Here is a 111,689-nt window from a genome sequence, read left to right on the forward strand (position 1 = left end):
TGAGTGCCGGGCAAGTATCTGTAATAAAATTTGTAATGAGTTGCAGGCACGGAAAAAGGATTTTTGAGTGCAATTTATTTTATTTCAGCGCTTTTATTTTTATTTCCTTTTTCGCTTTTGCCTCGCTTTCCTTTTGGCATATTTTTATGGCACTCACACACACACACACGTCTCCCTTCCACAGATACGGGTACTGACTCTGGCAAAGATACAGCAGATACGGGGCGGGGACTCGGGGACAGATACAGATACAGTTGTAGAGCTGCTGCTTGCTGCTGCAGCTGCAGTGCGACGGGCAGCGGAGCTGCTTTTATGCTCTCGGCTATGGCATGTTTATTTCTGTTTGTATTCCATTTCTTATGATTTTTAATTACGCCCCCCGATCCACGCCCTATACCCCTCTGGCACCATAAAACGTTGCATACTTTACGGCGCCCTGCAGGGGCCAGAGAATTGCAATTCCGATTGCGCCCCGAATCTGTATCCGTATCTGGGAACTGGAACTGAAGCCGGAGCTGATGCTGATGCTGCCAGACTTTAGCTGAAACTGCAGATGGGCAACTTCATAGAGTTGCAAATTTATCGAATGACCAAAAAGACAATTCATTACACGCTTAGCCATGGCCAAAACGCTCTCTCACCCTCTCTCTGTCTCTCTGAGTATATTCTTCACCCCCTGGGATAAAGCAAAGCAAAGCAAAGCATTTGCATTTGAGATAATTGCCGCAGCGTTTTGTATGCATAGCCGTTGGCAGTTACAGTTACAGTTACAGCTCCAGCTCCAGCTATAGATACAGCTCCAACTACAGACTAGGGCTATGGCTCGGCTCGGCTCCACTGCGATTGCCGGACAAGTGCGTCACGAGCTGGGCCATAAATTTCGCAAGAGGGGCCCGCATGTGCAGACCCAGCGACCCAGGGTCAAAGAGAGACAACCAGAGTAGGAGTAGGAGCCAGAGCCACAGTCCGGACACGGGCCCGTCCCCATCCCCGTTCCCGTTCCCGTCCCCGAACGACGGAACCTCCGATCTCAGTCTGTTTACAGTCATTGCTACAAATTGACAAATTCGCTGTCGCCTGTCACAGTTTCTTCTCACTCTTTCTCTGGGGAAATCCCGGCCAGGACATTCTCTTTGTGAGAGAGAGAGAGGGTGGTTGCTGTGTGTGTGTGGGTTTTTGGGGGTTTTTGGGGGGCGGCTGGGACATAAATGATAACAGTCGCAAAGCGCTGATTCATTTACTAAATATTTGCATAGGCGGCCTTGTCAATGCTGCTGGTCGTTGTTGGTCAGCTCAGTTGGTCCGATGGTCCGTTGCTCCAATGGTTGGGATATCAGCGTGTGAGCGGACAAAGCGACGCCGTCATCCATTTTTTTTGGGGGGCAATGCGTGCTTGTGTGTGCCCCCAGGCCAGGTCCCAGGCCTCTCCCACTGGACATTGCGCAAACATGGCTCAGATATGTATGTTGGTCAAGATTTACGATTGGCGCATGTCAAAGGCTTAATGCGTTTCATTGTGCCTCATGGCCATGCCCCAGCGTCAGCACCAGCCCCAGCCCCAGCCCCAGCCCTACTGCCCACTCCGCTCATTCTGCCTATTTGCTCAGCTTTATTAAAATCCTCAGCTTCAGCCCCAGTCCCCGTTTCGGGTTGCGTTTGTCCAGCGGTTTCTTCATTAATTAAATGCGTTGTCCATCGACGTGGAGGGAGGAGGCTTTTTCGTATGCTGTGCGCTGACAAAAAGCATAAATATTGTAAAGCATAAATATAAATAATAATACGACACACACACACACATGCAATGCGTATCTGTGTGTTTGTTGTACGCATACAAATGGCGAGCACATGTCAGGCATTGAGAAATGTTTGACTGGCTGGGAGAATCATCCACATGAAAGCGGAAAAGCGGATTTTCTTGCGGTCGCTGCGAGTGTCGGTTCTTAAATTTGATTGTATGCAAATTTGTCATTCTCTTTCTGTCTCTCTCTCCCTCTCGTTATCTCTCTGTCTCTCACTTCTCTGTCCCTCTTTCGGCCATTTTAATTAACATGTTTACAGTGTGCAGTGTACAGTGGTGCAACGCCATTTGCCAATGCGTGATTAAGCAATTTAATTGCATTCATTGGTCCGCATCCGAATCCGCTGGGGCGCATGGGCTCGCTCTGCAAGTATTCCTCATTAGTGTGTCACCGTTACTGTAACAGATTTTTCTTTGCAGCCCATCCTTAGCCTCGTCATGCTCGTCTGCGCTGTCCTATGGCACAAGGACACACGTTCCAAATTTTAGCTCATTAAATACTTCAACCTTTGCTATGTACGCCCCACACACACACACACACACACAGGAGCACGCCACAAAAAGTAGAGGAGGAAAATAAAAGTGGCAAACATTTTGAGGCAATTTCATTTCACCCAAAAGCAGCACAAGTTCCCTCCTCCCCTGCACCACCACCACCACACTGTCACTGATCACAGTCACAGCGACAAAGTAACGAGATGAGGGGGAAAAAAAAGGAAAAGTTAACCACGTTGTCATGTTGCCATGCTTAAATTATAATGAAAAGGACTCTGCCCCACACCCACACACACACACACACACAGACACATGTGTAGACACATCTGTGTTTGCCCGCTTGTGTAACCTTATTTTGCCCTAGAGCTGTGCTTTCTTTTGGTCCGTGCAGCGCCCAGTGAGAGCAGCGAATGCACAAGTCGATTTTGTCTCATTGAAGGTTGCCTGTGTCCTCCTTCCTCCGTCCTCCGTTCTCCTCGTGTCGTTGTTGCTTTGTGGGGAGTGTTCCGCACATTTTACTCCTGCATGGACGCCACTCCACCGCCACTCGAATGCTGCTCTATGGCTCTATGGCTGTGCTGACTGGCATCACTTACCTCTCGGAAATGGGATCATCAGCCTGCCATTTCCTAGCGCTCTGCTTCACTACACAACAGTTCCAGACATTTGGGGCCAAATGATTGTTTATGTGTGCAGCCTCGTCTCTCTGCGTATACCCTTTGGCAGTGAGATCTATGAATTCCGATGCTATTTCGATACTAGATTTGTCTGTAGGTAAATTTCATATGCATTTTCCTGTGATAATTGCTTACATTTTATTTATATTCTTCTCACTGAATGGGGTTCAGTTTGATATCCGAATGCCAGGTATCTTAAAGTCGTCTATATAATTCTTAGTTGTTATTTATGTGCTCCCCCTGCACACTCAATCTCTATGTGTGTGCGTGTGTGTGGCCTCTCTGTATTTTTCTCACTGTTTTTGCAGTCATACATATTTAATATTTCATATGTCTGCAATGATTTTGTACGCCTTTCCAGCTACCACCAGACCTGGCAGCGTCCCTTGACGCCTCGCTGCGTATTATATTAAGTCCAAAATGAGGCTCCTGATGACGACGAATTGTCCTCGTGTTCGTCTTCGTCTTCGTCTCCTGCTTCATCTTCATCACCATCACCATCTCCATCTACTTGGGCTTGGGGCTGGGGCCCTCCTCCGTTTGTCCTGTCGTTTGTTTGCCTTCTGTCACTGTTTATTTGTCACTGCTGGGCCTGGGTCGGGTCGGGCCTGGCCTGGCCTGGCCTAATGCCGCCTCCTGCTGAAGCCCATGTGTATTTCATTTTGCTTTTGCCAGTTCCGGTTGACTTACGCGCCATGTTGACTGCAATTTGTATGGAGCACGGTCCCCGTTTCGCTTGGTTAGACCGGAGAGAGCAGAGCAGATCCGAGAGTAGAGCAGAGCAGGGCTGGCCAGATCTGAGGCGAAGGCCACACGCGTGTCCTTAAAGAGGAGTGCTCCTGTGTATCCAGCGGCTTTAATGCAATTTTAATTAGGCCAAGTCCCCGGGGCAGAACCCGATTCTCAAATCTCAAACAAATTGACCATCGACTTAGCCCATAAACTCGGAAACTCTGAAACTTTCGCTTCCCCCTCGCTGTGGGGCATTTAGTTACACGCGGAGGCCCCTGCCTACATGGCACGGGAGCTTAACGCTTCTAATATATGCGCATACACGGGATTCCTGTTCCAGTGCCACACCCACTCAGCCACCACTCAACAACCACCTGTCCCTGTTCACCCACACCAAATCATAAGGAAAGGCCAAGTGGCTTCCTCTCCGTCTCCGCCACCGTCTCCGTCTCGGGTGGAGCTAAGAAAAATATGCTGCCTGACTGCGCCGCGCTGCTGGCCGAGGTAAAAGTAAAAGCCAACTAGGTAAAGTCAAAGTGTGTGGCCCAGCCACACCCACCATAGCCAGCCGTAGGCCGCCCACACCACTCTCGAGTGCAGTGCAGGACAAGGAGTGCACTTTGCGCGTTGTCCTAAGTATTTGAGAAAATTTCATTGGTTTCGGCTACGCTTTGCAGCTCGAACATAAATAGTTGAGCACTCGTTCTCGGACTCTCCGACTCGGACTCGAATGACTGGGCGGGGCAGAAGGTGGCTGAGGAGAGCTGTGGAGGGCTGTGGAGGGCTGAGGCAGTGCGGCATATACTCTTGGAACTCGTATACAAGACGCATAAAGTTTCCGCTGCATAAATAGTTGTCGAAAAATGTTCGCATAAGTAGGCGACGATGCTTGGCATGCAAGTGTAAAAGATTCGGCCCCAAACTTTTTCCACCCAAATGTGGCTAATGAAAAGTTTGCCCAGCGGGTAAGTCAAGTCCCCAAAGCTGCTGCACTTCAGTCCCAGCCGCAGATCTTCCTCGAGCTATTCAGAATGCATAAAAGACGAAAATGCAGAAGATTTTTAATTAGTTTTTCGGTTTTTCACTTGACACATGTACGAATGTTTGAGTCCTACAAATGCTGTCTGGCGAACGTTTTAATCAATCGGAAATTGTTAAAAGGTTCAACGTTCATTCCATTCGAATACTTTTAAAGAAGATTTTCAGAAGGATTTATATAGGTAGACATATTCTCACCACCCTCTCTACCTTCTTCATGCTTGTTTGTGGTAGAAATGAGAGTCCCAAACAGACATCCTGCACAGACCGAACACAATGACCAATCAGAGCTAGAAATCGTAGCTAAAGCTTGAGCCCATTTCTGAGTGCTCATTAATTAGCAGAATTTTTGAAATGGAGTTTCAAATTTACACCGAATTTTGCCCATTTGCAGCAGTCCTGCAGCATTACAGTTCGTACTTCAAGCGGCAAATGCTGAGAACTGAACAGAAAAAAAAACTGGAAGAGGAAGTAAGAGTTCAGAGCCCAACCCCACACACATACAATACACACACACAAACAATCATAAGCAGCTTTATGAACAGCAATAGCATCTGTTGGGGCTGGTCCTGGGGTCTGGTCTGGCACATAATATGATTTGGAGATTCATTCGTTTCGATGGAGATGGATTAAATGCGAGTGAGCATAGCAAAAAATGACCGAGAAGCATTAGAGATTTCAATGTTTTTTTCAGCCCCCACGCACCACCCACCACCCACCACACAGCTTACCCCTCACCACTCGATGCAATCGCAGCTGCACCTTGACCACATGCGAGTGAGTGTACAAGCAAATGGAATAATCCAAAAGTAAGTATGCGATGTTTTTGTGTGCTGCTGATGACTTGTATGACTGGGTGAAAGTTTATTGCCTTGGCGCCGACAACGAGAAGTATTAAATTTGAGAAATGCACAATTTCAGCTGCCAAGACGACCGAGCGCTCTCCATATTTCGTCTCAACTGCGCCCAGTGGGGGCACCAGCAGAAGCAGCAGCCCCTTTCGAGTGACTTCCGTTGCCCAAATCCTGCAAGCTGCTGCAGATCTTTCGCTCTGGCTGGCTGGCTGGCATTTTGACTGCTTGCTGGGCCACTAAAAAATTCCATTTGTAAACGGCAACCGCATTAAACCAAACTCATCTCCGGTTGTTAATGACTGCCGCCAGTCGACGAGTGAGTGCTAGTGTGGATGTGGATGTGGCTGTGGGTATGGGTGTGTGTGTGGGATCGGATTCGGATTTGGATCCGGGAAGGCCGCCGACTAATATGCTCAAGCATCCAAAACGGAACTCAGACATTAACTGGGGTGGAAGTACAGTTATCCACTTCTCGGCCTCGGCCTCACGCTTTAACCAGTCGCAAACAATTGACGCAAATGAAAGCTGTCACCCGATAACTGAGCCTGCCTGCCTGCCCCGACCATCCAGCGAGTGAGTGATGGGACCCACACGCATTCGCCGAGCGCGAGGTGACTCGATTCACGGCCTTACCCGTAAATGATACAAGCGAGGTGCAGAGGCCGGAAGGGGAGGTGCGCTGCTTGTTTCGACTGTCAGTCAATGGCAGCCAGCGCAGCAGCCGCAAATTAGTGCAAAGTGCCACCCGGACAGTGGGTGAAGTTGATGTTCCAGTGAGGATGCTCCCAGTCCGCGGCAACAATCCACACAGCCCCTATCCGCGGCTCTCTTGGAGCGAGCTTTTCGTTTTGTTTGTTGTGGTAAGATTTGAAAGTTGATTAATGAATTCAAAATACAGCATGCGGAATGATGAGAGGAGAGAGGAGCTCAGGAGATGGGAGATTCACCCAAGCGCTGGTCACGAGCCGGAGTCGCACTCGATGCCGGGACGGTGTCTGGGTGTCTGTGCAAGGAGAATCGTGGCCAGCCAAATGACAGACAGACCGACAGACAGACAGACAGCATTTTATGTGCCCGGGGCCCGGGGCCACTGGTCGTCCTGGTCGGACGGAAATGAATAAAGTGCGAATTTTTGTGTTCTTGGTCTCTTCGTTCTCTTTCTGGTCCTTGTTCTCGTTCTCGTCCTCGGTGTGCTTTCTCTCACGCTCAGTCTGTTTGAAGAATGCAATTTTGTGATGAAGAAAAATTGATTGTCGTCGTCCACGTCGTGTGGAACAAAACGACAAATGAAAATCGTGAAAAAAAAGGGGCGGGGATAAAGCGAACCAAAGAGAACTCTGCCGACACAGTCGCACAGTTGTAAGAGAAAAAGAAATTCCCAGACACTGCGGACAGGTTCATGAATACGATAGAGCCACGGAGTGGCAAGGGGCAAGGGGCAAGAGGCGGTGTACGCGGAGCGGGCGACGAGAGTCTACCCTATCCGGCAGCTGGAGAGCGGAAAAAATTAATATTTGCTCAAATTGCGGCAAAGAAAAATCGTTCATTCTAAAGTTCAATAGTGCGTGAAATAAATTGTTTCCGTTTTTAATTTGCCATCAGCCAGGCAGGCAGGCAGGCAGGCAGGCCACGCTGATAGCTTGAATGGAGAGGAGCCTTCGAACCTCTGCATTCAGGCAGCAGTTTTAAGGTCTTAAATCTCGAAATCCAAGAAAATGGAAGCTGGAAATTCAGCAGCACTTTAAAGCTGTCTCATGGTAACACACGAAATAGGGCCACAAATTGCTGACAGTGTTCGCAGTACCTTAAGAATTCGTGCAGCAGTCTCAAGGTTGCAAGATTAAAATGTTTTTCCTGCAAAGTAAATGTGGATCAGATTTCGAGGTATCCGAGGCCATAGGAATTTCCACAGTGAAGTTCTAAAATTCAAAAATCTAAAACCAGATTCTACAAAGTCTATGCGGTTACTTTAGTTTTAAATTTGATACATTGAAAACTCTGAAATTCTGATCATATTTAAGGGAAACGCGTGCTTTGAATAAGGCATGAGAATTGATAATCAATTTGTCACTTTTGGCCCAGTGTTTTGCATACCAAAACTCAATTAAAACATACGCAAACACGCACACACACACACATGAACATCCACCAGATACAGACACAGACACAGTTACAGTTACAGTTGTACTTACACTTGCATTGATATAATTAAAGTTTACAACTGCAGCTGCGACTGCGACTGGGGCTGCGACTGGTGCTGCCGCCGGCTACCAAATGCAGAAATTTATATGCGCCGACGTCACCATCGCCATCGCATCGCCATCGTTCTATATATTGTATGAACAATATTTTTGCATGAATTATGAATTGTGTAAATTGTGGACATTGACTGTGGGTCTGTGTCTGTCTGGGTGTGCGTTTGCGTTTGCGTGTGCGTGTGCGTGGAAAAGCCAGCAAGTTGGTTTGCCAGCCGGGGTACAAAAACTTGTCGCCAATGCTGCCAAGTGGCGTGCTGGCCCCAGACCAGAGAAGGTCCCCCAAAACCAGAACAGGCCCCAGATCAAAGCCATATTCCCTTGCCAGCTGCGTTTTGCCTTGGGCGATGGGAGGGGGTAGATGGGAATCGGAGCCGACACAGGAGCTGGAAATGGCTCTGGCACTGGAGCATAAGAGTACGAGAGTATGATGGAGCAGAGCTACAGATACACATAACTTTACAGCTGGAGCCTACAGAGTACAAAATTTAAATCACTGCGTGGCCTCGAGTGCTTTTTGTTACAATTTACGCTTTATGGGTGACATTTTACAATTTACTTTGTCACAAAAGCACTTTGGGTGTGCGAGAGTCAAAGCGAAATGGCCAATATAAATTACACAGTTATGTGCAGCAAGTGTAACTCTCTCAGTCTCGATCTGCACTTCTTTCCAAGCCCTCTGTGCTCCACGCCACGCTACTAATGTCCGCACCGAAATATTACTTAAACAGTAAATTGTGCCAAAAGCTAAAGCTTTGACTGGAACCTAGACAGAGACAAATCGATGGGACGCGCACTTCCGGCCTGCAGGCGCACGGCCATCGAGTGCCCAAGGCCAGTTTTAATAGCTCTATAAGCGGTGCTCTTAGCCAACCACTGAAATCGAGAACAAACGACTCGGCCATCCAACTATAAATGGTCGGTACTTGGCAACTATCTAATCAACCAATCGGTGGATAGAAACTATTTTAATTTTTTAGTCGAAAAGGTGACGCCAGCTTCTGTGGAAACACTAAAAGATGTCCTGCTTCTAAGAGAAAATTCTGCATAAATCTGGAATCTCTTCTTGCATCCCTGATTTAGGGATTTCCTTCGATTTAAATGTATGTCCATACTCATTTCGAATAAAATCGTTTCGAATTTGCATGGCTCTGGCTGCAAATGTTCACGCCTTCGCTCTTGATTATTGGCATAATTTGGTCATGCATACGCTGGCAACCAGCGTTACAGTAGCACATTTGAATTATTCGAGTTATTTCGCGCTACATTAAGTTGTGTGCTATAGGAAAAGGGGTGCCAGTGCCCCCTCACACAAGACGATGCACAAAACAGAGAGAGAGAGAGAGCGAGAGCGAGAGACAGGCCTTGCTGGCTTTATTCGAATGCGATAATTCATGCGGCCATTTCCTTGGCCATCTCCAGTGCAGATTTATCTGACTGACGACCACTCCATCTCACTCTTTCTTTCTCTCTTTCTCTCGGTGTGTGTCTGGATATTCCCCATTTTAAATGCCACATTTTCAGCTTTTTCTCGAAATAAAGTTTTCTGTTCCGACTGATTTGGTGTTTGCTTATTCTGTATTCTGTATTCTGCATTCTTTATTATTATTCTTTATTTTTCTGTGTGTGTGTGCGTGGGATTTTGTATGATTTCAGAGAACTCTCTGGGTGGCGACAACCTTTTTGTGAACAGGTTTAGCATCCATTTGTGTGTGTGTTGCCTAAGAGGCATATTTGTTTGTGTTTTTGTGGCTAGTGCACATTTTAATTAAAAAATATTAATAATTAACAGCGCAAACAGGCCAAACGGGCCTCAAAGCAGTGCTGAGTGTATCGGAGTGGGGCGGTGGATTCGGTCGCTTTGGTCACATAATTTCATATCTGCGTACAGTACATTAAAGGAGCATAAAAATTCATTACGCAGCGGCGGTGGCACAACAGCGTCGGCAGTTGCCAAACAAATTATCGTTAGCCAAGTTAAAAGGCAAATGGCTACGGCGGCAATGGCAATGGCGGTGGCATCAACAGCGGCCTACAAGCCATGTCCACATCAGGGAAAAAGAAGGAGAGTGAGTGAGTGGCCACGGAGGCACACTGCAGACCAACCAACAGCCAGACCAACGGCCAGGCTGAGAGCAACGAAAACAAAAACTGTGACACACCGCAGCCCAAAAAAAAAAATTTTGGTCCATACAATTTACAACAGTCCTCTCGCCCCCCCCGCGTGCATGTGGATGTATACGGATGGGGGCACGTGGAAGCTGAAAGCTGTAACTTTACTGGAGCTGTAAGCTGTAACCAGAGGCTGCACTCCCCAGCCGGGTACTTATTTTCATTATCTGACACACCTTTTTAAAAATTTAAGTCTCCAAGTGTGACCCCCATTAGGTAGCACCTAAAAGCAGGCCAGGCTGGAGACACAACATGCATAAATAATTTACTTATTTAGCTTTTTAGTGGGGTGTTTTTGGACAAAAGTCCAGGGTCGTCTTGAGCATGCGAACACGAATTTATTTAGTGGCAGTTTCTGTCTTGATAGCAGACAAGACCCAGAAATTTGCAAATTCCCCCAACTCGGGCAAAAATTCCCATTGATGCTGAGCCATCAATGTCCCCCGGCAAGTCGTCCCAGGAGGCGCTCAAAACGGTCAGCCATTGGTTGTTTTCCTTCTAGCTTCACCCGTGGATTCTCCATCTCTCCATCGTTCTCACCTCTCCATTTTCCAATTTCCCTCATACTCGTAGCTCCCCTCCGTCGCTTTCCTTTGCCAGTTGTCCTTTGTTTGCGGCAGTTAAAATCTTTAAAGGGTCTTTCCATGACCCGTCCGATTCTCTGTTTTGTCGAGAAGTGGTATGTTTGCTGTGGTTTGCTCTTTCCTGGGCTTGATTGGGGCTCGAATCTGATTAGATTTTGCTCGAAATTAAGGAAGATTAACAGAGCTTACTGCGTTAGCTACAATAATAATAGGATTTAGGGTTTTGGAATACATCAATTAGGTATGGTCACTCTTGAACTATTAATACGAAAGGTTTGAAAAGGGATCAACGAAAAATAATCACTCTGGAACTAACCACCTGTATGTACGATGGAGTTCCTAGGGGCACAGATGGATAATTGATTGATTCCGAATGCTTATCCAAATGTTTAGTGTTTAAGTTCGGATTAAATCTCTTCCCTCTCCGACAACTCCCCTTCTTTCTTGCCTGCACCACCCACAAGCTCTCTCTCTCTCTCTCTCTCTCTCTCTCCATGTCGCCAACCTCAACTCTGGTGCTGTCATCCTCCACGAAATATCAAGTATACGCTCTGTTGTGTCCACACTCTTCGGCGACGGTTGCGGCCCTTCACTAAATACCTTAATTGCCTTTAACAATGCCTTAATTTTCTGCTTATACTCGTATGTTTGAGGGGGCAGACAAGTGCTGGGAGCACAACAACAATAGTACCCAATGCGCTATTGTTCTGTCGTCCCTCACACAGATTCTCATATACGCATACATACATACAGCCCATACTTGTGTGCATGGTCACAGGTCGTACTCACACAGTCATGCACTCCATTATAAGCAAATATTTTTAGCCTCATTTCAGCTAAAGACGCTTAAGCACGTTATAACTTTCCCCCTGATGAGGTTGTTTTTTCTGCCAAGCACTCATACACTCACACACACACACACACACACACACAGACAGAAAACTGACGTTGATTTACCTAACAAGCGCAACTCAAAGAACAAAAGGCAAAAGGCAACGCGATGGTAAAGGGAATCCTGTTGTTGTTTTCATTTAAAGTGATTTAAAAAATTCAAAGGGCAATTGTCAGGACACACACACAGATATATACACACTAGGCTACATCCATGCACACAAGCGCGAAGAATCAGCCCTTGTCCATCAGAGACAGAGCAACAGTGAGGGTGGTAGGGAGGGGAGTCGAAAGAAAGGAGCTCTCGGCTCGCCTTTTGCATCGCTCTGAAGGGGGGACATTGCTTCTTATTGTTAACGTCACTTTTGTTGCTACGGTTCTTGTTCCCTCTGCTGTTGTTGTTGTTGTTGCAATTCTTGGTGCTGCATTTAAACACATGCAATGCAACACACACCCACAGTCACACATGTGCAAGGAAAAGGGTACAAAAGACACTCAAATCCCGTTGTCCGCTATCCACGAATTCGCTGCCCCTTTTACCCACTCACTCGACTCGATCTCTCACTCTCACCAGGCAGGACATGGACTCATTGTGTGCATGTGTGCAGCGCTGATTATACCCAGTACTTAAAGTCTCCTGGAAGGGTATATTGTATGCGAGTAAACTATTGTAATTGAAAGAAGAACACAAAAAACAAACACACTCAAACTGATCAAAGTTGTACCTCAAATATAGATTCGACAAGGACGAAGCTAACTCCATGACTAAATAGCGGGTACATCCCAGTCGAAGTAACATCCAAATTATTTTTCTTCGTTCCTTTGAAAAATACGAGCAGAAGAACAATGATAATGTCGCATGCTAAATTACATGCAATTATGTTTTTTTTTTCCTTCTATTTTTCTGCTGACTTTTCCCATTCGCTCCCCACTCCGTGAAACATTACCTCAACGCCCTGTCGCCGCTGTCAACGCCAACAGTATGTTAATAACAACAGCAACAACAACAAGAACAACAAAATGAAACAGAAACAAGAAACAGCGCAAATGAAGCGGAGTGCCTGGTTACTGCAACTGGCACTGCATCTTCCCATTTGCCATCCCTGCGTATAATTATGGCTTGGAAATTGCTGAATGGGTGGAATGGGTGGAATGGTTCAATGTGGTTAAAGGATAAAGGAGCTATTAAGTACTACATACCTCACGCCAACCCAACCTGAGAACAACACTCAGAACAGAAACCCTTCTCACATTAGCTGACATTTGACTGTCTCCCGTCTGACATTCTACAATGTTTTCGGTTCTCTAACTTTACAAATACCATGTTCCCAATTAAGTTTTCATTATGCTAGTCAAATTTTTTTCTGTGGTTGGATTCGTACTCAAAGCTGATTGACTGAGAATTTGAAGGGTTAATTATATCCAAGAGCTATGGCAAGGTCTAGCATGTGCCAGTGCAATCATTTCAACCCAAAGGCTTCTCAGACCTTCTGTTAATAACAGTCATGGGTATAACAGTTTCAAGCAAAAGCCCATAAAAATACTGGGAATTCCGCCACTACACGAAATAAAGGACATTCTTCGACATCTAACGGCAAAGGAAAATAACGTATGTAATGGAATTTCCGAGAATTTATTCGGGACTTTTTTTGGATATATTTTAGGAATATATTTTTGTTTAAAAATGTGCATTATTATATTTTTAGTGCATTTATTTCGACTGAGGCGATAAATGATTAAATAGTTTTCTGTTAGAATTCAAATTTGGCTGGGAATTTCCGAAATTCCTCTGGTTAAATCAGCTCGGATTCTGCGCCTTGTTTCGAATTTGATATCGAAACCGAACCGAAAAAGGACGAGCAACACGAAGGCGACCACAGAGCACGACAGCGTTGTGAATGGCGCCCGGAGCGCAGCGCCGGCGATGTGATGAATCCGACGAGGAGGGACAGAGAGCCGCACGAGACAGCAGCAGCAGCAGTAGCAGAAGGAGCAGCACGTACGAGCAGACACTGGTGAGAATGAGAGCGAGCAATTCGTGAATATTTCATGAACGAGCGCGTCACGGAGCGACGAGAATAACGGTATTCGGTCGCAAATGGTACTGCAAACGATGGCAATGGCGGCGATGGCGACTCGTTCTCGTCCTCGGAGAGAAATGTAGGGAAACGCATCCTGTCGTTGTCGTCGCCGACGTCGCTGTCGTTGCCGCCGTCGTCATTATCATCGTCGGCAGAAGGAAAAGCGCCTGGTTCTGAACTTCAACCGTTTGCCACCGCCACCGTCGTCGCTGTTTGCTCTTGCTGCCGCTGTCGTTGTCGTTTGCCGTTGCAGTGGCAGTGGCTGTGGCTGTGGCAGCAGCGCCTCTGAATTTTTGGCCAATGCGTGTGCTGCTGGCGTTCAGTAAGAAAAGCGTCGCCCAGCGGTCTAGTACGAACGTATACCGAACGCTTTGTGTTCTTCCTGTTCTTTGGGTTCTACCTCCGTTACCGTATTGAATAGACGACGTATCCGAAGAGAAGAGATAGTGTGTGTGTGCGTTGATCTCGTCTCTTTTTGGTTCCGGTGCGTTACTCGAAACAAACTGAAAATCTTAAACTGAGATCTGCCTTGAAAACTAACCATAATGGCACTTTTTGTTTTGTTTTGGGGGAAAGTGTGCTCCACAAATGATCTACTGAGAGATCATGAGACCTGCCTTACTTTTATCATTAGTCCTGATCCATATTCTGTGACCGCCTTTAAGCCTGTTTCACAGTTAGGGCTTTGATTCCATCGTCAGCCACAAAACTTTTTGGCGACTTTCATTAAACTTTGACAAATGTTTTCAGATGATTTTCCTTCAGTCAGTGACTTCTAAAGTTCGCTGCAAATTTGCGCGCGACGAAACTCATTTGTGGAAGCTGCCGGCTAAATAATTGCCTGCAATTCCTCTTCTGGAAACTTTAGAAACCCATTGCCCATTCCCCATAGACATTTGCTTGTTGTTTTCTTTGTTTATTTTTTTATTTGGATATTCATTATATATCACTCCGCTTTTTGCATGACATTCCGAATAACAGACATTCAGGCCCCGTCTGGGGGCACATACTCGTATTCGTTCAGACATATGTACGAGATGTTCGAATGACAGGAATATTTATAATTTCCGCTAGGGCCTCCACTGTGTCTGTGCAGACACAACAGCAACTAAAGATATATAATCGTATAGAGCGGGAGAAATAATTTGCGATTACTGGCAGACAGAAGGCAGGCGAAGAAATCCATGAAACGATAACCAACATAACGAAACGGGCCAAAAAAAATTACAAGCCAAGTGCGCTTGAGTTCGTGTATTTCCGGTTGAACAAACACATAAGCGAAACATAAAAGAAAGGCGAACGAGAATTATAAAAATACTCGTAATAAGTCAGAGCAGCACATGCGAGACGAACACGGCCAGGACGAGCCGAAACGCAGCCAGAAGGAGCAGCGCAGAGCAGCCATCAGCATAAGGCACAAAGGCCACAAGGAAAAGCTCGAAAAGTGAAAATACATAGAGTCGGCAGCCACCAACCAGCAGCACCCAGCACACAGCACCAAGCACCCAGCAGCGAGCATATTTCATAAGTTTACAGCAGCAACACTCGCTTATATATAAAGCGATTATATATATAAATATATATAATATATATATATATAAGTATATATATAAGCCAAGCCGGGAGCAAGCCAAGAGAAAGCAAACCAGAGAACTAGCCAACGCTAGAGCCAGAGCCAATGCCAGTGCCAGTGCCACAGTCATCGCATATGTGAGACGGTGGCGACAAAGGCGAACCCACGACCTTTGGCACCGAGTTCAGGCAACTGCTAAGGAGAGGTCAGCGAATCAATAGACAAGTGGAGAAACAGCGCGCAAAAGCCCTAAGGCCGCCTGGATATAGAACACCCGTAGAAAGCGACCAAAATTCACTCGCAAATTATGCTGACCATGTCCACTCTGATGATGCCAGCACCGACTATAGCCATGGGTGCACCGCAGATCACAATGGGCCCACACAAGCCGCCGGAAACGAAGCTCCTGGCCATCCATCCAGCAGCAGCTGCTGCCGCAGCCGCCCAGCAGCAACAGCATCAGCAAACGGTGACAGCTGCTCATCTGCAGCACAATGGCCAGCAGCAGCATTCCCAACAGCAGCAGCAGCAGCAACAGCAAATGTCGCAACAACAGTCGGCCGTGCAACAACAACAGCAGCAGCAGCAGCATCAGCAGATGGTTGGCAGCAACTCCAAGCCAGGTGAGTGGGGGAATCGGTGACTCTCAATAGTTTTTTAGGAGGAATGTCCTCTGGCTGGCATGGCAATAGTCACCTCCGGTATGGGTGCTGCATAAATTGAGAAATGTCGTTTCCATTTCACCCCGAGAATGAATGTTTCGAATTTCCTGTTCGATGGTGGCAATGACTGTGATTGGTTCTGGGAAATTGCATTTAGCATTACGATGTGGGTGAAATGGTTTCTTTCGAGTGTATAATTCCAGATAAAAAAATATGCATCGGAATTTACAAAAAAAAAAAATCAAAGTGCACCAAAAACCGACTAACCAAGCTCTGGTTTAAAATGGTTTTAGGTTCATAAATAGACTAGGGATAATCATACCTTAAAATAAAAATAGTTTTTTTTTATTCAATAACTAAAGATTGGGAAGATTTCTTAAATTATACAAAATAAATTACTCCCGCTCATCATTGACTAATTTTACTATTTATGTTCTAAAGTTCCAATAAAAATTGAATTATGCCTGTACCCACAATTATTGCTACAACTATAAAAAAAGAATAAATTTTACAAAAAACTAAATCTCAGACAAAAATAATTCAGTGCACACACAAAATTTTGCAATCAAAAGCCATTCTTTGCAATGTCTAAACTATAATAGTCTTCCTTTGACTGGCAAACAAAAAAAAAAAAAAATCCCACACAGCCCATCTTTGCAGACGGGAGCTTAAGTATTCAAATCCATGTCCCAACAATGGCCAAGCAATTACATTTCTAGACAGAAACACCTGAAGGCAATGTATCTGTTGGAAAAGCCTATCATATTTATAGAAATTTGTATGCGTCACAGGGCGAAAGCATCTAGGCAACACATTCAATTAATTGTCCTTCCCCTGACGGCGTCCGAGATTTTTAGAATTCCGATAAAGCAAAATTTCTAGAGAAATAGTATTACTTTCGGATATTTTTGAATGGGGGTGGGGAAATTCTCGTTGCTGCAGTGGGAAACCTCAAGCTCAGCTTCAGAAAATGCCAAGCGAATGACCAAATTCGTACACGTAATCTGAAAATAACAAAATTCGAACACGCATTTCCAAGATGAATTATTGTGGAGTTGCTCCACACCTCCTCACTACCACAGCAGAGAGGTCTGACGAAGCCTGGCCCTGGGTAGCCCAAATGTCAAGCGGAGGCATTACAAGCATAAATATCAGTTACAATTTTCATATTTTTAACCACAAATGAAAAATTTGATACAGCCCCGACAGAGATTGGATTGGGGACTGCCACTGGCACTGGGACTGCCACTGGCACTGGGACTGGGACAAAGCAAGGAAATTGCATAGTCGAAGAGATTTACAACTTAAAAACAACTTAAGCCGAAACTTGGAAACAAAAAGCGAGCCAAAGCAGGGAAAGGACCAGTGCAGAGGCTTTTCTCCGAATTCTAGGCCTGCCACAGATCCAGGGCCCCCTCCAGCTCCAGCCTCGTCCTGCCACGTCGTGACTACGGTTGCTAATGGCAGAAACTATACAGAAATAGACACTGGCAGGCATAAAACCGGAAGCAATGGCACAGGAAGCTGCATGAAAATGAAACGTTGGCAACGAGATGAGCGGGCGGAGGCAGACCAGCCTCTTTCTCCGCCTACTGACTTTAGACTGTAATGAAAAATGGAAAATGACTACTAAAAATAGTGGAAACTTGAGTGTTGTGTCGGTATGTGTGTGTGTGTGTGTGTTTCTGTTTATTTGTGTGGCTGTGTGTCTGTCTATCTGTCGTTGTGTTCTCAAAAGGAAGGCAAGAGCGCAACTTGAAAATGAATTTAATTATGGCAAAAAAGTGAAAATTTCCACACTTGAGTCTGAGAAGTTTGCCTTTGCCCCAGGATGTGGTCGGAATGGGCTGCAGATTGGGATGCGGCTGGAGCGGGAGCGGGAGCTGAGACCAAGACCAGACCCAGGCGTTGATGAGCGTGAAAAGTGTGAGAAAATTACTAGACAACACAAGGCGAGGCATAAATAAGAAAACCGACAGCCCCAACACCCGGTCGGGGTGAAAGTGAAGTGTCTGCCAGGCTACCAGTCTGCCAGCCTGAGCATTGTGTAAGTTGGCTTAATGCGAACCCGAGAGGAGAGTAGACGAGAGGAAAATTGAGGAAATAGTGGCCAGAAAAACCGAGTTAGGTTCTACGGTTAGGCAGGGATATGGAAATGATATGGCCCCGACTTGAGCACAATTGACTTGGAGATGAGACCACTTAGTTACTAATTAGCAGAGTCGGAAAAAGTCGACAGTCCACAAAGAAAAGCAAACATTGATTACCAGGCCAAATGATTGCAAATTGAAAATTAAGCACGCCGCTGAATTTCCAATTCAAATGGGGGAAAACTCGACGCAGACGGTGGAAAGCTGCCGGCAAACAGACACATGCATATCAATTTGTATATGTATGTATTCAGTGCCAGCACCAAGACCAGTACCAGACCCAGTAGCACTAACAGTAGTGGCAGAGGCGCACGGTGCATGAACTTTCGAGCAGCACTTCTACACAGAGCGAGAAGGAGGGATGGTGCGGAGAGGGAGAGGCAGTGGCAGTGGCAGGTTACACCTACATGCCGCTGCAAAAACAAACAGCGACTGCGAGTTTGTGAAGTGTCGCAACTGCAACAGCAGCAGCAGCAGCAACAGCAACAGTACCGGCAGAGCTTGCAGCAGCCAAGCCAACAAGTGCCACATTCGTGGGCTGCTGTGCTGTGGAAAGAGACCCTTCCACAGCAGCCCAACAACATCAACTACTACAACAATAATTGCCAACTACAGTGCCAGTTCTACTCCAGAGATAGGCAGTTTCTAAATGAAGATTGGATTCTTTCTGCAATTTTCATAATTTTGAGAAAGTTCTATGCTTTGTCTTCTCTTCTCAATTCACAGACTTCCAAGTCTGAAGCAATTTCCAAATGGTTTCTCTGTACAGAGAATCCAGAGTAGTTCCGCAGTAATCTTGAATTATCCTGCTCATCTCATTCGTGTTCTTTCCATACCAAATATATCTGATATGGCTTCCATGGATTCAATTATTGGATTTGCTATTCATTTCATTGTTTAATAAGCTCAAACGGGTTACAATATTGTTCTGGCAAGTAATATAACCCAATCGGTATTTCTTTTGAGCTTGGGCGAAATCTGAGTTAAGTCCATTGCAGCCAATTCCCACTGTACGGCGTAGCACTATTATCTGCTCTTGCCGGGGCTGCCTGCCTCTCTCTGCACTTGGCTGTTTTTCTTTGCCGTCAATTGGAAGAAGAACTACCAGCCACTGGGAGTACGGGAAGCGCGCTTTACTTTCGCTCAGGCGACGGCGACAGCAAAACTTTTAAATTGGTTGGCAACACTTGCAGCTTACACATAGACACACACACACACAAATACAACCAGACACATACAAACACAACCAGCCACCCACTAACAGTCACATACATACTTAATGTTTGTTTTGGAAATGAATTTGGCAATTTTTGTACTGCACTGCCGGAGGTGCTGCTGCTGGATGGGTGGGATAGGGGATATGCGGAGGAGCAGGAATCAGCCTGTGAGTGGCAAACGGAGGCGAGAGACAGCCAGGCAACACCTCAAAGTAATTTGCCAGCAAATCATTGGAAAGAGTCGACTCCACCTCCCAAGCTTCAGGCCAAGGAAGGAGCAGCGCTTCGGTATCAACCCAAAAGTATGCAATGCCGATTGCGTTACATACATGCACACAATCATAGCTGTGTACACTCGGAGAAAACAAAATGGGAAACTCTTATATTAATGAAGTATTTTCGATGCTTCATTTGATATATTAATTTTCAAGTCAGACATTTCTGATAAACTGAAAAAAATGGAATGAGATTGATTCGAATTAATTTTAGCAACTCACATTTCTTTATTTTTTTTCTAGTGTACGTACATGTATGTGTACATATGTATGTTTCCCAGTGTGTATATGTGTGGGTAAAAAACCACTAAAGTGAAATGCATTTATCGACCGCAAAGCGTTCGAAATGAAATCTGTTTAAAGGATTTTAATACCCTGGCAAGAACGTGGAGTCTGTGTAAGGAATCGAACTGGTTGGTGGCTTGCTGGATGACTGTCTGGCAGGTTGGATGGGTGGCTATACGGGTGCGGGTGGAACACAAAAAGTCAATGAATTCGTTTGGCGAATTGAAAAATTAATTCAGTTGCCGTCGCTGGCATTGATAAGGAGAAGCCGAGCACGAAAAACTTTTACATGCCGCTTTCATTTTATGTGTCTTTATCTTAACGCTCTCTCTCTCTCCTCCTCTCCTGTATGTGTGTGTGTGTTTGTACTTACTCACACACTGGCAAGCTTTTTACTTACTAATGATTTCTCATTTCGCTTACGGTATTTCTCTCCGGTTCGAGTATTTGTGCTTTTTGTCTTACTCTGCGTTTTACAGCTACACAGAAATATACATACATATACATAGTACGAGTATATCCTTGAGGGAAACAGGACAACCCAGCCACCCATCTGGGGGACTGAGGCCAAATTACTCACTGACGTTGTTGTGGATTTTCCTCATTTCGCCCCCAACGCTTTTCCTCTTCACTGGCAACGGCAACGGTAACGGTAACGGCAACAGAAACGAAGAGCAAAGGAAATTAAGCAAAAAGCGCAAAGATTTATTTCGCTTTGATCAAAATTAAATGAATTGATTTTAATACGCCCCGTGGGCAAGATATTTCCTACGCTTTTGCAAATGAAAACGCATAAAAAAGGTGTTGGTTGGCCTTGTGGGCGTGGTCGTGGCCCGTCGCTGGTTCTTCGTCGCTGGTCGTTCGTCCTGGGCTTGGAGCTCGTTGGCAGCTTTATTTAATGCCAGCGGCCATTACTATTGAGTAGCTTTAGCCATGCTTCCGTGTGTAGACGTATCTGTGTGAGCTGTTCGAATTGCCATTTGCATAGGAATAGGTCAGGGGATGGGACAGAGTCTTCTTAAAGAGTGCCAATAAATTTTCGTTGTATTAAACAGAAACAGAATTTGTGGGGAGTAATGGGGTAAAAAGAAAAGTCCTTTCAAACAGCTTTAAACTTGTTGAGAAATACTGAAAGTCTCTCTTGAGAGATCTCATAAGAGATTAAGATTTCTAAATAAACCTTAAACAAATATTTAGTATTGATAGTTGAAAACTTATCTGTTCTGGATGTCATTTTGCCTTACTTTGATTTTATTTCATTTGATTTGTAACATTTTTGACCGTCCTTTTCGTGCCTGGTTCTATTTTTTACTCAACTTTTTTGTTGCCTTTTATGTGGGGTTTCTTTCTATTGTTTCCTGTTGGCGGCAGCAAATGAAAAGTTTACATTTCATTGCTCAATTCGACATTTGACATTTGGCAGAGCCATAGACAGCGACAGCGAGGCAACGGCATAGAAAATGAGGTTCACAGTTCCAGTGTTCCCTGCCAGGTTTTTTTTTTGCACCAGTCTCCGGCATTGAGTCGAATTTTTGTTTGTTGTTTTTTTTTTCAAAATGCTGACAATTGACAACGGCCTCGTTGTTGTTTTCATCGCTTTGGTCACTCTTTGTCTGAGGTTTTTTTACATTTGGTTTTTAGCCCTTGTTTTGCTTTGGCCGTGTAATAAAAGTGTCTGCAGATCGTTCGCTTGTTGCATGGTGTACTACGAGTGCTTTATAACAAAAGGCTCATACCTAAATCCGATTGGGTACGGGGGGTGCAAGTGCACCCACTACCGGGGGGGCTCTGCTCTGCTCTGGCACTCCACCAGCACTGGTCAACACTTTGGCGCAATTTAAATTTCATGCATTTTTCATTAACTCTGAAAAAGAGGCGACCACTCGACTTGGACGGGCCTCCTCCATTACCCAACGACAGGGACATGCCCTGCTTTTTTTGGTGGTAGTGAGGGGGGTATGGTATATACACACGTAGAGGGGGATACGCCACCGAGAGAGCCTCATCTTAAATGCCCATCTATTTTACTGCTGCAGTCCCATATAGCACCAGGCGGCACAGCAGCACTTGAGCTCGAGAGGGCCGAGGCCCATTTACATTTTCGTACCGCTGCCCCGCGCTGCCCACTATTCGAAGCCACCAAAATCCCCCCTCCCCAGATATATAGTCTATATCTTGCACTCTTTCTCTTTCAGTTCGTATCGATTTTGAGTGTCGCCTGCCATTCAAATGGTTTTTATTTCGCATTTATGTGCCCGCCCCAGACTTGGCCCTGTCCTGGTCCTTTCCTGCACTCATCCTCAATCTTTGGCGGCTTTCCCGTTTCCCCAGTCCCAGTCCCAGCCCCGAGGCTGACTTTGGCACGTTTTAATGCATTGGCCACAGCAGGGCTAAGGCACCAGCTATGGCTCCGGCTCTACGTGTGCGCGTCACCCTTAACCCTTAACCCTATACTGCCTGCCACTCGCATTGTTTTGCTCGTTTGGCATTCTCCTCTTACTGGTTTTTTTTGTTGGTTCGTTTTTATGCCTTTTCCAAAACTTTTGCATAAAGTCATTTGGGGCGTTGATGGAATTTTTGAGCAGACTCCTTTCCCCCTCCCCATTCACCGTCGATCGCAGCGCATGCTATATAGAGTGCTATCGAATGTGAAAAAAAAATAGGAAGAGTGTTTAGTCCTGAGCTAAATTTTATGAGCTGTGCGTGCGAGTGTCGCTGTTTGACTTTGGTCTCATTTGCTGAAATGCTGGTAAATACTCGTACGAGTACTCGTACTCGCTCTCGTACAAATAAAATTATAAAATTTCGCATAGTTTTTGTTCCCAAAAAAATGGGTAAGCTGAAAAAAAAAAAAACAATATTTGGATAAATAAAACAAACTTTAGGTAAATAAAACATGGTACGGTCCACAGACTACACGCTGGCCATGGCTCGGTTTTGGACCATAAAAAGTGCTAAGTAAACACATGTGGCAGGACGAGTACAGTACTTTCCCCACAGCCCCCTCCTCCAGCCACCCTCGGCATTTCCGCACCCGCAAAGCAAATGCCTGCACATAGTGTAAACACATAAATTTATGCATTTTCAATGGAGAGCTGTTAGCATAAATTTACGGCCCAAAAAAATAAAACGAAAAGGGGATGGTAAAATCAACGATGGGGAGGAGTTGGTATTTTTTGTGGATGGGGGCTTACCCCGTACCACGGGACGTTGGGTCAGCCAGCAACAAACTGTACAAAAGTGCTTAACAAAACAAAACCCGAACTGAAAAGAACCAAACAGAGAACTGGACAAAAATAGCGTTGAAGCAACGCAAAGCAAACAGTCGAAAGTCCCGGAGTCATCGGAGTCGCAGTCGGAGCTGGGAGTGGGAGTGGGAGTGGGAGTAGAGTTGCTCGACACAAACGGAAAAATGCAAACAGAAAACAAATACATACGGCCAAAAAGGCAACTCAAAAAGGGTGTGCCAAGGGTCGAGTGGGCGTATCAGTGGGGAGTGGGGAGTGGTAGGAGCCGTACCCCCATCTGGGGTATGTCCTGCAGAAAACAAACAAAAAAAAACAGAAAAAAAACTTGAAGCAATTCGTGGCGCCCTGCTTTAAAAACCTTAACACATTTCCAATGATTGAATCAATAAACGGCGACAAGTGCGTCTGTATTGTGCAGCCTTCGCTGTATGGGTGCATCTGTGTGTGTGTGTGAGTGGGGATCTATTTGTGTACCGCTAACTACTGCCAATTGGCAGTGCGATACGAAAAGGCACAACGGCAGCGTTTTCACCATTTGAGACGGACAAGAAATGCGATTCGTGTGTGTTTTTCGTGTAATATCTCCATCACGAAGGCAGCTAAGTGGGTGCGAAATAGACCCGAAGTCTGAGTGAAGAACATTGCCAGCTGAGTTTGGAGAAAGTAAAGGTAGTGTGGGGCCAGATATTGAAGGTTTGGATAGCATCACGCGTGCTCGTGACCTTTTACTCTGCCATCTTTAGCTGCGATGCGTGTCCCGCTGTTATTTTTGCATACTGGCATTCGTTAGCAGCTGACACTGGTAGGCCGAGGTCGAGGCAGTGGCAGTGGCAGTCTGTTTTTTGTTGCTTATGGAAAGAGGCTTTTGCGAGCCACTGTTTGTGTTTACACAGGCTTTGGTGGCATGGCCGGGGCCCACTGCATATGGCAAATGTTAAGAGCTTTGCTTTTGGCCAAAGGAAAAACACAGCCGTGGAGCGTGGAGCCCACTGAGGATCAATTGATGGTGCAGGTCGAGGAATCAGAACTGAAACATCAGCGTGGCTGTGGGGGGCAGTGGGGGTGGAAGGATAAAAGTTGCCACTCGTACGAAAGCGCTTTGTCATGGCTGGGGAAAAAGTTTCTCTAATTATACATATCAGAAGCCAGGCCATGACCATTTCGCATTCAGAGCTGCCAAAGAGTTGAAGAGAAGCCGCAGAAAACAATTTGCAAACTTTTGCGAGTACGGATCTGCGGTGGCTTTGTCCCTCCCCAACTCAACTCAACACTCCACTCCACTCCTCTGTCTCATGTGTATAGTATCCCCCCACAAAAGAAAAGAAAACTTTAAAAATTTCCATCGCACTTTTCAGCGCACAAGCCAGCGGAGAACCGGAGTTAGATATGTCAATGAGCACACACGCAGAGCAACCCAGACAACTTATCAATTTTTTCATGCTCAAACCCAAACCCCAGCCCAAGTGGCTAGATGGGACAAGGGAGATGGACAAAAAGGGGACACTGACTGTACAAACATTTGGCTTGGGGAAGTGGGGAAGCGACGGCAGAGAGTCAAAACGAAGCGGAGATGCAAACGGAAATGCCATTGAAAATAGTTTAAAGTTGCACCAAAAAGGATATTGAGCTAAGCCAGTTGCGCGCAGGGGCTTACAAGAAGGAACAGCAGCAGCAGCAGCTCCTCTGTCTCCGTATCTCTACGAGTATATGGGGAGGGTATGTAGGTAGCCCATGTGCAGCGGGCGCTGGTGTGCTCTGTTGGTTTTCTATTTGCCTTCGAATCGCCAGTTCCCTGGCTCCCTAGCTCCCTGGATCCCAGGCTCTCTAGCTACGGCTCTGGCTCTGGCTCTTGCTGGCTGCTTATGGAAATCCGCATGATGATTGCATATCCTTCGCCTGGCGTGGGAACGGAGACGCTGCCATATCCCTAATGCCGCCGAAAGTTTGCGTTCATTTGGCTGCTGCATTCCTTTTCTTTTTCTCCTTTCAATACCCTTCCAGAGGGTATTGCTGATCGCTACATCAAATATACAAAATTCCCGAAAATATGTTTCCATTTTTATGTGTGTTCTCTTGACTCGGGAAAAGACTCGGGATCCCAAGCGGATCACGCTACCAAGTAGGTATTCATGGAACATGCGATCTACAAGGGTATCTGAATATTCAGTACTAGAAGCTGGTTAAATATTTGTCTCTTCTTTCATTTTTTTTTTGCGCTATGCTTTCAGCTGAGAAAACTTTTACTTGGTTTTTCCTATTTTCCTTGTCGGCGCTGTGGCTTGGCGGCAGCGTCCTGCCAAAGTGTTTCTCTTGCATTTGAAGAGCTTTTTCTTAATGTCACTTATGCATAAGTTCCTATGAGTTGGCCCACCCCTCACACACACACACACACACGTATCTGGATCCATAGCCAGTTCCAGTTCCAGGCTGGGTGCTGGGTGCAAGCTCACTCGTGTTTGCATGTGGATAAGTGCAACGAGAGAGGAAGCATCAGAGGAGGACATACATACATATGTGCCCCAGTGTGACTCCGTCTCCGCTTCTGTACCTCTGTGGCTCTGTGCCTCTGTGTGTGTGCGTGTGTCTGTGTGTGTGTTTGTATTTGAGACTAACTTGATGGCACATCCTCTATGGGGATTTACAAGTGCTTAGTTCTATGTCGCAAAAAACGCTTTAATATTATTATATTTTCTTCTGCGAGCATATACACTTGCAGTGTGGGCTGCTGCTGCTGCTCTGTTTCTTTTTGGTCTTGGCTGCAGCCATAATCAAATTAAACTAAATGAAATGAAATATCTTTACAGAAGATACCACAAAAGGCCATACAAATTGAATGCCGGAATTCTTTAAGGATTCCTACTCCCATTCCCTCCTGTTGCCTCCACCACATGGCATCATAAATAAACGCTCGCACACACATGCACACACACACACACACACGTAGACGCCCATGGGCGCCTTGATGTATTACATGTGTTGGCATTATTTACTTAACTCGGCTCTGCTCTATTTTAGCCGCTCCAAAAAGCCAAGTCTACTTTGGCTTCCAGACCAGGCCCGGCCAGGCCATGCCGTAGCTATTAGTGCAGCAGCGACGCCAGCCGAGGCAGCTACGGCGACAAAACAGCAACAATGCCACAGCCAGACCTCTCCGAGGATGAAGACATTAAGACCCAGCATGCGTTACCCAACACACAAACACACACACCCATAAGCAGACCCAAGGGTTTGGGGGGGGAAGGGACAGGACAAGGCCGGGGCCGGGGCCTGGACCAGTGCAGACATTGGTGGGCGTAAAGAGAAGGAAATATAATGCCAACATAACATTTAATCCAAGAAATTCCATATCATAGTCAGTGGGGAAGGAAGCCAGGAGCAGCGGTAGTGGCAGGCTGCCACAACAGAGCACATTTCGCACCGTGAAGCAAAGCTAGATGAATGGTAAAATAACTATTGAATTACCCTACACATATATACCCATAGAGAGGGTCGAGTATTTATCCTTAAAGTCTTCCATTTTGCATAGCCGTGCTGGATGGATAAAATCGAACGCTGTAAATGCTATAGAGAACGACCATTTAGAGTTACATTTAGATAAGTTAACACTGAGAAGTATACCTGCTTAGCCCAGTAAAATCAATGTTAAATAAATGCTGTAATGGCTTTACCTTAGACTCACTGATGCACACACAGTCCGTCCGATTCCCCCTCCTGTTGGCTAATGCCTGTGTGATCAGTGCATAATCTGGCGAGGAAAACCTCCTGCTCTAAAGCCCTGGCGAACACTCTCGTAATGTTTATTTCCACTGTGCTTACGAGTATCTGGACCAGCCCCTGCGATGGCTATGGCTATGGCTCTGGCACACTTAAATGGCGCACGGGAAAAATAGAGCAGAAAAAAGTACGAAGCGTGCGAAGACTTTTAGCAGTTGAGCGGAGCTGAAGCCGAACTGAGCCAAGCCAAAAGTCGTGGCTGAGACTGGGAGTTAGCAACTGGGAATGGGCCAACGGAAGGAAGAAATAATCATAAAAATTATTTCAGCACACACACCCATAACATACATATATATATAGTACACGCATGTGTATATGATGCACATGTGTGTATATGTATTTGTGTGTGGGTGATCATAATGTTGCAAGACGTCTGAGGCAGCCGCTGGGAATCTCTTAATTTTCGATGCCGTCGCAGGATTTACACTTAAATGGCAAACAGCAGCAGCCCCAAGAAAATGAAGGCGAAGACGCAGAGGGGGGAATCTGCCTTTTTTAATTTTCGTGCTTCATATTTTCTATTTAGCCCGGGATCCCTTTGGATGTGTGTGCATGTTTCTATGTGTGTGTGTTAATGGGTCTTGTGTCTGGGCCAAAGTGAACACAAAAATTGATATCCCGCCGTCAGTTTTAGTGCCCTATGAATGTCGGCTAATAAACCTCTGCCACCCGCACTTTTTTATTATTATTTTTTTAAACAACATTTAATGCTCATCTCTTCTCGTTTTTTTACTTGCAGGTAAGCCAAGCGTCTCGAGCAGCCCTGCCCTTTGGATGAGTTCCTCAGAGGTACACAGTGTGTAAAAAAAATATAGAAAATTATGATTGGAAGTCGTTTGGAAGGCCGCCGCCAGGGGGCAACTGGCGGTGAGTTGCCAAAGCCTCATCATCCAAGCTCTGTTACTTTTACGCATTCTTGGTAAATTCGTGGCAAAGTTGATTTATTTTTGGTCACGTGGCACGTGGATGCACCCGGGGCCAGAACAAGGGAAGACTACAGCAGCCTAAGCATTTAATTATGCCATTTTCATTGCCGTAATGAAATGAACTTGTTAGCCAGATGATGGCGGCATCATCAAGATGTAGATGCCGAAACCTTTTGTTCTTTTGCGTTCATTGCCTGGCCAAATTATCATTGATTTTGTTGCTTAATCTGGCCTGACCGTCTCGAATCGAGTCGGGCATTAAATCGAATTAATTTCAGGTGCTCCCAGACCGAGCTGCCCATTTGTCCACTTACCCGCACAGTTCCTGTCCTCTCCTCTGCCCGCAGACGACTGCCCTTGAGGAGTGGCCATTTGACATTTGTCGACAAAACGTTTACATTAAATGTTTTGCCATGACCATTGCCTGTTTTGGTTTGCCTGCGACTGGTTTTCTCTTTTCGCTTTCTTTTGTTTCGCCCTCACATTTGTACGATATTATGCTGAGTTTTCTTGCCCTTTTGCCAATGTCTTGGCCCTGTCTACGGGGCGACATTCCTGAAATTCTGGGCATTGTCCGAAAAAAGCGAAAGTGATAGAGAGAAAGAGAGAAAAAGCAGGCGGACAGGGGGGGACAGGGCTGGAGTTGAGACATTTGCGTGGACAATTTCCCTGAAGTGGAAATAAGATATTTTCACTCAGCAGAAACTCTTGTGTGCGGGGCACAGGGCGGAATATTCTTTGGAATTCCCGAATTGGGATGTGCTTGAGATTGAAATTTATTTGGTCTTATTCTGGGAATGTCAAGCCCATACATTAGTCAATCTCAATGGCAGTGGAAACAAATGCAATTAAGCACATCACCCCATGGCCTTTCGCCCATCAAAAATCACTCAATTTGAAATTTTGTATTGCGTTGGGCTGGGTATTGGCTCCTTTGACTTTGCCTTCGGGTCGGGTCCTGTACGCTCCATTAAACGGCAAACAAATGTTGAGATCCGCCCCGAGGTTTGTACGCAAATTTTTTAATTTATTGCATAAAATGTTTTCGGGTTTTCCTTCTATGCCTGGCAAGCCACAAAAGCCAAAGAAATTGTTTCAATTTGTCATGACAATTTCTTTGAAATGCCGCTGCTGAAAAGTGCCCGCCCCTGTTCAGGAAATGAACGACAGCGGAGAGATGATGGAGCCAAGTGGTGGGGGCGGTGACGGTGGCGGTGACGGTGACGGTGGCGGTAGCCGTGGAGGCCATATCGTCTGCCATCAAAGCACTGAATTCAATTTGGTTTAAGGAGCAGCCGAGCCGCCCTATTTCTTTGGTAATTTCCACAACTTCTTCCTAGATCCTAGGTCTATGTCGCCTGCTTTATTTGCTCGGCTGTAATTTGCAATTTTCACCTTGCCTTCTGAGAAGAAAAAAAATGGAATCGTGGGAAGGAAATCGTTGAGAGCTCGAGACCATTATTAAGAATGTGGCTGGGTGGAGTGGGGAATGGGATTGGATGGTCTGGGGTTTCCGAGAGTTGACAAATCAGCGGCGCCTTCCAAATGACATTAAAGGCAGCTGAGCTGATCCGGGTTCGGGGACGGTGACGGGGACGGGGTTGAGGCCATAATGCTTCGCTGATGCTGATGATAATGGATGAAGTGGATGAAACCGAGGCTGCTGCTGGGTCTGGTCTGGTCTGCTATTTGGCAAGAGCTTCGCAGTAAATCTGGCATTTCTCCTTGACATAAATACGAGTAAATACGAGTAAATAGGCCTGAAACCGATCGCAATCTGAAATTGCAACAATCAAACCAATCAAAACCACAGACTGTGGGCAGACACAGAGACCGCAAGTGTAAGGCGACTGCAAATGACCCAAATTAATGTTGCACAACCTGCTTATTGGCCTAAACAATTGCGGACAGACCGAGAATTCAATCAATGCCCCATTTTGCAAGACCTTACACAGACCTTGCTACAGCAGCAGCATAAGGCTGCCACTCAATCGGTTGGCAGCAAATTAAAAGCAACCTGTCTGTCAGAGAAGGAATAACCCGATCCACAAATAAAAAACCATACCCGACCAGACCAGACCAGAACCAGGACAATAAATCTTCAGCTTGAAGCGTTGGCATCGATGATGCGACTTTAAGCTGCTTAGCCACCGCCCCCCCATCTGTATTCTGTGCCCCATCCGCACTCAGCGCCCCCATCCCGGCCCGTACCGTCCATTTGGAAGCCCTCGTTTGGCTTGTGTTGCAATTTCCGCTGCGCCGTCGGGACGCATATTAGCTGGCCGCCCGTCTCCCTGTCTGTCCGCCTCTCTGTTGGGTCTTAAATGTCCTGGAAGCCCTTCCCCTGACCGGACAGGCGACGGAAGCATCACAGCGGAAGCGCAAGAACAAAGTAGCTTGATCCGGACAGCTCGGCAGCGCCATAGGTCCCGTCCCGCCCCGACCCCCTTGCACATCCAGAGCTGCTGATGCAGGGTGCATCTATAGCTGATGACTGGTCGCTGGCAGTCGCGGATGTAGCGATATGATTGGATTATGATTATATTATTTATTGAGATGCCAAGCTTGAGTGTTGGGTTGCCAGGGGAGGAGCAGAGGTCGCCAGGCGGATAATGAACGGTGGCATCTTTTGCCATTTTTGTTCGTTTTTCTTTTTTTCATTTTTCATTTTTTAGATTTCTCCTTTCGTTCTTTGTGGGCTGAAGTTGCTCAGCTCTTGCCCCTTCGACTGGCAGGCAGACATGCAATCAGTTCCGGGAATCTTGGCCGGGCACTGTAATTGGCCCTTTTATCGCATCTACCGTTTGGGCAATTAAAGTTAGTTTGCAAAGTAATTAAGACGATTATGTGGCGCTCAAGTATCAATAAGCGCCAATTATCCAAGCATTCTGCATCGATTGTTGCCCACTTTTTTGCTGTGGCTCCTCGTTTGGGGTTTTCGCCTGAAATAATTTTGTTAGATAATTTTTAAGCGCCACTTAAGCGATTGCTTTTTGGGCCAGGCCAAGTTGAAGGACACGGGTTATGTAAATGGAAAAATATATATCACTGAAAGGAGTAGAAGTCAGGGAGGAAATTTCCAATGGCGGGTGGCAGCTTGACAGGTGTTCTATAAGGCATGCGTCTAGGGAAGTTTCATTCAAAAGAAACTGTCAGCATCAGTCACAGCTGCGGTAAGTGCCACGTCAACCAAAAAATCAACTGCAACTGCAACTTCGACTTTAGGTTCAGTCAATGCTGGGCGTCAATCAAGCAACTTTTGCCTTTTCCTAATGAACTTCACTGCGGATCTACTCATTTGCGAGTCACTTGGCTTAATTCGGAGCATGGCCACGCCCACAGCTACACCCATGCCCACGCCCCAACGTACACCCACCATCTGGAAAACTAATTCCCGAGCAGTCGTCGTCTGTCTCTATGGCAGTGTCAGAAAGCCAAATTTTAATCTGTGATGTTGCCAAAACTTGATAAAGAAAGTTCAGTCTTCAGTCCCCGTACGGAGGAATGAGTGTGTATGTTGTATGCCACATGCTTAGATGGATGCCCCACACACACCCCCAGAGGACTGTGACGAGGGGGCGAACGGGACTGGTGTGCTGCACTTTGCAGGCCATAGCTCACTCTGACAACCCAATCCCCCGCCATCTATGGCAATTCATACATCTGCTCTCTGCTCTGGCTGCAAAATTCCTGTGCGTCATTGGGAAAAGTTACGCGCATCTTCCAAGCCCCAGTCCCAGTCTCAGTCCCAGTCTCAGTCCCAGTCTCAGTCCCAGTCTCAGCCTCAAAACCCCTTTTGGAAAAAAAATATAAATCTTCGACTTTAGTGTGTTTGCTTTGGGTCTCGGGGAGGGTGCTAAAAAGCATTTGTTATCGCCGCAGCAACATAAATTCACTTTTGTAATTATTTCTGGTATTAGTAGCTGAGGTAACAGGAGGAGAAAAGTCAGCCAACTGCTGACTACTGGCTCTGACCGAGCTCCATCATGACACCAAGGAGTAGCTCTCCCAGCCATCTATCCAGTGGCAATACCCAAACCAAACATTTCTGCCAACCTCCCAACACTCTTCCGTCCTTAGCAAAGGGACGGCAGCGATACTATTTGCTAAAGCTGATCAACTGAGCAGCCAACTGTGCTTAAAACCCATACACCCCCCAACCAGGCACCACCTCATCTGTGTCATACCCTCGCTCAGATATTTAACAAATGAAAGTTCTATAAGCTATCCACTAGACCTCGCAGAGTTAATCACTTTAAGAGTTACGCGAAAAAAGAGATGAGAATATCGACTTGGCTCTATTGATGCTGATCGAGTAGCTTAGTAAGCTCAGTGGGATCGGCAATTTTCCCTTCTGTCTTTTTACACATTTCTACATATGCGATATACCCTTACCCTACCCTACACAGCCCTTTCATATACCACTCACAGATACACACCCCTACACACACACACACACACAGCAACAACTTTAAAATTGAATCAATCATTCTCACTTTGATGCACATCAGCAACAGAAGCTGCCTCGTTGCCTCGACTGCAGTTTTAGCTAAAGAAAATGGCTCATAGGCGAAATGGCTTGGTCACGGTCAGGATGAGGATGAAGGGAATAGCGGACTGCTCTGGTGCAAAGAACCTGCGAATGGAGCAGAAACAGGAGGAGGCAGGAGCAGAGGAGCAGAGCTTGCGTGGCAGCATAAGCTGTAACTATAAACAAGCAGCTTATGTGTGTTTCAGTCGTTCGTTTTCTGCTTTTTGCACTGGGTGTTAATTTTTGTTGGTTCATGAAGTCGTCTTCCCTGCTCTGCTACTGCTACTGCTGCTGCTGCTACTACTACAGAGCTACTCGTACGGCTGGCCGTGCTTAAACACTTCTGCACTGGCTCCGGCCCGGCCCGGCCCGGCAGCTGTGCGCAGTTCTAACGAGCAAAAACTAATAAATCCCCACGAAAATGGCTGCGGAAACGGAAGCCGTGTGTTGTATTCTGCTGTTCACAGCAGACCCAGACCAGCTCCTTAGACCGGGGCCGAAACCTAAACCGAATCCGAATCCGAGTCCGAGTCCCAAAACTCAATCCCCGGCAATGGGGCTGCTTGTCCGACCCATGTCTGTGATGTGTTTTCTTGCTTAATTCTTATTATTATCCCTGCCATTATTATTGCTGCTGTTGTGTTGCTTCTGGCGTCTTTCACAGATTTCTTTAGCCTCTTTCATTTCGGAGCTTCGTTTGCAAATACCCTTCGTGAGGGTATACTCCTCCGCAGTATGCGCCGCTGGAGAATTTAATTTCTAGGAAGAACTTCTCGGCTTGTAAAAATATCGAATCAAAAATTGTATTTAAATTTGACTAACAGAAATCACGGAAATAACGAATATTTAAGGGTATTTTAAGCTTCGACACCTCAAGCCAGAGCGTTCGCTGCTTTTTTTCATTCATTCTTTAGCACTTGTCTCTCTGCCCATCTGCGCTCTTCATTCACGTTCGTGTTGCTTATCTTTGCTTGTATTATTATTGCCATTGCCATTGTTCCCTCTTCCTTCTTCTCTTCCTTCTTCGTCTTGTGGATGTTGATGGTGTTGCTCTGTTGGTTGTTGTGGTGGTTGCTGCTGCTGCTGTTGCTGTTTTGTGGTGTTGTTGTCATGCAATAGTTCATTTTAATCTAGCAGCAGGATAATGCAAGAAGGATTCCGTAATTTAGCCTCGTCTTATTCCCTTTTCTTTCGTTCTTAGCAGCCGCCTGCTTCCACGGGCCGCATTTCTTTGTCTTCCATTATCAGACGGCTATATCTGGCTGTTCCGTTCCTGTTGTTCTTGTTGTCTCTCTTGATTGTGCAAAGTTTGCAGTGAACTCAAGTTATAATAAATTTCATCATTGTTGATTGCTTCGCATTTCTAAAGCTTGCCAAAAACTTTTCCCACCGCTCCCCTGCAAACTGTTTTCATAGCCGGGGACCCACAGCGCTTCCGCCCTGACCCTTGTAAATATGTTTGAGCCGTAATATGATTATTTCATCGCCGTTTTTATTTGACTTTCAACTATTCGGCTGGAGCATACTCGACTCGACGGGATAAGTGGCCCGAGCACCCAGATTTAGTTGAATGCAGTTCCGGTTGCTTGGGCAGCGGCTTTAACTTTTTAAACAGTTTGTCACATAAATTAATTGCCAGCAGCAAAAACTATTGCGACTAAAAATGATAGCAGCAACTTTTCAGTCACGTCTGCCACATGCAACATGGGGAACATAGAAAGCTGCAGTGGAGTGGAGTGGAACCACTTCTCTGGTCTCCCCGCCCTCTCCGCTCCACTCCACCAACAAAACTCTGGAGCAGGCTATTGCGTGCTTAACAGACAGGACGGGGCGAGATGTCCTTTGAAAATGCCACATTAAAGTGCTTGGTAGAGTTGATGTTTTGAATGAGATATTTAAAAGAAAATAACAGGCAAATTTAGCAACTTTCTTTAGCAACCAGAGAAGGTTTCTTTACTTATCTGCATATACAAAGATCTTAGTCTTAGCATTTCAATTGGTTTTAATTTTGATAATAATTCCGTTCAGCCAACAAAAGAAAACAAGAGTGATATTTTGTGCTTGAGGCATGTTCAAATATTTCATTTTCAATTTCGATTTGTTTGCGATGTAGTTATCAAAGCAAGTTTCCATATAAAACTCTCTAATAAATCTGCCGCCCAATGCCTTGCTCTCAATTACACATCAACGCGTTTGGGCAATGACCAGCCAGCCACTGGTGCTGCTCCTGCTGATGCTTCCCCTTTTGGCACCCCATCACAATCCATTCCCGGACAAACTGCAGGACAAACTTTACAACTGCCCCAGCAGATCCAACAGCTGAAATATATTGCCCAACGCAGAGAGAGGGTTTTTTCGGATGGGGCAAAAAGGGACAACAAACCGCAAACTTTCCTTGCGCTTTGCAGTTGAACTAATGAAACATCAGCGCTGATGGCACACGCAGCGAGTGCTCAATCCAAATGCCAAAACAACAACACAAATGAAAAATAAAATTCTACAAAAAAACGCGCAGTTAAACTAATTAGAATTTCCATTTTGTTTCCCCTTTCCCTCGAATTTTCTTCCATTGGGATGATGATTTTTTCTGATATAGTTTTTAGTTGGCGCTTTGATTTGTCTATGGATATTGCCCGGACCGAACTGCACAGTGCATGAATTTGAAAAGTTTTGAGAGCGAAATACATTCAAAACCATTCGAGGTCCATTGAATGGTTGACATGGCTGCGAGCAGGTCCTGTGATTGCCACTGGCCAAAAGTTGGACGACTGCAGCATGGCAAGGAGGATTCATATTGGAAAGTTTCCTATTCTCGCGTGTGTGTCTCGAAAACGGCACTTCAATTGCTAAACCAAATGAATGGATGTCGCGTTGCCAAGCGGCACTTCAAATGGTCAGACATGGTCAGTCTCTGCAGCGTCCTGACCGATTGACTCGAGGGGACTGCCAGCCTCTCGAGTGCTTTATTAAGCCCTTGTATCCAATTTCGCAGCGAGACTCAAGTGGCTGCCACCCCAACTGGACGACGAAGAGGACAACCCACTAATTTATGGCGTTCCATTAAAACTTGAGTTCAATTGCCAAAAAATTTCATAAAATTTATATTTAAAAAAAAAAAATAAAAAATAAAACAAAAGAGATGCGCAATCAAGTTTATTACAACACAGAGAAAATTCGAAACTATAGAGAGGCAGAGAGAGAGACGAGTAAGCACCACGTCCTTGTCGCCTGGCTGGCGTCATGGTAGTCCTCCCCATGGGTCCCCCCTTCATGGACCTCCTACCATGCCTCATTCCTCGCTTAGCTGCACTTTGGCCATGTCCTGCGCAGTTCATTTGAGCCAAAATGAAATAAATTTAAATATATTTTTAGTGCATTTTGCATAAAACAAAAAGATGCCTTGCTGTGCCTGGTCTTGGGGCAGGCATTTGGCTCCTCCTGCTGATTTTACTTGGGGCTGGGATGGGGGCGCTGGGCTTTTGGTCGTCCGCTTTTATTTTCCGGCCGTTTGCCGTCTCAGCTTTTCTGCTGCCTTTTATTGTTGTAGTTTTGCCGTCTCCGTTCTGTTTACTTATTTACTTTTGCGCTTTATTATTCTCCATTAACTTGACAAAATGAACGAAGACAGAGACAGAGAGAGAGAGAAAGAGAGAGGCCCGTCTGAGGCGTGTCCTTCATCATGAAATTAAAAAAACCAACAGAGAAAAAAAATAACCCAGAGCGAAGGCAGATCCGAGCCAAGTTTTATTCAAGTCAAAGATTTTCAGCCCAAAAAAGGATATCCCTTAGATGCTGTGCCCCGGGTTTGTGCCCAGCGAGAAATACCGAGTATCATAATAAGAAGCAGGTTTCCAGCTGGAATAAATTTTCATATTTTGATGGCAATCAGTGGTGCGGGGGAAATGAGGAGGAGTAGACTGAGACAAAGACAGAGACCTCCTAGCAAAATTATATCCATCCCCATGCTCGGGCTAATCCTTTCAATAGAGGCGTTTCGGCAATTTCAGTTCGGGTTTCTTTTCACCAGAGGAAATTGTAATTTATGTGGCTGGAGTTTGTCCTCTGCTCTGCTCTGCTCTACTCTCGTTGTTGGCGAAATTGTTGCGAATGCTTAGCGCCTTAAATGAGTTTCTGCTCTGATTGTGTTTAATTTTGACGCTGTTGTGGTTACTGCTGTTGTTGCTGTTGTTGTCGTTGTTGTTGTTTGCCGGCTTTATTACCAACATGTGTACAGCGTTAGAGACACAAAATGCTTATGCAAATAATGCTGTTTTGGGTGTGTGTGCGTGTGCGGAAAATGAGAGCACAAGCGTCATTTCCATTTCCATTTCCATCTCCATTCCCATTTCCATTTCCATTCCCATTGAGCATCTGTTAATGTACGATGAAAATAAGTGAAGAGAAAGAGAGACAGACAGATAGAGAGAGAGAGAGAGAGAGAGATCTGGGCTCGGCTCGTCTCTGTCTCTGCGCCAATTCGACTTTAGCAACTTTCACAAAGCACCAGCTCTTGTCTTAGTCCAATTCCCAATGCAAATGCCATTCACACATACACAGAGCCCACACTGGCAGAGGGCAGAGGGCAGAAGTACACCCAAGTTGGATATTCAAGTGTGGCCAACTTTTCAGGTTTTAATTAGCCGTCGGCTAGTTAACTTAGCCTCCACTTTGATTCAACCTCGTTGCCCAGCCGTCCCCCGACCCACTGCCAACAATTTGCGCACGCCTCGCATGTTATTTTGCCTGCATGCATCCAATTAAGAGGTTTGTCCCGCCTGGCCACACTCCTGCCACTGCCACTGCCCATGCTCTGTCCAGCTCTGTTCTGTCCGGGCCCCTCTGGCCCCACTGCTTTTATGCCCTACTGCATTTTAAGTGAAAAATACTCAGCGCTATTTTACTTATTTAGTACGTAACTACAATTTACGCCATGCATCTGCATATAAAATGCATTTTTTGCAGCATTTCTCTTGCCTCGTTGATACCCTTGCAGAGGTTCTTACGAATTTGAAATGAGAAATGGGTTCCGTTTCTGTACTAGAACGTATATATATAGTATATTCCTGATCAGCTTCAACATCCCGACTGATTTCGCCATGTCTGTGGGTTAATGGATGGCTCGATAAACGATAATTAAAGGATACTACGAATACATTTCACAAATTATTTATATATCCTACTGTTATATTTAGCTTCTACAAGCACGATCGTTTCGAAAACAAATTAAATTATATCAATATCTGATCGGTACATCACAGAGAAAGGATCTCTAAGGGTACTCAAAGTTTCGGCCCCCAGAACAGGACAGAACAGAACACTCCTCTTTACTTTTGGGTTCCCCATTTCGGAGGGGCGGCACGCCCCGTTCTTGCACACACACAGGCTTGCCCACAGACTTATTATTTATATCCCTCTCTGTCTCTCTCTTAGGCCCACAATGGGTGTCTGTGTTCTTGTGTGTGTGTGTGTGTGTGTGCACTGCCCTCTCTCAACTTGTTTTTTATGTACTTGGTGCTATTTGCCTTGCCAAAAAAAAGAGAGAAAAAAAAAAAAAAAAATGAAAGAAACAAAAAAGAATGAAAAGCAAGAGAAAATGCAAATAGCACGAAACACAATGCCCAGGCGCCTCCTCAAGTTTCTCTCTTTCTCGCTGGCTATCTCTGTGCTTTTCTCACCCTCGCTATGGTGGTACTGCTTTTTCACTTAGCTTCTCGTTTGCGGATTTTTGTGTATTTTAAATGCATTTTCAGCTTGTACAAACCCATTCATACACACGAACTCAACTCAATCCTTGCACGAACAAAAATCTTTCCAAATCTCCTCTTGTTTTAAATGCTGTAGTCGTATCGCCCCGCTCCTCCTGAACCTTTGATAAATGAGTGAAAACGGCTCTGGCAGTTCATTTATGGAAACTCTGCGAATATTGCGCATACGCAGCATTAGCCCCCAAGTCGATTGCCACAATTACGCCATCATCGATTAGCGGAATGCCCCAAGCCGCCAGTCCCCAGTCAACAGTCCCAAGGCCTTTTAGTTGATAATAATAAACTTCCCATCAAATGAAGGCATAGCAAAGTTGTTGCAAAAGTTATGACACAAACACAAGAAAATTAATTATGGATGTGGAACAGACAACTTTGAATTTGCGAGCCATCAACGAGCCATTAAAACGCTGTAAAACGCAGGCAGCCATTAAGTATACGCACTGTTGGGCCTAGCCAATGCTGAACACCAATGCATCTGCAATAGTATCCCGGACTTTAAGGTCAAACAAAGGGCTTCACTTCCCTGACAGCCAACGAGGTGGCCACAGTCAAGGACTGTTCAGAAATTGAATTGTAAGTAAGGCACAGACGGCAAAAGAAATGCCTTCGCATAAATACGAGACAAAATGGAGGGAAAGAAATATATAAAAAGAAAAGCAAGCAAGTGAGTCGCAGTCGTAGTCGCAGTTGCCGTGGCAGGCCAAGTCGGAGTCTGTGTCGCAATCGAGGAAGCCCCACATCAATTCAGGGATTAAGGACACTGATTTGATTTACTTTTTATTACCATTAAGCGTAAGTTGGCAGAATGCTGTGAACTGCGAATGCGGCAGTTTAATAGGAAGAAGACCCACCACGGACGGACTGTATCGCGTACTAGTATTGAAATTTAAAGCCTCCCTGCTCCCAGCCAGCACTTTATCATCGAAAACGAACGGACATCTCCATGGCGCTGTCTCTCTTCAGTCATTAGCTGCGCACCATTAGCGCCGGCGACACAGGCCCGTACACCCCATAACAGGGACTCGTACACCCCATGGCAGGACCCGAACAACATTGTACTTGTGCTGTGGCAGAGACAGGGTCTGAGGATGAGTGTGAGCGTGAGGCTGGGGGCCCCAAAATCGTGGCTCGTTATTATGGCTGATAACATTTTTACGATGCCGACAATGACATGACATGATTTTTTGCGCCCTGTCTCCAACTCTCTGAGGCCTCTGAGCATCACCATCTTTGTACCAGTCGCTGATGCTTCACTGCCAGGGACCAGAAACGATTTTTTATGCCGCCCAAAATGACGCAGTTTTATTGCGCTCTGGCCGATGGACCCCCGGATTTCTTTCTCTCCCGCATTTCTTCGGTGTTTTTTTGTGTGTTGCCTCCGCCCCGCAGAGATTTTCATTTTCATTTTTAAAGCATTAAAAATCGCTCATAAATTTATTGTTAAAGTTGTCCCAAGCGCGCTGGCGTGTCTCCACGAGGCTGCCGCAAAAATAGAATAAAAAAGAAAATATGCTGCCATGGAGCTTCTCGAGTTGAGTGTCGGATTGGTGGGTCTTTGATGGGTCACCGAAAGCTGGTGGCATTAGTTCTGCTTCCATTTGGACATTGAAAAAAGCATATTTTTCTGAATTTTTATTTGCAAAGGTTTTTAGTAGATTTTTTTGGTGGCTGAAAAATAAATGGGAGAAATATAACCAAAAGAAATTCCCACCAACGAGCGTCCTACGCAACAGCTACAACATTGAGTCCCCAATCTCACAGGATCTTCGAAGCTTAACTAATAAATAAGTTAGGCATAAATTAGCTACAAATTATCGCAACAGCAACAAGACAAGGCACAGCGTAACATGTGTATTAAATATTATGTAATTATTTGGCATTAAAGGCCAAACACAAATATAAAAGTAACACTAAAGCAGCAAAAACAACACAGCGAAAAAAATCCATACACAACTTCCATATTGAATATACCTATACCGTATGCCATGCGCCGTGGTTACCTCGTATTCTTCTGCTAATGGCGTGGGCGGGGCCATGTTTTATTAATGAATGGGCGTGAGAGCATGTCTGTCTCTGTGTGTGCGTATATTGTTGTTCTCTGTGTGTGTGTTTGTGTGTGCTTGCATAATTAATAATAAAACTAGGCTTTCGCTGCTATTATTTTAATTATACACTTATGCGGCGAGAGGGGCAGAAAGCAGCCACTTACCACAGTCAGATCAAACCGAAACAGGGAAGAAAATACCATCCACTCGGATACTAGTTAAGCAAGCCTTTTTTATAGGAGCTACCTCAGTTTTTTCTCTGTTTTTTTCGATATGTACAAATACTCGTAATAAGGTCGCAAGCGGTTCTTTCTGTCTACTACAAACATTGACTTGAAAGCCAAATAATGTGGTACACTTAAAGTTCAAGGTATATTGCACAGAAACACTGGACAGTAAAGTATGGTGTCTTTAATTTCATTTTAAATTCACAAATCAACATCGTGTGTGTGTTTAAGTCGTTACTTTGTTATTGGGCACTATCACTGAGTTTGAAATTTAGAAATTGAGAAAGTATCATGTACTAACATTAACAAAATGCCAAACAACATTTGTTACTATTGATGGCCATTCCCTTTTGTGTCTATAACTGTGTGTCCATGCGTATCTGCATGCACACAAATAACCTAATGAAATTTCAATTCAATATTGTGGTTGTGCATCTCTAATGCTCCGACACCCCGCCTGCCTCATGCTCTGTGTGGCTATTTCGGTTCAATTAGAGCATCGAACCCAATCCCAATTCTCTGGCAGTCGCCTGGTGCCGCACCAGCTAGCAATAAATTGAAATTACTCAAATTGTTATTTAATTTAAGCACAGAACATTATCGGGCAATGAGGGAAATTTGTTTTGGTCCAAATGTCACGTACCCATCGATGATGTCGTCTTCCATCAAATGTCAGTGACAGGTCTGGGTCTTCGTCTCCGTCTTCAGCATGGACACACCATCGTTGCTGTGGCTGTTGCCTGGTAATGCCAGAACAAACCGCACCACAAAAACTAGAACACTTGGGTCTTGGGTATTCCGGGTACTCGTACTGCAAAATGCGTCACGTCACTGGATCGATTTGCCTGACTTTGCAGCCACTTAATGCTGTTTGCATCCCCATTCCGTTTCGGACGGCTACGGTCCGTTGCACATGTCGGGCACACCACACCACGCCACACCACACTGTACCACGGATTTGCCCATTGGCTCCTCAGTCCCAAGCCCAAGCTCAAGCACAAGTCCTGGCCGACAGTCCGTCATTATTATAATTTCTGTATTTGCACAAATGTCGCCCGGACGTCGCCCGGACCGCAAATTGCAATTGCCAATGATTATTGAATTAAGTTAAACAGCGTTTGTCGTGGTGGCTATTCTCTCCTGCTCTACCCTCTCTGCCACATGGGGTTGGGTCTCCTTTATCTAATCGCCAGCTGTTGTTGGCCTGTCACTAACCGCCTGTCACCAGGACATTTGTTCTGTCTGTCTGTCTTGGTCGTCGGTCGTGGATGTCGCCGGCTCATTGCAATTGAACTTCCGCTGCGCTTGCGTATCAAAGTCTGTCGTGTCCGTCTGATTGACTTCCGTTGTCTACGTTTGTCAGCTTGGCCATTTTGGTTTTGCCTCTACCCACCCACACACACACACACACACACACACACACACACACAAATGTAAGCAAAGATATATAGAGACAGAAGGCAGTTGGGTCAGAGAAAGAGAAAGAGTGACAGAGAGAGAGAGAGAGAGAGATGCAACATACCTACAGAATGTAATGGCATCAGTTAGAGGAGAAGTCAGAGAGAAACAGAGCTGCTGGATTTCCTCACTTATTTGCACTTTAAGTGAATTGTTTGCTTGCGTTTTAACGCAAATGCAATTATGCGCTGCCAGCGCCTGGCTCGGAGTCGGCTTGGGGACGAAACGGAACCGAACGGAACGGAACGAGGGACGTCTCTGTTGTGGCCCTGGCAAATGCAAAGCGTGTTCTTACTAATGTTTGACCATTAGTTTTTGTTGTATTAGTTTCACTAGCAATTTCTCACTGCAATTTGCTTGCCACAGAGCCAGCAGAAGCGGAAGAGGTGGGTGGAGCGGCAGGGTATACTCGTATATGTAGTCTGAGAGTGGCCAGAAGTGGGGCAGAAGTTTTTGCTGTTGCATTTCGCTTTTGTGGCAATTCAAGTGATATTGGCCAAGTGGCCAACTGGCCAACTGGCAAACTGGAGCTGGTCTCCACTTATAAATTGACTTTACAACACATTAGGAATATGTGAGCAGATTAGATTGATGAGCAGGATAAAAACACAGACGTTGACACTGTAAGAAATTAAATACATGAAAAATCGAATACTAACATTGTCGGTCTTCAATTAAATGGATAGTTCGGTGTGTGGGAGAACGCCCAATAATTATGCAAATTTAAAGGAACTTTTGGTGCCTCAACGTCACCTCTAATTACGTGCAACATCTGACAGGCGGGAAAAGGAAGCCAGCAATTAAACAATAGCAGCCTCAGAAATATTGTCATCTGTTCCACCCAGCACCCAACACCGCTCTCTACCTCTCCTGCCGAACACGGTCATTACAGAGCGCAGACGTATGAATTGTAAATGTAATTTAATCAGACATGAGTGCAACAGCAACTGCGGCATATTTGTGTGAGTGTGTACGCCATGTTGGCAAATATTGAAATTATATTAGGCAGACAGTGTGGAGGAGCAGTAAGAAGAACTAAAGGATCCCTAAGTGGGTGGTTGGGGGATGTAACAAGAGCAGCAGAGGGCTTAGAACATTCCTGAAACAGCTGAGAGGAGGTGGAACCTTACCCTGGCTAGACACAAGCGGACTTTCGCTTTGTTGCCACATGGCAATAATTGTTAACAATTTATGAAAATGTCTATTGGCAAAGGTTTCCTGTGTGCATATGTTTGGGAGGGTTGGGGTTGGGGGGATAATTGTAATTCATGAAACTCACAAGTATATACACATACATATATACATTTATATGCATAGAGGGGCACTAATTATATAGAGCTACTGGAGCACAACAAGAGGAAAACAGCAGCCTCAAACCCAGCGAGACTCTGCCTCGAAACAAAGCAAGCGGCCAACGAGGCGTGTAAATTGAAGTTGTCACTGCAACAAGAGCTCGGGAATCCCCAGATACATATACATATACATACATAAATATGTACGTGTATATACAGACATATATATACAATTAACACCGATTAAGGGGGGGTGGGGTGTGCCTAAGAAACCTGGTCCCCAGTAAGATAGTTTTGCAGCCACATGGCATGCATATATGCATTTAATTAGCAAAGTTGGGGCTACGGCTGTCATCCAATATATAATTGAAGTGCCTGCCTGCCATTTGGCTGCACAGCCACCTTGGACCAATCTTCGATGCTCTGGGTACCCCCAAAAACTTATTGCTTATCAATCAACACAAATTGAGGATATGAAACCAACACAAGGAATAATACAACAGCAGGGAACACGGGAAACACACACACACACACACACAGAGGACAAAGGCAAAATGGAGCAGCTGTTGCTCAAATATGGAGAAAATATGAATGTTTATGAATAAAAAATGAGGACCCTTTCCCTTCAGCTACCACTCAAGGGTCTCACTCTCCCCCTCTCACTCTTTTTGGCTTTCCTGCCTTTTTTTTTCTTTTTGCCAATTTAAGCTAATGCCAAAAAGTTGAGCTTTGTTAAGCAATCGTCTCGTTGACCCAAAGGTTGCCTCCTTTGCATCAATTTTGTGAGTGGCCTGACCTTTTTCCCCAGGCTGGTAAATATTCGTAGTGTAAAAGCGTTACTTAGGGGATACATACATATATACTTATATATTTATTTGTATTACGCTAAGTTATATTCTTAGCTGGTAATTACCTGCTTTGTTGGACTCAATTGTTGCTGTCTGGCTACAGGGGAAAACGAACCCTCAATTATGTTATTTTCGTTTAATCACTTAAATAAATTGATTTACATTTATATTTATACTACTCGAGCACAGCTTATTCGTCTCACTAACCAAACGATTAGAAAAACAGAAAAGGAACATCAATCGATTTAAGTGTATCCGGATTCATCCTTTTTCATATACATATATATTTTACATATGTTCATCCTCATCCTGGCACGTGTCAAAGTCTTTGCCGACCGCTTATGAAATTTTTATTGTGTACGCTTCTCGTCTTTTAATATGCAAATCGAAAAGTTTTGCAATAAAATTACATTAAAGTACAATTTGTCTAAGAGCCAGCGTTGAGGCTGAGGGCCAGGCATTAAGTGCTCGTCCCGGATGGATATGCCGGGCCCTCCCCGATCCGAGTGAATCAATCAACTGCGGAAATTATGTTAACAGCGGAAAAAGTTTCTTTCCGCAAGAATGAGACAAGTGTGTGTGTTGTGTGTGTTTGTGGCAGCCGCTGAGAGGGGACTTCAATTGTAATCGCAAGTGTGGCTGTAATATATCATCGACTGACCGCAAATGGGATTCTGCAGAGCACGAAAAAGAACTGGGGAAAAAATGTATGCTATATTAGGGGATGAGTGTGGGTGAGAGCTTACAGTATACATCAATGTCAGAGGAGGACCACGACCAACCACAACAGAGAAGAGCCAGGGCTCAGGCTAATTATTTTACATTAAATTAAATAATGATTCACTTGGCAGAAACGACACGAAAGGAGTGCCAAAAGGTAGCTCAGATGCCCGTCTTCTTTGCTCATTTCCCTTATTTTCTCAAAGGCAAAGAAATCATTGGGGCACGTGACGCAATTTGCATAAATTTGGAGCCCGGCCGGCCTCGTTCTCGTCCGCGTCCGCGTCCTGTCGACGTCTTCGTCGTCACGGAAGCCAGCGCGTAATTTCAATTGCGGTTAAACAGCAGCCAAGTAGAAAAGTGGCAAAGTGGCTGCGGGACAGGAGCAATCAAGCAGCCAGCAGGTCGGCCAGACCAGTTCTCTGCCAGTTAGGGTTGCCATCGCCGTAGTCGGCCAAATGTAATGCGAACATTATTGAAAACGAAGCCCCTTTAGATCGATAGAAACAGACTATGTCCCCTAATCGTCCTGGAATTTATTGAAAAATTATGAAAAGTGCTGCCCGGCTCCGGCTCCGGCTCGGTTCCGACGCCGGTCAGGTGGCCAAACATCATCCAAACGACTTGGGTCTGCTGTCCAGTCAAAAAGTTATTTCAGGCCCGTCCCGACCATCCTAAACAAACATTTGGCCAGCCGAAACATATCTATATTTTTTCACTGTATTTTTTGTCTATTTGCTATTGGATTTCTAATGAATTTTGCTGGCCCAGGACCCACCCAACTACCCACACTGCCCGAGCAGGTCCAGCCCCAGCCTTGCGGCTGTCAGTGTTTGGCCAAAGATAACGAAAAGCGCTTGAAGTGTTTACTTGCGACAAATTGATGTGTTTGCATAAGCACGAAATAATAAATTAAGTTTTCGCCTTCTCCAAATGTTGTTCTCCCAAGGCTGAGTATGTGAGATAAGTGAACCTCTGGGGATACTCGTATGTAGCTCACCAGATCTGCTCGTGGAATGCCGGAATAAATAATAGAAACCTAAAAGCGAGCTCTAATTAATTTTCATTTCTCCTGTGCTTGTTCTTGCAGGTAAGTTCTCAATCCATTGCCGAAGCCATTAGCCGACTGCCGTGCCACAAGCAAACATTCCCCCGCCATTCGCTGCCCACACTTGGGGCAAGGCGAAAAATGCTGAAGACGACTCCCAGCTTAAGTAGCATATACTCGTGAGGTAAATGTAAACTAAATCTCAAGAGCCCCTGAGAGAGGGGGGTGGGGTAGTGGCTGAAAAAAATAGTGCCAATATTTTCTTAAAATAAAAACAGACGCTTTTGGGAGAACCCAAGGAGAACCCGCCAGGAGGAGATTCACAACAGACCCCAGCCAGCAATATGCGGCGGCTAAACGTTTCCGTGCACGCGAAAGCTCCGGGCACAGCCCTTGTACCCACCACTCTAAGCCACCCCTAACCCACCTGAACCAACCTCAACCTACCCCTTACCCAAAACTCATACCAAACCTGCTGCAAATGCAGTTCACGAGCACGCCGACCCGACCCCACCAGACCATTTCTTTACACTTTTCGTGTGCATTCATATTTTCTTTTTTTTTTGTTCCTTTCTAACGTTAATGTGGCCACAAATTGAAAAAGAAGCATGCAGAAGCGGCGCAAGAGGCAAAATCAAAAGTTGCCCCAAAGGGAAACGCCAAGCAATGGGGAAAGTGGGGGGATAGTAGGGGCAGGACAGCGCACCTGAACTCAATAAAAGCTTCATTTTTAGTTTGCTCAAGCAGCAGAAAAGTGGGAAAAGAACGAGGAGACGCGGCGGGAAAACAAAAACCAAAAATAAATTATTTAAGAAAAATATGTTTTACATAAAAATGGAGCAAACAAAAAAAAAAAAAAAGGGAACAAAGAGGCGAGAAACAAAGGTGGAAGAAATGGAAGAAAAGTGGGGCCAGAAGCAGAAGCAGGGCTAAATAAACAGCGAGAGAACGAGAGAGGGGGCCGAGAGCAGAGAGAAGAAAGAAGGCTAAAATAAATGGCATGCAGTTGGAGCGTTGAAAATTGCAAAAGTAAACTACTGGAAGGAGGTTGGATAAAAGGAAAGGATATACCCATCTCGAAGGGAGTATTGGATAAACTCCTGCTGGAGGGAAGGACCGCAAAAAATAAAGCATGAATTCCGCGTTAAGGCAACGCCAGCAGACGAAACAGTTGCATAAAGTTGTAAAAGTATTATGAAATTTTAAATAATAACTACGAGTACATCCACATAGCCCCGTCCCGGAGTCGGAGTGAATAAGTTTCAAATAAAGCAGCACGTTAGGTTTTTAACTTGTTTCTGTTGCCCGTTCTTGCTGGTTGTTTTTCCGTTCTGCACTGGCTGACTGGCTGGCCTTTTTAATAATGCACAAGGAAAAAAATCCATAAAAAGATATGGCCACTATAAAAGAGTGGCGCCTCTAATAGTGTCAGAGCAAAAACAAATAAACAGAGCACAAAATTGGAACGGGAAGGTCGAAGGTCAATTTGATCTAAGGATTGTACTACATGCCATATCCAAACGATCTTCGAGTGAGAAGTCCTTAATTAAATGGTGAAGCAGAATTTGATCAAGAGCTGAAAAAATGCAATCCATTAATGAAGTACCGTGCCCGGTGTGTGTGGACTGCCGTTGGCATCAGAAAAGCAACCATAAATGTTGCAAATGTTGCGAGCTCCGCTTTACGGACCCAACAAAAGCGCAAATGCATCATGGAACCCCCAGCCCATTGTCAGGGGTCGCACAGCATGAAAAATAAATGTCACACAGGCAAAGTAAATAGGATCGAAATGGGCACAGAAAAATAGAGAGTGGAAAGTTCAGTACTACATAGCGAAGTGGAAAAGCAGAATAAAGCCGAATATTTATGAAATTTCAGTCATTTTGTATTTGTCTCCTCCACTGCCATGAAACATATTTCCATAGCTATGTAGTTCGAATTGGATGCTTTATTAGTGATAATTTAAAGAAGAGAGTTAGTTGAGATCATTGCAAAGGTTATCCGAAACACATCAGGATTATTTTTATCTATAAATCATCAAATTTCTGCCATATTCCTTGAATTACAAATGGATGTGCGAAACGGGCCAAATGCACTTTCCAGTATTTGGGTGTTTAGAGGACATTTTGTGTGTTGTTGGCCTTGTCTCTCTCTCTCTCGCTCTTGTTCTTTGTACTCGTATTTATCTATCGTTCTCTGGGCCTTGACGTCGTGCTGGGCTCATTTTGTTTCTTCCGTTGCATAAATTGAATATTTTGACATATGTAAGCGTGGCAGCAACAATCCTCCAACATCCAGTCAGAGCGGCTGGGGGTGGCACAAAAATGAGCACAAATAAATTTACATGCATGCAGTTTTTGGTTAAACTGTCAGACCACAAATCAGAAATACACTAACACCATTATGTTTGTCCCATTGTCTCTGCCTCACGCTATGTATTTATATGAATAACTACGGACAAAAGTGGTGGCATGACCATGGCGGGCACACCACACCACACCACACCACACCATGCCACCCATCACCAAGCCCCCGCCATTGTCCCCATCAGCAGTGAAAGGAAGCTGGGGGCCGGCGAGAGATTTATGGATGCGAAGCGTTCTCTCTTCTATTGGTGGCCTATCCGTAGATGTGTGGGTGGATCTGGATCTGTGTGGAGTGTATCAGTGTGTGCGTGAGTGCATCTGTGTTGCTTTATCTGTGGGAATGTGCGGCTTGCTGCATGCTGTATGGATGTCATGCACTCTATATTTAATGAATGCCATAATGACTGCAATGCAACGCATGAAATATTTATAGATGTACTCGTATCCCCCATCCATCCATCCATCCATCCATCCAGCCATCCACTCGGCGCTTTAAGTGTTTACTCGAACTGGCTTTAAGCCCGCTGGCAAACAGCTGCCATGGGTCCGGGGTGGGTCGGGGTCGGAGTCCTGGGTATAACTATCCGTTCGAAATTTACATTATTCCACTTCTGTCCCTCCCACGTAGCTGTTGTTTCTCTGTGGTGGTCGCATTAAAATACGTAATTTCCTTTAATAAAGCCGCACAAATTTAATTAACCAGCATGCAAATGCATTTACACCTTAATTATTAATTGAATTTAAATGCATAAATACAGCGTTCGATGCTGGGCCCAGGCACAATCCGCTACATGCCCGAACCCTATACGAGCATGAAAATAGCGACAGACACGGACTGCCCCTCCCTTTCCACGCTATGCACACACTACTCGTATTTCCAAGCTTCATTTATATAGTGAAAAAATTGAAAAAAGTTATTGTATTTGCCGTTGTTTATTTTGGATTTTTAATTTAAAATATATCAATTTTTTCATAGCCGCACAACAGTGTACATACATATTTCTGTTTTCGTTTACATAATGGCAAACAAAAAATAAAAATAAAACGATAACAAGAATCGCCCAATATAAAGTTTTGTTAGCTGTAGGCATTATTTTTTCCTTCTTTTTGACAGTCGCACTTAAATTGTATTTAACTTGAATTATTGTTAGTTTTATGGTTTCTGTGGTTGTGTTCGACCAACAAAGGAATGGATCCATTATATTTTTTTATCACGGCCAAACCGCGGCCATGTAATAATTATACAATTTGCAAACTGAAAAAATAATAATTCGATTACAAAGGGACTCTGCCTGGGCGTCTGGCTCCCTCTTTCATTCGGCGAGTTACTCGAACAGACTGACAGCAATCCGTTCCATGCCATTGCCTTTCTCTAGATTTCCCATTTAAATGCATTAATTTACTTCATGGCAGACTGCTGTGGCATTTGGTTCAATCTGACATATGCATTTCATTCCCAGCGATTGTCTTTGGTGGCTGCTGGCAGGAGGAGGCCGAGGCAGAGGCTTCCACAGGGCCACATACCGATGCGCCAAAGAGTATGCAACTATTTATGAACTCTATATCTGGGTGTGTGTGTTTGTGTTCGTGTGTGGGGCAACGTTAACTGTCATCGGCAACTGTGTGGCAGGGTAATGAAACCGCGAGGAATGCAAACCAGAGAGTCAGCTACAGAGGCCTTCGGCAGAACAAACCATAAAGGAAGAAACAATCAAAGATTTTCAGGCCGTAGCTTGGGATACTCTGCAGATCCATTAGCTTCAGAGGTGCAAAAGTGTAGAGCCCAAATGGAGCAGCAGGCAAAACCCAAAATACCCTTTGATAGGGTATAACAATGCGTGACACTTAAAACGAATGCATGGCATAGTATGATTCAGAGTCGGAGACGGAGACGAACACGGACACGGAAGCTCGGTTAACGGCCTGATGAACGCTGCCAACTGGCGCGTGGGCACACTGTGGGCGTGGCCCTGCGCAAATGTCATTATGTAACTGCGTATAATTAACCGAAAATCGTTTAAATGAGCGAGACCCAGCCGCGCATCGCCCCACCTCGACGGCCGCAATGTGCAAATTAAAAACGCAGCTGCAGCAGCTGCTGAATGCTGAATGCAGGGTGCATGATGCAGGATGCATCTGTGGTGGCGGTGTGGGCGGGTGGGTGTAGAGAAATTAAGCGGAATTGCCAGGTGACAGAGTGGTGCAGACGCCGCAGAACTGTGGAACTGTGGAACAGCAAACAGCATTGCATTGCAGCAGTGACAACGTGTTTACTTTGACATTAAATAAAGTTGTTTGACTCTGGGTCTGATTGTCGCCGAGTTCCCAGGGGACTCCATGGTACCAGTACCAGTACCCCCACCCCCACCCCCGCCCACTTGTCCGACATGGCACGCATAAATAACATATAAATCATTTATGGTCAGAGCAGAAACATTTATTGAGGCGCACAGCCAGAGGGCGACACAGACACACGCGAAAGTTGAGGAAAATAAATTAATTAAAAGTTTTCAAGGCGGTAGGAGGACGACAACCAACTTGTCTAGATCCAAAGGGGGGTGTATGGGGCTCACATATATGGAGGGAGCAAGCAATGTACATTGTACAATTGCCAAGAGAAAGGCATCTCGAGGCTGCTTCGATTATTGCACACTTGCCTGCGCTCGCATAAATGTCAAATTGAGGACACGAAGTGCTGGCCCGGGATTGCAATCAGCAGCCAAGTGCAAATCTTTTCACTAGCTCCGATCTTGCCTGTGCAGCTCTGACTTACCCTGCTGTACATACAATAATCCTTCCTCCCTGCCAACCTTCCTCATTTGTAAGTGTTGCAGCACACTTGCGCATGAACTTGCACAACTTGCATATCCTTCCAGAGGGTATTGTGATTTTGAAATAAAATTCACACAATATACATAGAGTACCCCATAGTGTATGCGTAAGGGTATTTAAAGGTTCGTTTCTCTGAGCCAGCCTTGCTTTCTGGTTTTTAATTTGTCTTAAAATTTTAATTGCAACACGGCGCCGTCGATGATGGCAGGCAAGCGGGCAGCACACACTACTTTCATTTCTTATTGACATGTCAATGCACCGCAGCGCACGCCGCTACGTTCCTACATACATATAAATATGGCTAAAAGCAGGAAATTCTATGCCAGAGGCGTACTTATGCAAGCAGCCTTCTGGCTTGCGCTGTGCGCTATGCTAGGGGGGGGAAAGTGGCGGTAAGCGTTGTTCTCGGGCAAGCAAGAAAATTAATTAAAAATGCGCAACAAACTTGCGAAAAGTTTGCTCTCGCTTATGTTCCACTTGCTCTTGGTTTTCCTCTGCTCGGTGCAATTTAAATTTCGCCTCTTCTTCCACCTATTCTACTATTTTTGTTGTTGTTGTTGTATGCTGTAGTAATTTGAATGAATTTAAAAATGCAAAAGCTAGTGGTAGAACAACAAGTTGAAGGTCTCCGGCCCACATATGGGTCGGGGAGCGGGCGTGGTTCCCGTCCACTCCCCTTCACGTCATTTGTTTGCCGTTCTGTGCTTATTTTAGCATACAACTTTTGACGTTTCCTCTATGCCAGATGCTTATCAATAATTTATTTATAAGCTTCACCTCAAAACACATGTTGTCAGTATGCCATGTTGGCCTCAACACGCTGTTCTCTCTGCTCCAGCTCCAGCCCCTGCTAACACTATTTTACGGCCAGCAGAGTCTCATAGTTGCGTTGGCAGTTTGGCTAACAAGTTGCTGCCTGCCCCTGCCCATGTCCCTGCCCCTGTCCATGCCACCTGCCACCAGGAGGCATCCTGCCCTCTTAGTTTTCCATCTTCTCACATGTGAAGGAAATGTTTGCAGTCAATGGCTGCTGGCTGCTGGCTCCGGCCTCATGGCTGCTGGCTCCTGGACTGATGCTCGCTCTTGTCCTTGTTGTAGTTATTACTGCCACAGTCGTTGGAGTTTGCATAATTTATGATTTCGAAATGTGTTCATTTAGTTTTGCAAATTGTTGACATGAACAATCATTAGACCGTTGCACAGATTTCAGCATCATTTCATCCGTAAGGGCATTGAACGTTTTCCCATAAATATGTTGAAATGTTGAAAGCCTATCCACCAGCACCAGCAGCACCAACAGCAGGGAAGTCAGACGGGGAATCTGCAGCATTCCTTTGAAGTGAGTTGCTAGACTTGCTAATTTGTGTTACATAAGTGAGTGAGTGACGTGGCAGACATTTCGCACAGTGGAATCAGTCGTGCTTAAGCGGGCCCAGGCCCAGGCCCAGACCCAGGCCCAGGCCCAGGCCTGACTGTCAGTCAACGCAAATGCTCTATATTTGGTTGCTAAACAACTTAGGAAGTTGACACTTGCCAGGGAAAATATTTTCATCAACAACTCGACGAAAAATTAGCAAGTGCCAAAGATAAATAAAACTCGATGCGATGCCCCTCTGCCCCCGCCCCCGCCTCCGCAATCAACCAAGTGTGGGGCTCAGGTCTTTCAGGCCAAAGTATTTATTTGCCTGTTGAAATAGTGTCAAACTGAGTGGACTCTTCACATGCGGGAAGAGAGAGAGAGAGAGAGAAGTTGCAACTGTCTTGCCTACTCAATCCACATATTCCCACTACCAGCTCCCAGCCCAGCCCCAAAGAAAACTTGACTAACTATGCAAATAAGAGTGGCATGTGTGTGTGTGTGTGGCATCACCACCAGTAGCAGTGCCAGTAGCAGCGGCAGTGGCAGTGGAAGTAGCACCACCCCCCCTTTTGGCGACAGTTGGCGCAGAGTAAGTGCAGTTGGTAGAAATTAAGTAAGTTTTTAGCTGCAATTTTTGCCGAAAACTATGTCAAGTTTGGTTTTAGTTGCCAGCAAAGTTTTTGCTTAAGAAAATTGTAAGTATAAGTATATCAAAGGAAGCTGGAAAAGCGCGACTCAGACTGAGAGCTGGAGACGCTAAGCAGACGTCGGCGGAACCTAATGAATTTCATGCATGACATGCAAGGCACGACTCAGACTCAGGGCCGCAGTCGCTTAATTAAAACCATTAGGCTTGAGTCAAACTTAAAACCATTAGGCGTGAGTGAAACTTAGCCAGAGAATCAAATTGGATGGGCCAGGGGGTGGCAGAAAGACATGAGATCTGATGCTAGGGTATGATATGGGTGAGTGGATGGAATATGCTTTCCTGCCCCGCAGTCACAGCAGCACTAGAAGCAGCGGCAGTGGCAGCAGCAGTAGCAGCAGCAGCCAATTTACATAGTTTCTTTAATGTTTGCTGCATAATTTTCACATTTTTCAGTGTCAAACTATGGCTGCATTGTCTAGGAAAAACTGCTAGCGAGAGGGAAAATCTTTTGCATGTTTTGGTCATATTCTAAAAATAATAGCACTGGGAATCAGCCAGCAGTCCCTGAGCGTTGTCCGGTCAAGTGGGTGGCAGCCACTTGGCTGACCCCTTCGGATGATTTTTATGACTTGGCGGCAACGACAGATGCAGCATATGGTGTGGCAAGTGGCAGGAGGTTGAATGGCATTGTGGCATGGAAAATTATAACATTTGCCTGCCCTCAACACAGCAAGCGAAAGCTTAGCAAATTTCCCCCGAATATGAGACTAGACAATACCACGAAAATCAGACTAATTTATAAGGAGAGTAGGATTTGCATTTCGCAGAAGTACGGATTCCAACGGATTCTAGGAAAATGCAGCGGTTTCGTTTCATGTTCTACGAGTGCTTCATGGGAATCCCACTTATCCTACAGATCCAAATTCTGTGTGGGCGTACGATGCATCTGCAAAAATAATGACGCACTCGGAAATGAAGTTGTTTCAGTTTTGCGTAAACTTTCCGCTCGAACGGTTAGACAAGATTGCCACATTTCAAGGCCCCATGCGCCATGCGTTGGGGCAAGCTAAAAGCTCGGCAGCATATCGTAGCACCACCAGAGAGCCACTGTGTTGGCTTCTTAGCCGCTGAGCTATGGCCGAGCTAAAAAAGTTTAATTCAAAAACTTGTACAAAAATGCACATTTAATGGAAATTTACTACCTGAAGTCGCGTCAACGACAGGAGCAGCAGCAGTAGCAGCATGAGCTGGAGTAGCAGCAGCAGCAGCAGCCAGGGAAACCAAAAACAAACGCCACAAAGTTGCATTGGACATGAAGGAGCAGCAGTAGCCAGGTGGCTGCAGAGGACTAGTGGAGTAGTAGCAGTAGCAGTGGCAGGAGGAGTAGTAGCCAGTAGATCCGAGCAGGAGCAGATGGAGCCAGAGCAGAGAACAGCAAAGTGTTAACGGTTTGTTTGTGCGCCAAATGGCTGCAAAGGATGCTGGACAATGATGGGGCCCGGGGCCAGGGATGTTATCCTGCAGTTGTCTGCCTTTGGTCCTGCGCAACCGGAAACGGAAATTGCGTAGCGCAGCCAAGTGCGTTGCAGGGTTGCGACGTACCAGCGAGGCAGCGAGCCGTAACATGGACACCGTCCGACCCCCGACCACAATCTTTAGAGAACGGTGTGGCACAGGTGCTCTTGGGCTGTCATTAACGTGTTTTGCATTTTTAACGCGTGGTAATGGTGGTGGTGTCATGTCTGTGAGGTATCGGGAAATGGAGGGGAAATTAGTGTGTGTGTGTGTGTGTGTGAAATGGATTAACGTGGAGAAGCTTAGCATGATGGACCAGAAGAGATTGCAGTGGATTTGTGATATGAGTTGTCCAAGCAGCTGAGAGAAAAGAGTATCTGTGAATGAAATGCATTATCGGGGAGAGTTCAGGAAGTACAAAAAACGAATGTATGCATTCACGCAGCGGTGGAGTATAATCCAGCCAATCCATGGGGGAGGAGAAACTTTAATTGAATTCCTTTGAAAGCTCTCCTCATTAGCATTATTCGCCATTATATCTCTCCTCTGGCCTTGCCATCAAAGATCATCCAATCAGCTCTTAACTCTCGACTCTTTAACAATGCCAAGCCATTTGCAAAAACGAATCAGAGCCAATGGAAATACGAAAAGTTTTTCATGTGCCACATCCTGCCCAGAGCAGCGAAAAGCGAAAAACGAAAATGCGAGGCGAAAGCAAATGAAAATGGAGCACTCCATTTGCTGGGCAGTCCGCGTGCCAGTCCGGACCAGTCCTGGTCAGTCCCCGTTCTGGCCATGTGCAATCCTGCTGCCGCACCGCAAGAGCCAAACAAATAAGAAATTAGTTGATGCCAAGTTGTTGCAGCTGCAGCTGCACTGCCGCCGAATGGGAGGAAAATAGCAAACAGCGGGGGAAAAAGAAAAAAAAAACAGGGAGAAAAAAAAACTTTTCCGCTAATGTCTTAATGTAAAAGTTTGTTAGCCGTAAGTGGGGGGTAGGGCAGGGGCACTACCTACCTGTGTGTGTGTGTGTGTGTGTGCTGGGCAGGACAGTGGTGGGGTGGTGGGCTGTGGGGTGGGTGGTGCAACTTATGGCAACTTTTTAGCGAGCACGTTTGATTGAAATTTGTGGCAAATTGCTTGAAGCTGCAATGTGGCCAGGCCAACTTGTAATGGAATGATCAAACTGCCATCAGTGAGAGCTGCGCTGGCAACATTGTGCGAGAAACGGGGCATCGGGAATGAGTATGGGGCAATGAGGCAATGAGGCATAAAAGGCACACCTCTTCGCACCGTTCCACCCACTCTTATCAATCCACCTTAAACAACCCATTCAAATTGAAGAGGAAGAGTGGCGAGAGAGCGGCGAAAGAGAGAGTGGGACAACACACACGTATCTGCAGTTTGTGCATTGGCAAATGGCAACAGCCAGAGAGCCAAACAAATTGCCAGCCATTACCAGCCAGAAGGGTAATTTTTACTTTGCAGCTTTTCCAGGCGCTTTATTTGCCAGCCAAATTTGTACGAATTGCAGCAGAAGCAGCATCATCAGTTGTAAAAACCAACAAAGCCATTCCAAGAGCTACAGCTAAACCACCACCAGAAGTAGAACCAGCACCAGCAGCAGCAGCAGCAGCAGCAACAGCAATAGCACCACTCGTGCTGGATGTCGATTTGTAATAGGTGATTTGGCAAAGGAAATTGAGGCATCAATAAATGTGGCTTGCCTTTGCCTCTGCTCTCCTTAAGTTGGCTCAAACGAGGGCGTGGCCCCCTACCGTATCCATGCACATGTGTGGCATCGAAGAAGTACGAGTATCAATAGAAACGAAAGCGATAGGGAGCGAAGCATCAGTAGGAATCAAAGTGGCCATAGGTTAAGGGTTAGCAACTGCCAACAATATGCAAAAATATAGCAGGTTTCGTGCGTATACGCCACGTTGTCTGACGGTAAAAACGATTGGCAAAAGCCTTTTTGGTTTCTATTGGTCTATCGCACAATCTTGTCACTCTAATTGTCCAGACGGACTGCGAGCTGGCAGTCATTCTGTGGTGCACTTTGCCTCCTTGCCTCAGTGGCTGGCTCCTCTGTTTCGATATTGTTTCATTCGCTGGTTCTGGCCAATTGAACGTTATTGCCTCGATTGAGCAATATACCAGGACCAGGACAACTCCAATGCGGCAAATAACACGATATCACAATTTTACAAAGTTTCCACAATTTAGTTTGATCACGACAAACAAAGCCAAAGGGAAAGCTGACTGAACCACAGCGTTCTATGATATAAACAACGTTGAAGCCGTCAACAAGCAGGGGGGAAAATGGCAATACAAACATCTATAGAAAAATCAGGGCAGGTACGACAGTCGGGACCGTCCATCATGCAGCGACGGCTTTTGTGAGCCAAGTGACACTGCAATCGAACACAAGGTTAGAATAGGGATTGGCCAGGCGATAGTGTGTGTATATAAAATATATGAAACCTCTTGGTTCGTTAACTTTTGCCTAAGCCACAGCATTGAGACGAGTTTTCCGAGTGCTAATGCATGGCAATGGCCACATATTCATATACAACTGTTCTGTATCTCACAGAATGGCTTATCGTAATCGTGCCAAACTATTCAACAACGGCCAATCAATATTTTTGTGATATTTTAATCCATTGTTTGAATTTAATTGTTTAGCTCTACTCCACTCTACTCTTTGCATGTATGTACATAGATTCTCTGCCACCAAATGAACGACAATGAAGTGTAATCAATGAATGTCGAGCCTTAAAACTGTGCAAAAACCATAAATAATATTTAAACAAAAGCAGCTAACAAACAGCATCACACGAAACAATAGAAATCAGACGAGGATGAGTCCACAAACTCTTTCGGAACCCTAAATGTCTGCGCAAAATATTAAAATAATCAGAACAATCATAATTGAAAGCGGGGGAAAAAAAACACACACACACACAGATATATTAAAACCAACTATCAGGATCTGTCAGGGAGCGTGTGGCAGGGGAAATGGGTTGGGCCAGGCAGGCGCAATCGGGGAAAGTCTGGCATGTGGATAATTTCCTGCAGACTTGCCGCAGCATTAGCGCGCACATCAACATATATAAAATACACGACAATATAATCTGCCGACAATTTGCGCCTAAAAGTTGGTTTACAAATGCAAACATCCTCCACGAATACGAAATATACACAAACATACGTGTATATCTGTACGAATATATCTGCGACTGTGTCTGGCCAACAAATGTTGCTGTAGCTGCACTCAAATTTTCACATATCATTTAAAATGCATAAATTCTGCCGCCTGCTGCCTGCCGGGCATTACACAATTTTCGTTAGCAATTTTCTGGGCCAACACGAAAGTGTCGAGTGTTTGAGTTGCGCCCGAGAGTTGTCCCGGCAGCCAAATGCAAACAATGGCATACCATATACCCGTTCAAGACAAATACCAGGAACCACGACCAGGAGCAGAACTAGAAGCAGGAACAGAAGCAGAGCGCCTTATATATTATTTGCAGTCAAATTAAATTTAGCAGCTGTAACATGTTACATGTGTGCTGCAAACCAGCTCTGCTCTCCGGCTAGAGCAAATTTTCCGAGGCAAATATGAATTTTTAATACAATTTGCAATGCGTTGTACGAGTAGCCTCAACTTGTGGTTCTGCGCTGCCGACTTCTGTGAAATATTTCTGCTTAATTAAGTATGCTAAAAGGGGGCGTGGCAATCCCGTGACACTCCCACACGAACATACATACGCATGCAAAAGTAAAAGAAATGTCGTGAAACGATGGGAATAATCAAATTAAATTATATTACATCATATTCATTTGACCAAGGCACAAAGCCAGACGCCGACTGTCTGCTCTCAAAGCCCCGGAAAGCAGGCAACCGACAAAGTTTGACTGGTCCTTTCACTGAACGGACATGTTGGACATTGGGACATTGAGACTTTGACCAAGGGACTGTGGATAAGGGACACGGGACAAGGGGCAGGGACAAGTTGTGGCAATAATTTACACAAATTGGCAATTTTGCTTGCCGAATAATGTCCGTCAAGGCGGGCGACGTAAAAGTCAAAATTCGGTCAAAACTTTTGCCGGCGACTCGTCCCCGAAAACTTGTTCTCACTTTATCGCATCTTTATCGGCTCCAGCTCGACAAACACGTCGGAGGAAATTCAAATGATAAGAGTTTTTCCAGCAATCTGTGTGGGTGGTTGGGCGTTTGGTTGGTTGGTTGCAGGGCATTGCGCGTTATGACAACATAAACGATATTTACTTTTTTGTGCCTTACTTTTGCTATTGCCATTTCGTCTGCCATTTCTTTACTTCTTTCGATGCCTTTTATGCGGAGTTTTGCTTTTACCATTTCTCTCTCTCTCTCTGCCTCTCTCTTTGCCTTTTTATTTCTCTATCAAATTCACTCTCGCTCTCTCACTCGCATTGTATAAGGCCAAAACTTTTCGACTGTTTCTCTGTGACGCTTTCTTTTGGGTTGCCTTTTTTTTACTTTTTGCTATTTGAAGTACTTCAAAGATTTTAGCATATTTTATTTGAATACTTTATTTCGTAAAATGCGTTTGTATGAGAGAGAAAGAAAGATAGAGCGGGAGATTGTGTTAGGAGGGGAAAACAGAAAGTGAGCGCGGGAGGGAGGGAGCTGGAGCATCTAGAAAACGAACGACATGACTTTTTCAGCTTTGTTGGCCCCAGCGCCTGTTCGCCTCCTCCCTCTCCTATATATCCGCACTTCTAACTAGTTTCTATGTCTTTGGCACAAAGTTTTTCCTTCAGTCGTTGAGAAATGAAATTTTTGAAAATTTTTCCGCGGGGAAATGAAAAAGTTTGTCCTGGTGGACACAATGCGGCTGGCAGTGCCCTTCCCTCGATCTTTTCAGCGGCTCACTCTCGCTCTCGCACCGCACCGCACCAGTTGTCGTGCCATTGGTCCTAGTTAATATTACGCATACGCCGCATCTGCCCTTTTGACTTTTCTCCTAGACCGCTTTCACCCCACCATTTGCGTGCCAATGTGTTGGGCAGCAGGCGCAGCTGCTGACGAGGTCCGCTACTCCAGCACCAGGACACGGAGAATAGAGCGCACAGAGCGCAAAGCGTGGGATAAGCAATAAAGGATAATGTCATTCAATGTTTTGTGTGTCTCGCGCGCACAGCAACAATGACAACAGCAACAGAAGTGAAAACGAGAATATAAGGCAAGATTCGGATGCCGAGGCTATAGCTAGATACCCTTGCAAAACAATCGTTCGTTCGCTATAGACCGAACTCTTTGTTTGCTTTAAGGATCATTCCTATGACCAAGTTCCAAGATTGACAGGCTACAAAATTTGGGAACGAGCTGGGTTAGAAACAGCGGTGGATATGGCATATTTCGACGTGGCACTGAATGCCTGTTCACTATCATTATACCCTCTGATAGGGTATGTCAGCATTGACAACAGGAAAAGCGGAAACGCTTGCCATCATCAGCGTCGTGCTCATCCCCATTCGCCGTCCCATCCTCGATGGCATCGTCGTTGTCATTGGCAATAGTTTCGCCCCGACTTTGTTGCCATTTTCGGCTTCGGCTCCAGCTTCAGTTTTGCACTCCTCCGCCCCTTACAGACAATAGTCAAAAATGTCTTCATGTTCAGGGAGCGAGCAGCATAACGGAAATTCGCATTTGAAAAATACTTTCTTCATTTAACAACAATGTAGGGTAGCGACAGCGCAGAGGAGGTGCAAGGACACACACACACACACACAGACAGAGTGTGGCGTGGCGTGGCATGGCTGGCAAGACACTGCCTGGGTGGCAAAGTGTTGGCATTACTGTAAATCGTTTTCGTTTTACGTTTCATAATGACAAAGACAGTGGCACTGTGTAACTGAGGAAAGCGTACAGAAAAAGGAAAAGGAAAAGGGAAAGCGAGGGAGAACCCTGTCGATTGACAGACAATGGGCGGAAATGGAAGCCGAAGCTCTCAAAAAAGAAGCACAACAACAAAACTGAATAGTGCAACTCAGACAAAATGTTTTTTAATGACAGAAGTCTCTTAATCGGATCGATAAATTTCCACGAATCAAAAAGCTTTTCCAGCTTAAAGAATAAAAATAAATAAATAAACAAATTTTAAAGGGACAATTGCTTGTATCCAATGAAACTCACTATTTATGCGAATTTATATTTGATTTCAATAATACTTAATCCCTTTCGATTGTCTATATTTATGTGCTTGAATTTTATTGAAAAACTTTTCCACATATGGGTGGAAATTGATTTTTATTTGGAATGTAGGGAACATTCGGATACAGCGATTTTGTTTAGATTGACAGGGAATATAGCCCTGTCATATATATTACAGAAAAACAATTGCTTGAACACTTGAGTCCGACATGTTACATATACATGTACATATGCCAACTAATACAATGCTGACAAGAAGGCGACAGCTCATTTTCATCATCCTCATCAGGGGCAAGCATCCATCCACATCCACAGCAGGAGGCAGCATTCCGTGCAGGTGCTGGAGCATGGGCCATGGCATACCCAGCAGGACATGCGGTGACATTTTGCTGGAAGCGTTTCGCGGGCGCGGAAAACTCGTATTTAAATCTAATTTTGTCACCCAACAAACAACGACATGTCTACGCTACGAACACTCCCTGCAACTGATGCTCCTGCTTCTGCTGCTCCTTCCTGGGGGCACTCTTGCTGGTGGTGTGCTTTTGACTCACTGTAATCGTGATTTCCTGTGCAACAGACGGTGTCAGAGATGCGGCAATCCAGCCTGGATGATGCAGGCAGTCACTCAGACCCAGAGAGAAAGGCAGAGAGAGAGAGAGAGAGATAGAGTGGTAGATACTATAGCCAGGGCGTTGTTGTTTTCTGTTGGTGGACGCGTTAAAAATGTCACAGCGCATTGCATACTTATTGGCGCATGTGTTAATGCACCACCACCCCACCACCCAACCACCCCCTATGACCCTACCACAGCCACATTCTAGAGCCCTTGCAACCCAGCCCTGCCGCAGGCTAAATGTTACGCGCTGGATGCATTTGCGGCTGGGAAAATCCTTTCGCTTTTTTTTTTCTGTTTTCTCTGTTGCATTGTGTCGAGCGTCGTGCCCCTGCCGCATTCGACGTTTGCATATTCTCGACGCGTGGTTTTTTTTTCCCTATATACCTTTTGTGGCAGGTGTTTGAATTAGCTTTCTGTGGGTTGGCCGGGGCAAAGCGGCAACACAATGGCTTGCAATTGCACAAAAGCTTATTAGGTTTTACCTCCAGCTCACCCCTTTTCTCTCTATGTATGCCATTTGGTTGTAGAACAACCAACCACCCCACCTACCCTGTCACTCTCTCTGTGTGTGTGTGTGTGTGTGTGTGTGTGTGTAATGCTTTTTTACAACAAATAATGCGCTTTGAGGTCGCGTGCTTCACGTGTTTTAATCCATTCGCTTTCAGGATCTACACCAGCTCTGCCCTGCCCGGCTCTGCTCTTTCCTGCACCTGCAACGCTTTTAACTTTGTGGCACTTTTCCGCTTCGCTTTTAACGGCGCTGGCGGCGGCTCCGAAAATCCATTTGACAATCTAAACTACAAAGAGGAACTCAACAGACCCCAAAAACTATGCAACTAACAATGTAGACAATGTTGTTTGGGAAGTGTTTCAATGGGAAAACATTTTTATAAAAAACCTTTTTGAATATTTAAATTTATATCTACTTGTATTTATATTTTGCTTATTTTTGTAGGTAACAATTTGAAGACCAGTGAATGCTTGTGTGGAAGATTTTAAGATCTCAATTGATTTGAAAATATTTATTAAGAAGTCATTTTAAAGCCTTCTTCAATTTACTCTACCCAATATAATCGCTCCAAACAGACCACAGCATTTATTTCGAAAATCGAATACTCATACTCGTACGGTATTCAATTTCCATGCAGAGGGGCTAAGGATGCACCAGGAAACCCATCTGACTATGCCATGAATTATATTTCGACAACAATGAGTGGCAAACGGTTGGTACTGGCCAAGCGGATGCGTTGCCAATGGCAATAATGTGGCCTGGACCACTCGAAGCTGAACACGAGGTGCTTTTGTACATGGAACTTTCAGCTCGAGTTGCTGTTGATTTAATTCAAGAGGCAATGCATTTTTCACAGTCAAGTGTTTCATGTGAAAAATTCTGGGCAATCCGACGCTATTATCCTTTATCTTTTTTCATCGCTTGCCACTGAAAGTGGTTGGGTGAGGGGGGGATGGGAGCATCGTAATTGCTGGCTTGTTGGGCGATGCAAGAGCATGTGGAGTGGCACTGTAACATAATTTCCGTACAAAATACATCAAAATGGACCATCCTGGAAATCTCCATTTTCATATGTTTGCATAGCAGTCTAAGCGATGAGTCCCCCCATTGCGGAGCCCCTCCACACACACACAAACACACACACAGTCATAGATGTGCAGCCATGTTGCTGTGGCTAGTTAGCATCTGTGTTTGCATTTGTATTTGTATTTGCATTTTGCATATTCTGCCACACACACACCCACTCGTACACACATATATATATACATATAAATAGAGAGAGAGACAGAGTGGGGAAAGAGTGTAACAGAGGGGTACACATGTCCATGTCCGTCACATTTGTCGGACGCCCCTGTATTAGTGTTTACCTCTGCTCCACAAACACCCTATCCCCCATCCTTCCTCCTTTCCTGATGATTTTTATACCCGCTACGCGAGGCATACGAGGGTATATTTGCATCCAACATACCTCTGCCTGTTTATCCGCTTCGAAAATCACACTTTAATCTACAATTTATACTCTTTCCACATTATAGATGCCAGCATACATCCACAATCCGATTAATGGGTATCCCGCAGTCTGTATATTATGGCTTGGTTTTGTTCCCAGCTTTTTCTGTCGATTTGGCCCGGCACATTTGTGTTTGTTCAGCTACTTTTGCGGTCTGCCGCTTTTCGCGTACATTTCAACCACATTTGTAGTCACTCCGGTTTCAGTTCGCGCATTGGACAACCGCCAAAAAAGGAAAAAAGAAAAAAAAAACAAACAAAAAAAGCAGGAACCAAACAAAAAGTGTTCAAGTGGTTGAATGGTGGAATGGCGACAGTGGTGTTGGTTCTTCTGACTCAAGCTAAAACTATTTATAATGCCGCATTCCTCACACACGGGCACGATATTGATATACTTATTTATCGCTGGTTTATCGCTCGCAAATCGCTAATTTATGGTCTCTAATGAGAGGCCAGACTGTTTCGATTGGCACTCTGCAGTTAATGCCACATCATTCAAAATTATTTTACAACCTTTTTGAATTCGAAGAGCAACTCACACACACACACACACACACACAACAGTTTTTCGATGGCCACGATTTGCATTTGTTTGATGATCGAGTGCATTAGGAATGCCGTCAAATTGATGCGAATTACCATACAAATCTATAATTTGCAACGGAATTAGTGCACAAAATTTTTATCGCAATTCAATTGGATTTTCTGAACTGCACAGGGCAGGGGGCAGTGGCAGGGGGCAGAGACTTGGGCAGAGACAGGCGCAGGGGTCAGAGGCAGGGGCGTATGCGCTATTTTATGTTCTCAAAATTCAATTAAATTTGGCAAATTAAAGCGAAACTGGAAATACTGAAGTGAAATTTAATTGCATGGGGCACCGGAGCGGCACGGCACTCCCTGTCCTCGGTGTGTCTCTCTCTCTGGGGAGGTTAGGGCGAAATGCAGCACGTATTTATTAGCTGACGTGCATTGATGAAGGTCGAACGAACCAACGAGACGCATACCCATCCCATCCCACAATGGGGTTGGGTACGATAAGGGTGGCTCCCGGCTCCCCTAGGTCGCTGATTGACTCACGATTATGCAATAAAACAGCAGACGACAAGCAGGACAACACTCAAATCCCCACAGAGACAATGGCCCACAGACCAAGATTCTATCTCTCTCTCTGAGTCTCTCATTCTCTGGCTATGTCTTCTCTGGATATATCTTTCTTTTTCGCTCTCGCTCTCTCTCTCTCTCTGGGAAGGTTTCATTGGCTTCATTTCGGCACCAGCTTTTGAAAAGCTCAAACTTTTTTATGTCCAACTCATTAAAAATGTGCGCCAATGGACTTTATGCAGGCCGACCCAAAAGCAGGGCCAGAGGGATCCTTCATTCAACTTCCAACAAAAACAGAGGGTCCAGCTATTTTTTGTTTTTGTTTTTGGTGTTTTTTTTTTGTGGTGTTTTTCTCTGGGATTTTTCGCCTTTTGCCGCCAGATTTCATGAATGGTGGAGCGGGGGCCCAAACTTGAATCCAGAAACCAAATGCAATTTCCAAGTTTTTAATGTGCGAAATTTCTAATTTAAGATTTACGATATTTTTATGTCGAATTACATTTCCCAGTTCCTGCTCCTGTAACTGCCCCCTGCCTGCTGCTTCGCTACTCATCCTGTTTTTGATGTTCGCTCATTTTCAAGCCCTGGTGTTTGGCTGCGAATTTCCTTTGGCCATTAGCTTTTGGCTGCCTGCTGTTGGCCCACATTTTTAATGGATCGACTCTTTAATTGTGGAGCCCCCAAAAGCGTAATGCCTTGCCTCTGAGACTTTGAGCTGCAAGGCTCGTCTCCTGGATGGGTATACTCATATACTATATATATATATATATTTTCGGGGGGGGGGCCGACTCTTAATTATAGACACGCCCAAAGGTCAATGGTCGCTTTTTGATGCAAATTTTATGGACTGGAACTTAATTGGCCCGGACCATTGGGTCCGGTCCGTTCCGATCCGCTCCGGTCCGGTCCATCTCATAGCTGGCCAAACTGACCAAAAATAAAATAAACCAAAAAATATCTGCCGCCGGCAAATAAAATGCTCTGTTCAAATTGTTTTGCGACTGACCAAACAACAACAATTTGTAACGGACAGATTTAATGGGGCTATTGTTGGATCCGATAGGATGGGATGGGATGGGGCTGTGGGTTCTGTGGGGTTTTGTTTCGGCTTCGTTTTGGGGTAAAGCGACGGGTGGAGTGCAGTAAATGCATACCCGATTGCAGCTGCAGTTTTGTTAGTTAGGGCAATAAATTGTTTTGTTGCGTTGGGTGGGGGGGGTAAAAAAAAGCGATTCTGGGGTTGGAGATAGAATTTGTCAGATGCAGAGATTGCATAAAATAAATTGGCCAACGATTGATTTGGGGGATTTGCAATACAATTTATTACCGCCGCGATAAAGGCATTCGAGTGTCAACATCAAAATGGCAACATATTCCATGGCATGGCATGCCACGGCCTGCGTAAGGCCAAATATTTATTTGCCTGGCACGTAATCCCTTCTTTAAGGTCACATTTTACAGCACATTAGGCCACATCCAAAATCATCCGTTCGCAATTTAAACCGCTTAAGCGCTGAGGGGCGACGAGAGCGAGCAGCAGAACACGTGCTTCTGGCCGGACACAGACCAGTCCTGCGATCTCCCTCCCTCTGGTACTCGATCCCCAGTGGTACCCCCACCCACCCGAAAAGAAAACCACAAAAACCGTATCTCAATTGCAATCACTCAAAACAACGGAAATGACGCTTAGCACAACTTCCTGTCGCTCCGAAGGACGGACGGACGCACAGACAGACAGACAGACACACGAACGGACAGGACGAACAGCTACGGGACGACGCGCAGCTGAAACGTGGCTATAAGCAGGGTGGGAGGGTGGCTGAAGTGGGTGAGAACCTCCCTCTTCAGAATTGTAATTCATGTCGCCGGGGGGTTTTCTTTTTTGGCATATTTGTCAACTCTGTTTCCACTGCACACATGATGAGGGAACAGGGCCGGATCGGATAGGGTCGGATAGGGTCGGGTCAGGGGAGGAGGTGTTACAGTTCATGGACAGCCAGCCAGCCAGCCAGCCACCAGCCACGCCCACCACCGACTGGCACATTCAAGTGCAATTTCCTTGTAATGCGAAACTATGTCATTTTGGCACGGACGCGAGCCGAAAAGCAGCACCATTCCCAGAGTAGGACAGCCGCAGTCCCTGTCCCTACACAAGCGCCGAAACGGGCACCGGCCTGGAATAGGAATAGGACCTTCACCAGAGAGACACATCCTGGCAATGAGTGGGCAATAGATAGTTGGTCTCAGCGCGTGCATACAAACATGACACGTTGCCGGCACTTGTGCCCGGCCATGGATGCCACTCGTGTCCACCTGCGCTCAGCTGTTGGCACATTGCAATCTGAGCCGGAGCAGCAGCAGCAGCAGCAGCAGCACCAATTCCTGGGCAGGGCAATGGCAATGGGAATGGGCATGGGTTGGTTGGATGTTCCGAAAATAGTCCTAGCCAGAGCCAGAGCCAGTGCGGCGGCAACCAAAGTGGCAACGAGAGTGACAAGCACAACCAAACAGACAGGCCAGGCCAGGCCAGTCGTGGGGTGTGGGGTGGGGAAGTCACTGGAGCAGCCCTGTGACAGGCGGCATTTGATAATGTCAAGCCCCAAATCAGCAACAGACACCGACCACGCCGACGAGTCAGATGCCGCTGACCGAACCGAACCGAACCAAAATCGAGTCCAGTCTGGGGCTGGGTCTGCAGCGGGACGGAAGGAAATTGCACGTTGCGATTTCAGTCAGCTGCCTCTTGAGGCGGGCAAGCACACACATGGGGGGATCTCAAGTATCTGTCTGTCTGAGCCATCATCGTCTGCTGCCCGTGGAATAAAGCAACTTGGGTTTAGCTTTTGGTCACGTTTTAATTGCCTGCTAATTTGTCATTTTTGTTTTTGTTTGTCTTTACAGAACAGTTTCACATTTTTGTGGGCGACTTGAGTGCCGAAATTGAGACACAGCAATTGAAAGATGCATTCACCCCATTTGGAGAAATATCGTAAGTAGAGAATTTTAATTCAAACCAAGGCCAGCTCACATAATTTATTATAATTTTTTTGGTTTAGTTTTAGGCTTAAGCTAGATTAAGTAGCTAACAACAAATATTCCTTTAGTTGATCTCCGTTGTGGATTTATATTTGGCTCCGTTGTGGGTGGCTTCATTTGTTATTTAAGTAAATGTAAACGATGAGGATCCCCCCAGTCACAATAGTCAAAATCAATGCAGCTATGCGGATCATCAGAACCCACTTATACCGCATTCGTTGGGGGCGTCCATCTGCATTGGGTTCTTCATACGCTGGCGGCGGCATAATACAAATTGAATCACAGAAAATATTATTATTAAGTATAGCTAAAACTCTCCAGTTACAAGTATGACAAGAAAATAAAATCCCATTACAAATAAGATGTAGAATCAGTGGAGTTGTTGCTGCCATCACAGGGAACTGGGTAACAGTTTCCATTTGCCCATGAATCGAATCACAAGGCCTTCGTGCAGCCGAGGTACAATGCTGGGTCCTTATCGGCGATTATTTCAGTATTCTAGTGTGTCTTATGCTCTTAAATATCTTCTAGCTTATGCACCCTGGCACATAATCAACCTCATTATAGCTTTTTCAGCTCCACTCTGTTTCCCTACCATTTTTACATATATCCTCACTATCGATCCGCACTCCGACTAGCACATTAACTTCAATCAAAAAACATTTTGGCACACTTGTGCTGCCCCCCAAACAGAAAATTGTTAAATAAACAAGCAAACGGCAAGTGAAGTCCTGCCACCCCAGGCAGCCTATCTGCGCTTAATTTATGAATAATTAGCGAGTCGAAGGAAACCGCGAGCACAGCAACGAGAATTATTTCTTTTCTGCTTTTCGGAAAGCACGAGTGAATGGACCATAGAAACCGGGCGGGGGTGGTAGCCCTGAGCAACGGGCAATAAATTAATAATTTAATTTTCGACTTTTTTGTTTGTGCTGAAGCAGGGGTAGGCAGGGAGGGATAGGCGTGGGCAGCCAGCGCCAACAACAGTCAAATGCAATGGGGAGCCGTGGCAAGCCACAAGCAGCTGTCGACGGGCTGTGGCACGCGGAGGCTGTCGGGGTAAACAAACGCCCAACGAATACCCCAAAAAAATATTAGAGCAGAACAAGTGAAAGCAAATAAAACGGTTTTTGTACGAGTATATACATATACATATATATATATATATATATATATATATATTTATATGTACGACTCAGGTCAGTAACCAAAGAGACATCCACCCCGCGCTGGAACTGGGAGCTTGTTTCGCAGGCTTTTCATTTGCCACCTTCTTAATTAATGAACATCAGAATGGTGACTCTGCCTCTGCCACGTCCCTACCTTTGGCTCTGCCATTGCTTTTCCTTTTCCTGCCTCTGTGTCTACCTCAGATTCTGTTCTGCCTTTTGCCATGGCTTTCCTTCATCTGCCTCAAGCCTCCCTCCCTCCCTGCCTCACTGCCAATGTTATTTGCTCTCATTTCTTGGAGACTTTCAGCTGGCTCAAAACGTTGAACTCATTTCGCCAGAAACTATTTATTCGAGTGCAGGGGACCAAATGTACATTCAACATTTTCGAGGGCTTGCCCTTTTGAAGTTTCGCTCTATGGGTGGGGGGGGGGGGGGTGGTGTGCCCCTGGATTTTGGGGCGCGTTCTGTCCCTGCGGCTCTCCATGGGCAAATAGTGGAATGTTCCTTCCTTCCGCATGTTTATTTTATGGCCAAAGCGCAAATCTACGAAATAATTACATTTTTCATTTACACCTGAAGTGGCTCCCGCTTTACTTGCTTCTGTTCTGCGCTGCTCTGCTCTGTTCTGTCTGCTCTGCCCTGTTCGGTGTTTTGCCTTGGGGTTTAGGTAGGAAACGGAGCTTCAAAGATTGCCATTCTGCCAGCAGGAGGAAGGGAGGAGGAGGACATCGTCGATGTTTGTCGTCGTCGTCTTTTGCCTTTTAATTTATTGCTGCTTATTTTTTGAGTGCCCGCGTGGGAAATAATCGCAAATATGTTGTCGTCGTCGTCGCTGGCGCCTCTTCCTCCTCCTCTTACCTACTTTTCATCATCAGGTTAACAGCTCTCGTGGGTGAGTTTTCATTTAGTCCCTGCTTAAGGAGCAGAAATATATACAACAGTTTTGCCCTTAGCCTCGGGCAGCCTCACCCTCTCACCCTCCTCTCGGTTTTAATTAACCGACTTAACTTTCCAACAACACAAAACTTTTCCATGAAATGCAAGTGGTTTGGTTTTATCTTATGATTTATATAAAGCTTCGTACATACACATGTATGTATTTATGTATTTGTGTATGCTGAAAGTTTCTGTGGTTTTTCTTTGTTTCATATCGAGGGAAACTCATTATAAAAGTCGAAATCTGAGTGGGGGGAGGGCCATGGAACAAAAGCAAATGTAATCCTTCAATTAATTGTATACCTTTGATATGCCCGACTCGGCCATAGAAATCATAATCCCCTCAGAATAATTACGTTCCTTTGAGTTTCCAAATCAATCAACACCTCTGCCCGGTCCATGCCGGGCTCTCTTACTTAATCATATCCCACCTCTACCCTACCCGAAACCAAGAAGCACACTTGTCCTATTTCCCATCAGCGGATCGGATCAATTATTGCTTTACCCTTTGAACATTCATATAATATGCCACACACTAAGTTCTATTCAGCGCCGGACCCACAATCCGATTAGACAATATAATGAGGCGGCATTCGATATATCCTTCTCCTGCTCTGAAGATGGCATTCTTATAATGGCCATAAAACACATCGCCCAATCACTTGCACATCGCTCCTTCTCCTCCTTCTAGCTTCAGCTCTGGCTATGTGGGCCTGTTTTAATGCAGCTAATTAATTATTTGGCTGGTCAAAGGATCAACATAAAATCCAAGTCAAGGGGCCGACACCAGGCCATAAGTAGTAGCTCTCCTTGTGCTGCCCAATTAGTGAGATTCGTAGAAACCCATCGATTGCAGCACCAAGACTGAGACCGAGCTGATGTTGGCCATAAAGGAAGGCCAATGATATTGAAGTGCCTGAAGTCCTACTCCTCCTGCTCGGTTATGGTACTCGTCCAAAACGGAAATTCAATTATCCGACTGCGGTGCTCCGGCTTAAATTGGGCCTGTTTGTTGATGCAGTTGCCACAAAACCAGACCAATAGACTCGTGCCAATGCCACTGATTAATTACATGCAATATGCTGAGGCTCCTACATATTCTTATTCATAAATAAATAAAGTGAAAGATAAAACAAAGCAGCCCCGGACAATGGGCAATTTGATTGGAAAGGCTACGAGCCATGAGTTCTATCCTTATCCCCATCCTTATCAGAGCACATGGACACGTTCGGCCAATATTCGATATGATGATTGCTGCGGTTACTCATGATACTCAGATTGTTGCCATCACCCCTCACCACCACCGCCATTCATGACTCAAATTTATGTGATTTGTGTGAGTCATGGCCCATGGCCTTCTGTCAGTAATTGGCATCTTTACATTGGGTGCAACAAAAGGATTAACTAGGCCTTTGTAGGAGAGTTTGACCCAACCTTTAAGTGGAGGGGCGTTAATATTTTCCCAAAATTTCATTAAAAAAACTTGTAATGAACTTGGGTATGAAAACCGTGATCGGGAAAAAGGGAAAAGTCCATTTGCGAGAAAGCAAATCAACAAGATAATAGTTGATAGTAGTTCGGGACTGCAGCAAATGGAAATAAACCTTATACCACTCTACCGACTCCTTTTTTTCGGGGTTACTTTTAATGACACTTGAGAAAGTTTTGATTTTGGTTTGCTGTCTGGCCTGGCCAGGCCTGGCCCCCCCTGTCGGCGACATCATTACGTTGATTTTTCGAGTGGATGGTGGAGGGGGGCATATAATTTTGTTCCTCTATTGGGGCGATGCTGAAAATGAGCAAAACTTTCAACTTAATCTATTCAGAAAGTTGGCTCAGCTTCTGGTCCTAGTCTTGGGTCTTGGGTCCTGGGTCCTCTGTCCCTTTTGCCGCGGCCTTTTCATAAACTTCAAAATGCGCTTGTGCACGTCTCCAGTTCGACTTTGACTTCGACTTGGACTTGGACCTGGAGTAAGTGCAGCAGCAGCAGCAGCAGCGGCAACGGCAACGGAAACCAATGATCGGCGACAAGTGGGCGCCTGACTCACTGCTGCAACGGAAATGGTGGAAAAAGTTGGAGAGCAGCTCCAAGTAGGCGTCGGCTTTTGTTGCAAGGCGGCGAATGACAAATCAAAATCGCATTCAAATGCGACGCGGCGTGCAGCGGAAGTTAATGCGAAAAACTTTTGCCCCAAAACGCGGCACAATCAGTCAAGCATCTTTTCGGCTCCAGCACACTGCAGTGTGGGGGCATCAATCCTTGCCCCCTAATCCTCCATCGCCTTCTCTCCTTGTGCGTAGTGTGTGAAAAATGAGTGTTGCCAGCTTTTGGGTTGCAGCCGCAAAAGCCTCGACACTTTCCTTTTTTTTTTTTTGTTGTTCCGCCTGCGACAATTTATATTTGTGGCAAAGTGTCAAAAGTTGTCCAAGGCGAAAGTTGCGTATCGAAATCATTTGCCAGATCGGCGGCCAAATTTCGTCTTTAAAGCAAACAAAACAAAACTCCGAAAGCTGAATGCAAATTCAAGCAAATGGTAAATGGTCCGGATCATATAATATAATTTTAATGGGGGTTCGAGCGCTGAAAAGTTTGCACAATCATTAAATTGCTAAACAATTTTCATTTTCAATTTGTACAGACTTTGTATCAATAACCCAAGCACAGCACACAGCACAGCACACAGCACAGGTTTAATGTTTAGATAATAGACAGTGGTCGGGCACACAGAGAGGCGAGGCGAGGCGAGGCAGGGCACGACAGGGCAGGGCAGCCCTTGGGCATAAATTTATTTAATTTACTTTTCTGCTGCGGCAACTTTTTTGGTGCCGCCTGACACTTGGGCCAAACGGCTGCGCTGCGGCAACTTTTCACATAAAATACGCATTAATTCATTAAAATTGACAAAAGGCAAAACACGAGTGGAGTGCCATTCCTGGCTGGTTGGCTGGTTGGCTCTTGGCTGGAGCAGCTAGTGGCGTTGCCAAATGCTCAACTGAGTGACTGACTCTTCGACTGAATGATTTTCAGACTCTGCGATGGAACTCAATGACGTCCCAAGCACTCGAACTGAAGGACTGTTGGACTGCTGGACTGTGGAAATATGTATATACGAATGTGTACGACTAAGCGACAAACAATTAGACTGACGCTTGGACTATGAAATCTGCCTCTGACTGACTCCTGACTGACTCTGGAACTGGAATGACTGAATGACAGACGAACTGAATGACTTAATGCCCGACTCTTGAACTAAATGAGTGCCCAACTCTTAGACTGCAAGACTGTAGGGCTGAATGACTGCCCTACTCTACCCTGAATGAAAGACTGAATGACTGCCTGCCTGCGCCTGAGTCTGAGTCTCTGGCTAACTTTTGGACTGAATGACTGGGCAACCTCACAGACAATGTCCTGCGTTTTGGGGCCAACTAAACGGCGCTCTGTTGGCAAGCCAAACAATTTGCAAAACGGCGCCCCGCAGTGGCTAAATGTATATAAATAAAAGTGCTCTCATCTCTTCTGCCGGCCGTGGAGAGCAGGGCAAGGCGGCGCCTTTTAAAATTAAATCAACGGAAATAAAAGGGACAACCAGGGATAAGGGACAGGAAACTTTTTTATCGCGCCAACAAAGCCGCGCCAGAAATTATGCTGCAATGAAGACGACAACGAGTCGACGGCGTCGCGTCCTGGACTTGGATCTGACTCTGGGCCATGGATAAGCGGTGGAAGGGAGGGGGTGCTGGGTTGCTGGGAAAAGTGGCGGATTCGGGGCGACAATTTTTGGCTGCCGTTTAAAATGGCACTTTGGCTGCCTGTCATTTGCAGGCAGCGCGGCACAAATTGAATTTAACTGCAGTTTTTCGGGGCTCTTCTTGGGGTCTGGGCCACCCCACCATGTTGAGCTGCTGCCAAAAAGCGGCTCAGAAACAACTTGGAGCCGACCCGAGCGAGGACCCAGGCCCAGGCCCAGACCCAGACCCGCACATATGTTGAAAGTTTATCACTTGGGAAAATAAAAATTTGCTTCCCCTCTCCGCGCTCCATTCCATTCCACTCCAGTCCCGTTCGGCCTTGCTCTAAACTTTTTGGCTACAAATTTATTGGCAATAAATTGACTGCCATTAAAGTAAGCGAATAAAAAATGGCTGCCAACACATAAATCCCCACCAAATAATTTGACAAAATGAGTCACACAGATTGAGTGGCCGAATTTTATGATGGGCCGACTGCTGCTCGGTACCCTCAGCCTCAGCCACAGTCACAGGTGCAATTTCCACACGGAAATGTAATTTTAAAGTACTCAACGACCTATGGAATGACCTATGCCGGAGTGCCCCTTCCAAAGTTGGTGTCGAACAAAATTAGCAGAGGCGCGCAAAGAGGACGCACAAAATAATATAATCAGGGACCAATAAAGTCAACGGTGCAGCTGGTCTGGCCTGGTCTGGTTCTGGTCAGGTGGGGTGCTGGGTGCTTGGTGCCCTCCCTTGAGTGACACTCTGCGGGTTCCCCGTGGCCCCAGTGGCGCTGGCGCTGTAGCTGTGGCTGGGCGGAGTGGAGCTGCAAACAAGAGAAATCTAATCAAAGCTAATCCAACAAAAGCGAATGGCGGGCAATGTCAAGCGCCTTTTGTTTGCCGAAAGTAGCGTAAGCGCGGAAATTTGCTTGGCCAGAGCAGAGATGGAGGAAAGGTGGAATGGTGGAATGGATGGCAGAGTGGTAACATTTATTTAAAATACAAGCTATAAAATGAGCTGCCGGATGTGGATGTGCGAGCGGATACCGGTGGGGGGAGATGGCCATGTAGATCTGCCGCACTCGAGTGCTGTGCGGGCTGTCTGGAGTCTCGAGTCTGGCAGGTGTCGAGTGGCATGTAATTGCCGGACAAAAGGTGAGCTGAGGAAAGAGAATGAGAGAGAGAGAGGGAGAGAGAGATTTAAATGAATTTGATTTACGTTTTTAAAGCCAAATAAACGCCTTTCAATTAAGTCGAAAGTGGAGTAGGAGCAGAAACAAAATGAGGAGTAGGAGCGGGAGCAGGAACAGCTACAGTGGGGACCTCAAGCCACGTCTCGTCTCCTATTGACTTTGTCAGTGGCGCTGACAGGACAGGGGCTGACGTTTTGGTTTGCATTGGTCTCGTCCCTGGCAAAATACTCGAAAAACCACCGCAAACACCTGACGAGCATTCAGTCGAATGCCACCTGCCTTTCACCTGGTTTTCCTCTCACTCCTCTATCGCTGTTTCGCCCCATCCACAACCGCTGTTTACATTGAGTGCTCATACGCCCTGTTGCCTCGTTTCGTTTTGTCGTTACTTTTTGTCCCGCCGTAATGCCCGTTGCCGTACACCGTACGCCCGTACGCTTTCCTCGTTGTCATTTCAGTGACAGTAGGTAGGTAGCGCCGTGCTCACTGATTTCGCTTGCAAATTAATGAGAAATTAGAGACAATGCCAGAGCAGGAGCCACAGCAATGGACAGGCGAGGCGAGGCGAGAGGCAGAGCCATAGATAAAGTCGGACCTACAAATACTCGTATAGCCGGGGCCAGAGTCAGGTCCACAGATAGAGCCAGGGCCAGAGCAGGAGCAGCAGGAGCAGCAGCAGACAGAAGCCATTGTGTCCCTGTCCTGTCCGCTTTCATCGTCGTAAAAAGAACATTTGTGCTAATTTAGAAAAAGGCAAATTTGGACAGGACTTCATTACGGGAACGTAAGGGCATTGGCATTGGCAGTGGCATTGGCATTGCTCGACTCGGCTTGGCCCTTGTTTGATTGATTGAATTTGTCGGGGCTTTAGGTGGGGCTTCTCTAGTGGCATACATATTTAATATTTAAATTATTTTCGTGTAGATTGATATCAATTTAATGTGTTTTTTGGGGGCAGGCACAATTTGCATAATGTCTATTTGATTTGCATTTTATTTTGGGTTGGCGGCTGGAGGGGATACATTAGGTGGAGTGGATGCCTCGCTCTCGAACCAAAGCACTCACAGCTGCGTATTGAATGCATTTCAAATTAATCTTTTTGGCTCAAAGCCGACAGTTCGTTTCGCAATTAAAATTAATTAAAACGTATGTACGGCCACCACTCCTTTGCCTTAGACAATAGGTTTGGGGTCAAAGGTGGGCCGTTGCTGTGCCGCCTATGCGATGCACTGTAATTTCACATTAATTTGCATATTAGACGCCTGTCATGGCTGAGCAGAGTGAGAGAGAGTGACATGTGTGTGCGTGGTGGTGGGTGTGGGGCGAAACAGTGACGAGTCGATTAATTGCGTTAGATTATCCGCTCGGCACGCACACACACACAGAGACACGCTTAATTTGTCCTTTGAGCTAATTCATTTCTTTGTTGTTATTGCACAACGCACGAAGGACATTACAACGATTCCGGGACTGCCATGAAACGGAATTATAATTTATCCACCGTTGCCGCCAGAGCAAAATCCTCGAGCGCAAGCGCTCTAATGAAATCACCAGCTACAAATGGCTCTCAGAGGCTCTGTAGGGCAGCCCCTAATGGTGGGGACGGGGGTTATATGGGCCGTGGGCCTGCTGCAGGGATGTGTTTGTACAGCTAAATAGCTATGCATGCCTAATGTCTGTATTTAACTGGGCATGAACCATGAGCAAATCTGCTCTTGGCTTCTGAGGATCTGGGTACGGCCGTAATTATAGAAACAACATCCCCGCCCACTCACCACGGCACAGTCACCGCGGCCCAGCACCTACCCCAATCTACCCAGCGCTACATCTATCCGCCCACACGTCACACCAGGTAATAATCAACTTACGCATCTGCACTGAAATATAAATGAATAAAGAGCACAAAGTAATTACAACGATCCGGGTCGAAGATTTATATACACTTTATGATTCTATAGACGCAGTGTATTGGCTCGGAAGTGAAACAGAAAATATATTCTGCTGTCTTTGCTGCATGCCAAACAACTACAGAAAGTCATACTTTCCGCTGCAAGGAAGGGTATTGCTATACCAGTACATTGCCTGGAGAGGGCGTGTGTGTGCGGCCCCCTTCCATAGTCATGATAATGCCAATTAGTCTGTGCCACATGGCCACGCGCTTTTTATGATTAAAATAGGTAATAAAAATGTGCATGTGTGAGTGGAAAAGGAGCGGACGGGAGGGGTGAGTGTGGAGTGTGTGTGTGTGCCCGGCTCTTGTCTAGCTGTCATCAGGAGAGCGGACTCGTGAGTCGCGCTCAAATTAATTAAACCAAATAGAAAAAGTGAAGCGAGAAGCCACAACAAATTAAATAAAAACGTTGACAATTTATAATGTGGAGAGATGGAAACCTCCAATTCCCCAGAATGGGTAACAAGCCCAAACAACAGGCAACACTGCCATAAAGGTAAATTAAAAATGTTAATTTGATTCCCAATTTAATTGTTTGCCTTCCGAGAAAAACGTACAAATACTGGAAAGTGTACAAGCCCCCATGTGCAGAAAGTATTCGGTGAGAAGTAACATAGCTGTTACTTCCATAACTGGATTTTCGGAACGACAGTAATTTGTAATTTGTACAAACGAAAAGAACTAATTTAAATTGAAATATTATTCATATACATTAGGGTAATTATTCAGTCGAGGATCCGTGCTACAAAATCCGATTTAACTAAAAAAAAACAGACAATGGCCGGGGAGGAGACATGACAGAAAATCCTGCCTTCTGCTGCTTCTTTTCTTAGCTCTCATATTTGTATACCTTTTTTCCAATAACTAAACACGAAAAAAAACCATCTATAATTTGCTTAAAGTACTTTCGAGTGGCAGTAGCATATGGTGCTTCATGTAAGCGAAGTTCGACTGTATAATTCTCTAGTCAAACAGTGTCGTACCGACAAGGAGCCGGCACCAGATGATGCCTGTCGTCCTGGTCTGATGAATCTGTTGATTTATCACAGACAGCTCACTTACACCTACGCAAACTGAGGACAGCCATACCCTGCATACATCTAAATTTATAAATATGTACATATATAGTAAGTATATAACTTGAGTTGGAGTGCAGCTTATGAAGCAGTCAAGATTTTTCCAACTTGGCGTGAATTTATTTTCAACCCCTGCCCAAGACCAAGCCCAAGCCACTGCCAAATGTTGGATATACGTAGAGAAAGGAAGTTCATTGGCATCTTGTAACAGCTTGTGGAGCCCCTGTAAGAGGATAGCTGGAGAGTCGGAGCTAAGGCGGATGAGCGAGTGCTGGCCAGGTGCTGGCCAAGATGTTAAGCTCTGAAACGAAACTGATTGCTGCGTCCTTTCATCGCCACAGCAGAGCCAGAGCAGCAGCTGTGTGAAAGCTGATTCAACCTGAATGAAAAGGAAAGATAAGGCCATCGGATTAGTTCGTTTTAGGTGTCCAGCAGAGCAGCAATCTCGGTGAATCAAGTCACAACTGCGAGCATTAGGAGCCAGCCACACCTCAAACTCAACTCCTTTCCGGCTGAGTAATTATGTGCGCCAATGCTCCTGCTCAGGTGGAAATCATGTTGTGTATTTCCGTTGCAATTTCGAAATTTTAAACTTGTTAACAGCAAATTGAAGTCATTTCCTGTTGCAACAGCAACAACTGAAGCAACAACAACAGCAGCAGCAGCACCAGCAACAACTGAAGCAATATGTTGCGGCCGTTTTGGTGTTCAGTGCAGCACAAAATAAATGAGAAAACCACAATGCAACACAGGCAACAAACCCACACAGAACCCAAAAAGGGAAAAAAGAATGCACAAAATGGCAAAGGCACCAAGGACGAAAGACCAAGGACCCAACCCAAGCCGAAGACCAAGGAAAACAAAAATGCCAAAAAGGTACAAAAGCGGAAATAAACGTTGCAGGCGGAAGGCGAGCAGGCGGCAGTCAGGCAACAGTCAGGCAGGCAGCCAGCCAGCCAAGGACCACTAGTAGCCTCCCCCCACACCCCCCACGGACAGGATAACCTGTTGACCACGTGCATACTGCAAGCAAACACAAACCCAACAAACTCTCAAGTTCTCTGCCGAAAAATGCCAAGAAAATTGCATTTTCCTTCGCCTTTTTGGTGGTTGGGAGGAGAAACATGAAAAAGGTAGCTGGAGCTGCCACTACGACAGTGGCGACAGTGCAAAATAAGTAAAAGGCAGCTGCGAAATAAACTCGAGCGTTTTGTGTTTGGCCGGGAATAGGCCAGAACCAGAACCAGCAGCAGGACCAACAGCAGGATCGGGCGGACTTTTAAGGGGGGGGTTTCAAAGTGAAATGCGCGCATCGCGTGCTGCGAATGCAATTTTCGGAGCTGCTGCAAGGCCACGCCCCCGTCTGCGCTAACAATTCGCAGAGGGTTGGTGGGGGTAGGCTAGAGCTAGGGGTAGCTGTTGGGTAGCCGGGAACGGGGCGACAAATGCAATCTACAAACAATGAAATGAATTGTCAAGTGCAAACATGCCACTGACGTGCAATTGCAGCGCATTGCTTTATGCAACAAGCTCTCATTGGCTCACATCGGCCACACCATGCCACTTCACTCCCCTCCCATGCCCACCCCTGTCACGCTCCTTTGCAAAATCATTTTGCATGTTAAAAAACGCAACGCAACCCAAACGAAACGAAACGAAACGAAATGTTTGGAAAAATTTAGCACCAAATTGCGCAGCAGAGAAATGCGAGCTGCTTAGCCACTTCCGTTGGGCCGTGCCGTGCCGGGACTCAACAAGAGACCATCAACCGTCAAAGCGGGCGATAAAATGTTTTGGCCATGAACAGGAAGAAAAAAAAAATGCCCCCAAAGAGAAAGGAACTTTTATGACACTGCAATTTGGCCGAAAGTTGTTGCGGGACAGGCTACTGGGCTGTGCTCTGCTCTGCTGTGCTGTGACATGATTAAAGCACCCCCGACTGGATCGGTAGCTGCAGTTCCACTTGTCTTTATGCTGCTCCTTTGCTGTTTCTATTCTTAAAGATTTATGGCGCTGGCCGTGCACTTGCAACTACAGCGGATATCCGGCATGACACGACCAAGCAGCTAGCAGCAGGCAAGCAGTCAGGCAGGCAGGCAGTTGCCCGAAATGCAATGGCCAAGGCAAACGCAAGCCAAACCGTAAATGGATACTTGGCAATGGAGCCATGCCACGTCACTTGTGTATTTGTGTGTGGCAGCCAAAGAACTGTACTATAGATACTCCAAAGCATCTACCATCCATTCATCCAAAATGGGTTCAACTCTCTTTTCCTAGGAAAAGCTTCTTAATCTTGACTCCATTCAGCATTCAGCAGCCAAGAAGATGTTTTCAACAGCCTTTTTCGGTTGACTTTGAGTTGGATTTTTTTTCGGCAAGCAATACATCAGCGGTCAGTACCCACCCACAATTGTTGCTTGGCTTTTGTTGATTTGAACTTTTGTTCAGCATTTTTTCTTTTTTTTTTCGGGTATTTTGGTTTTTTTTTTCTTGCTGTTGTTTTTTTTTTTGACGAGGGCCAAACGGCTGTGGGCATGGTTCGCTTTCGTTGTATTGTACAGTTATCTTGTTGACATGCCGGACGTTGACATATCCATTTTTTACAAGCCTAGACAGGCTCTGGACTCGAAGCTCTGACCCAGACCCAGAACCCAGACTCACAACCAAGCCCAGAATCCTGGGGCATGTTTGGTCATTTCGTTTTCTATTTGCACGGACTTATGTTGGTTCTCAGGAAGAGGAATAACAATGCCCATTGGCCAAACAACATTCATTCACCACGGGTCATTCACTGAAGGTAATTTATTATTTTCCTGTGACTTGATTTTCAGTTCTGTGGGTCAATTTTGGATGTGCTACCCACCACAACCCCAAAAGAAAAAAATTAATCAATTTCGAATCACATCATTATTAAATTGCAATAAACGGATGCCATTTTTGTGGTGCGTACTTAAATTTGTGTGCATGTGTGTGTGTGTGTGTGTGTATGTGTGCGGCACTCACACAACAATTAGCACTTGGCCATTACTTCCATTTGTGGCATGTTAATTTGTTGCCACATCAATTGGTGTTGCCAATATGCGAGGCGCATGCACACACACGGAACACAATGCACCCCCACACACACACACACACACACACACACACACTCTCCCATATATGGACGGGACGGGACAGGACACAGCCAGCGCTCAGGATTCAGGACTCTGACGCTTGTGTAACAATCTCACCGACAGCTGGCGCTGTTGCGGTTTGAAGCTACAACAACAGCAACGAGAAGCAGAAAGCGGAAGCTGCAGATACCCTTTTGCCGATCCACGGATTTTGATCATTTTTGCTTCGTACTGCACCTTCGAGGGTTTTGTTGGATTAAGTTTGGAAACAGTATCTGGTTTCTCTTTTGACAGCTAGACGATATAGAGATTCTATCTCAGATCCGCAATTTACATGTCTGGAGTTTCGAAGAGAAAAATCTTCGGTGTACATAGATGATAGATACTCTTAGTACTGGAAATGCTTTCATCTTTGCGTTACACTCATCTGCTATAGCTAAAATACCCTCTGTAAGAGAGGCAGAGCACAGCTACAACCAGAGACAGCAGCAGCAGCAGTGGCAGCGGCTTGCTGACAATTGCCTGACACTGGGCAGCTGGTTTATTTGCCACACACGTGTACGTGGCAGCCACACAGTTCATGCCACCTCGCGTTGCTCTAGCCCCAGCCAAGAGTCAGACAAACAGCCGTTGTGTGGGGGCAGGTGGTGGTGGTGCTGACTACCCAAGAGAGGCTGGGCTCCTCCTCCGCCTCCGACTACGGCCATGGCCATGGCTCCGGGTGAGCGGTCCAACAATAACGCTTGAGTGATTATGCAATTGACAGCTAAATCAATCAATGATGTCAACTACATGCCGTCGACACAGCCGCACAGCAACACAGCAGCAGCAGCAACACAGATACACATAAGCACACTCCCACACACACACACAGATACGCACCCATACATAGTATATATTTTTTGGTAGCAAACTGGCGGACGACCCCGACGTCCACGTTGTTTTTGACATTTTCAATTTTTTATGACAAAACTCCAAATTGGTACAAGTTCGTTTATTTTTTTTTTTTTTCCATCGCATCACTCCCTCTAGAGCTTTGTAATATTGATTGCCATAAAAAAGTTCCAGCCATTTCCAGCAAAATTTGTTGTTGTGCATTCAACTTTTCAATTTTTTAAATGTTTTTGCTCTTCGTTTTTTTTTTTTTTTTGTGTGGAATATTTTATTCTTTTTGTTCAGCCTGATTGTAGTTGCAGAAATTAAATGGCCATCAAGAGCTGGCTTTTAGATGGCTTTAACTGTTTTGTTTTGTTTGGTTTTATTTTTAGCAAATCGCTGGCAATCGTAAAAGAAATTAAGCCAAAACCCGTACCGTACACACGTTTCCGTAAAAGTCAGCCAAAAAGTGACACAATCCCGAAATGCGAGACTGATAAAGCGACAAAATGATGACAAATTTGAGGGAAGCACAACACCGAATCGATATGGGATATGCCGGGTGTACAAGTACGAGTACGAGGGGTGCGGGGGTGTACGTACGTACGACATGGCTCTCAACCAACAACATATTTGTCAGCTCTCGTTCTGGAGCGCTGATTGCCGGCAATCGGCAAATGCCAACGCACGTTCCCATCGACTGAGCATTCGCGGCGTCTCGTTCTGTATGGGAGCAGTGCTGTGGCTGGGGCGGGGCGTGGGCGGGGGCGTTAGGATGATAAATATTTCATTTTTATGTTTCGGTCTGCGAGACTTCGCTCCTTCTACCTCTCCTTCTCGGCTGCGTATCGATGTCGTTTAATTTATAAATATGATAGAGATTATGTTTGTGTGTGTCTTCCGACTGAGGAATGCCAGACCATCCCACCAGATGCGAGTATCATAGGAAAAGTTCACCCCCCGGTGAACATCTGGTAAGCGGAAGTGTATGCTTTTGTGTGTGCTATTAGCTGCAGAATATTTATGTCTATGGAGTAGCTGCTTCCTGTTGTTGTTGCCCAGACACCGACAAGGGAGGTTGGACAGTGGGACCAATCTGTAGCTGGAAGGAGATGATACTGACCTCAAGCCACCTAGAGATTCTCCATTAACGATTCCCATACACCCCCCATACCCATTCAATTTGAAAGGTTCGTGGATGTAGCTGCCCCATTGTGCGCGTACAGCCCCACATGCACGTATCTGTGTGTGTGCGTGTCCTGCACAGCACATCATCAATTATGGCAACCGGAAGTTACATTTTTGTCTACATCGTATCTTTATGTTGTTTTCCATTATGGCAACGACAAAACCAACAACATCTGCGACGGAGAGGGCATGGGAAGACATCCCGCATCCCGATTTGCCAAAATGTCTGCTCTGCTGCGGTGTGCGGTTGAATGGTGGGTGGACGTGGACTCTGCTATTGAATAATTAAAGCGTGGGCCCTGACAAGGACAATGGCAGCTTCCGCAGCGTCGTCCCGTCGCGCCCCGCCCGACACAGGGGAACGGAACCCATACACAAAGCTCTTGAAATATATTTAATGAAATCGTAGAAAAAACAACGAAAGACGGAATGGAATCACTTCCAATCTGAACAGAGTGTGAAGAGCTTCTCTTCTACTCTACTCATCCATCCACACATCCGCACATCCATTCCTCCCTTCGAGTATTATGTAAATCAATGTGCAAGACAATTTCTAAAAAATGTGTTTACGAATGAGGAACATCTGTTGGAAAAAAAAAATCAAATATTTCCCCGACAAGGCACTCGCACTCGGGGCGGAGGAATTTGATTTGCCGCTGCCTTTCGCTTTGGAATTTCGATTTTTCGTTTTGTTTTCTTTACTCAATCCAACCCATGGGATTTCGCTTGCAGGTTGCTACTGCTCCCTGCGTTTTCTATGCAATTCATATATCCTGCTTCAATAAAAAAATTTTCAATATTTCTAATACACAGAAACCAGACAACAGATAGACCAGCCAGACAGACAGACAGACACGGGAACAGTAAGCCAGGCCAGAGTTGGCTCGATGCATTGGGAATGGGCATATGGGCATTGTTGCTGCTGGATTAACAGGCTCTTTGCGTCGCGCTGTGTAGTGGCAGGATGCCCAGGCAGGATGCGTGTATTTCACAGCATATGTTGCAGTGTCTGCAGAGTGCCGAGAGTGCATAGAAATACCAAAAATAGATGCAAGTATCGAATAGCATTGCATGGATACCGCTCCGCGCCCACTACAATAATGTTTGCAATAGCGTTATGGCCAGGCTCAGCAGCATCGAAGCATTCGTAATCCGAAAGAAGGTGTTGCCGCCCCTAAAGCTGCAACTTATTGATTGGGGAGACAACGAGAAGAAAGGGTTAAGCTGTGCAACAGCCAAAAGAAAACCAAAACCAAAATATCAGCCACGTGCAGATAATCAGCAACCAAAGGTCCATTCCACTCGGCAAAAACAAAACCATTTGAAAAATACAGACAACAAAAGCATTCAGCAAAAGCTGCTGCAATGCACACAGCTTAAAACGCGATGGACTTGGCCAAGACAGACAGATGGACAGACAGACAGACAGCCCCATGGCAATAGCCTGGTCAGGTCAGCTCCATTCCATGCCATTCCATTCCATGCCACTCCAGACACCGCTCAGCGTTGCAAAAGTCAAAAGCATAAAATCCGATAGCTTCCGCTAAGCTAGCTTATTCAAGCGTACGTAGGGCTAATAAAACATTTCTAAGGATTTCGCAAGGATTCACATTGTGCCGAGGGGCACCCGGAGTCAGACACAGAACCAAAGCCTGAGGCAGAGTCCAGAGTCTAGAGCCAGAGGTGGGATTCGGATGTCGGGTGTCGGTGTCGGAGTCGGAGTCGCTTGGATGGTCAGCCTTAGAATCTCAAGTTTTATTTACGAACTTTGGGCCATTCACATGCAACTGCTGCAATAGTTGCTGCAGCAGCAGCAGCTGCCACAGAGGTGGCAAGTGCATTGAAAGGTCACACTTGTTAACTTGTTGGCGCTCTAAATTATTTCTTAATTGGCTGGGCAGTCGTCGAATGCCGCTGTCTAATGAACCGGTTCGTGCTGAATTCCAGATTTAAGTTTACATTATTCAAGAAATTTAAGTAGAGCTGCCCAGCAGGGAGTAGTCCTCTTGTCCCCAGGAACTTATCTCAAGGAAGTGAATCGCACAAAGCCCAAGAAATGGCAGTAAAGAAATTCCCCATCGCCAGCTCTTGATGCTTATCCTTAATGATGCTGTAAAATGTTGGTTTGTTTTTTGTTCGCTGTCTCTGTAAATTTATCTGTCGCACTGGTCACACTTTACACTTTACAGATGGAGAAAAGTTTGCTGTAGTGGCGGCCCCTCTCTCACTTTTGCAACTCTTGCCAATGTTGGAGCAATTTGTCTTGGCTTTCTTTTTGCACTCATTTTTAATTGCCGGCAGAGCTTAGCTATCAATAAAACTATGAACCGACGATGTGACATCCAAAATGAAATTATTCGCCAAAGCCTAAAAGAATGAGGGAGGGAGAGAAAGTTTGATACCAAAAATGGATAACGAGCAAAAGTTGTTACAAGTTTTTAATGGAGCAAAACAGGAAACGGCGATGGCAAAACAAAGAACTCTGGATCCGCACACAAAAGGCGGCCAGACAAGGCCAGAATCGACTTAGCCAGACCCAAAGCCAGAGCCAGAGCCAGGCCATGCCATCTCCTTGCAGGAGTAGGCAGCAAACGCAAACTGGCGCATAAACTGCTGAAAAGATGATGAATTTTCAACGACTATATAAAGTTGCCGCCGTGCCAGAGTGAAAGCTGCATACTCCACTCCCCTCACCAACCCCCTCACCATTCTTTTCAGGCAAAGCCACCCGAATTTTTTCCTCTGTTTCCCCTGTGTGTGTGTGTATGTGTGAGTGTCCGTTGTCGGTGTAATAAACAAACTTTTGAGCAAACTTTAGTTCACTACTTTTACATTTTTTTTTGTATTTTTTTTGTTCGCTTTGTGCTTGCTTGAGTGGTCCATGTACGACAAGTTTAACACCAAAGGAGATGCCAACACGGCACGCTTAGTTAGCTCTATGTAGATGTCCGCCATTGAAGTAGGTGGGGGAGGGCATGGAAGCCCTTTTCGGACTCGGTTGCTGGTTCCGTCCAGTCCATTGACACGGCGGGTTGGGTCGTCGCTCATCTTTGGCATCATTAAGCGACGTTTTGTCGGGGGGGGGACCCAGATTGCCATTACCGACTGCAACTGGCACTGAGATTCCAGTGCCAGTACCGACCCAGCAGAGCTCTCAGGTGAAGTCGGGCAGAAAGACGATGCTCCATTTGAGAGTAGAGAGAGAGGAGAGAGAGTCAGAGAGGGAGAGAGTGGGTGCCACATAAAGCAACAAAGACGAAACTTTTATGATTTCATTTTATGCCACAACGACTTCGGTTGCCTGCATTATGGTGGGAGCAGCTTAAAGCTGAGGACAGCAGCGCCGGCGCCGCTTGGTTCGCTTTAAAACTAATTAATCTAAATGGATTTTTGTTGTTGCACATAAAGCAAACATATACAATCGCGTAGACACACAGACAAGTGCAGAGTCGAGTTAACTGTAAGCGGAGCACTCAATGAAAGCGAAAAAATGCAAGTGGAGCGGGGTAGAGTGTGGAAAACCGAAGCGAACCGCAAGCAATTTGCATGTTTGAAACCGCCATTCCCCTCCATTCCCTATAACGTTCCCACACCCACCGCACGCCCCACACCCCACCATTCACTGGCCATCAACCACTATTGGGGGCAAACACGAAAGGGGCCGACCGTGTGTGGCATCATGCAGGAATCGGGGACAGCGTTAAAGTAGCCTTATCGCTCTGGCATCAGCTCCCAGCTCCCAGCTCCAGTTCCAGCTGCAGCCACTGGCCACTGGCTGCAACACCAGCAGAAAAGAAACTGAACGAACCTCTACATACTCTTGCCGTATTCAGTCCATTATTCGTGTGAGATTAATAGTAAGCGATCTATGTTTATTTTTTTGGGTGAATGTGATTTTTGTTCTGGTCATCTGGGGATATCAGAAGATGCCCTCTGCAAGGGTATTCCAGCTTCAATGTGGACGCGTTGCAGCACTTTTATTGACGTGTGTCCGGGCGTGGTCATTTGGTGCTGGACGCTTCAGATGGTGAATGCAGGGGGGAATGAAGCAGGGGGATCTGGGGCTGTTGCGTTATAAATAACGCCCGCTTCGTTTGGTCCGGCGGTCGGTGGAAATGCACTTCAACGTTAAGCCTGCGGCTGGCATCAGTTAATGGAATTCATACATTTCAATGCCTTAAAGTTTACGGCACGGCAGCAGCAGCAGAGAGATGGGCAATGGGCAAATGGGCGAGAAAGATTTCAGGAATTGCTTTTGTCCACGGCAAGCAATAATTCATGTCAAATCAATGCCGAAAGGAAGAGCGTAATGCTATATCTTATATAATTTATTGAACAGTTTATACAACAGACACACACACACACGTAAACAGAGAGGACAAAGAAAAGTTGGTGGATTTGCGTGTATGGCAATGGCGCCATTTTAATTTGATTTTACCAGTGTTTTTTTTTCGGTTATGGCTTGTCTATCCGCTGCTCTGGCGTCGTTCTGGCCATATGTGACAGGGCTGACCATTTAAGCATTTTAGCTGATGAGAATCCAAACCAAACCCAACCAAACCAAACCAAACCAAGCGAATACCAATTGAGTAAAAGGAATTGCCAAAAAATATGCCAGCAGTTGGAGGCAGGTCCCCCCAAATATAGGCGGCAAAATTGTAAAAGTATTGTATAATATCTGTTTTATAATACTAGACTGTGTCAAGGGCAAACGAAAACACTGAACTATCTACTTTTGTTTGAATGCCCAGGCGTGTCCCAATGTGCATACAATCAGCACATTCAACATTTTTTAGTAATAGACCCAAAGACCTAAACATTAGATTTAACTTTCCGAATGCTCCTTCATATTTTCAGAAATTTTATAAATTTAAATACGGCTGTATATTTTTGTTTAATGGGAATTTATTTTAATAATTTCTTATAGCCGCTTATAGTAATTTTCCGTTAGCTGCGAAAAACCAAAACTCGCTGAGATCGATTTACCAATTGTCACATTTTTAAGAGCCATTTTCCATTCATTTTTTTGTAGTTGTTCCGTATTGTTTACCCCCTAAAACCATTACGGAGATCCTTGCATTGTTCGGTGCAGTGCACGATGCCCCATTGTGTCCGTGTGGTGGTCTTTGTGCGGTGCAACTGTTGGTATTTTCGTGTGGTTTTCGGTGGCTCCTACCATACACTTTTTCTTCCCTTTCTGGATGGTATTTTTTTTTTATTTTGTCGGCACATCGTTTATTATGCCAAGCGAGAAATGCAATATTTTCTCCTGCGCCGCTACGTGGCCGACAAAAATATTTACAATTTGGCAGCGGTGGCATCCCTTCAGCCGCACCACAGCAGCAGCAGTAGCAGCAGCAGCTGCTATAGAAACGGAAGCCATAAAAGGAAGCGCTCCACCGACTGGTGGGGCACAGGACACGCCGCTTCGCTCCACTCCACTCCATTCCATTCCACTTCACTCCATAAAAAAGGAGGCCACCATGAAACACACTCACCATTCGGCTAAGCTCAAAAGCGGCAACTTCAATCTTTGAATGTTTTATTTACTGCAAAATCGATACGGTTTTTTCCACGTGTGAGTGGTGCTCCTGCTGCTGCTTCTCCTTTTGTCGGAAAAGGGCTAAAGCAAAGCAAAGCCGTGTGGTGGCTGGAGGATGAGCGGGCTTAACACACAAGTGCCAGCGGCGTAACGAGTTGCATGCAAATTTTGTTCCTTCATTTTTGTTCTCTCTTTTTCCCTGCTGAAATATCACCTCTGCCTTGGCTAAGAGCAAATTTCAATAGCAAAACGCGAGAAAAACGCTCTGTTGTCCAGGGCAAATCACACACCACATTATTTCCCAGCTGCAGTGTGCCCAGGCTCACTCACTCACACACACACAGGGATAGGGAGGGCACGCGTAATGGCTTCTCTGGAATTAGTGTGCCCTGCTGCTGGCATCCCCAGGCGCATTACGTATGCATGGTAGGAGAAGTGGACCACCATGAATGGTGGTAATGGTGCCTGGACAGAGGGAGTGAAGCCGGAAAAAGAAAAAAAATGGACCCACAACAGACGACGCGTCGACACAAGACAAGCAGCAGGAGCAGCAGCAGCAGGAGCAGCAGCAGCCACAAGAAAAGGAGACATATGGCCCTCTTTGGAGTGGCAGGAGGTTCAATGCTGATTGCGATCATTGCCGGTTGCTGGCTGGCCATTTTGCCATGGAGCAGCGACGACTACGACGACGACGACTTCAGTTCTGTTCGGGTCCCATGTTGATAATTCGAAATTTGTATTCCAATCTTCAAATTGTCTCCCAAAATGGAATTGATTTTATGCAGATGAGCATGAAATTGTCTCAATGCGAGTTTTGCATGTTAGTGTAAATAAATGTCACGATGACGGCGATGGCAGCACAGGGCACAGGGACAAGGACGAGAACGTGATGAGTCCTCGATTTGGAATTTCCTTTTTGGCCATTTCATTGGCTCTGCTCTCCATTTCGCAGAGTGCATGCAGCATCAAAGATGCGACGTTTACGGATTTGTAATTCACAGCAATTCATTCTACTTCCTCTCTCTATTTCTCTCTCTTCCTCTCTCTCTGTGTCTAAGCCCATTTCAGCCATTTCGATTCGCAAAACCGCATATTTCCCCAACGAAAATTTATTACTTAATTCTTGGCCAAGGCGAACCAGATGCCACTGGCCGGAAAATCAAATCAAATAAAAGAACGCAACCGCAGTGAAAAGCTCATAAAATGTTCAAGAAATCCACTTTAAATATTTGGCTAACCAGAAAGCGAGGATTTCCCTTCCACAACCCTATAGCCCCTCGTCATCTTCCCTTCTTCCTTCGTTCCTTGGCTCTCAAATCAAACAATGCGCTCGCTTGCATTTCATTTGAATTTACAACTGTATTTGGTATTTGAACGGGATGATCAAAGTAGCTGCCACGCCCCCGCTATAGCCCCTGTGATAGCAATCGTTCAACGGCGAACAAGAAATGAAAATCATCATCGTTCCAGAGCAGCAGAGGCAGGCCAATAAAATGCCAAGCCAACGAGTCAGTCAACGTTCTCACACCCCCCCCCCCCCTCCCACCACAAGCCGAAGCGGAGAAACACACACAAACACAAATCGAATAAAAATTCTGGCCAGAAATTTGTTTGGAAAAATGGGAGAAAAAAATGGTGCGCAGTCAATGGCCCAATGTGTAAACAGGGCCAACAAAAATATTTCAATATTTCAAACACGCAAGTCAATGGCTGGCAAAGGATGATGACGATGATGATGATGATGTTGATGATGATGTTGATGGGTGAATGCTGGATGAGCTGGGGTTCCGGGTTTCAGTTGCGGTCCGGGCGGGCTCGAGCAAATGCATTGGCACACTTACTCAAAGGAAATTGAAGGACAAGCCGCAATTCATTGATTTAGTGGTATAGATTTTGACTCGAATGCATATCAAGGGAATTCCCCTTTCGTGGTGCGCGATGTTATCGCCTTTCATTTGTTTGCTTTGCTGAGTAATTTGTGTTTGCCATTGCCGTTGATGTGTTTAGCATGCGGCAAGGAGTGATCCATTCTGTAAATTATATATGTCCGTATGTCAGTCGGTGTGCGGTGGGGGGTGGGGGGGCCACATGGGGCACAAGAGTGCGATGGTAGTGTAGATAAGGGCAGACGCCTAAAGTGCCCAGGAAATTGCAAATTGCTAGTTAAGACATGGTTACGTCCATAAATATGTGTTCAGAGTTGATTTCTCTGGCATTTCAAATGATAGTTTAGGTTTCCTTATGTCTATATTTGCCCGTGCCCGTGCCCGTGCAATACAGGATACAGGCCACACTTGAGTAGCAATCGGGGAAAAGCTTACTCAATCGAAATCCTTTCAGCTTTCTCCCCATATCTAACACACTTATCAATGCCGCCTGCTGGCTGGCACTGGCACACTCCCATGCCGCAAATGCATTTCACAAAAATCTCATGCATAAGTTTACGAGTATATCCCAAGTTTCGATTCCGTCTATAAATCATCTATGCAATTTTAATTCAAATACAAAAGAATTTTCCATGCATCCGAGCTATGCAGCGTAGTGGTTGGGGTAGTGGGTAGTGGTGTTGGGTAGGGGGGCATTTTTAGCATAAACCAATTGTAGAAGCCGAACTAGTGGCGACTCCACAACTAATGCGCTCAACGCGCGCCGCAAACATTCCTTTCCTTTCCATTCCATTCTGCATCGAAGCCATCATCAGTTTCGGGCCAAAAGCTACTCCGAGTGCCGGGCCAAAGGCTTTGGGAATAAAGCCAAAAAATACGAGTACGTAGTATAAATAACCGCATTTGTGTGCGTCATGTGTGTGTGTGTGTGTGCGTGTGTGTGTAAAATATTTTGTTTAACGTTTATAGTTTTATGCACTTAAGATAGCAAAATATTTTCCTTCTCCTCTAGTTGAATTTATTTTCGAGTATCAGGCACAGAGCTTAAGCCAAAAGCAAAACTTTTGCCAATATTTGTAAAAAATATATTGATTGGCCTGAGCTGAGAGCGGGCAACAGCAGAGGAGGGCAGGACAGCCCAGCAGGGTATATTCATCTTGGGCCAGATACACCCAGACATCAAGGCAGATCCCCCACTAGAGCCATATATTAGTATTTTCACTGCCGATTGAAGGTTTCAAATGATTTAAGGATCATGGTAGATTAACTCAACTTCAAGGGACACTTCATGCATGGAATAAACACTGTTGGGATCTGATCTTTATGGGTTTCATCACATTATCTTTTTGGTTATCAACCCCGTGAGAGCATTTGATATTCCATATGAAAGATTCTTCTCTTGCCTCGCTTGTCTTTTGCCTCTGTCCTCATATGCATCTGGCTCTGGCGCATCCACATCGTCGCTCAATTCTTTGGGCAAACATTGGGTACAGCTATGCCACGCCCACTGCCACTTCACCGCCTCCTGCTGCTGCTGCTCTGCTGCTGCTCTGATGCTGGTGCAGTAGTCGTAGTAAAATTTTTGGAAGCTTCTCGTGCATGATAACAACTCTGTGTGCGTGTGTGTGTGGGTGTGTGGCAACACACAGTTTGAGAGCCATCGATGCGAAGTGCAGGCGAAGGCTCTTCCGGAAATCCCCTCAGCTTTGACTCTGACTCCGGCTTCCCGCTCTGCGGCAGTGGCTGTGGCTTGGGGCAAAGGTTATATTTGTTTTCTGTTAAATGTTCAAATATATTATTGCAACATGCTGGGAAGAGAGAGAGTGAGAGCGGGAGAGCACTTGCAGACATCCTCGAATTCGTATTTACATGCAAGCAGGAAATTGTGCTGCCCCTGCCCCTGCCCCGCCACACCAATCAACTTCCTCGCCTGCTCGAACCGTCTGCATGTTAAAATATTCAAACAAAAACGTTATGAAAATATGAACTGTGATGTTTATCGATTGTGAAATATGATATGCTCTGGGGATCGCAAGGGGGGCGGGGACTGACTACACCAGTCTCAAAGGGAGACACCCCCCACAACACACACACACACACACACACACGCACAGATACAGGCATGGTTGCATGGCTTTTAATTTGTTAGCACAATCCCATTGGCAGCCCGGTCGCTGCTGACAGGGATCTTTCGTACAACTGACTCTGTATGTGTGTGTATGTGTGTGTGTGTGTGTGCTTGTTTGAGTGTTTGTTTTGGTGTTTGCATGCCGTGTTTGTATGTTTGTTTGCGTGCAAGCCAGACCAGCGGCAGACTTGGGCCAGCACAGTCCAGACACGTCCGAAGGCAGCAGAGCCTTTGTCCCGGCCGTTGGAGTCCCATCCATCGCCAATCCCTATCAAAGCCAGATCAGAACGAGCCCCAGCTGAGTATTGCGGAGTACACCCCTCCGCCCGGAGCAATTGCAGCTGCAATTCCTTTGCCCGGCTAATAAATATTAAAGTTTAATTAAATATGTTTTTTGTTTGACATTTTATGGGCATATCGATTGTGGGCTGCGGCCCACAGTCCCCACGAATCCCCACCAATGCAATCGCAATGCAATTTCGCTGTTGGTCAGCCACCCTGCCCCGTGCCGGCTCCATAAATTTTCAACCTTGAGGCCACCCGCCACCCGAAGCCGAACGAGAGCCAAAGGCCATTAAAATACGTTTCCAGCCTTTTTTTTTTGTTTTTTTTTTCTACCACTTAACATGAAAGCGGCTAAAAGTGGGAAGAGGGAAGTTCGGGACACGGGCTAAACTAAAACTCATATTAAAAATTGACTTTTATCGTGATTTACAATCAAGTTGGCCTTTTTTAAATGCCGTGGTCGACATGCGGGTTGCCTGCACAGGCCCCCCCAAGCTTGGTCTGGTTTCCCAGTAGCCACTACCAACTTCATTCGCCTGTTGTTGCTGTTGCGGTTGGCCCGCACACACACACACACACACACACACACACACACACTTGCATACATGGAAAGCTGGGCCAGAGGAGGGCTAAAATATTTCTTCGTGGCTTAGTCCGGACGGGAAAACATATTTAAGCCGAATGCTGACGCCCCGATTCTCCATCAGAAGGCAGCAGCAGCAGCAGCAGGCAATGTGTGCAGCAGCGTCCACGACACGACACGTGGTTGCTTGCTTTGCCTGGTGGCAGGGGTAAATCGCCTTAACCACGCCCCACCACCAGCACCAGCAGCAGCAGCACCACCACCACCATCACACCAAATACACACTGACATCCTTGAAGGCGCTGCCGCTGCCTCGGCCGCTGCCTCCAGTATCTGCACTTCCATTACGAGTAGGAAATCCCTTTCGAACGTAGGTTTTTTTGCCTTCTTCCACGCTTCATATTTCCTCACACGTAATTCTATTGGATTTCCTCTGTGTCGACATCGACTTGGCCTCTTGACTTTTACTTTGGCCAGCGCTCTGGGTTTCTTTTTTTTAATTTGCTGAAGGGTTTCTCGCCGGGCCATTATCCTTGGCTGGGCGTCCAAATGTTTTCCCATCACCATTAAGAGATAATTTTAAATAGCTTTAATAATTTATTGTTAGCTGCATTTTTTAATTGCTTTTGTTTTGCGTTTCATGGCCTTAAGATGAACTAATCACCCAAGATTAAATGTATTTTCACATTCTGTATCATCCACAGAGACTGCAGAGTGGTGCGTGATCCGCAGACGTTGAAATCAAAGGGATATGGGTTTGTCAGCTTTGTCAAGAAATCGGTAAGCCAACGTACAATTTTGCAACATCAAAAGCAACCCAAAACCGAGCGTATTTCAACAGCAATTAGAAATGTTTCAATCAAACTCGCATTAGTCCCCGTGCACAAGTTTAATTTTCTAAGTAAGCAGACAGACAGAAGCAGCTGCGCTCCGCCCACATCCTGGGAGCTGGGGCTGGAGCTGGGGCAGGGGTTTTGGCTTTGTCTTCCCAATGAAATGAAATCTTAATTAAAACAATCTGAAACTTTGGCCAGCAGCCAGGTTGACGGGCCTCCGGCAACTTAACATATCAAAAGACACCTGTGGCTTTTGTTTTTCCTCAAACTTCCTGTATGGTCTCCCAGCCGAGCCTTATTCAGTATTTATAGTCAGTGGTGCAACCTTAAAGTAAATCCTGTTCTGTGTTCGTTATTTGCACTGCCTACTGTACCTAATTGTAATCGATAAGTACCTACACCCGCCACTACACCCCTGACTGTAATAGCCGTTTCAACCGTTCTTTCGTCTCGCACCTTTCTTTCTATTGGTTTTCGAAATCACTCTCTCGATCTATCACTCTCTAGCTCTCTATTCGTAGCATTGCGTAGGGTATGGGCAATTCGCACCTCCGGCCCTTATGGAGTCTTGACGTAGCACTCGCACCTGACACATCGTCGCCTAATGCCTTCGCCATATTAAGAATAAATAAACATATATGTATATATTGTTCTATTCGTGACGTTTCATTTGGCATCCTGCTCTAAACACTTTCTTTGTAAAAGACTTAAGCCTGGATTGCCTTTGGGCAATTATTTGATTTTATTTTCTAACAAATGGACGCACTCGTATATTAAGGATGGAATGGATCCTTCGGCCATTTTCTAGGGGAGTCACGCATTTGAAACAGATTTTTTTTATGGCCGCAGATGCAGCGTATCCCACGGTTCAGGCAGGCCCAGGAGCAACCCTTGAACCCGCCGCTCCGGGGAGACCCTGTAAACATTTACACATCATATTCAATATGTTTAAGCCGCAGCTGATAAGGTTCCAAACAAGGGAAACCAGCCCAGGCCGCCTCTGTGTGTGTGCGTGTGTGGTGTATCTGTGTTTTGTGATTGAATTTCATGTGCTTAATAGGTAGAAAATTCGACAAAGCGCCGACTGAGAGAGGGGAGGCAGCATCAAAGACAGAGCCACCAGAGGCAGAGCCAAACGAATGGGGTGTCAGTCAGTCAAGCAGAAAAAATGCGCTAGCTTAGGGCTTAGACCCACACAAAGATACACAGATACATAGCCAAATTGAAGATACTTTTGTGGGAAAAGCCAAAGGCTTAAGCCAAATCAATGCTGCAGTCAGCGGCAGAGGCAGCGACTCTGAGACTCGGAGACTCTAAGAGAGGGCGTAAAAGCCAAAGGTGCTGCAAGTCAATTAGGCGGCAAATGTTCAAAATTATTAATTAAATTTTCATGCTAATGCCGCAAACTGTACGTCAGAACAATGCTTGGCAGGGCAAAGCAGTGATGAGCGCGGATTTCGTGGGGCGGCGCCATCGACTACAGCTGTGGAAAGAGCAGCGAGGTGTGGGCCCTGGGAACAGGTCGTGTGCAAATACAACCTAATCTCTGACACTTGTAGGCTGCCACGCCTACGCCCACGCATCGCTGGCAGCTGTCATTCAAATATATGTACAGGCCAAAAGTCGAAGTCAAAGCCGTTTGGGGGAACTGGCTTGTTTTTGATGGAATTAAGGGGCCCGTCCAATGGCGCGTATACTTAATGTGTGTGTTTTCCATCTAAGTAGCTTCAGTTGGGTGCTATGATTTGAATCCGGTTTTTTTTCCACAAAGAGAACGGAGATTTTGCTACAAATTTGTCATTCTTTTTGCTGGAATGATGTGGGGATTATCTATTCTGGATATTCTTTATAAAATCAAAGTAACGATCGGTAAAATTGAGGCCAAAGCCTATGCATTATTGGCATGTCACGCATCGGTTCGCACAGCTGACATTTCTTCAAAGTTATGAATACCTTTTATTGAATGAATTTGATTTCTTTTGATTTCCGTGTGTTTAGTTTTTATTGATTTCCATTAAGTGCTGGCAAGACTGGACCATGTTTAATCAAACTCTGTGTGTCTGCATGGCATTTTCAATGTTTTTTTTGCAAAACCCGCACGTTGCAACATGCAACATGATGCATGTTGTGGCCAATGTGTGCGGAAGGCTTTTTTAATTTAAGTGCACATGCACATGACAGGGAAGGGAACAACAACAGAATCATAAAAGATACTTCTGAGGCAAGTGTGGGCGAGTGTGCAGGCGAGTGGGTTAACCATTGGCATTGTGTGTGCCGCGACAAACGGCAGTGGCAACAGCGGCAAGAACGGCAACAAGACAACAATAACAACAAATGATAATAATGCAACAATGAAACGCACAAGAAGATGATGAGAAGAATGGGGCATGCAGCATGCAGTACGTAAGCCAATGCCACTGCTGCTGCTGCCACTGCTACTGGCTGAAGGTGGTTGTGGGGCAATGGCAAGTCGACATTATATCTTGTTCGCTGCACACATTGTCAATTCGCTTTCGTTGTCGTCGCTGTTATTGTTGTTGTTTTTTTTCTGGCGTCGTTGCAACTTTTAAATAAATTTAAGTGCATTATACAACGAAAAATAAGTAATAGTGTGATGTCTGGGGCATGGAGAAGGCAGCGACGGAGAAGAGGGTAAAAAGGCAGCGACAGGGAGAGTAATGCGATTAAATGCAACTCAGGCGCTGGTGCTGGCGCTTGTGCTGGTTCTGGTCCTGAGCCTGCCTTTGTCTCCATAATGCGGGCAAATCAGTTTTGTGTCGTAAGGAAAGTCGACAATTCATGGAAGGCGCCACCACTCAAGATGCAGGAACAGCCTGAGTTGTTTTCTGTGGCCACGTGGCATGTGGCATGCAATAATATGTTAATATTCGTTGGATGTGTGACAATAGCAGAAGCCGAGAGTCGAGAGTACGGCAGGACATTAGCATTTTGGTAGAAACTTGCGGGGGGGAGGCACAAACACCGTTCCTGCTACCGTTTCACTGCCTGCTGATGTTGCTCCTTCTCCAGTTCCTTCTATTGTGGTTGCTGTGTCTCCTTTGAGTCCTGATCCTGCTCCTGCACCATCTTTAGATGTCTCCTTTGGCTTTTGTTCCAGCTCCTGCCGATATTGCCTCTTGTACATTTACTTTGGCTTCTGCTTCCAGCTGCTTGCTGATGTTGCTCCTGCTCGTTCTCATGTCGCTTCTGTCTCTTCGCTGGCATCGACATGTTTATTGCGTTTAATGTTTGCGTAAATTTTTGTCCGTACTTGTCGTTGTTTTTTTTTCTGCTGTGATTTATGATGCTAATGACACGCCGGCAGCCCCGTGCTTTCGCTCCTCATGCAAATGCTCAGCTCAGGCTTGCCTTGATGGTTATTAAATTATGGCAATTTGTATGCGTCGTCAACGGTGGGTGGAACCCACAGACGGGGACGGGAAGGGAAGGGATGGGAAGATGCGAGCGAGATACTTTTGCCCCACTGTTTATTTAAAATATGTTGGCAAACAATTTGCGTTAAATATTTTTGTGGGATTTTTGGGTGAAGGCTTGAGCTGCTTTTGGCATTGGGAATGGGGTAATGGGGGAATGGGGCTTTGTGGGAAAGCCTGGGCGATTGGCAAAAATGCCATAAGCGCCGGCAGCGGAAGTGCAAAATGAAAGAAACTGTTTCTTCCTTTTCCGCTTGCAGTTCAACTACCAATCCCAATGCACACACACATACACTTGATATATCCCCTACTTTTTCTCTGTGTGTGTGTGTGTGTGTGTGCAGTAAGCCATTCGAAAAATAACTTTTCAATTTCCGCAAAACCACAGAAAATATCAACTTTGCACAAAAATTTAATAAAACTTTTCGCATAAATAAAATTTGCATTAAATCAGCTGCAAGCGACAGGGCGGTGAGGCTAGGGGGACAGGAGGCGTGGCATATCGGCTTAGGCAAGGCGTTTGTGTGTTATGTGTGTGGGGGTGTGTGAGTGTGTGTGTGGGTGTCTGTGTGTTTGTGTTTGCAAAACGCATGTCGAGAAACTTAATTTGAAATATTTGAGTTTGCCATTTGGTCTGTGTGTGTAGCTGTGCGTCTGTATGCGTCTGTGTGTGTGTGTATTTCTGTCTTCCTCTTTTGGGGCTTGCATCGAAACTAATCGAGAAAGTTCGAAAATTGGAACCATTCCCCTGTTGTCGGTGGAGTTCTTCGGTAGCCGGCACCACTCTGCCCTGTTTTTTTGGGATGGGTTCAAAAGTGCAGCATAAATAGATAACAAGAAAGAAATGATAGCTTCGAGCAGATACTATTGCAGGTCGTTCCTCTGGCGGTTGTAGCTCTCTCTCTTTGACTGATACTTTATTGACTTTGACTGATACTTTATTTAAATTATATTTAACACACTTAACACTTCGCTTGGAATATCATTAGATGTTTCTATTTCTTAATAGGAAATAGATTCCTCAAGATCTTGTGGAGACTTCAATTGTGCTGCTTTTCGAGTCACTTCGACTGCCACAAAACGTACCTTTAACTTCCCTTTAAAGCCAAAGTCAGTTCATTTCTGATTCCTGATTCCTCTTCCTGATTTTCAATTTATTTATTCTCAACATTCCGGCCATAAATTTTGTGAAGCGTAGAGAACTCGGTTGGGTTATAAATATAAATGGCCTGGACATTCATTTTATGCTTTCCATAATAATTCAGAAACTAGTGATTTGAGGACTAGGGCCATAGGGACAAACTGCCTACACACGCATAAGCGCATAAGAACCGTACGTACGTACACGGGAACCCCAAAAGCAGACCAGACCCGTCCGTCACCCCTCAGGCAGCAGCAGCAGCAGCAGCTATAAAAAACCATTCAATGGTTGGGGGAGAGGAGGAGTGATTCCGAATGGGAAACAAGGGCAAAAACTGACATACATAAATAAATCCCATGGAATTATGTCTTGACAAAAGTGCGTTCTAGCGTGAAATACTGATTTTTTTTTTTTTTGGTTTTTTTGGTCAATAACTGCCCGCCGTTTCACCCAGCATTTTGGATGTGCCTGTGATGTGTGACCGTCCAGGAGGCAACGAATGGTCAAAAATCGAAAATCGTTTTGGCCTAAGCGAAATGAAAACAGTTTTTACCGTTGACTGGGTCCCAGACATGATTCCCCGAAAGAGACAGAGTCTCAATAGCAGCCAGAAAGCAGCAACCAGAAACCAGCAACCAGAATCCAGTTGGATGACTAAGGATTCTCGCTGCCTTTCTTGGCCACATCATCATCTCCGTCTCCATCTACGTCTCCATCGATGTCCTCCTTGGAATGCGACAAATGCGAGTGTGCAAACGATTTGCCACTTGAGTTATTTTATAAATATCAAGAAATCATCATCAGAACTCGTACAATTGCTCGGGCAGGATGTTATCTCTCTTTAATATTCAACTGGGGAAATGCGAATGGAACTGGGATGACGTGCCCCCTCTGATACCGACTTTCACGCTTATCTAAATAGCCACGTTAATGAATCTGGCCAAAGAACAAAGCTAAAACGGCTTAGGAGTTGGCCAGGCCAAAAACCTTTTAGTCCGGAATGAGGGAAAAGGGACTAAATACTTGGTGTCTGCTACCTTTTTAGGAACAAAATGGTCTCCCAAAAGAAAAGGAAGAACATTCTCCAAATGTGTCGGATTATCCCCCTTTCACTCTCTGTGTGTGTGTTTGGGTTTGGGTTTGCCTTTTTTTTGCACCTTCTTTTGGCTACAGTTTTTCCTATTCCGGTTGGCCTTTTTTCGCTTAGGCACAAAACCATTTCCTTATTGTTTTAATAAACATTGAAAATGTCTTGCTCTCGACTTACGGCTGTATACACACGAAACGTCAGCCACAACCAGCACACCGCCAGCCTGCCCCCATTTGTGGCAAGCGAAAGCGTTTCGGGGTTTGGGTCTGGGGGGCTTGGGTCGATTCCAGCGAGAGATCCACATGAAAAGTATGACAAAACCCTTTTAAACCACTTAAAAATTCTTCAACTTACTTTTGGCTTTTCTTCATTCGCTTAATGAAGGTATTTCGCCTTTTTGGTTTTGTTTCTTAAGACACACCCATACCATAACATCTCATGCCCGACTCATTTCCGCTTCGACCATGGTTGGGGCAATGGGGAGGAGGACTATATCCAGCATTAAAGGATTCTGCGCCTTATCAAGTAATCAATATTTACAAAAGGCCCAGTCCCCCCCCGCCGACAGTCTCAACGTTGACTTACACAAGAAGTTTGGCCGCCCAAATTGAATCTGCACGGCAAAATGTTCTTAAATTTTTTGAAGAAAGCCAAAAAACTTTTGCCCACCATCCATGTCCATGAAAATTAATTAACTTATCCCCAAAAAGCGGAAGTTGTCATTTAGAAAATTTTCAAGTGAATTGTTCATTGCGTGTCGCGCGGCAGGCGACAACAAACTTTTGACTGTCCAACAGAACAGAACAGACTGTCCTGCGAACTTTTAATCAAAGAGGAATTAATTTGCCAACTGAAACTGGAACTAGAAGTAGAACTAGGCAGTGCTGACGGCCTGCGTGCTATTACAGCTGTTTTGCTGGTTGTCACAGCGACAGAGCGGAAAACGCTTCAACTTTTCCGCTCCTGCTATTAGCTGCCAATTTGCCATTCACCATTCACCATTAATTAATTTCCCCGCCCCCACCAACTACAATCGACTGCAAACAGTTTAGCCACACAAACACACACACACACAAATAACTTTTGTCGTACCAACTGTCGATGGGGGGGAGTGGGAGTAGTCGAACCCACCCAAGACGTTTTCCATTGTCGTCTGGCGGCTGCCGCTGCTTGACCCAATGCTTCTCCACAGTAAATTTCCAATTAGCTTACATATTCTCAGAGCCAAGTTTTGGGCCCAAATTGGGGGCTGGGCTTCGGAGAGTTTCATAAATAGTTTGGCAAGTCGTAGTGGGTGCCATATTGCGGTCCTTAAACTGCCACTCGAGCAAGATGAATTGGCAAATGACTCAAAAGGTTCTTGAACTCCCCCAACTGTGATATAATAAAGTCGTCATTATGGTGGCTCGAGTTGGCTTTAGTTCTGTCTGGTATAAAGTAAGCTCAGTTCTACCTTTAAAATGTGTTTTTCTTTTCCTAATTTACCGCCAAAATGATTGATAAAGTTTGCCAGGTTCAAAGACTGTCAAAGCAACAAAAACTGCTCGACCAAAAAGTGTCCGTTGCAGAAAAAGAAGAAGTTTTTGTCTGGCCAAAAGTTCCCTTAACAAACCCCTCCCTCCAACCCACCCTCACAGAGAGAATACGAGAAAAAGAGTCAGACGCCAGCTGAGCTGACCATTTGCTAAGACAATTTTCATTGACACACGGAATTGCAGTTTCAGTTGCAATTGTGGAAAGGAAGCCAGGGGGCTGTCCAGCTGCATGCACTTGACTGGACGTCAGTGCCTGAAATAAGTCCTGAATGATGTCTCATGCTGCGAACCATTCAGCAACCGCAATACGAGTAGTGCCAGTAGCAAATACAAAATGAGTACCATTACTTAAAGCTAAAGCTAAAGTATTTAAATAACATTTGTGTGCGCGGCGGGGAATCACAGGGGAGCTCCTCCCCGTACGGAGTTGAGTGGGTTCTGTGGCCCTATTTGTACGTGTATATGTATGTGTGTGTGTGTGTGTATGTGTGTGTGTGTGTGTGTGTTGCAATCAACGATGCGTATCGCTTAAAAAATGTAAAATTTATAGTTTATGCAAATATGAAAAATGCAACTGGCAATGCATAAAAATGCGCACGCACGCAAACTGAGCGACGTTGCCGTTCGTTGGCATACTCGAGCATACACACATGCCACACACACACACACTCACACACACACTCGCACAGACGCAGCACACATTCAGACATTAAATTATAGCCAAAGTTGGGCGACAGTTGCGTGGTTTATCGCTGACGGGGCAGGCGCTCGATTGTTGACTTTTGCTCAAGTTGTTAAAAATTAAAGGCGCAAGGCAAGCAGCAATTCAGGACACACAAAGAGAAGCAATTCAAACGATTGGAATTATTGTCGGATATCCCATCGATAATGGGGGAATAAACTGCTTCAGAAAAGTGAGGCTTGGACACGGCCAAGATGCAAGTCTGCTATAAAGTATCAGTCATGTTCGCCATATACTCGTATGCACAGCAGTTCTAAACACCTTTTCGAAGTTCGACATCCATTAGGTCTACGGTAGTTGGCCAATGTTCAAACTTTCCACTTTTGAGCTCTGAAAGAGCTCCCCCTCTCGGCCCCGCCGAACAGACAGAGTCATTAGCCAAACAAGATCCGTACTCTGGTGAGCTCTTCAAAAGTTTGCCTCCCAGAGTCTACTTCCGGTGTTTTGGGGGAACAACCGTTTTTTCAGCCGCTGCACGTCAACGCTGATTTCAAGCGTAGCACGTAGCAGCAGCCAGCAGTCAGAGACCCTGACTGCGCCTCCGACCCGTTCACAAAGCGAAGGAAAATTAATGAAAAGAAAAAAGTCGGAAAAGCCCGAGGTGGGGTGCCTAGTTACAGTTACTGCCAGCCACAGACGATGCCGATGCCGAAGCGTCGACTTCGTTGCCATTTAAAGAACGTGCAATGAGCAGCTGCAACGTCTGGTTCGGCTGGTTCGGCCCGGGTCTGGGTCTGGGTCTGGATAGTCTGAGGTCTTATGGTGTGCCGCAAGTAAATTGCTATGAAACGCCCACCATACTGCCACTCTCACACATCCATCCCGTGTATCCAACTAGAAAGAGAACGAGAGGAAGGGAGAGAGAGAGAGAGAGAGCGAGAGAGAGTAGTCTGGCTGCATGCAAGGACCTTCTGCCAGTTGCAATCATTTTGGCATGAATCACGTTTGATACGCACGAATTACCTTTTATGCGAAATTGAAATTATAATTTGTGCACGGCCTTGTAAATTGTACGTATACGTATAAGGCATTCCCATCAACTTACTGCTACTTCTTCTACTCCTCTTCCCACTCCTCGTAGCTGGTAGTTGGTAGTTTCTTTCAAGTAAATCAAAGGGCAACCGAGCAGCAACAATGTCGCCTGCGTTTTACCCAAGGAACAACTTTTCCGCCAACGTAGCAATTGTTTAGCGCTCTTCACTTTATTTATTCATTTTTTGTGTTGTTGCTGTTGTTGCTGCTTCTGCTGCTGCTGCTGTTGCGGCTGCCGCTTTTCCTTAACACTTTCTGAGCTGTTTGTTTATACATTTTTGGTTGGCCTCTCAGCGTCAGAGGGGAGTGCGGCAGAGAGACTTAAGTAAGCGGCTTAGGCGGCTAGACAAACCCCCGCAAATGGCGTTGGGCTTTTAGCTAATTGCTCTCCATTTAATTTGGCTCGTTGCAGGAAGCGGAAACCGCCATCACTGCCATGAATGGGCAGTGGTTGGGCTCGCGCTCGATACGCACAAATTGGGCCACACGGAAGCCGCCGGCAACCAAGGCAGACAGTGAGTATCCCCCGTCCATCAGTACATCAGTCCATTATCACAGCCCCATTTCAACCCACACCCCCCCTACATATAACACCGACTCCCTCCCATTGTCATCTCAATCTGCTTTGCAGTGAACGCCAAGCCGCTGACCTTTGACGAGGTGTACAACCAGAGCAGCCCCACCAATTGCACCGTCTACTGTGGCGGCATCAACGGAGCCCTCTCTGGCTTCCTCAACGAGGACATACTGCAGAAGACTTTCTCGCCCTATGGCACAATACAGGAGATACGCGTCTTCAAGGACAAAGGATACGCATTTGTTCGGTGAGTTTTCTTACTCAATGATCAGGCAATCGTTGAAGAATTACCTACGACGGGTATAGGCTGTAGATCATACGGATTTAATTCTGCCAAATGTATACCCTACACTCCAATCCCTCCACTAGAAATATTTTGTAGAAACTTTGATTCCCAGTCTAGGATAGAGAAATGTTTCTTTAGCTAGTCAGGAAATACCAAAATACCTTCCAGATTTTTGGTTGTAACGTTCCAACTGTCTGTTCTCCCCCTTTTAGCAGGGTATTAAAGCAAAACAGCGCCAACTGTGTACTACATTAACCCTTTGTTTCCCACCATTTTGATTTTCCTACCTCTCTCTCTGCCACTCCACCGCCATTCGACTTAAAGCGACTCCTCTGTCCTCCAGTTCGCCCGGACTCGGTGTGCGTGTATTGTGGTCTGCGGTGTCAGCGTCGTATTCCCATTGTCGTTTTCGTTGTCGTTGTCGCTGAGTGCACGCCATATCAATGTGTGGCACAGCCCCCACCAAGCCGAGTCGCAGCCCCAGCCACTGCCCGAACCCCAACCCCAACCGGCAGAGCAGACCCAGACCCAATCCCGATCCCAGCCACCCGCCGTTAATAAATCAACAACACTTTTACACCCAACAACAGCAACAACGACGAGGCAAATTTGAAGTTGCAAACAGAACAATGAACCGCAATAACAGCGACAACGATGGCACGAACAAAAAAAAGAGAGAAAAATGCAGGATAGCTCACTTTGGTACACCAAAACCCCAAAAGAATACCCTTGCAGTGCGATGACCCAGCAAATCATAAAAACCTTCAACCTGCTGAGGGAAAACAATTATTTCTTCTCAGAAGATGTCACTGAAAATTGCCTATTTTGGCTGTGGGTTGGAAAAACTACCTTAGATAATATATTATCGTCTGAAACATCAATCTGTTTTCGTAGTACCCCTAGGAAGGGTATAACAACTGCATTGAGCGGGGCCAAAAAAATGAATGCTGCCGAGGAGGTGGTTGCAGATCGCAGCTGCCGTCACGAATGCTGATAGGGTTTTAATGGCAGCCGTTGGCCCACGACGAACAGAGTTCAACCCACCGCAACAAGGGGGGGTTGGCGGGTAGATGGTGCAGGGACGGGTCACGGGGGTGGTTGCAAGAGGGGGCGGTGCAACAGTCAAGGGAGCTGGAGCAACGCATTGCAGTTGCTGGCCATGTCCATGGGCGCCTTTTGTGCCCTGCTCCAAAACTCATTTGTGTGTTGGAAAACGTGATGCAAAAAACCAGAGAAACGAGCGAGCGAGAGGGGCAAAAGAGAGCAGGGAGAGCACGAGAGTAGAAGAGAGAGGGGAAGCGGCATTGTTTGGCATTTTGTAACATAATGAGCTCGGGGACTACAAGTGGACCCAAGCAGCAGCAGCAGCAGCAGCTGTAGCTGCATCAGAGTTGCCGTCGCAGTTGCTGCATCATTATAACCAATCCAGCAAGAGCCAACAGCAGCAGCAGCGGCAGCAGCAAACCACCACTGGAAACCCGCAACAAAACAATTCCACAGACGCTTGTACCACTTTTACGCTTTTGTTCTGCCGGCTGGCAACCACAACTTTCTGCTCCTTCTGCGGCTCCCCTCACTGCTTCTGGGTTAAACGGAAATTAAAGCAGGCCAATCTGCTTACTGCAACCTTATCCTTAACCAGCGCCCAGCACACCCCAGACTATATGTATACTCCAATTCCGATTTCGATATTTCAGTTTTTCCACCAAGGAGGCGGCCACCCATGCCATTGTGGCCGTCAACAACACGGAAATCAACCAGCAGCCAGTGAAGTGTGCGTGGGGCAAGGAAAGCGGCGATCCCAACCATATGTCGGCCATTGCCGGCCAGGCCCTGGCCCAGGGCTTTCCATTTGGCTCCGCCGCGGCTGCGGCAGCTGCAGCGGCTGCCTACGGTCAGCAGGTGGCCGGCTACTGGTATCCACCGGCACCCACATATCCCACTGCGGCCCCGGCCAGCGCCCTGCAGCCCGGCCAGTTCCTGCAGGGCATGCAGGGCTTCACCTACGGTCAATTCGCCGGCTATCAGCAGGCCGGATACATGGGGTGAGCACTGACTGCCAGTCTGTGGGGGCGAAAGTCTTGGCATTGGTTAAACCAATCCCGTCTTCCAATATTTTTGTATTTGCAGGATGGGCGTACAGCTGCCGGGAACCTGGCAGAGTGTGCCTGCACAGCCGCAGCTGGCGGGTGCCGCTGCTGGCACGGCACAGCAGATCACACAGAGCGTGGGCAGTGGGCTGCCACAGGCTACCGGAGTGGTGGCCTATCCCATGCAACAGTTTCAGGTCAGTCCGCAGGTGAGTGGGTCATTGATGGCCAGATGATGGCTAACGATTGTGAATTGTGCTTGTGGCTCTTCCAGCTGGCGGAGGACGAGTGGCTGGCGCCTAGTTTGCTCGTGTAGCTGCCATGAGGCGTGGCCATGTATCCCACACAACAACAACAGCAGCAGCAGCAGCAACAGTTGCAACAGCCGCAAGAGCAGCAGCAGCAGCAGCAGCAGCAGCAACTGCCACTGTTGACCACGTCCGGCGAATATGTGAAGGAGCCACAATACCAGCAGCACCACCAACTGCAGCCACTACAGCAACAACCACCCCAGAACCACCATCACCAGCAGCAGCAGCATCAGCAGCAGCAGCAGCCACACTATGTCCCCCAACTGTATTATCCCCCTCACTGGATGCAACAGCAGCAACAGCAGCAGCAGCAGGTACAGAACAACGAGCAGCAGCCAACAGCAGGAGGGGGCATGAATCAAGTAGCCCAAGTCTATGGGTTGCCAGAAGTGTAAAAATATTGCAAATTGCTCATGGCTGAATATGCCATAAATATATCCAGGAGAATATATAATTCAATGCAATCCAACACTAAAAGTCTAAAAACCAACCGAAAAACATAAATATCTAACCAAATTGTTGATGGCTGCATAGATTAAGCATTCAAATGGCAACAAAAAACACAGAGGACAGAACACAGGCCAGAAAGTGCAATAGTCATAATTAAAATTGATCTAATCAAAGAAACAGAAAAACCAAAAAACCAAAAAACCAAAAAACTCGAAAAACAAAAACATAAAATACAGAATACAGTAAACAGAATAAAGAAAAATAAAAGTTATGAATGTGTGTTATTTGTGTCTATTTTTGATGGAGCTACCACCACCACCACCCCCCCCAACCAGGACAAATGGTGGGTGGATAAAAGAGCCCATCCAGTAAAAACAAACTCTAAATGTATTTTAGTAGGTATAGAAAAGAAAAAAGAAAAACACATAGCAAGAAGTACATATGTATGTAGGTATGTACATATATACCAGAGTAAGAATAGAGTGGGTGCTACATATAACGGACGTGGTTATGATTTACCAAAGGCTTGCTGTCTATGAATTACGTTTCAAAATGCAAATATAAATTAAAAGAAAACAAAAGAAAACAAAAGAAAAGAAAAGAAAAGAAAAGAAAACAGAATACCTACAATCTAAGTGTACTTTTTAAGCTGAAGAAAATATAGAACATATAGCCTATAGAGGGGAGAACAGAATGAGAGATCTTTGAGCATAGAGCAGAGTTATGTTGACTGAAAATTAATTTTTGAATATTGGTCCTTACCTAAAACACTTGACTTCACAATATATTGATTTCATTCCGATGATCATTCCGATTGATGTGCATAGCATAAGTGTAGGGCCAAGTAATAGTCATAGGCAGGGAGGGGCAAGTCGAATGCTCCACCACTAGCTTCGATCAGTTGATTCACAAAAATTATGAGTGTTTATCCAGCATTACCTAGAGAAATATCAAGATATATGTGTAACTGAGTTAAAGACACACAAACACCCACACACACACACACACACAAATCAAGTAGAATAATTGCACCGAATACATACGACATATAGAGGAGAATGAGAGGCAGAGAGATAAAAAATATTTAGACGGACCCATGACTATATACCGATACTCCTAAACGATATCCATGGAACAGAGGCTACCACGCAGCACACCACACACCCACACCCACACACACACAGCCACACACACACACACACTCATAAGGTATTCAGATAAGAGATATTCATAATGTATCTGTGTTCGTGTAATGTGTAAATGTATTAAGTGAAACGTACTATAGGACAGACAGACAGACAGACAGTCGGAGAGCAAATCTAGCGAAATATTTAGAGAAAACAAAAAGAAGGAGAAATATGAGAGAAGAAAACGTGTAGCAAAAGCAAAATACAAAATTTAGTCAATGTTTAGCTAAGGATCGTAAGTGTAACTGTAAAACTATACACTAAATGTAAACCTAAACACAATTATTTATGGTATTTACAAAGGCAAACCAAGCATGAAAAACAAAAAAATACAAAATACAAAAACAAAAAACCCTAAAACGAATACAAATTGTAAACTATTTTTTACATACCAAAGAAACTAAAACCAAGGAATAAAAACCAAATGAAAATTAAAATGAAAGTGAAAACGATTCGGATGATAAAGAATATAAATCAAAACGAAAAACAGAAAAATTAGAACACTTTCAATTGGATGGATAGGATGGTAGGACCCATGAAGAAGCGCGTCTGATTTCTATAAGTTGTGATGAGAGAGAGCAAATCGATGCTGAGGACAAAGGAAACTGATTTATTTTTTCAAACTTGGCGAAATGGGAGTTTTTTTGAAAGCCAACGACAAACTGTGTATCGGCGTATGCATCACTTTACATACATACATATATACAAATCTATATATATACACCTATATATATACATACATATATATATATATATATACTATAAATGTTATTTGAGCAGACAAGAAAACTGTGTGCAAGAGCAAGCTATGCATTAAAATATGATTATTAAAAAAAAAAAAATGAAACACGATGGAAAAATCAAATAATATTGTAGCTGAACATATGTTGGAAACGTTGGAAAATTATGGTAAAAATTATGAAAACGAAAAGAAGAATAAAAAAAAAATCAGTAATACCCTATGATATACATATACTAGCATAATTATATTTAATTATGTATACATAGTTACGGTGTAAGCTAAAGGAATACAATTAAATGATTCAATGTTGTGTATGTACATATAAATATATATATATATATATATATATATAAATCCATATAAATAATGACAAGAATTCAATGTGCGCATTAACAAAGGAAACAAACTAAAAATGAAAACTGTATTAATATTTGCATAAAAATGTAAAAAAAAAATAAAACAAACAAACAAACACAAAATACAAGAACACACAAAAAAAAGCAAAGCTGCAGGCGAGCATCAGTTCCCGCCACGACATATGTCTAGATCACTATAGCGGAATCAGTCTCCAATCAACCCAAACTCCACCAAAACAGCTCATACAGAATCAAGCACATTTACGGCTATATATAATTGCATTTGCCAGCAAACAGCAGGCAAAAAAAAAACGAGCAGAGAAAAAAAATGAGAGGCGGAGAATTATGAAACGTGTGCAAGCAAAATCCCATAATTATGTTAAGCGCCTATCAAAAGCCTATCCAATTCAATCAAAAGCGAACAAAGCCCCCGGAACAAACTCACACACAAACAGTTACACGCTCACAGCTATGAACAAATACCATCACATACACCCACACACCCCCACTCACACACAGAATGAGAGCAAACACATACATACATAGAAGCAAACACGTTAATATATGCATAGAACAAGGCGCTGCAGCCTGAAAGCGAATGCAGTCGAGCCAGAGAGAAATAATCAAATAAAATGGAAAAATGTTAATCAAAAAAACGAAAAATGACATTAAAAAACAATAAACTTGGTGTTTTTATTTAATGGGTTACTTTTAAAATGGGTTTAGGTGTGAAAAGGAATGTATTTAGTCCTAAAAAGGCTATTGATATTTATCAATTTAATTTTTAAATGCCGATTGATGCATTGATTGATGCTTGGTTTTTTTTTAACTTCAAAAAGTATTGAGAATTGCTACCACCTGCGAAAGAATGATTCTAGCCCTAAAAACTAAGATACTGAAGAGTTTATTAAAGAAAACGATGGGAAAAAGCATTAGAAAGAGCAGACCAAAGCGTAGAATTATTTACTACCCATTTTAGATGTCTCTCATTTTAGCGCACAGATATCTATTAGGTGTTCCTTCATGATACTGGTATTATTTCATTAATTTGCAAGGCTAATTTAGAATGAAAATAACAACTATTTCGGGCCCTTCAACCTATTTGATTTCGTAGCTTCTTTTTTTAAACCGGACTGAAGTTACCCGCCCCAAAAACAAAAGCTTCATGCCAGTCACGTAAAAGCCAAAAAGTACCCACATATATGTGAGTGCACCTTTACAGCTGGTGTGCTGTGTTCGAGTGGTGTGGAGGTCGAGGCGAAAAATGTCGCTGGCATTGTGCCTCATTGCACAGCGGGAACTGTAAAATTTCAATATTTTACTGCATTTTGCACTTTTGCTGCCGGTTGCTACTGCTGTCTGCTCTCGGGGCGATGATATCCTTTCCTGACCCCGGCACTGTACTGCGTGCAGTCCCTGCCGAACCCTGGTTGTCCTTTCTGAGTACCCATCCTGACGTTCTGCCTGAATGGCAATCATGATGGTCCTGCCTGCCATGCCATGGCCACAACCTGTTTAATATGCGCGCACAAAATGGCACAGCAACGAAATATAAATAAAGCAAGTACAGCCCAGGCTCAGGCCCCGGCCCAGTCCCGCTCCCAACCCCCTGTAAATGCATAAAGTGCACATGTTACTCATACGCCCGGTTGGTCGCGCAAAAACCCATTGCATGGTGAGGGCACATTTTTGGGGCACGAATCCATGAATCACACGGAAATTGTTGATGGAACTTTCGGAGCACTATGCCATAAGAGATCCCCATTCTCCAAACAAGAGTCTGACATAGCCAGTGGGTACCTTCTTGTACCCACTTGACTTGATGGAGGTAACGGGCTCGTACCTGACTCGCTTTATGTGTGTTTTTTCTTGGTATGTACACCAAAATATTTTGCAATAAAAACTAAGCACATAAAAATCCACTGCATTAGCTTTTTTTGCTTAATTTTTTGTTTGTTTAGTTTTTTGACTGTTTTTTTATTTTTTGCTGCTTGCATTAAAAACGTAAAGGGACAACTGCAAAAGTGCACCTAAGCTCCTAAATATAAAACCCAGATTCAGACCCAGACGTTCCGAGTTTTCATGTAGATTATTCTGGGCAGGCTCCCCCATCCCCCTTAACCCAGCCAGGGGCCTTAACGATGACTGCAGGCGTACGTCTGTTACTCCTGCTACCCCAAAAGCAGGAATCCCAATTCACCTTCCACCTTTTTATGCTCTTTTAATAGCACTTGTTTAGCAAGCAAACAACGCCGGAAACTTAAAAAAAGACTCCTTTCTTCCCACGGCAGCCCCAGGAGCTAAAAATTTTTATAGCAAAAGTTTGAGTGTTTGTCTGTTTTATTAACCGTGCCTGGCTCCATGACTCCATGGCGCTGCATGGCTGCCAACTGGCAATGGCAATGGAAGGCGATGGCAGGCGATAGCACCCAAGTCAGAGCAGCACAAGTTTCTTTCTTTCTTGCCTTATTCATAACACACACACACACAAACACATACACATGTGAGGAAGCCACACAATCTAGAGTACAAGGATGCTGCTGCTGTGCTGCTGCTGCTGCTGCTGCACCACAACTTTTTTACTCAACATTTTTATGTCTGTTTAGTTTTGGCCAAACAGACTCTCTTTGTTGGCGTGGGCTGCTGCATTAATTGATTGTGCTGCTCCTGCGCTCTTGAATGTCTCTTGAATAATCTTCCAACCATGTTTGATGCGCTGCAGTGAGTTCCTCTGGCCATTAAGCTGCAGCATCGGCAACACCACTGGCACGGCCAGCCTCCAGCCACTGCTACTGGTGCTACCAGTCACCGCCGCCGCAACGACAAACAACAATCTCGTTTTCAGAGAGCAAACGCTAATGACAAAATGCTAAAATTTGCCCAAAATGTTTGCCGTTACCCA

At 45.4% G+C, this 111,689-nt stretch overlaps 1 protein-coding gene across 1 annotated transcript; it reads left to right on the plus strand.

Annotated features, from left to right (window-relative positions):
• The first annotated feature begins 15,187 nt into the window (after nucleotides 1–15,187).
• LOC111077736 (nucleolysin TIAR) lies at nucleotides 15,188–106,140 on the plus strand. The gene is made up of 8 exons (XM_041591601.1): nucleotides 15,188–15,773; nucleotides 67,181–67,268; nucleotides 93,683–93,758; nucleotides 103,201–103,303; nucleotides 103,420–103,612; nucleotides 105,349–105,696; nucleotides 105,782–105,950; nucleotides 106,016–106,140. Exons 1-8 carry the CDS (start codon nucleotides 15,458–15,460, stop codon nucleotides 106,055–106,057), a joined length of 1,335 nt encoding a protein of 444 aa, XP_041447535.1. The 5' UTR covers nucleotides 15,188–15,457; the 3' UTR covers nucleotides 106,058–106,140.
• The last annotated feature ends 5,549 nt before the right edge of the window (nucleotides 106,141–111,689 follow it).

Source organism: Drosophila obscura, unplaced genomic scaffold (assembly GCF_018151105.1).
Source record: "Drosophila obscura isolate BZ-5 IFL unplaced genomic scaffold, ASM1815110v1 contig_150, whole genome shotgun sequence".
In the NCBI taxonomy this organism is placed as follows: Eukaryota; Metazoa; Arthropoda; class Insecta; order Diptera; family Drosophilidae; genus Drosophila; species Drosophila obscura.

Excerpts from the sequence above, each read along its gene's own strand:
- LOC111077736 (XM_041591601.1), top strand. The coding sequence starts at position 15,458 with ATGCTGACCATGTCCACTCTGATGATGCCAGCACCGACTATAGCCATG. Across the intron at positions 93,759-103,200 it reads TCAGCTTTGTCAAGAAATCG|GAAGCGGAAACCGCCATCAC; the intron begins GTAAGCCAACGT and ends GGCTCGTTGCAG. Across the intron at positions 103,613-105,348 it reads AAAGGATACGCATTTGTTCG|TTTTTCCACCAAGGAGGCGG; the intron begins GTGAGTTTTCTT and ends TCGATATTTCAG.